Here is a 126,783-nt window from a genome sequence, read left to right as displayed (position 1 = left end):
TCATTCAGCTTGTTAGGACTCATTTGTAACATAATTACCTCAAACACTATTCTTGTACCAAAAGTACACCAGGATTATTTTTTCAAGTTTCAAAAAGAAATTCACTTGATATTTTTTAATTCCTAATTACCATTTTTTGTCACCTAATTTAAAATAAATTTTAAAAACAATACAAAAACCCCCGTGAAGTTTGTGCTAGTTCTGCTCAAATTCTTGCATTTTGATTCAGTTGATTTTGCTAAGGTCACTCTACTCACATTGACCTAAAAAAAAAAATTAATGATTGGCTTGTGGCTAAATCCAAAGGTCGTGCTTCCTTTTCTGTCCTTTTCAACTTATCAGCTAGTTTTGGACCTTTGAGTCATTCTTTATCAAGTCAGTTTACATAGTTTTTCTGACTCTGCACAGCACTTCTTTCCCCACTTACTAGATAGGTCTGATGCTTTGTAGAGCCCTCACCATCACTGCAACAAGATTTTGCTGAATGCTCTAACATTTTAAAAATTTTTTTCTGGGTTGCATTTGTTCCTCTCAGAATTATTTTTAGTGGAAACACTCTTTCCCCTGTCTCATAGGTCTCTCTTCCTTTTTTAGGGGTAGCTCCTCATGGACACAAGCCAATCTTCGCCTAAGTAAAATCAAAGCAGATTTTTTTTTTTTTTTCCTTTTCCTAACTGGCACATTTGCAGTCTGACCATGAAGTCTTGACTTGTGGTAAATAGCATTTCCCTCCCAGCCTTTCTGACCCCCAGACTGCCCTAACCATCCACAGTGCACTCTAGAGCTGTCACTACACTTCTGTCCTCACTTGACCATCTTCTGGATCACTGGGAAAAAAACCCTTATTTGTCTCCTTAAGCAGTTACTTATTGTTTCATTGCTTACATCTTTTTATTCCTTAACATCTAATACAGGCATCATCAGTTTGCATTTGTGGCGTGTGAGTGTCATTCCTTACAGTTCCCTCTGGCATCAAAACCAGAGTCCTCTTGTTTTTTGTATGGTAGGCAGCTCTTTATTCCTCTACTTTTACAACAAGGACTTGATCTAGCAGTGTATATTTAAATAGAGACATAAATCAAGGAGCAAAACACCAGTAATGATTATTCAAATTTAGAGAAAGCCAAGTTCATTCATTCAAATACAAGATATTTATCTGAACATGTGGTTGTCTGAGCAGACAGGGAGCTTTTCATATCAAAAATCTTTTTATAAAGATCACATGGTTAGTTTTATTACACAAAATTGCTGGAATTATTGTAACACCTTGAAAGCTCACCTCGCTAACCAAAAGCTTGCCAATTATTTTTAAATTATGTGCTGATCTAACAAAGATACTTCCTTCCTCTGCAAACCTCACCTTTGTATGGAATTTTAACTTGAAACAGAAGAAAAAGCTTAACATTTCTATTGCTGAGATTTGGCCTATGAATATTAATTGGCAAGTTGTGGTTTTTAAAGGGGCTCTATGCATGCTTTTTAATAGTCTATCCATCATTTTTAAATGACACAAGGTGCCTTGAATGGCTTACGTAAAACCACCTCGTTCTGACAACTAAGTAATGCATTTAAAACAGAGTAGGTCCAGCTACTGAAAAGCAACATTCTGGCCCAACAGCATGAGAGAATAAGGTACAGAGTAGTAAAATTCAAGTTTAAAACTACAGAACTAGAAAAAGCAGCAGGAGACACAGCAGAGAGAAGTCACCCTTGGCAATGAAACCAGAGTTACTGCAGTTCAAAGTATAAACTCATCGATTTTTTAGGACAATGTCTTGTCTTACCCTCATCTATCTTATCTCTAACACATCTCTATTAGAGAAACAGAAGTCTCAATGGATTTTATTACTGCTTGGATATGAATTTCCATCTGCCCAGCAATTGAGGTCCTAAATTTTTGTTTTGATTTGTAGTATGGTACAGCAACACATGTGACTTGGGAGATATGATATTAAAGGTTAAGGAACAGCTTACCCTTTCTTACCAGGAAATATTAATTTCTGCTATATTACTGATTTTTAAAAAATTGTTAAATCTAGTGTTAGCTGGCTTAACCTTTACATCTACTCAACAGTTTTTATGTTACTTACAGAAACTTAATCTGCTCAAAAATACAAACATAAGAGACTTCAGTTCCTTCCTTCTACTGCCTTGTCAAGGATATTGCTTGCTAAATTCCAGCAGACTATCACCCCCAGGAAGAGAATTTGGCCAGCAAGTCTTATCTGTCAGCTATCAGAAACAACACAGAAGAGTCCAGTATGCTTCTTAGAAAGCAAGTTTCAAACTTCCTGAAGTTCAAAAGTCTGAACTGTTCCAAATGGAAAGAATAAATGCACCTCAAAACATTAAAATTACTTTTCCCCCTTCCTTTAAGCTTAAAATTCTTGTAAACTCTGAGCTCTAAAACCAGTAAAAATATTGTTGCACACAATTAAAACATTTTCTCTAATTTGAAATATCTTTAACTTGTGACATTTTATAGAGCTAAACCAGTGTACTATTGTCAAGTACTTTAAAAGATATTTCCATTCTAATTTAATAATACAAATCTTGCTTTATCATTCTTTACACTCAAAAGATTAAATGTATCCAGCTAAACAAGCTACAGATATAAAATGGAAGGAAATTCTTTCTCCTTAATCCCAGCTTCACTAAACCCTATTTAATGTTTAAACTTCATAATAAACTCTACATAGCTTCTGCCTATTTATATTTTATAGTTATTGAAGGGTCCTGTAGTTTTTCGCTAAATGCCAGTTCTGGATACTTCTTGGAAGATTTTCTGCTCCTCCTTGTCAGGACATCCTTCCTGTGTGACATGCTAATGTCAAATTGTCCATCAGACTGGACACAACCTGCTACAATGCAGCTTTGAGTACAGAATGAAACACCCCTGTGAGCACAAGAGCTAAGATGAAACCGAGCTCCTATATTTTTGTACAATTCATATGGTAAATGCTAAATCAAAACCAAAACTATTTATTTCCTACGTTCGCTTTCACTGCAATCACAGATGAGAGTTTATAAGAAATCTCCATTATGTGGATATATTGGTAACTAGTAGCTCTGCCCATTTTTGCTAGGGCATTTAAGGGGTCTTTTTATCCCTATCCAGCTAGCTATTATCATGAAATTCATGGAAACCTAATACTATTGAGACCTATGACCCTTTCCCAAACGTGCCTGAAAGCAGCCAGCAGGTTCAAGTTGCAGGGAGGGAAGGAGAGAACAGACACATATAGATGCACACACAAACCCATGGCCATGTAACCTCCTGTTCTTGGAAGCAATGCCAAAACCTTCCTTGTCTCTGAGAAATCAAACCTCCTTTGGTGAAAGTAGATGACTTTAGTAGATGCTTTCTACAGAAAACTTAGGTAGCAATAAATCAAATTTTTGTAAGTCTGTTGGTGTGAGGCAATTCTTAGTGCATTTTTCTATTTTATGTAAGCAAACATTGTTCTTCCTACCTGTTAAAATTTCTTTAGAAATTAACTGCAAAATGCACTCAAAAACATATATAACACATTTCAACATATATAATTCAAAATAATATATCAATGTTCATATGCATTGCACTGAATTTCAAGCATGTCTGATAACTTAGGAAATAATTTAACTCCTTTTTTGGGATCCAAGTAGCTGGAATACTGAAAGGAAATAGAGGCATGCAGTTATGTAGCCCCACTCAAAGTAAGGCTCAGTAACTGAGCCAAGGAGACAGAACAGGTAGGAGAGGTGCATAAACATGAGGGGCAGGACATCAGCCAGTGAGGAGATAAAAGTTACAATGAAATAGAAAACACAAAGACAGAGCCATGGTGAGATAATTGTTAGACAAAATTTTTGGCTTAAAAGTAGTAAAAAACCAGTTTGGGACTTTGAGCAAATAAAATAGTCCTTGTTGACTGAATCCACCTGATTTCAGGAAGATAAGAGTTTCCACTGTCCTTCTGGCCAATCATAAACTATGCTACATCAAAGAAATGACTGACTTAATAATTAATTTCTTTTCCTCCCTGAGTTTGCAGAAATCTACATTCTGATTAGCTGCACTGTATGTGCATGCAAAGATGAGTTTCAGTATACATATAAATACCGGTTTTAATTTTGGATGTCATGTTTCTATTATAGAAAGGTGACAGAGCTGAATGAAGTTCTATGAAGGCAAAGAATTTGGTGGCCATAATCCCTGACATTTTACACTCTGTCATTTCCAGAGGCAATGCAGTGCTGACTACTGAAAAATGCTGGAGGTTCATGCAGCAAGAGGCACATCACTTGGTGGGATAGATTTCCTTCAGCCCAGCACTTCCATGCATACAGTAACACGATCTGCCAACGTTTTTTAGGGTCAGTACTGTGACAATACTTTCTCTCAGGGCTGCCAAGTGAACTTCATGGCTCCAGGACATTTGAAATTTCTTTAATCTCTAATTTATGGTAGTGCAGTGCAGCCTGTTATACGTAAGCATTTAAAATTTGAAAACTGATTCACATCTTTCTTGAAGAATATTTATAGAAATTGTTCATATAGCTTTGCTGTGCCCCTGAAATAACAACTGCATTCAGTTTTCTGCTCACTCACACGAGTTAGAATTGCAGCCATATCATATTATACAAATTCTGGCTCCTTTAACCATTGTGTGAGTGGCAGCTGTAAGCAAGCTGCTCTCATAATTTGAAGGGGTTTGTTCATGTGAAAGAGGCTGAAGAACCCTTGCACTAAACCTGATGGCAGAGCTTGTCTATTCACTTTGCTGCTGCCCAGGCAATGAGGCTGTGAGAGCAAAGCCTCTTCCTCCTCCCCTCTTTCTAGGAAATCACAGCTCTTTGATAAGCACACCCTGTCATTTGATGCTGCTGTTGGCAGCAGCTGGGAACATTGCTCATACTGCACTGCCTTTGAAAAGTTTGCTGAGTATAATCTTGCCTTGATGGTAGGATAGCCACAAATTATGCATATATATTTGATTTGAGTGTCTCCTTCGGAGGATTTAATAAATTCATGGAGAGTTTTATGCTGAATCTGAGTCAAGCTTAAGTAAGTGATTAAAAAAAAAACAACACTGGATTTGGACACATGGATGTCAATTACTCATCCATCATAAATGAAGAAAAAATGGCAAAGTCAAAATTTTGTGGAAATTAATGCTTTAAAATTCTCAGCTAAGCTTTCTGTTTAATCCTTACCCTTTCATGTCACCATGGTCACTCCAGTTCTTGACAGGGAATTTCTCAGCAGCCAAGAGAGCAAAGAGCTTGCTGTGACTGGGGTGCCTGTACTAACCCAGCTGACTGAGCTCTGAGCTAACTCTGCTGCTGTAGCTCTGGAATGAGCTTCACTGTGTGTCTGTGAGGAACCAACAGAATTCAAAATCTGCTCATGGGATGGAAGCATTTTCTGAACTTCATGAAAGAGAATTGAGAAAGGCTCTTTTGTGAGGTTCTCTACAAGGAGAGGAGATAATTCCTGAGCTTTGACAGCTCCCTCCTCTGATCCTGGAGAGCACATCTGTTCTGATGAATCCAAATCATGTCTATCCAAGAAAGATGAGGATGGGCTCAGTGCCAAGAATTTAGTTACCATCCAGCACCAGGAATCTCTCACATGTCACTGCAGAATAGTAAAATTTTATTCCTAGAATTTCATAGTGGTTGCTTCTAACACCTCTGCAGCAGAAAGATGAGTCTCACTGTGACTCAGCTTCACCTAGAATTTCTTTAGCCAGTCATAAAAGAGCAGAGAGCTGAATCTAAGCTCTCCACTCGGTCTAAAGTAGTTGAAGAATTTTAGCTTCAATAGCCTAGAAACCACCACAGTATCAAAGATTCCATCCTCTGAGCAGTGGGCTAAATAACAGGTGATGAAATGGAGTAGCTGAGATCCATAGTCAGTAAATGCACACACAGTAATAGCATTGCCATTTTGTGCTACCCTAGTCACACACCTCCCATCTCTGTGGAGTGTAGCAGATTACCTGTCTGTCTCCACTTTTAGCACACAAATCTGGACTGTCTGTATGACTTTGTCTAATGAGTCATGACTTGTTTATTCCCAGCCATGTTACACCATTTTATGTCATTGACATAAAGGAACATAAAAGAGCTTGTAACAGAGTGCAGCACAGTAAAGGCACCCTGTAACATCTACATTTCTAGATTTTAGGAGGAACCTGGGTAATCCACTAGACAAGGCTTCCTTGGAAATTCTGCTCACAGGAGTGGCTCACTCCTTTAGAAGGAGACTTTTTTGAGGTTGGTGATTGCAAAGTATTCCAGTGATGTCAAATCAGCTGCAACTGGACCAGCAAGTCAACTCCCCTGACTGACCTCCTAGAAATCCTGATGCATTACAGATTTGTGAGCATCATTCTCTGAAGTGGGGAAAGATATGGAAAAATACCAATAAACTGCTGATGTAAGCACAGTTTCAGTAGTGCCAGAGCATGTATGTACTGACCTTCATCTCCTGAACCTCTGCCAGGCACCAAGGGGGAAAATGGAATGGCTTGAACTCTGCTGTGAGTAGATTCATTGATTTATCTCTGCACAGACTGCAAACCTGCTTCTTACATTTACAAAAATTACTTTGGTTAATAGATACTTTACACTCCTTCCCAAGTGGGCAGGGAACAGAAAAAGAATTTGAGATGTAGACATGTAGGAAAGGGAGATTAAGCTTATTGTTTCCTTATTCCTTCCTTTGTATTAATCCTAGTATTGGTACTAATATGATTCCTCAATAAGCCAGTTCTACTCAGTGATTCAACTCACCCTAAAAATACAGGTTTTTACTGCTTTAGTGAGCTGAATCCATCACAATACTGTCAGAAGGGCATCAGAGCTGGAGCAAGGGAGGCAGTGGAACTAGAAGGTCACATAAGGAGGACAGGGAAACAAAATGACCCCTTTTGGCAGCACCAATTAATTAGATCAGGTCAGCCTGTCTCATCTGATTGAAACCTTAGAGAAAAACTGTGGTAAATCTGCAAATAAACCTTTAGTAGAAACTGTAGTAGCTATTAATTTAAAAGGTGACAGAAGGACATTTGAAACTGAAAAATGAAGCTTGAAGGCTTCAATTTAGCACTTCTGAAAAATACCCAGCTGGGATTTTCCATGGGAATGGTCAGGTGAAACAAACAAAGAAAGAACAAACCCAGCTGACCTGTTACACAGGTTCACTAAAGCCATCAGTCTGAGTCCCATCTCTGCCATTCATCAGCAATTAGGAAAGTGTTGCTTTGTGCTGTGATTATTGTCCCTTGAGCTGGCTGGAATGGTGCACCCTGATTTGAGCAGTGAAGGCTCCTGTTACACCATAACAAAACAGAAAGAAGAGGCTCTCTGCACAGAAAATGCTGCAGCCTGGAGCATCCCATGTCAGCCAAATGAGGAGTGCTGGGCTTTCCCATACTCTCTTTCTAAGTACCTTTCTCTTAATTAACTGTACATTGAGCCTGAATCCAAATTTAACACAAACTTCCAGTTACTTGTTGCCCTCTGGTGGCATCTCGTGGATCACAGCAAGATGTCTTTGCCTTTTGGCAAAACCTGCCAAAAGCCTTGAGCTGAAAACCTTTGTGAGAAACATGTAGCTGGAGAACAGTGGAAAATGTTTATGTCAAGGAATAGCTTAGAAAAACATTGCACATATTGTGCAAAAGCTGGTAAGCAAACCAAGTATTTATGTGTGAAGATTTACAAGTCTTAAAACTAATTAGCCCTGAATAATAAGGCAGATAATGGTCCTTCAAAATGTCACATTCACAATCAATAAACCTGAGGGTTTCAGCTCTCCAGGCTGGTGATTACAACTCCCTACTGAAGTCACAGAACTAATGCTACATCCCATCTTAGAAAGTCAGAGATGTTACTGAAGAAGAAAAGGTTACAAACAAAAACTTCTTCAGAAAGCCCATTGAAGGACCATAGCACAAAACTGCTACACACACTGAGCAGGAAGCTGGAATTAGTTATGGAAGTTCAGCAATGCTTTGGGAATACTGTCTGTGACCCTAGCTAACAGGGCCTACTAATTTCTCCTATTTTTCCCAGGCAGTTGCCATCACATATGAAGCTTCAAAAATGTTCTGTAGTGTTTACAGCTGTGCAGTAACTTCTAAAAAATTCCTGTGGCATCAGCTTGAAACAGAAGAAATGTAAAACCCCTCTAATTTATCAAAATGCTAATGTCTAGTGATAGTCCAAATTTATCCTAGACATAAAGCAGTTGATTTTCTCAGGCTGGCTCCTGGGAGCAGTGTGGGAGCAGGGGAGGCAGCCCTGGCTGGGCCACCCAAATCCCCAGGTTCAGGTTCCAGCTGCAGGGAGCTCTGAGCAGCTCTGAAGTGCAGGGATCTGCTCCCTCCCACCCTGCTCACACACCCAGGGCTGGGGCTGCACCAGAGCTGGCCACAGCTCACCAACAGCAAAGGGAATTTATCCTGCAGGGGAAAGAAAATCTGCAGTGGAAAAGTTTCCTGGCAGATCAATGACCTGAATCTGCTCACCTTGTGCTGGAAGGTATCAGATTTGACATAAGAAGGCAGTAGAAGGCTGAACAAGAGAGAAGGAATTTGTCCCCTTAGTGGCATATAGCAAGATATAAAATGAAAAATAATTATTTTTTAAGAAAGGAAAAGCCATCCTCATTCACAGTAATGGCTGTTTAGAACCAAGAAGGACAGAGCCCTGGCCATTAGGTCCAGTCAGAAGGGTGAAATTCCTGCAGTTTGCTTCAAGATTGTCTGAGTAACTAAGGAAATAACTATGCTGAACTCAATAATACATTTTTTTATGTCATTAAAGTAACTTATCTCTATGATAAAATATGGATTTCAAAGTTTATTGAAGGGTTATTTATCTCAGTGAAAGTTTATTGGGGGTTATTTACCTCTAGGGTGCCAGGTCATTAGATATTTGCATAGGCTACACAGTGTGCCACAGGCATCATTAAACAACTTTTCTTGTTGTTTGCTAACTAAATAACAGGGAACATTTGTTACATTTTGCTGAAAATCTAACCATAAAGGAAAGGGGCAAACCCAACAAAAACCTTTCCTAATGAGGCCTGTAATCTCTCACTGCATACTAACATTAACTTTTTTCAAGGAAAACAAAGGAGCTTTTGGCTTGAATTAATCATTCCTTTGCATAGGGGAGCAATGGCAATCCATTAGCTGACATTCTGTTACACTGGATAGAGAAAACACTTACCTTATGTGAGCACTTCAGCTGCTCACCAAAAAGGAGCAGTTCTCCAGAAACCTATGGACCTGTGGTTTGGGTAGTGTGAGTTTTGAGGGTTTTGTAACCAAAATATCCTAACCCAAGCCAGGTGATCCCAGGTAAAAGTGTTAATGTGAGTGGTTAAAGAGTGATGCACTTAAGCTATTGTTTGTATGGGGTAATTACTCATAAGTGCTTCATGGATGGTTTGGATCACTGCAATTATATCAGTTCCTCCTTCATTTCAAAAATATTTTTGCATAAAATGAATGTCACAGCAGTAGAACTGCAGTTAGAATTTAGTAAGGAAAGAGGGATCAGTCAGTCTCTGCAGCACCTTATGATAACCATAAGCCAGGACAGAGCACCAGGTCCACAGTCTCCTTGCAATTTATGCACATTATTTATCTTTGCTCAATGCTTCAGATTTCTTTCTTGAATCACTCCTTGAAACAGTTTTTTGCAATTCCAGCATTCCATGTTCATCTTTGACTTCTACCATCTACTGCATTGCCCTCTGCACTGTATTTCCTGAAAGCCATAGAGCCAACATACTTATTCTGCATAAATACACATTCTAGTCTGTTGCTGACAGAAAAGTCTTATCCTTTCAAGGAAGTACTCCAAGTTAAAAAGCCAATATATATTTTGAAAGATTCTTAGTGTCTAATAAAATACCATAAAATTACATAATAAAAGAAACAGGTGGAGGAAAGGACAGGAACTGGGGAAAAAGCCTTTCCATAATTTTCTAAAATTCTATCACACTTTTGTTACTCACTAGCACATTAGATATGTTTAAAAATTACAAGTGTCTGACTCAGGGCAGTACTTCCTATTGCTGAATATAAATTTAAACATCTAAGACTAGGCACAAAGGGACTGCCATCCTCACTGTGTGTTTATTGCTTTATTGTGTAAACAGAAAGATTTAATAGCACTATTAAAAGTGATATAAAACATGGTTATTGATTTTTAGCAGAAATAAAGTGTGAATAAGAGATTGTCTTAATGAAGCAAAAGTACAGCAACTCCACCTGAATCTTAGCTGATTTTGTATAAGGGCCTAGACACTAACCAGGCTCATTTTTTATATAACCTGGGAATAGTTGTTCTGGATCAGAGGGAAGATCCATCTGTCTGAGTGCACTGCCTTCAAGACAGGGTGACTGTAAGTGTCTGGAAACAGCTACAAGGAAAGCATTGAGCATCTAGCAGTGCTTTCCCAGAATAAATCAATCAACATGTTTCCTGGCTCAACTGTACTATTCCTAAATTTAAAGTTGTCCTTAATAGATTTTTCTCCCCCCCAATTTTTTATATACATAAATCACTGGTCTCTTGTACCAAAATATTTGTTTGCTGTATAAAGACCCTTTATTATATGGCCCCTTAGTTCTTCGTTATGAGAGAGAAGGAAATATCATTCCTCCTCTCTTTCCTCCTGCATTTGGGGCTTACAGACCTTAGGTAATGCTGAGAAAGGCCACAGGTGCTTTGCAAGGGCAACTGTTTTGTAACATGGTTGCACAAAGCCTCCCTCAGCTGATTAGAACAGGTGAACTGGAAGGGCTGCTGTGCTTAACTCCGGGGAATTTGCCCTGCTGCAGCAAAATCTCTTAGAGAGGTTATATCCTTCTTTTTGCACTGTTCAAAACTGATGTTGGCATTGACTGCACACACAGATCCTCACATCAGTCCAGAGAATGTAAATCAAGGTATCAACACCCCCTCCTCCTCCAAAAAAAAAAAAAAAAAAAAAAAAAAAAAAAAAAAAAAAACACCACAAAACCAAAAACCAGAGATGCAAATGGAAACCTGGAATGTTTATCACCTCCTGGGGCCAGCATACTCTGTCAAAGTGGTTCCAGCCTACCAGCTGGAAACTGTCCATTACCAGCTCTGGTAAGGTAGAAATTGGCATTTTCTTTACCATAGTCTACAAAACAGAAGGTTTCATGTTATAGGCCTATGAGATTTATTTGATATTTTAATCTATAAATACATGAGGTTTTCACCAGTAAAAGCACAGGCATTTTCTCAGTGGTCATTGCCACAGCTTACATTTTGAGCAAAAGAACATGTAGTATTGCATGTGAATAAGCAAACTTTGGTTCTCTTTCTAAGGACCAAGCTCTCTTACTTGTTAAACAAGGGCCTGCAGAGGACAACAAGGCAGCTGAAGGCCACACTGAAAGCTACATTCTGGAAAACTTGGGACACTGTAGAATTTAATTAGTTTTTTGAAGGCACCTTTTTTGAACATCATCATGTCTTCAGGCAGCCTGGAAAGAACTCTGGCATTTGCACGAGGCTCCTTCTTGTCAGTGGCTGCTGCTTTGGGGTTACACTGCTCCAGATTACCAGTCACTGGCACACTGGTGCAGCTAAGGGAACGTGCTGTCTTTTTCTTGCCTTGAACAGATAAATAACTGAATAAAAAAGAGGTTAACTTATGTTTGGTAACATTTTGGACATCTTCTGGAAAACAGTCATCCAGAGGATCCTCTTGACCTTTCACCTGCTGACTAATCACACACTTACTGGGACTTACTGATAATTTCTTAGGCTGTACTACTGTTTTTCTGGGAGGTATTTTGTATTTCCCTCCATCTAAGTAAAGCTGAGGAACATTATTAATGGCATCAGAAGTAGGCTGAACTATTGTAGTGGGGATTCCTGCCCCATCACCAGAATTGATGCAGTGCAAGCCATAATTCTGGCTGATGATTTGGGCTGCAGTGTGTTGGATGATGCTCCAGTCCTGCAGGATATCTTCCCTGGTTGTGAACTGAGATGTCACAGTAAAGCGAATGATGAACTTGTCATGGATGGTTGCTGGAATGAGGAAGAGCCTGCCAGAACTGCTCAGTTCTTTCAGGAGTTTTTCTGTCAGCCAATTGGGACCCTGTTTTAAATATGAATAATAAAAAAATACTATAGTTAGATTTTCCAGTGACATCCGAACATATCTCAGAATTGCAATCACAAATTCTTAAATGGAAATATATTCACAGTTATTCATGTCTGGGGAGAGGTCAGCTGTGGTCAGTTCATTCCAAAGGGACATGCAAAGGGGCCAATCTTTACCTTTAGGCGAAATACAACCAGCCCAAGATGCCTCTTGGCAGGAATTTCAAAGAGTGGGTCACTTTTAACCAAGGATTCAAAGAATTTGGCTGTTTCTGTACCCTACAATTAAGGGAGGAAAAAAAGTTATCTGTTTGTCACAAACCCGCTGGTAAGATGCTAAACTGGGTAGTTAAAAGGAATTCCTTTCCTTACTAAGTAACACATCACTCAAATGCATGAATAAGAGCAAACAGAAAAATTACATCAAAGCTGAGAATTTTAAAGTCTGTCTCTATTTGCCCAAAGCCTTGACAATGAACATGAGTAACTAGCCTATCCACAGGGATTTTCTATAGGAGGTTTGAAAAGAGAATGTGCCTTCTCATATGAGAGTCCTTTTGCAGTAACCACTGATCCACAATGTGACCCTTCCTATTTACACTCCATCAGAGACTGAAGCCTGTACATTTTCATAGTGGTAGGCTCAGTTATTCATCATAGCCCGCCCCAAACAGCTGCCACTTGACCTCAAAGAAAGCTTCTGCAAATTAGGGCTCAGCAAAGTGCAGAAGGCAGTGATCAAGTCCCTTTCCATTGTCCAGTGCTGTCAAGAAGGGGACAGGAAATGTTTTGTCTGCACAGTCAATCTTTACAGATTATTTTAGAGTAAAACCAGCAGGCACACCAGCGTTGCATGTGAGAGGATTCCTGTTACTCCTCTCTGCATCTCTGAGTGTACTAATCTCACCCACCAAGACCTGAACATAAAACACTCTGGTAACTCACACACCTGTCTGACATGAGCTTGAAGCTTTTTCACCCCAAAGGAACGAAGCACAAACCACAGCTTGAGAGAACGAAATCGACGGCTCAGTGGAATTTGCCAGTGCTGTGGAAACAGAACATCAGTGAGTGCAGAAACAACAGAAAGGTGAGTTCTCCTTCCACTGCTACATCTCCTGCTTCAGACTCAGGTCAGAGACCTCTCTCGAGATGAATAGTGTCATATTACTGAAAATCTGCTAAGCCTAAGAAACAGCCATCAAAGAAACAATGCGTCCCCATATTTTTAAATTATTTGCAAAAATAAGATTTTGGCTATTCCCCTTAATTTATGGCTTAGATGATTTATGGCTTAGATATGCTTAGAATTTTAAATTAATTACAAGCTTATAACAACTTTTTGCATTTAAGAGCATAATCAATTCAAGATGCGGCCATTTACACTTTAGGACTGACTAGTGCTGGCTTCAACTCCTGTAATTTCCTGAACATTTTCCCAAATCAATTATAAACAGCAAGATTTGATACTGAGGTAGGCAGTTCCAAACAAAGTAACACCTATTCCAAGGAAAAGAGTGAGAAAACATGTAAAGGAATATTTTAGGGAAGCTGCACAACCACGTGCAGAATCCAATTTCACCACAAGAGGGACTCAATATCCTTTTTTCCATCCCTCCCTGTCTCCACTCCAGTGAAAAGCACTATTGATTTCAAGAAAACAATTATCTTTTCAGGACTAGGGTGAGATCATAGCAGAAATAATTGGCAGTGAATATTCCTTTGTATTACTGTACTGAAATCTGCTGTAAGATGTATCTGCAGTGAAATGCCTCTTATGAATTCTTTAATCTGAAGAAAAAATGTAATTAATTCTCCTGCTGTTTCAGAGCATGGCTTTTCCATTGCTTACTCCTTTCTCTCTTTTGTTACATACACAGATAAAAGAAATCCAGCCAAAATGGCATCAGTAGGAATTACTTCAGCAACACAATAAACAGAAATGACCCTTTGCATTCGAAAGGCAAGGCTGGATCTGCACCTGTGTAAAAATCTTAAGTACTTCAATCTGAAAGCAATTTTTTAATTAATCCTCATAACCAGAGCTTACTGCAAAGTTTTTCTATTTTCTCTGCATTAGGATCTCAGTATAATTTGGTTTACATAGTAAGACCAGCAATAAGATAAACATACTCCAGAATGTGAGAAGAATTTCACAGTCTGATTGAAAATTTTATAGGCAATACAAAATATCAGCTTAAATAATAACTTACCATGAAGTCAATTGCAGCTCCTGAATTGGCATGTCTGAGGTAGACAGGATTAACACTGAAGGTTTGATGCAACTTGTATTTATCTTTAACCCTATGATTGTAGAAAGAAGTAGATTTAGCAAAGTAAGTGCAGAGAAAAACTTCGCAATTTGCATGTTATCCTTTTGGTGTTGTTTGTGTTTTGACTATACTCACCAAAATCCAGTGCAGTCAAAATGGACCATCATCCACTTAGAAGGATTAAAAGTAAAGGAATCTGCATATTCAATTCCATCCAAAAACAACCGAAATTCAGGACATACAAATGCTGTTCCTGCATATGCAGCATCAACATGAAGCCAGAGTCCCTCAGCATCACCTGTTGGAATTGAGACTGTTGTTATGTAAGGGATATAGGGAATCAAAGTGCATGTTAATCTCTCCTCTCTGCAAACTAGGTGCAGTGTTTTGGAGGAGGCTGACAAGCAATTGACAGTCTAGTTTTATTCTAAAGGTGTGAATCCATAATGCTAAAATATAGGATAACGCTATCTTTTTAACATTTGATTTCTCACCCACCCTTTCACTAAGTGAAATTCCCCAGTACCCCTCAGCTGCACAAAGCCAAAATAAAGATATAGTGGCTAGCAAAAAAGGACCCAGAAATAGAAGCCACATTCTGACCCATAAGAGAAAGCTCCTCTGGTCTTCAGCAGCTACAGGTCAGAATTTATGCTGGAATAGACTTTGCAACCATGTCAAAATTACCTGTGATACTGATTGATCCAGAGGATGTCCTACCAGAATCTACCTTCAAAACTCCTTTGCTAGATTAAATATTAATGTGTCCATCCTACAACATTACCACACAGTCTGTATTTCCTGAATTAAGATTTATCAGTTGGCAAATTTCATCCATCTCAAATAGAATGTATTTTAGCATCCTAATCTAATCTTACAGAAATCACTGCAGTCTTGTACTGATTTCAGCCATCCCTAAGACATGTCTGAAGCACTCTGCTCTCCTTCATTTTGGCATGAAAAATCTAAGAGTATCTTCTAGATACTAGAGTATCCTCTAGATACTTTCATAGAGCAAAATCAGGGGGAAAAAAAGACACTTACAAACTGGACCCAGTTCTGAGAGATTGTCAAAAGCACAGACACCAGTTGTTCCCAAAGTTGCACAAACCTAGAAAAAAAATCTGTTATAATGGATTTGGTTTCTTTAATACATGGATGCAGCACTTCAAAACTGGGCCGTTTATTGCAAGCAGTCAAAACATTTAAACTTTTAATTTAATAAAATAGAAATTCTTGTATACATATGAATCTTCAGCTAATGTATTTCAACACAAAAAGAAATTTTTATATGTAATTTCATGTTGACATTAAGAATATAACACTATGTCAATACCCCCAACCAGAAAGTTGAACATACAAAGACTGGCACTAAGCCTTTCTTTCTGTCTTCTGCAATGGCTTTCTTCAAAGTTTCACCTCTGAGGGAAAAGTTCTCATCCACGGGCAGAAATTTTATCTTCACAAGAGAAATCAAGCCAGCCTTTTCTACAGAGGAATGTGCCTTTAAAATAAGAAAAACAGTAAGAATTCAAGCTCTGAGACTGAACAGCTGTGATAAATTATGGCTTTATTAAAGACAGTGGTGGCAAGAAATACAGAGATAACAACCTTATTGTAATCCCTATTTATACAAATCTGAAAGCATCTTCTTTGTGAGTAACTGTAAGAAACTGTACCCTGTAATTCCAAAGAATGCTTCATTTACTTGGGTACTGGTTTCTAAAATATAATAATAGGCATCCTCATCTTGTGTTTGGAGGGACATTTATCAAAACTCAGCTCTTAAAGGAGCCTCTAGCAATGAATCAACCTCAGTTTATTCCCTCCTCCCTGCCATAAGAAGATGAATCCCCTGAAGTGTGTTTACTTCTGGATAGAGCAAAACACTTTAGAAGATACAGTCCTTTTAGTTAGACTAAGAGAGAATGAGCATGATGTCTCTCCTGTGGTAGTTTTCCCAGGGGAATGTAATGCCCAGTTCAGGAGGCCAAGGACAGAAGAAGTTTTCTGGCAAAAGCCAACAGTGGAGCCCACAGCCAGGAGCAGCATTCAGGTACCAGTGCCTTGAGCATGCCTGTCTGTGAGGGGAAGAGGCTGGGAAGAAACACGAGATGAAGCAGCATGAGCTCAGCACATAGTTCCTGGATCAAGGCTTTGTGAAAAACAGGAAGGAAATGCAGAACTCAGTCATGTGAAACAATCTCTTGAGGACTGCCAAGGCCCTAAAAACCTCGCCTCACACTGATTCCATTTCCCCATCTGCAGAAAGCAGCAGCAGGGGAACTGGTCCACACTTGTGAGGCATTCCTGTGCTGCTGCACAGAAATGTGACTTCACATGGCAAAGGCTGAGTGAGACAACAGAAGCAATTTGTCTTCCTTGGAACCATCAGAACCTACTTGATCAGACGCGTAAGCGACGAGGCGAGAATTGAGCGAGGACTCATCAGTGTCTGGCTCAGAAACCTTCAGCTCCAGAATTTTGTTCTTCCTTGCTGCCAGCAGTGCAACCAAGGTTGATTCACTCACAGTGCTCTGCAAAGACATTGCTCATTTACTGCAACTGCTACTTCATTGCTGTTTTCCCAGGGATCTGCAGAAATCAGTGAAGTGCCCAGTGCCCACCCCCTCTTTCATTGCTACTCCTGATTTCTCTGACGCAGTGGAGAGTCATTAGCTGATGAGCAGCTCTCTGGGCCAGCAACACAAAACAAAGCACTTTAACTGCTGTAGATTTTAATATTCAGCACTGAGTTCTGGGCAGTAAATAAACCACATTTTCCTTTTGTTCTACAAATAAAACATATTATTTTCCATAAATTACAAACATGATCAAAGCCCCTTATAATAACAAAACAGCACTGATTCCAGGAAACTCTTGCTTACACTTTCTGGAAGGAGGTAACAGTTCAGGCCTTGACCTTGCACCTCTCAGAGACAAAAATTAGACATGAGAAAAAGGAAAAGAAACTTCTTGTGTGGCTAAGGACTGTGGCAGAAGGATAGTGACAAGGATTCCTTCTCCAATTAAGTAAGAATCATTTTAGTGCAAAATTTGGTGATGTGAAAGATCAGAAGCAGATTAAAGAAATGAAATCTGACTCATTTATCCTTAAAAAGACCACAAGAATACCTGCTGTTTGTCCATTACACAGTACTAAAAGCAACAGCAGTTTCTATTCTATAATCTACCACATTTAATACTAAAATTTGGGGAAAAACTGCCAAATTTGGATTCAGAGCCATATAGAAAATTTTGGTTTTGTCTCTAGTAAAACTATCACCCAGAGAGAAATTCACTTGAAAACAGATGTTGATAAGACCATCTCCAATCTGCCCTACCTGTAATACTCCTCCACCCACACTGTCAGGATGGTGGTGCAGGAATTTATCTGGAAGGCCCAGCATTTTAGCCAACCAATCCATCACATTCATTTCCAGTTCTGTACAGGCTGGGCTGGAGGCCTAGAAAAAATTGAAAAAGGAGAATCAGGCTGTAATTCACCCTGGGCACTGATCCCTTGTCCAACTGAGAGCTAAGAGAGGCAATGAGCTAATCTGATACAGCTGCATGGAGACCACACCAACCAATTTCTTACAGGTTTATGAGCTTCTACTTTCTTACACAGAGACACATATCTAAAAATCTGGGCAACTTTGGCACTGTGGAAAACACTGGCTTCAGAAACTACTGTGGTGTGCAGAGTCATAAGCAAGTAGTGCTCTGTAGCTGCTGCAGGAGGATACAAAACACGCAGATATTCTGGCCCAGGATACCAAACAATTATTTTCACAAGAGGAAAAATAGGAAATGTGTTCTCTCTCAAAGGAGCAGGAGAACTGGAATGGAGCCCAATCTAGCCTGCAGTCATGGCTGGTGGCTGCTCTATTGCTTACGCTGCTTGTGTAAGAGTTTTGGCACTGAGACCAGATGACAAGGAACAATGCTCAGTGGGATATGCAAAGAATTTGAAAACAGACATTTCTAGTATATTTTCTTCATTCAGCTCTTACTGCTAGGTAATGCTTGTTCTTATATGTTCTTTTGGGTTGTTTTTTTTTTTAAGTGACAATTTTCATTTATGCAACAACATACACTTGGTTAAAAAAAATAATTATACTGACTCAGAGAACAAGAAAGAATGATTAAGACCTACTCTTGCATATTACACACAGGAGAGGAATGTCTAAAATAGCCCTAAAAAATTTACCCATGTGAATCCCAAGCAGTTAATTGCATCAGCCAACATATCTCCAAGGAGTGAAGGCCAGGAAGTTAGAGCTGGAAAGTAGGCATGCATGTGTGGACTTTGCCAATGGACTACCTAGAACAGAATTATGTAGAAGTTCAGTCTGAAAATGTCACAAAACTTTCCATGAGGTGTAGTGGTTCCTGTCTGTTTAAAATGAGAGAAAAGGATTACAGCAACATAATACATGCAACTATATATCTGCAGCAGAGAGCTGCAGAGATAATATCAACAGGGGAGCAGCATAGCAGATGATAACACTGCATTATTAACAGATAAATTACAAATAACAACAAAAGCATTTATCTGAATTGAACAGGCAGACAAAGATTCTGAACAGGAAAGAATGTTGTGCCGTGTTTGAAAGACCAGAGGCAGAAAGATTTATCAAAATACTTATCTTTATAAAGGGAATCCTTGCAACAACGTTGCTCATTTTGTCAAACAAGTTACCTTTAGCTACACACAGCAATTTACAACTATATAAACCCTTCTATACACCTGAATGAGCTGGTGTGTAAGACACCAGCTATAAGTGCATGTAATCTGATTGCCTCTCCTACATCAGATCAAGTTTCTGCAAACATCTACAAAAAAATTTGAGAACGGGCTTTGAAAGAGCTTCTTACATAAAACATGCAATTTGGTAATATGAATTCTCTTAGCAGAATCTGCAGTATTTATGTACAAGAGGAAGTAGACTTTTACATTCAAAGCACAGGAAACAAGCTTTGCATGTGCATGAAGCTGGGCAAGAGTTGTTTCACCTTGCTATGCCCAGTTTCCACATCTCTGAAATTAAGATTATATGGTTCAGCAGGTAGAGACATTGTGAAGCTAATGATTTTCTCATAGTGCTGAATTTGTTTCCCTATAAGCAAATATGAGTTATATACAAAGTAGTTTAAAAATACACTCACAATCTAACCCTTAAAATTAGTTAGGAACACAACTGTGGAGATAACATCTAAGATAAGATTAATGCAACATTTTTGGGAACTTTATTTAGAACAATATTCTGCAGAAGCTGTGCATTCCCGGGATTTGGTGCTCACCCCAGGTAGTAATGGCTTTTTCCTGCCATGATTGTATTTTATTTCTTACCCCTGGCATAATAATCTTCTCTATATCTCCAAAGATGTTGTCCCAGCTGTCTGGGTCCATTGGGGCAGAGTCTGGCAGCTGGGCTCTCATGTAACCTGGCTGTACATCAGGAGTCACCCGTCTCTCTCTCACATTGCTCAGGTACTGGCAAATGTAATCCACCATCTCTTTCCCTGCAAGAGGCAAACCAGTGGTTTCAGCTTCAGTCATGGAAACACTAACTAGCAGTACAGGCACTCCACACAATCTGTCCTTAGCATTGGACAGAGATTCCACTTGCATTAGAATACTGCTCCCAGCTCCTCCCTCCTACACCCTACTTGTCCCATCCAATAATGTTCTAAAACAGCCTCACAGGGTTTTTTCAGTGCCATTATTGAATAGTTCAAACGTACCTTTAAAACACAATCATGGTACAAGTACAGTTTGTTTGGTTACTGAAAGGTTAGATTTTCTTGCCTACAAATTAACTGAAACTGCATTTCACAGGTATTAAATTTTCATGTCCTACACTTCCTTGTGATTACAGCAAACCTGCTTTTGCATCCCCTGAAATCAGCTGCATTGCTCCACACCCTTTCTCCACTTTTTAAGGCAATCTCCCGCAGCCCTGGAACCAAGGTTGGCTCTCCATCTCCAGAACTGTCCAAGTCTGGAGTCTCAGGATGTGAAGCCAGTGAAAAGCTATTGTGCACAACCCCTTAGCACAAGTTTATTCAAAATTACAGTTTTGCAGCTTTCCCACAGCATCTTAGATGTAAGACCAAAAAGGCTAAGTTACCCTCAGACACTAAATCCATGAATTTAAACTCAACCCTGGGACACATTTTTTTGCCTCAGCAGATCCAAGTCTCAAGGCCAAGCGCACACTTAAAGAGGATATAGCCCATCCTTATTTTGGGTATCACTCCCAGCCCCACAACAGCTGATCTCCATGAGCAGATGTTACCTATTTGCAAGAGGCACAGATCACTCACCTCTCTGTCTGTACTCCTCAGGCTCCATGCTGACTCCTTAGGAATGCACCTCTTCAAATCTGGGCCACAACCTTTTGGGAGCTGTGGTCAGTTTGGTCTGGTGCCCTGCCAGCTGCTTCCCCCTTTATAGCTCCCTTTATCTCTCAGACTCACACATTCTGGAAAAGGTTTAACAGGCAGGTCATTGGTGAGTGTTTATCTAACTCCTCCCAGCTGAGGGGTTTTACAATCTCTCATGTTCTCATCTGTGCTCTTTTGATGTGTAAGATAGTGTATCACTAAGAGGAGCTGCCTCTGCACTTTCCCATTTTCAATCAATTTTTCAGAAGTCTCACAGTAATCCATGCCATGAATATAAGGCATATTAACATGAGACTTGTGGGAGAGAAAAAGTTCAAGAGCTTTCAAAACCAAATAAAAGCTAAAAGATGTTATGCCAGCCATTGTGGTAGCAGTAGCCATGAAAACAAGGTACCAGCACAGAACAGATTTGATATGGGAGACAGGAACTTTTCCTAAGAATTGTTTTGAGAACTCTTTTTTCCCCACAACTGTGGGGATATACCTACATCCCCACAAGTGTTCAGTCCTTATGCTGTCAGTCCATGCTGCTAAAAGGAAAGGCTTCACAGCTCTTGCCAGTTCCAGAAGTACAATGTGAAGCAGCAGTGATCCTCTGTGGATATCCTGCCCTTCAGATCAGAGCAGAGCAGGTTACACTAAGCACGATGATGTTCCTCCAAGGGTATCACCCTAGACCACTGAGCTGGGAAAAGGCACCTCTTCCCTCACTGTGCTTTCCTTTCTCCTGTATGATATGCATAAGCACTGGGACTTAGTCTTGTCTCTCCAGAATTCCTCCAAGTCCTCCACTTGGATCATTCTCAGTTTGAAAGAACAGCCTTATAGATTGCCTCTCGTTCCAGTTTTAGGACCTGAGAACACATCCTGACCTCTCTGTGGCAGCACAGTCTTTGACACTACTCAATGTTGAATCCTTATCCATCTTCACTTGCTCCACACTGCACCAGGCAGCCCTGGGAAAAGACACGAGGTAGGACTTGTGGACTAAGCGCCAGGAAATTATTTCCCATGCAATAAATTCTTGCCATACCTTAGGCTCCTGCCTGGGGCTGGCACTGCTGGAGACAGGATGCCAGGCTGGACCCTGTGTCTGATACCTCCCAGCAGTTTTGCTGTTGTGTCACAGGAGAGAACTGGCTGCCAGAGCAGCTTTGATTCTCTGCCCCAGGTACTGTAATGCAGCACAACCACTCACATAGTTCTAGGAAGTTTTTACATTGTTCCCACACACACTGTCTACAGAACAGTGTGGAACCTTTTCTAGCTTCTGCTGCAAATAGATACTTGAGAAGGAACTGTTTTATAGATATGAGAAAGATGCTCTGACACACACATATCAGATTAATGTACTGAAATAAAAACCCCCAAATTTGATAAAAAGGCATTGAGAAAAGTGCAAAAAACTCCTAGATGCATATTTGTTTTATCTCATATTGCTCTGGAAACATTAGGAAAAAAGTAACAAGCTGTCAACATGCTTAATAGGAATTTATGAACATCTCTTGGCTGCACTGTAAATGATCCCATAAAGGGGAACAAGCTAAGAAGGGACAGGCATCAAGCACAGGACCAACTCAAAATGAGCCCAAAGTTCTCAAAAATCCTGATTTTAGCTCATTACAAGTGATTAATTTCTTTGAAATATGTTTCAAAGAAACAGATGGTAGCCAATTACATTTATATTTTTAATTTGGAACAGCAAATAAAGAACAATATTTTTAACAATGTTTTGAGAGCTAAACTATATAAGAAATATTTCATATACCCTACACTTGAGCTCACAGGTGATGGCTTCATTGGGTTCATCTCTTGTTCTGTGCAGAAGAGAACAAACAGCAGGTCCTGTTCAGAACTAAAATAAAATAGCTGATAATGGATTGCAGGCAAGGTAAATATTGCTGCTGATAAATAAGGTTTTGTTATAGCTACACTGCACTCAGAAGGGTTTTGTTATGGACAACGAGGAATAGAATATTTGCTCACAGGAAACAGAATGAATAGAAAAGGTTCATTTCATTGTTTGCTGCCAACATCTGCTGTCACAACCGTGAGAAACTCTCCACTTGTATGCTGCCACTATCACCACTCAGTGCCACTCTTATCATTATTAAGAAATCACCGAGATTACACTGTTGTTAAATTTGTGGGATGTGAGGACACAAACATTATTTTCATCACAACATAATTCACTGCAGCAATGCCTAAGCAGCACATTTCCCTTGGTTAACTGGTTCCTCAATCTGCTAATGACATAATGGATAGTTCCTGAAATAATCCCTAAAATAGAGCAATTTCCAGTTAACCACTGCACAAGATTTGCTTCAAGTCCTAGTACTAACATAATGATGTCCTTGAAAGCAATTCTTCTAAAACTCATCACCATAGATTTCCCATTTCTATCTTTTGATTATTTTTAGTTTCAATTTGCCAATCAAAATCGAATTTACCAAACATATAACAATACAAATGTATTTAGAATTTTTCCTAACTGCCAAATCTATAAACCCAAGTCAGATTTTGACCGGTTTGACGAAGTTTTGTATGGTACAATGCAATTCTTTTCCCATTCCTCCCTCCTGCCATTTAAAGCCATTTTATACCCAAAACTGTTTTTTCATGTTTTTCCAGATGTCTAACACAGAACAGCTTTGACCTTCTCATTCACACACAAAACCAATTGAACTGATTCTACACTTTATATATGTGGAAAAGATATTTAATTGTAAAATAGAAAAAGTAGGCCAGAGTACAGTTTTAAGGGTAATTCTTCCGTGTACAGTATAGATAAACCAGACGTTTTGCTTAAGTTTATATAAACAATTCCATAAAAGCAGTGAACATGGAACAACAAAGCAAAGCACAAAGAGTTTTATCTTACAAAAAACAGATCTGCACAGTAGTTCAAAATTTAATGTAACACAGCACTGAACAATCTTAAGGCAGCTCAGTCTAAGCACAGGACTAGAAGCCAGGAACTCCTGAGATCCATTCCCAGGTGACCACAGGTTCACGTGGTGGTAAGTCATTTAACTCCCTCATGTTGCACTTAAACCAGTTATAAAATTGAGACAATAACACTCACTTACCTGCCTCAGGCAGAGCAGTAAGGGTTCTTTAAAAGATTTTACAATGCTCTGAAGATGTAACGTGCCATATAAATTTTAAGCATAATAGATCACTGCACAGACACACACAAACACAGTATCACAGTGAGGAACAATGATGCTGGCTAGGAAGAGCATCAATACAACATAAAAAAAATTACTCGTCCAATTGCGTAATTAAAATGCAAAAGTCCGTTAAAAAAAATGTATCACTGAAGTAATTTCAAGGCTATTGGGGAAGAGAGACCAACAGGGATAGTCTAAAATAGCTACTATTTGTGTTCCAGTGGAGACATTCCTTTCTATTCATTACTGAACTTTAAAATGTTTGTACAGAAAAATCATAAGACACACAAAGTGAAGTTTCGACGCCTCCACTACCAAATTTTGCTTCTTAATATGTAAATTAAGATACTTTTTTGTTCTCCTTAATTACAAATTACATTCTTCCAAGAAATATACCATCCACAATAAAACTGGCTGCTAGCTTACTTCAAATGACCTATAGGCTAAACATTTTTCTCATAATTTTTCTCATCTTTGCTGAAAAATACCTATGCAAGATGTATGTGTAGAAATTATAAAAACATGCAGCATATGTACAAACTGAAAAGTTTAAAAAATATTAGCTTCATATACATGTAAATCTACTTGGATATATCTGAAATTAAATATAAAAATTTCACCACCTAAAATAAAAAAAAAACCAAAAATGGTTTTCAGAGAATCTGAGACAACTACTTAAAGCTGTACAAAGATTTCCACCTGGAAATGTCTTATTCAGAGAAGTTGAGCTGTTATCATGTAGAAATAACTGTCAATTAATTTTGTCACATAATCAAATTTCAAATTGTCAGCTTAAATCAACATCACCCTTAAAACTGTTCTGTTTTTCAGAAGTTAGATTCATACTAAAATCAAAAATTTCACAAAAACATTGGCTTTTCATGTTTCTGGATCCCTTCAAAAAGATTTATCAACTCATTTTGAAACTGTAAAAAAACCAACTATTTACAGTATTTAATTTTAAATACTTTTCACAATTTCTAAATTCAGAGTTTTTATGTTACAAGAAATCAATCAGAGCTCACGGCTTAAGTCCAGTTATCAACTTGTAGCATCTTCTCTATCATGAAATCCCATGGCTGTACCTATATAGTGTACAGTTCAAGATTGTACTGCAGGTTTTTGAAAGTAACAGGCTTTGCAGTGTGTTCATTTTTTATTAAACAGCTTCTTTATTAGTCTGGAGGCGGTTCATTGCCTCTAACTTCTGCCGATAGGCCTCTGCTTCTTGTTCCTTCTTTAGAAGCTGCTGACGATATTTTTGTGCTTCTCTGTTTGCCTCATCCAGCTGTTTCTGAAGAGTTTCTCTTTCCTATTAGAAACAGAACCAGCAATATTTTGTCAAAGAAGTATCAAATACAAGCTAAAATGGCAAATACTTTTCCTTTACATGCAGATCAAGTGTCAGGGTATCATGGAGAAGCTGTTCAGTTCAGTTCTTACTCGGGCAAACCTGTGTGAATGCTGCTGTGCAAATTAGACCCCAATTATCAAGCAGCCAACTCCCCACACAGGGCTGTGGAGACACCAAACCCCAGTCTACTGAGCTGCAAAGGCACCATGCAAATCTTCACCAAAAAAGAGCTAAATGAAAAAAGCAGAAGTGTGGTGATTAAATACTAACAGAATATACGAACATTTCCCCAATCATTCAATCTAACAGGCTTGTCCCTTGCTGTTGTATATCTAATCAAACAGTAAAAATGACAAGCTGTTACCTATCAGCCATCTGTACTGGAGAGTGTCAGCTGCCCACTGACCAAAGCATAAACTTAACTGTTTCCAAACAGGGATTGATACTCTGCAATCCAGAGGTCTAACCACATCCCCAAGGACACTATCAATTAACAGGCAATTAGCCAGATAAGCTTTTTATCCTTTTAAAAGCAGCTAGTAAAGAAATCTTTAAGTCGCTGCAAAAATTCTGCATACAAGTTTGCTGAGGGTGGATATAAAATGGCTTCCAAGCAAAATGACAGGGGAAATGCCACATCCTCTGAAGCTGCCTTAGGAACTGAGGAGAACGCATTTCCATCTCCAGTGATGTAGGTACTGACTGTCATTTTGTCTGATTTTCTCTGAGCCCAATTGAAAAAGCAATTTGCTTAGGAAATAGTTTTGTTTTGATCAAATATTCAATCAAATACCATTTCATTGAAGTGCATCATACTTTTATGAGTAAGGTAGTATTGGATTTAAAAAATCATTCTTTCCACTGTAGTTAAGTAGGAACAGTAAGGAACGTTGCCAGAGAAACAAGCCATCTCCCAGAGAAACAACTTATCAAAAAACTGAGGTCCAGTGAAAGCAAGTCCTCTTTTCACCATATTCCCAGCAGTTCAATATCACATTCCCATTTAATACCTCTAACAGTTGTCAGAAGTTTCAGCCCCCCACACTCAGATAACAGCATCCCTATTCTTCTTCACTCACATATTCTCATGGTAAGAAAAATAGAAAAATACTCTGCCTCGCTTCTGCTTGCTCCTGTTCTCAGTACTTGTCACAGTCACATGTCAGCTGAATGTGCTTAAATACAATGACAGACGTGGTCAGATCACTGCTAACAGCAAAACCAACAGGTGAAGGAGATGATATTAACAGGTTATAAAGAGATTAGCTAGACACAGAACAAACTCCAGTAAGTGCAACTTGATTTTCAAACGGGTTTTAAGAGCTGAAGGCAGCAGGCTAGGGTTTGCTTCATTTGGAGTATATAAAATGATAAAATGAGAGCTTATCTGATTTTGCCTACTTATTTGAAAAGGAAGTTCAGCTTCCATCTCTGAAAATTTGGATTCTGCTTTTAAGGCAACTTTAAGGATGGTCTGCTCATGTAGCAGCTAACATGGCAGATGCCAAATGAACAGCAGAGCCTACACCTCAGAGGATCTGAAACACACCAATGATCCTCCAGCACCAGCCCAGCCAAAAGTTCTGTCTGTAGTATGAGGGGACCAACAGCTTATGTAAAACTGCCTCATGAATTAGAGCCTTGGTGAGCAGATCTACAAGACAATCCCAGTGAATTAGTCAAAACAGTTGATCCTTCCACATGTGGAAAGCAGCCTTTCCTTTTTGAAGGCTGGGAGGTACTGAGCTGGACATTATCTATCCCATGAATTGGTCCTATAAAAACCATCAAAAACCTAATACTGTCAAGAAACAAAGCTGCTCTATCTGCTGGCCTGCACAGAAATAGGAACCATTGGTAGTTCCCTGGCAAGAAGTCCTGTGGTGCATTACAAACAGCAAGGGGCTATCCCTGCTATGGAATGTGTGCAAACATTTGGGGATGGAATCACTGCTGTGGAGTGTGCACACTGCAAACATTTGGCGGTGGGGAGGTTCTTGAACAACATTTTAAGAGTATTTCCCACAGAAGAGAGAACTAGAGCTGCATACCCAAAAGTAGTATAGCACATTACAGAAAGGGTAAGAAAAAAATGGAAGAAAAAACCCAAACCTCCAAGGCATGGCCAGAAGAAAAAACCAGTATCTACCAGACAGACTAGCAATTCAAAGCACAGGGATTAGTCCAGCAGCTAACAGGTGTAGTTTTTAGACTGTCACAGTCCCAACAAACAGAATGAGTTAAGGAGATGAAGCCAACTATTGCTGGCTGTGTGGCTTGGCAGTGGAAAGAGCCCAATGCTTCTGGAGGAGCCACACATATCTACTGTGGACTCAAGGGTCAAAACTGGCTCTCTAACTTTGGCATCTAGAAGTCTTTGACATCTAGAAGTCATCTTTGACATTTAGGGAGGAGGACTGTATCTCATCTACCAATTTAATCAAACCCAGAAAGCGTTCTTGGGACATTCTTCAGAACACAACCAGAAGTGCTCTAAAGATCTCGAGTCCTTTTATATCATCTACCCCAACAAAAATCAAATTAGAGGATGCTCAGTGCTCCAAAGAAATCTTCCATTTTACCAGGGAATTTTCTTCATACATGTAACTTTTCACTGACAATAGGAATACCTATAACTAAAATAATCAACCACTCTTTTAAACAACACAAAGACACAGGATATGAATCAATGAATATAATTAGTTTACAATTATGATTATTTTTTAGTCTAATCAAATGATTGTCCTGGTTCTAATGCATGTCACCTTTCAAACATGGAACATGGTAGAAACAGTCAAATTAAAGAATGAAAATAAAGATCAATATATGTTAATGAATTATGCATGAAAATGAAAAACAGAGTATCTGTGTGACAGGGTTTTTTTGCTGCCATCCCATGTTTAAAATATCAAACTGCTTAGGAAAACTGCTGTCAATCTACAAAATGAGCTGAAATGTTTTAACTTAACAGACCCAGAATAGAAAATTTAAAAACACCACTACAGCTTTAGTTGTTCCACAATACTTTCACAGGAAAGTTTGTCACCTCACATGGATGAGAGGATTTTCAACTACAAAAGCTTTACAACTACAGTAAACTGTTCACACACTATCAACTTAAAACAGCTGAAAAAAGCCTTCAGCCTTGAATCAACCTTCATAATAAAATAATGAATTAGAGTGAGGCAAAGAAAACAAACATTTTCTGTATTTCCACATTCTAAAATATTTTTTTAAATACTTTAATGAGGGGAAGGGTCCCACTCCAAATTTAAGTATCTACTACTGTCTGTGATGAAGAAATTTTAAGTGAACCAATTTTGTGTGCACTTCTTTAGTAGCAGTATACCCCTGTGAACCACCACAAGGCCTTCACACAGAGGCAGAGGTCTGCATGTGCATTTCCAGTTGTACAAGCAGAGACAAGAAAGTCATCAAAGCTTCCACTTAAAAGTAAAAGACCAAGTAACTCATGTAAATCTACTTCTTTCAATATTTGAGAAATATGTTCAACACATATAAATAAAACTGGTAATTCCCTTAAAAAGAATTATTGGTATTTTTATACCAATTATCTGTACTTAAGAACACATCAATTTATCCCTTAACCAATCTGGATTTTTTAAAAATTAATTTAACAGAATTACTAAAAAGCTTAAGGAAATGTAATTTCCTTTATGAATAATTCAGGCAGATTTTTAGAAGTGTGAACAAAAGAAATGCTTTTATTTTAACAGTCATACATTTTAAAAAATGCAGCAAGAAAATTTCAACTGTCAGGATAATCTGTAATGACCACAAAGCTGCAAAGGCCAAAAGTATTTGATGCAACAACTTAGGGACATGGAAAGTAAATGATGAGAGGTGGTAATTATTGTTATTAGACATGGATAACATATAGCACATACTGTACAACAAAAAGTATTCAATTAGGCACAATTTGATAATATGAACAGAAGTTGGAGAATACAACCTTGGATAAATGAAATATCATGGAGTTGACAAAATGAGAACTTACAGTCTAGTCAAAGCAGACAGCAATTTTCATAAACTTTTGACCAAAACTGGTCAGCACAGTTAGAAGTAACCGGAAAAGGAATGAGATGGTTGACCTTTTGTGGCTAGTATAAAAAAAGCTACAATTTTAAACTGAACCATTTGTCATATAAAAAGGAAAGAGCTCTCAACATTCTTAGGTCTTTTGCAGTATAGTTTTTAAAAAAACAGATGGTGCAAAGTTGTGTAATAACAAACTGCTTCAGAATTTAAAAAAAAGGTGGGGGACACCACACAGATAAAAATTAACAAACACAGAATCTTACTGTTTCACACTTCCATCAACAGTTATCTAGATACCATGAATGGAAAGGAAACATTGCTAAAAATGATCTCACAATCAGAAGCATGTGGCTGTAACAGAAGGATGAGGGCACAGCGCTCTCATTCACTCCTAGCGGAAAGAGTCAAGTCACTCGATAACGTATCAGCACCCAGTTTGAAAAATCAACTAGTGATCTTCAAGAAAAACAAAAAAAATGTTCTCATATACCTAAACAAGTGTCAATTTTACATGCATGACCAGAGATCAAGCCAACAGCCCTCCTATTTTCTTTTTACAACAACTTTGTAAAAGATGAGTTTCAGTTACAGGAGAGACTGAACAAGTTGAACATTTCACACACTTCATTCTGTGGTGACACAGAAATTAACCTCCTGAACAATACAAAAACCATAACCAGATCTCAGTCCTGAACACTGTTCAACACAGATCATGTAATATACTCCTTACTTCTATTTCTGCAGACTCCACACGATTTTCAACAATCTCAATGCACTGTCTCTTCACTGGCGGTTCTTCACTTATTACAGTTTCTTCAGCAATGTCTGTTGCTGGAACTGTTAGCACTGAAAATGTATTTGTACATGTAAATACATTTATTTCCAACAATATTTGCACCACATAAAACTTGTATTTTTTAAGGAATTTTATTAACAGCAAAAATACAAATACTTTTGTTTGTGAAAACACATCTGTATAATAAAGTGCACAATAAGCTCAGTGAAAATCTACTAAAAACTTTAGTTGCTTGTATGCTACTTAAAAACTTTAAAATTCCTCATTATTAAAGCCTACAGTAATTAGCTCTGGAATAACACTGCCATTTTTCTGAGTAAACAGACACGGCACAGAACTGCAGCAGAGTCACCAGCCTGTCAACTCTAACTTCTGTAGCAGACCATTTATATAATATTTCTTGAATAAATACGAAATACAAATCTTGCTTTTGTTTTAATACACATTAAGTAATCTAAAAATCCAGTAGTTATTAGCCATGAATAAGAAAATCAGGGTTCTCAGTAAAGTCATACTCCAATTCCTCACACAGCCATCTGACAAATAAATGTAACTGTCACCTCAGTTGCCATCTACAGCCACTCCCTCACAGTGATAACAAGGTGTACTAGCTCAGGCAGCCTGTGAACCAAATCATTTGCCTCCTGTGTGCAACTCTTCAAGCTTCACACTGGGAGTCCTCATGAAGAAACCAGAGAAGGGATCATTTTTATCTAAATAATGCCAGGGGATCTTTAAAAGAAACCACCCAAAGCATACACATCACAAAAAAGGCCTTATCACACTAGCAGCTTCTACAAAGTACATATGGCCCAAAAAAAAAAGAAGTTGTGTCACTCTGGCTTCACTGGTTCTGCCAGTGCTGCTCTAAACTTCAGGCATGTAAGAGCTGACATTTGTCAGGTCAGTGTGCCAGTGTACTGACACTCCATGGAACTTGCAGAGGTTGCTTCATGCATCAGATTTCTAAATCCAAGACTCACCTCCCCACAGTACTTCCAGCAATGCAACAGTGTAAGAATTAGGAAGGTTTTTGTTTTACTCCATCATCTAGTTTCTGTAACAAGTTTGCAAAAATCAAACTTACTGAAGGCAAAGCAATCTTAAATGTCCCATGTTTCCTCCACAGTTTAGTAACTCTTCTACTCTGTCTCCTAAAGCAGAGGCTCAGCTGACATGTTAACCCACTGAACAGCAGAGGCTTATGTCTGAGCCTTCTCTAATATAAGAATTCATAGATGTACACAAAATGGTCCAAGCTATTTGCACCTGAAAAGTCATTAATATTACTGTTGTTATTACAGCTAAAACAGTTCCTCAAGCTGGAATCACACAAGTGTGCACTCACCTTGCTGCCCATCTGGCATGGTGACAATGATGGGCTGCCCTATGCCACTGGTTGGAATGGAATGCAGGTTGCCCAGCTGAATGCCATCTGTAACTATGGTAATAACCTGCTGCCCTCCAGAACTGACCACCTGCTGAATGGCCCCATCCACAGATTCTGCAGTCACAACTTCTTCTGTGGCCACAACTAGCAACAGAGTAGTAAAGGAATTAAGTCAATTTATGAATGAAATTTTATGACTTCAAATGCATTTTGGTACAGCTAAAGAAACATTAATTCCATGGCTTTCATAACTTGACTCCCCCCATAGTAATACACTTTACTATGTATTATATTTTAAATAGAGTCTTTTATCAGGCCAACATAAAGCACTCACATTTTGACATTTACATGCAACACCACCCTTGCTCAATACAATAATATTGATATACCCCACTCAAAATTGGGGTCAGTGTTAACAGGTCAGCAAGAACAGCAGCTGCTTTTAACAACACAATGAACTTCTGCATTGTACACAAGCTGGACTAAGTTATACTAATAGCAGAATGAAAAAAAATTAACTTGTAATACTACCTTGAAACCAATGCCTTGCCACTGTATGTCAGGACCCAGCTTAGATTTCTCTATTAATATAATGGTCTTCAAGACTAAAGGACCCCTAGAGAATCTTAAGTTTTGTCTGTACTCCATGAGTACTTCAAACAACTTTATTGCTTATACAAAGTATGAAACAAAACTAAAGGGAAAGTTCTGCAGAGCTGACACTTTTACACCTTCGAAGAAGAAAGACAAAGCATAAGAAGTAAAATAAGCCTTTAATGTATATAATTTTACAGGTAAAAGTGAAAAATTCCAGCTCAACAATTTCAAATTCATGATTCAATAATGAGTATAAAGCAGTGAACTCCCACAGTTCTATATCACATCTACAAATCAAGGCAGGACAAGGAAAGCCTGCATTCAGAGCTACAGCACACAGCCCAGCTTGCACTGTATGCTGCAAATGGGGTGCTGTGCTACCATCCAACAAGATGCTGAGACAAAGAGCAAAACCAGTGGTACCACAATCAGGGAAACTCAAGAACACTAGCTCTGTATTTTATTTTCAATTTGTCATGGTAAAAGCAAAGCCTTTGATTTAAATAACAGACATTAGAATGCTCTCTATCTGCAGAGATGAAATTAAAACCCTATAGACTGTGTTGTGATGTTCAAGATGACAGAAGGTAGATAAAACTCTGAAGCTTTCATCTTTTAAGTTAATTACAATGTAACATACACAGAAAAATCACTCTGCAATTGAAATAATGATTGCAGACATTGTCTTCTGAAGATCTTTATGTTTAGAGATTACTGTCCTATAACACTGCTTAAATATTCACAGAGTGTTTATTCAGGAAACCAAAACAGCAACTCCCACATGAATAAGTGGTGGGTTATTGAACTTGATTTGGCTTCCAAGTACAGGCTCAGCAGTAAGAAAGGCCACTGTCACAAAAAAGTCTCAATTGAAAGGGCCAGTACTAGGTGCTGTGGCAAACAGCTCTGATCTTTCAATGTCAAACTCAGTGTTGGGTTTTAGTTCTGGAAGGAAACATGGCTAGAACTTCTTCAAATCTTGAAAGAAAAGGGAAGATTTTGTCTAAAAAGAAGCTATTCTATATAAAAAGAAAAAATAGCCCCAAAAATATGGTCATTATTCCTTCCTTGCTCTCCTTCCTTATCTATAGCCATAGAATCATTATTTACTGCACTACTTCACGAGCTGACAGAAACTTGAAGTTGTGTACATTAAATTTATTAAATTAGTTTAAATGACTTAGCTTTCTAACCTGGTGTTTCTGAAGAATTAGACAGTGGAGCTGATGCTTCTGCCAAAGCTGCCAACGTAGCTAATACTGATGTTGATGAATTTCCAAACTGTACAGCAGACACTCCTGTTTCATCTAGAAGGATGAAAAAAAAATTAGCTGATAAATTTAAAACCAGCAAAGTCCCTTTTTCTATTTTTATTGCACTGAAACTTCTAGCAAACACTCCATTTTCAGCAGCATTCTGCTGAACCAAAGTGCTATTCTGAAGTGAGGTTTGTTAAGCAAATAGAATTTCTGATAATTTATGCCTGTGAAGATCATTGTTTTAGGTATGTACATATTTACAACACACAAAAACCACTGACGAGGAATATGGTAACTCTTCTTACCACTGTTTTTCCTCACACCTTTCCACTAAATGGTGAAAATCAGTGAAAGTATAAAATCCCACAGCTATCCTTTAGGCACCTAAATAGCTGCTCTAGTGGATGGATGTGCAGAAGATACCAGACCTGTTAGGTTGACCACCCCTCCAGGCCCGATGATGAACTGCGGCGTGGCTGCGTGTATCGTCACCGTGTCCGGACTCTCGGGGTTCGTGTTGATCTGGTTCTGCATTGCAATCTGGGACACAAAGGGAACAACATCATCCCCACTGCAGCTACAAAGGAGCTGCTGCCTTGTGTGAGAGCTACACTTCTTGCATGCTTCACACAAACAAGGAGGAGCTCCCTCACTGCACTCATGCAATACACATACATTGTGTCCTATCTCCAAGTACATAAGAAACTTTTTTTTTGGTTGAAATCTAAAGACAGAAAATCTGTTCGAGTGAAAGAGTTTAACAACACACCACTACTTCTCCCTACCAGTTATGTAAACAATGAGGACAAGGCTCTCTTGCAGATAGGCAAGCTCACTTATCTAAAAGAGAAGTCTGAAGAACCAAGACTGCTGGGGCAGATACATGTCATGGAAAGCTACTCTGACAGCTCTGCAATTGCCACGAAATGGACGTGGCAGTCTTTGTGTCTTTCTATGAATTATCACTAACTTCTGTTTACTCCACCCTTTCTGCAATCAGGAGGAGGCTAAAGGAACACACCAGAAGTTCAGACATTTAAAGACAAAGGGAGGCTACAGATTTATATACTGGCCTAATACATACAGTGGATATTTTTCATTTGTTTTGCATTCTTTCTCAGTAAGATTTATCACTTACTTTGCTTTTAACAACACTGTTGAACAAGGAGCACACATTTCCATGGAATTATCTATTAAAATCAATTCTCCAACAATTCAATCTCAGCTTTTCTAATTCTGGAAAAACTGACATCTCTTTTGTCCTGTCTGAACTCCAACTAGGAAATTAATATCCATATATGAAGCTAACTGAATACTAGGGGATAGTCAGAATATACTGTCAGAGAATGGAGTTTTTACACCTCAACTTTAAGGAGTCCACCTACCTCTGTGTATTACATCACTCATACTTAAGAAAATAAAGAATACTTATCCTTGACTTTGTAGGTGGTGAAAATGGTCTTTGACCAAGTTATGTTTACTAACATTAATCTCATTTCATGTAATGAACTAGACTGGAGTGTGGCATTATCAATATATGGTGTCACAGCTGCTACAGTAAAAGCTGAGTTTATGACATGGGTAATCAAGTACTTTGCTGCAAGTTCCCTTAACATGAGGAATTAAAAGTTACCTGTAATATTTCTGCAATGTCTTCATTTCCGTTGTCTACTGCGATATCTAATGCCGTTTTGCAAAATTTACTCTGAGCATGAACATCTGCTCCATACTTTATCAAGAGTTCCACAACTTCTTGGTGGTGATGTTCAGTAGCCCAGTGAAGTGCAGTCATTTTGAGCATGTCCTTGGCATTGACATCAGCACCATGCTACAAACAAGATCATTGCATAAATTATGTCATTACAAATATCTCAATTAAATAATGCTGGTCACAGAATGAAGCCCTAAATTGTTTTTCTCCATGAGGAATGCCCTGCTATCTTACAATTACATATTTTTTAAAAGTAATCCAATCTATCTACCAAATACATTATTTATCTCAAAAGCATTACAGATTCTCTAAAGTAAATATTACTTCTAAAATCTATTATTAAACACAATATCAAATTAGGGAGTATTCTTATTTTGAAACAGCAGTAAATAATTCACCTGAAATCATGATGATTTTAATGTAAAACAAATTACAGTTCAATTGGAAAACAAAGTTCTCAATGCACACAGTTTAACTATTCATGTAATTTGAATGCTGGTTTCATGGCTAAAAGCAAATTGCAAATATCTGATCATCAACCATTGCAATAACCCCACTTCAGACCTGTTTCAGCAGTTTGTACCTTAAGTAAGACTTCTACTATGCTGGCATGGCCTTCTGATGCTGCCATATGTAACGGAGTTCTGTCCACTTTGGTTCTGGCATCCCGACTCACACCTGCCCGCAGCAACACCTCTGTGGTGGAGTAATGTCCATACTGTGCTGCTAGATGAAGTGGAGATGTTCCCAGCTGTAATGAACACAAAACAGCTCCAACAGATGGCAAAACAAAGCATTTCTTCTTACTCTGAAGATACCAAACACAGGTGTCAAGCTGCCATTTCAAAACCATTTTCCCTTGTAGTCTCAAGAAGAGAAGATGTTGAGGATTTTACAGATTATGAATGGTGGATGGAAGTTTGTTGTTGCTTTCTTTTTACTCTGTTTTTACTGCCTTTTTGCAACATTTCAAGGGGTCTAACCCCATTTTTAGTGTTGGTCAACAGGGACCTTTGGAAGTCAATTAAGTCCAACCTCTGCTCAAAACAGAGTTAATTTGGAAGTTAGGTCACTAAGCAGATTAAGGGTCTTAAGAGCTTGTAAACACCCTAGGAATTTTGGGTACCTGACCTCTCTCTACAACCTATTCAAAAATCAGCACACCCAAAAGACAACTCAGTACCCCTACGTCAGGGAACTCTCAGCTGCACATATTAGGTAGTTAGGACTGTTTTCATAATTCAGACCTCTTACTACATTAAGTGCATAAACACTGTAATGAGGAGGATGATTGCTGCTTTTCCTCATTAACCATTCCAAAGTTCATCTTGAAAGTGACCACAATGAGCTCATTCACAGTCTGTTACTAAGATCAATAGGAGTTCATATGAAGAAACAGACATGTTTAATTTTGAATTAGACATTAGATGATGTGAATGCAGAATTCCAAGAAAAACTGTTATATAAATGCTGAATTGTAAGAATAGTATTTCTTTCTTCAGGTGAGAAAAGTAAGATTTACTTTCTCCACTGTAAAAGTTGTCATTACCCAGTCTGTGGTGAAAGGTGCTCCATTTGCCATCAAAATGCGAACTTCATCATCTTGACCTGCTCGTGCAGCTTCTAAAAGTTTCTTTCCCAAATCTACTAGTGACATCTAGTGAAGAACATAAAGGAATATAAAGACAAAATAATAACATTAACATTATTTTAAATACATACAAGTTGCCTTTTTTTTTTTAATTATTATTTCTGAACTACTCTGAAAAGTTCAGAAACTGGACTTGGTATTTTAGCCATGAGAACAAGCTTTATTGGTTGCAATAAGCACTTTGATTTTAGAATTACTTTTGCCAGCCAAACAGAACTGATATTAGTCTGAAGATTTCAGTATGACAAGGATGTAACCACTGCAGCTGTAAAGTTAAACAAAATTTAAACTGAACTGGATGAACATTTCTTATACAGAAGGCGGTTTCAAAGCTCTCACCTGATACTGCAACCTTGTGCAGCTTGGCCCAGCTTTCACACAGTTCTACATCTTGGCTGCTGTGTCATGCACCCAAAGGCATTATATCCACTTATCCAAAATGCCTACATGTATTTAGGGGGCACCACTATGGAAATGCACTGAGATAGGTATGAAACACAGCACCTTTCTGACATCTTGTCCACCACTATTTCTGTTCACCCTAAAATATAATTTCTGTATACAGTCAGATGCAGAGGAAGGGACAACAGCTGTCCCTTTCCCATAAAGGAAAAAAGCAAAAGAGAAAATCTAGGAAAGATCCTAAGAAATGGAGTAAGAAATAATCTGTTATACCTGTTAAAAAGAGACACTAGAAGTAATAATACCAAACATAAGGCAAGAGCTGACACTTGGCAAGTGCAGCAGTGAAATGAAGCAATAGAGCACTCCCTTTAAATGGCTTTTTTTTCCCCAGTAGGGATTGCAAGTTAAGGAGGAAAAGCACGCTCACAGACAGACATCCTTTTTCTGGTGGTCTAATACCACCACATCAAGGCCCTCAGAAGCAAAGGCAAGCTGGGAGTTACTGAGGTTACAACTTGCTCAGAAAGACAACTATCCATTTTCCATTTATTTTTGGTTTAAACAGCAGTGGAGCAAAGGAACTAATAAAATCCCATTTTGGAATTGCTGAATAATTAAGGCTGAAGGAGACCTGTCAAGATCACATAGTTCAATATCCCAGCCAGAGCTGGCCCAGGGCTCAGTCCTGTTGAGTTCTGAATGTCTCTCTATGGATGAACATCCTACCACTTCAGCCTCATTCCAGTGTCCAACAAGCCCCATGGAGGAGCTGCCTTCAGTGTATATCCACCTTCCTCCACTAACCAATCATGATAACAAGTTACACTTCATGTCTGTTAAACTGAATTGAATGAGTCTGTACATTTAGCAGCCCATGCAGAACCCACTGCCCACATTTATACACTACTGAAATGAACTGCAAAGCTGTTACCCTGTGCAGCAAAACTCAAGACACCCCTCAAAAAAAAAATCAATTATGGTGACTTGCAAAATACCAGTCTCAGTCCCAGGAGATGTTAGGGACAAACTTCAGATCAACACCTTTCCAGAGGCTCCCTGAACTCCCTGAATTACTGTGGAGCACAGTCAATGAAAGCACACCAGTTCTCTTTTCAACACAAGACTAAATAGCTTTATACTACACTTGATAAAAAATGTTCTAATCAAGGAAAAAACCATTTCATTACTGCATATTCCTTCCATTGACCAACACTCTCTTGGTAGATAGAAGGTGTTTGTATTTTAAACAAACACAAAGCATCACACAGGTTGGTATATGCCTCTCAATGTAGAGTTTTCACTTCAGTTAAAAGAGAAATGAATCAAGTTTCAGTTCTCATTGAAGCGTGCTTGGGCCATCTAGTGGAAAAAAGACAAAAACTCACAAAATCCCACTGTTCAACTAAAATAATAAAAATCCCATTACCATGTCACTGATGCACTAACAGCAGCAAACAAAGAGGCATTTCCAACAAAACTCATGCACGTTTATTTACTTTTAAGCAACGAATACTAGCACTCACAAAATTTCTGAAGAGTTGTCAACCCAAGGCTGATTTCCACTTGGCAGCCCATCCCAAGGACTGGCACTGTAAGAAACCCCCCAGTGACAACAACACATCCAACCTCCCCTACACTCACCCACAGTCCTGGACAGAGTGAGAAGGGTCTGCAGAGCCCCAGCCTCCCATCCCACAAAACCCTTCCAGCTGCTCTCTCAAGATGGCTCAGCAACTCTACAATAGTGCAGTGACACTATCACAAGCAAGATACAACAATACATTTAAAATTGAAATGAGATTGCTATTTCAAAGAGCAGTCTGCTGCTACTCCACAGTGCTAAAATCAACTCTGCTGAACAGTGTTTGAGGGTTCTCTTCACTGTGTCATTTCCATCAAGCTCTGCTAGCATGACAGCTGTGTAACACTTTGCATGAGGACTTTTTTGGAGAATAAAAGCATCACTGGCTCTGAAATAAAGACTTGAGACTGTTGGAGTTACTCTTATGGCAATGTGATAATGTTTTATGTTTTCAGGCTTCTAAGAGCTCCTACACAAATGTGTGGAGAGGGTTTTGTCTACAAGTGAGTAAATAGGGAAGAGCTTCTGCTGGGTTTAGACTTCTCTGATTCAATCAGCTCCTGAACTTCCACATTACTGCAATGTATTCTGCACAGTCTCATTAGCCAGATGCCACAATTAGCTGGCAATTAAACTAACATCAAATTATTATTGCTGTTTTACTTATGTTCAAAGGAAAATTATACTACTTCTTTGCATCCATCTTAGATTCAGGTTTTTATCCCCTCAATAAAGATGACACAGTTACCAGAAGGGTGCAGAATAGCACTCAGCAGGAGTTTAGGTGGAACTGTGTGTGAAGGCTCTGTGGGAAGCAAGTGGAGCTAAAAGCTGGCAGCTTGGGATGCCTGGCTACCACACCAGAGTCTACAGACAACAGAGCAGCAGAGACTGCAGCCCAAATTCAAATCAAGTTTGGCTCAGCATCTCTCAGGGTGGTGTCCTGCCCCCCAGAGCCCAGACCCGCTCCTCTTCTACCACTGCAGTGCTGAGCACCAGCTGGGCAAGACCAACAGGCCCACACCAGCTGCTGCAGAACATCTGGCAGCACGGAGACCTCCCAGCCCAGTGTCTGTCCCCAGGTGCACCCCTGAAAGGGACACCCTCCCTCTGGAGGAGCATGGACTGCAGCATCACAGGTACCTGAATCAACACACAGAGTGTCTCTGATAAGGGCTTTAAATCACCAAGTTCCATTAAAGGCTCATTAAACACTTTTCTCTGCTCAAGTGACAGATGGCAGAATTGCACTGAGAAGATGGCTGGAGACCCATCATCTCTCACATCCATTATATCTGGAAAAATAACACCCTTTGAGAATGTCCTTTTCTCCCCACTACTGAAGAAAAAACCAATTTAACCTGCTTCCCCAGATCTGACCTTCAAAAATGCTACTACCCTACTGATTTCAACATCTCACACTATTGCTAGAAATTCAGAATGGCCATTTCTAGCTAACCTTATGTGCCTGTCCATACCAAGGTCAATAATATTTTGAAGTTCAGCATAGAGTAGTTAGAATCTCATGAACACTCTGATATCACTTTAATGTACATTATCAATTACCAGTGATTATAGCAACTTACAAACTCAAAAAGTTCCCGTCTGTTTCCTACATGAATCAAACATCTTTTGACAATGATTTCACAACCAATACTTCAAATATTGATTTAGATATCATAGACTATCCACACTGCTATCATGATAGTGAAAATTACACTAATATGTTAACTGCAGTCAGCTTTAATTCCAGTATTTTCTGCTTTCCTCTGACTGTTGTATTTGTAATTAAATTCTCTCTAGTTTGCTTGAACAGCAACATGACCTTCATGTCAGACATGCATCAGATGAAAAATACCTGATCTCAGAAAAGCAAACATTGTTGAATAGCTTAGTGGCAAAGACAGCCAGGCCTGTCAGTAATGCAGGTCTGCCCTCCTATTAGGCTCACACATTAACTTAAGCACCAATCAGCAATGAACTCAAATAACTCAAATAAAAAAAAGACTTTTCTACATCTTTTTTTACATAGGAGAGCAGAGATTTGGCCATTATCTGTAACATCTAAAGAGTGTTATGCAACAAGGGTGAACCATTGGCACCAAGATTTGGATTGGCACTGCCAACAACCTACAGTTTTCACAAATAAATTTGGCACTAGATACCAAAAAGGTTAATTTGCAGCAGCTGTGATTGATATGAAGAATCCAAGGGCTTGTGGTGCAGCCTTTGAACTGTACCACAGCCTTAGGAGAATGTCTCAGGTTGATTAAGCTTGAAAATACCATCAAATCAAAATCATCCACCTCCTACCAAGAACATCCATTTTATCATGAGGAATCTTCCTCGACAGTTTCTGTCTGGCACACAGCCTTAAAAAAATCCAACTAGAAAACAAAGTGTTTTCAGCAAAAAAAGTAGGTCATGAAAAAGTCTCTATTTAGAGTATGCTGATCTGCCACATATACTCTTAACCCTACTTATATGGCACAGTTATGTTCCCTTGCAGATACTTGTATGCATACAAAACTCAGCTAACTGCACAATCTTACTAATAATTCAGAAGTAACGAGTAACTTAAAATAGGCTGAAGAACTACAGAGTATGCATTCACAACTCTGAGCACATTTAATGCTACTATGAAGCATTCGCCGTTAAATCAAAGCCACCTTAGCACGCAGGTCAAAGGAAAATACACAAATGCCTTGAGAACTACCACAGACGACTTCCTACAGGGGATTTCACCGACGTGCCACCAGCGTCCCACCAACGGAAACTACTTCGACTATTTGGGGAAATCAGAACAAAAAAACGACAATCCGCACTAACACATCGTATCTCACTGTTATGCTCCCACGGTACGCTTTATTGAGAGTCCAAAGCGAGTTACAGACTCGGGGCGAGGGGCACTGCGGAGGGGAAGCCGCTCCCTTCCCGCCCGAGCCGCCTCTCCCCAGGGCACCTTTGGCGCCAAGCTCGCGCACGCAGCCCCGCCGCCTCAGGAGCCCGGGCCGCGGCCCCGCCGGCCCCCCCGGCCCACGCGGGGCTCGGGACCGTGCCCACGCGGCCCGCACCGCGCTGCCCGCCGGAGAAACCCGCGGGACGAGCCCGGCCCCGCTCTGCCCCGCAGCTCCCGGGTCCCTCGCCGGGCGCGTCGCGCTCGCCCGCGCCCCGCGGGCCGCCCAGGCCGCCGCCGGGGCCCAGCGCGCCGCCCGCGCCCCCCGCGCGGCGGGGTCCCCGGAAGGCCGGCCGGCCGCCCGCTCTCCCCGACAGGAAATCCTGGCTGGGCTGGGCGCTGCGGAGGGAGCCGCGGCGCCGGGTTCCGGGGGAAGTGGAATTATTTTTTACCAGCGAAGAGATCAACTTCCACATCCGGTAACAGGGCCCTATACAAAGGCGCAGACTGACCTGGAAAAGCTTGGCCGGCCCGGGGGGGGTGAGGGAGAGACGGGGCGCGGGGACGGGCCCTTACCGTGCTGCCGGCCCGGCCGCCACCGCCGCCGCCGCACCGACCCGGGGCTCCGCAGGCCGAGAGCCCCACACGAGAGTCCGCGCCGCGCCCGGCGGAGGGACACGGCGGGCGGAGGGGAGTGGCGCGGCTCCGCGCGGCTCTGCCCCGCCGCGGGCGCGCGGGCGGGCGCGAGGCGGCGCGGGGCGCCCCGGGCGGGCCCGGAGGGGCGCCCGGCACTTACCATGGGCGCGGGAATTACCTTATTAACACAGACATCGAGGGAAAAGGGGCGCGCGGAGGGATACGGCCTCACCGCCGCGCAGCGCGCATGCGCGCCGCCGCGGGGAAAGGCGGGGAAGCGCGGGCTGGAGAGGCCCCGCCATGTTCCGTTCCGCTGCCCGCCCGGCGGGGGCAGGGCCGGCCCCGCGCTCTCGGCGGGCCCGGGTGGCCTCCCTAGAGGCAGCTTATGGAATAAGGACAGGGGTCGCTGTCCCGGGTTACTCTGTGGCACAGGATGGTGGAGCTTGCGTTTCCCGCCTGGTGGCTGCTGGAGCTCTTCTTGTGCTCCCAGGCTAGGGTACAATCTCTGAGCATGGACTTGCCTGCCTTGCCTGTGTGAGGCAGAGCTGTGGAGATAATCACGGAATCAAGTCTGTTGGAGAAGGCCTCAGAGATCATGAGTCCAACGTGTGACCCAACACCACTGTGTCAGCTTAGAGCCACGGCACTGAGTGCCAGGTCCGGTCTTTCCTTCAACACCCCCAGGGACAGTGACTCCATCACATTCCTAGGCAGCCCGTTCCAATGTCTAATCACCCTGTCTGTGAAGAAATTCCTAATGTCCAACCTAAACCTTCCCTGGTGGAACTCCAAACTCTATCCTCCTGTTTTTGTGATGGTTACCTGAGAGAGACCAACTCCCTCCCACATGGCCACAGCCTCCAATATGGGAGTTGTAGAGAGCATAAAGTCACCCCTGAGCCTCCTCCAGACTGAACTCCCAGCTCCCTCAGCTGCTCCTCACTGAATTTGTGTCCCAGGTCCCTTACCAGCTTCATTGCCTTTCTCTGGACCTGCTCCAGCCCCAAAGTGTCTTTAAATTAAGAGTCTAAGAACTGGATTCAGTATTCAAGGTGTGGCCTCACCAGTTGCAAATACAGAGGAAGGTCCACTTTGGGATCATAGAAATGATCCCAAATCATAGACTTGATAGGACGACAGCTCCAAACTAGCCTTTGGTTGTTGCTGCTCTTTCAGAGGGCTCTGGCCCTCAGTCCCAGGCTCATACTGAACCTGACAGCTCAGGCCCCGAAATGAAACATTTCTCTCCCAGTTTTGCTTCAGCAATGCAAAATGGCTGTGCTCACATTCTCCCCAAAGCTGTTCCAAGTCATACATCTGCTGCTGTGAAGCATGGATCTCAGAATCATCATCCTTCAGGAAAACATACCAACGACAAAATTCCAGCCTGTTATTTTGGAGATTATAATACCCACTAGATTATTAGAGAAATACCTGTTATAATGCTGTTTACAGAGCCATTATTATTTGCCTTTGACCTACCTAATGCAGCTTTGTACAAAATACAAATAACATTATTCCAAGCAGTAACCATTTCTTCCTGTCACCTGTGGACTGGTTTTTCTGGGCGTGCTCAGCCAGAAGGCGGCACTAGAGAACAAATCCGAGCACCTCGGGGCTGCCACTGGTCACCCAGGGCATGGAACCCTTGAATCCAACCTTCAGCACACTTCTCTTTCGTTGCTGACAAGCGTCTGTGTCTCTCAACAAGGATTTAGGGTGTCATGTTATGCCTTTCATTTACGCAGTAGCGGTAGACACAGAAAATGTTACAAGGTCCTCACAGGCGTGTGCCAGTAAAACAGGAAGACTGTGGTGTTAGCAGCAGTGCTACAGCAAAGCCAAGCTTTCCATATTAATGACAATCTCTCATGGAGGTGAACAATGCAGTCTACATTAAGTCCATTAGCACTGTGTATCAGTTCATTATTATGATCCCAAAATAATCATGTCTAGGTTTTTAAGGCATTCACCAAAACTCCATTGTAAGAGAGAGACATTGGATGTCTGATATAGGCAGTCAGAACATCTTTCACATCTGTAAAACATGGTTTCTATTTTACCCTGCTTTAGAAAATGTAAATGTTTTTTAGCTAAAAATCTAATGCATTCTACTAAAAAGCACACCAATTCCTACTAAAATTACTTTCTTTATTTATTTAATACTGCTACACAAGAACAGACGTGCTGATAGGGAAATGTGTTCTAACCTGAGGCAACCACAGCATGTTATAACTTAATCAACATTATTAGCATGTTTTAACAAGCTCTGGAGTGGGGTAAAGCTAATTGCATAGGCAACTCCTCCCCAAACACTTTTCTATATATGGCTGGGGTGTGCCCATACAAGTAAAACCAAAGATTGTATCATGCAATTTTTTCATATAAGAGAAACAATAAAAGGGTTCTCTGAGTCCAGTTTGGACAGCAGTGAGTATGAGAGTCAACATGAATTTGTACATCCCAAGCTCTGGCATCAGTGGACTCACCCCTTCCATCTTGTCATAACTTTTTGGCATCACTCACACTGGCTAAAACACATAGAGCAGGTCTGAAAAAGGCACTTACAAGAGCATGGTGTTATTGATACTCAGTTCAGCTTAGAGCTATTGGAATCTATTGACTTACTTTGGTATTCACCTTTCTGCACAATAAAGGAGACATATCACTGTTCTCATTGCTCCCAGAACCTTTCAAATGCCTGATCACTCGCACACCCTGCAAAGATTAATTGTCTGCGCCTCTTATGTGGCCAGTACCAACCAACGTTACTGTGCTAGGGGCTGTGATACAATTCAACTTCCTGGGCAAGGCATCAGAAGTATTTGGGAAGGCTACATGAAGACAGGCATCTCCATGTTTTCTAAATTTCCCTGTTTAGGCTCCAAGACCTCCCTGTTTTCTAAAGCCACTGATGGAAACTGCTCCAGCTCACAAGACACTTCCATTGGCAAAACTGAGTACCAGGTTGAAATGTAGTTGTTGAATCCCCTCACCCTCCAACAGTTAGGGGACAGGTCAGGATTGTGGCAGCACAGAGCATCTCCTCCATTTGTGTAAGGTCTCCACGGCAGGACCAGCGTCTCCCCTTTTCCCAGCACGACTGTACCAGCACGTCCACACGTACCTGCCATCCCTGAGACACGATGCTTGTAGTAACACAAGGTGCACAGAAAACACTGCCATCAGCAGAAAACTTGGAGTGGCCCCTAGCAATCCAGTTTTCTCTAAACTAAAAATAGGATATTTTTATAAAGCGAGGTGTCTCGCATTCCTACACCAGATTACACAGTGCAGTGACAGTTTAACACCCCATACAAACGCTGGCATGTCCTACAGACTGTGACAGCCCCCAGAGCCCGCTCTTAGTGCCCTGGCCACAGTGACAAATGTCCCGCTCCCGAGACGAGGAGCGAGCTCCGGCGGGCAGCAGCCCGTGGAGGCCGGCGGGGCACGGCGGGTAACGGCAGGTAACCCGGAGCGCTCTCCGGGGCCGGCCGTGCTGCTGGGCGAGGTCACCGCGTCTCCCTCCTCTCACACCGCCCCCGGAGCCACCCCAGCTCCGAGGCGGCTCCACGGCGTGTGGGTCTGCGTCCCCCGGCCGCCCCAGCGCTGCTGCCCCCGCAGGGCCCGCAGGACAGCGGCGGGGCCGGCCCGCACCCGCACGGCCCGAGCCGGCCCCGCGGCACGGATAGGGCCGTGACAGTCCCCGCCCCCGCGGGGAGCGGAGGCCGGCAGGAGGGAGGGAAGCGGGGAGGGAGGGACGCCGCCGAGTTCCGCCCTAGCAGCCATGGCCGCGTAGCGTCTCCTCGGCAGCCGCGCTCGGACATGGGCCTGCCCCGGGCCGGCGGGCGGAGGCAGCGAGTCCCCGCGGCGGTGAGTGCGCGGCCGGGGCGGCTCTGGGCCGGCGGGGAGCGAGGCCTGCGGGCAGGGGGAATCCGGCAGTGACGGGAGGGGCGGGCGCCCTTGGAGGATCCCGGGGCCCATCCCCGCCGTGCGGGGGGAGCGGCCCTCGAGGGGCTGCGGAGGGCAAGGAGCCGGTCTGGGCCGCGCGGGGAGGATCGGGCCTGGCCCGGCGGGGAGCCGGCGCTGTGACCTTGGGCAGCCCGCAGCCTCCCAGCCTTACCCGGCCGAGTGAGGAGCGAGCGGGGCCGGCGGAGCCGCGCCGAGCCCGAGAGCGGCCGGAGGAAGATGGCAGGGAAGCGGCGCTTCCCAGAGTGCCGCACTCCTGCGGCCGGCGAGCTGCGGTGTCATGGAGATCGCCACAGCGCGGCCGGGCCGCCGCAGCGCTATTGACCGCCCGCTCGGAAACTTGAAGGAGTTTTCTGCCTCCCTGTCACCTCCCCGGCTTCTTATCACCTCTGCTGTTTGCCTACGCCTTGCAAATGTTCATTTATCTAAATAACAAGTGGAGCTATTTGTGGTTTTACTTAGAATAACTTTCAAACTTCCTGCAGAAAATGCAGTGTATTTAAGAAACTTTATAGTGTGGGAAGGTTGTCTGTCAAAGCGTTTTCTCACTGCGTGGACAGAGTCCCTGCGAGGCTTGGCAGTGCGGGCTGGTGCGGGTTCCAGCAGGGTACATGGCCCAGAGAGACCCGTGATGTGTTACTGCCCTGGAAACAGAAGAACAGTGAAAGTTTGGGTACTCTCTGTGAGCATAATGAACTTGCCAGAAGAAGCCCCAATAGTTATAATCATCCTATGCACATTAGGTGACAGAACCAAGGCCTGTAGTATTAACAATACCTGGAAGAGAGCTGGAGGACTCCCAGAACTCAATATGCTGATTGACTGTGTAGTTCAGTCATTGAAAAATTCTCAGTCTCTACACTCAAAATGATAATCTTAAAGAAAACCAACTCTTGTGTACTAAGTGCAGACAGTACAGCTTAAATCTGAGAAAACTGAGTAACTTAATGCTCGTGAGAAATCCATTTCTCACTTGCTCAAGTGCAAGAGAGAAAAATAAGTGAATAATACTTTATTACATACCTGAATTGGTGATGCACATTACTTGTGTCTATTTCTCAATGTGTTAGTGTGTTCATTGCTTGCAGTGTAACTGCTTCTGTGCATTGTTCTTCCTGTAGTCATTCCACTTAAAGCTTACTCACATCCTTAGTAAAACTGGCATGATAATTACATGTTGAAAAACCTGTTACCAACAGGTATGTTTCTCTGTCAGGGTAAAACTATCCATTATAAGTATGTCAAATGCCTATAATCATACAAGCATGACTTCACTTATATTTTGGGATATTGGCCTTGTTTTCAGCACTCATAGGTATGAAAAAGGAGCCAGAGATAATACTTCAGCTGGGGGTAGAAAAGATCTCAGGTTTTGGGTTTGATCTTAATTTTTAAGATAAAAGTTGACAAACCTGAAATAGGTTGTTGCTTCTTCCTCATAGGGTCGACTAATAGTGGATTTAGTTGTTACAACTTTTTCAGTCCCTTCTATTCATGGTTTTATGATGCAGTTTTCTCTGATGCTGACTAGTTCCAAACAGCTGGATTTTGCTGGATTCCTCCACTGAGACTAGGCCAGTTAGGAATCTGATATCTGCAAAAAAATTATGTTCAAAAACAGATGGCAATATTTATCAATGAAGGAGCTGATTTGGACTTTGAAACTATAGTCTTCCAAAGCTTGCTCAAAAATTAAGGAAATAAACCATGTTCATTTGAGTATGAGGAAAATGAAGGTAATGAACATCTTAAAACTTAGTAGAAGCTTAAGAAATTTTAAGGGTCCTTACAAGCTAAGACTGAGCAGTTGACAATGGTCAGTCTGTAGTAACTAAAATTCACTTGGGGCATTTTTGATGCATAAACCTGAAAATGTTAGTTACAAATCCAAAATTAAAATTCTGCATAGAAAATGTTTTAGAAACTCAACTGAAATCTCATATCGACTTATCACATATGCTGTGTGTATTTCAATTAAGTATGTGGTTGAGAATTTGATTTTTTTATCCGTTCTTTCTCATTTCACTGCAGCATATTGTATGAATTGTGATGTTGTGGGAGGTCAAAGGGTAATACTTCATTCATCAGCTACTGTGGTTAGAAGCTCATGTTTTTAAAAAAGTATAGAAATTTCTTATAATCAGAAAATAAAAGTTCAGCAGTGAACTTGCATGGCAGTTTAAAGACCTGCAATTATAACTTAGTGACCATAAGAAAATGTGGAAAGACAATTTTTGTTTCAGGCCAAAGCTCAGAGGTGGCTTTTACTTACTAGTTCTGCATTTGTATAGATGATGTTCCAGAAGATCTGCCCTTTTCAAGGTGTGTCAGCAACACTTGAGAATTTACTGACATCATTAAATGGTTCATCTTGCACATAATCTTGAGCTTTTTTTGCTCATATGCACACAGCACTCTAATGCTGTGTGCATATCTTATTCAGACTGCGTATTTAGTTACAATATTCTGTCAGAACACAACCAAATGCTGCCACTTAAGATTAAGAAAATACTGGTTACATAACAGAGCAAACATTGAAGATATATTTGGAAAGGACTTAAAAGCTTCAAAGGAAAAGTCTATTTACAGTTCCATGGTGAAAAAAAAAAGCCAGGTAAAGACATGCTCTGAAGGTAGAATGAGAGAAGCAATACTAAAATCTTCATAAGAGTGAGCCTCTCTTTATGAGGTTGCAAAAGGTATGTCTTTGTTTTAGGCTAAAAGGCTTTTGTACTGGAAAGGTCTTCTTTGAGGCAGGGAATGTCTGTGTTTTGTTTCTACTGCATGCAGTTCTAATGAATTATCTGCCTTGTTTTCAGCTCCTAAGTATCCCCCTGAAAGTTACAATTAGATGAATGACGCATCCTGTACAAAAGACAAGGTTTTAAGATGAGTTAGGTATGGGATATGTTTTTAATTGTATGTATTAAAGGTAGTATTTGAGGACTTCAGTACTTACGTTATAGAATTGTCTGGAAATTAGTCCACTAAGAGAGGATTTTTAACAAACTTTTCAGTTTTAACAAGCTGATACCTAGTTATCAAGGAAAATAGCAAGTACAGCATCTATGTTGAAGCAGTAAGTTATTTTGCTGGATATTGTTTAGTCTGACCTTGGCATACCAGACCTTAGACCAAAGGCTTGTGTTAACTCAGTGTTTTGTCTGATAACCAGTTCCCAGCCCAACAAGAGTCAGCCTGGCCATACTCTGTGCAGCAATGCTTCAGGGAGTACAGCAGCTCTGAGCCTTGGGAACGATCCCATTCCCACCTTAGCCTCTCATTCTTGGCTGCACATTCCAGCTGCTGCCCTTGCACAAGCTGTGTCGCCTTTGTGCTTCTTCAGCAGGATGAATTGGCCCAAGAAGAGATTGGAGAAGTACCAGACCAGCATGAGAAAGAGGGAGGGAAATTGGGACTACCTCATTGAGTGGCTAATGATCAATTTGGTCAGGTGAAACTTCCCTCTGAGGTCACTGACAGGTTTTTTTTGGTCACACTTGATGCTGATCACATTGAGAGTGCAAGAGAAATGCTCTACCTTCATCTTGTCAAAAGCCATGTGGCTTTTCTCTACTAGGAAATAACTTCCTTGCTGATAGCATTTGAGTGTCTGTCTTCTACTGAGTCCCCCTTCATTCCTTCAGTATTGCTGACATCTGAATGTCTCCCCTCTTCCTTGTGAGGGAGCTCAGTTCCTCCCCTGCCACCCCCAAGGCTAAAATGAAATAGCTCACTGTGTACTAAATGCAAAGAGTTTTGGTTAGACTGTCTGCAGACTTCCTGGACTTCCCTGTCTCAGATAACATGATGTAACAGTCCCTTGTGACCAAATTCTGCTTAACTCTTTCATGTCTGCCTGGAGAGCACTTCCAAATGAAAATAGAGAGTCAATGGCCCCAAGGGGTTGAAGACCTACAGAATGTCCAACATGTTTCAGTAGACTTTAATGGTAGCAGCCTCCCTGTTCTCAGCTTATCTCTTAGCAAGACTGTAGAAGTCATTTTTCAGGGGGAGTAATGTGTATTTGCAGAGTACAGAGGAGTCAGCTATTTTTTTGATAGTATACTTGCTGGCATTTCAGTAGAATAAATTTGCTGGATATGATGATTTTGAACATTCATGAGTCAGCATTTTTTTAAAAATTTTCCTGTTAGCATGGATATTGCTGAACATTCTTGATCAATTACATGAAGTGATTTCAAATAATTCTGTCACTTTGAAATATTAATTTATACTATTAATTGTTCAGACACTCTGCTAGCTCACATAAAGTGAGATAAATTAGGTAATAAACCTACATGGGTAACTATAACCACTGTACTAAAAGGAATTGGAATATAATTTGGCTCTTCCTGCCTTTTTTCCTCCTCCAGAAAAATATTGGTAGAGACTTCTAAGAAGCTGTAACATCCTAGAAGGGACATAAGTAACAATATTAACATGCCTGCTGTGGCATCTGTACCTAAGGAGCTCTACCTCTCTACTTCATTGAAAGATCTCAACAAGAAGACAGAAGTAAAACCTGAAAAGACCAGTACAAAAAGGTATATATGTTATAATTGATTTTGAATTAATACTTAAATTATTTGTGGTTCCAGAACAAATTTGTTGAGGATCTAAATTTCCTTCGTTATTTCTGCTAGATACAAAATCTTCAATAGTCTTATATATGGCTCTCAGCTGTCACATTGGATATGCTTACTGCCTTCAGAAGCCACTTGGCATACTGCCAAAACATGACTTGGACAGACCACAATGCCCGTGAAAATCCGCATACTTAGAGGAAAGGCTACATAAATGCAGACCTGTAAAAATGACAAAACCTTTAGCAAGTGTCTGAATGCTTTGCCTCTAGCATTTTTAGACAATCGATGATTTAATTTTGTCTTACTATAACTTAATTTTTCCTAGAAAGAAAGTTATTCTTAGAAGGGGAAAGTACCGTTTTCCATATCTCACTATGGTATTTAATAATGGAAGACTTTAAATAAGGCTGGTAACAGACTAGCAAAGATAAACATTATTTGGAAGAACATGATTGCAATTCATATTTAATGAAAGCTTGATATTAAGGTGGTAAAAGCAAATGCTTAATATATGTGTGAAGTCTGTAAACACTTAAGATGGCATCTTGTAATGAAAAGGTGTTTGAGAACAAGTCAACAATTATGTGCTTTACTCCTCTTCTTTGCTTTCAGTTATGTGCAGAGTGCCCTTAAGATTTTCAAGGCAGCAGAGGAAAGCAGACTGGATGGAGATGAAGAAAAAGCTTACATCCTATACATGAAATATGTGGCTGTTTATAACCTTATTAGAAAGAGACCTGATTTTAAGCAGCAGCAGGTATAAAAGATTTCTGTCTGATCTCTTCTGCATTGGTCAAAGTATGAGAAGTACAGAGGATTACACTAAAACACATTCAAAGGATCACACTGATATTAAGTAAACTGTCTCACTTATGGTGCTATTTTTTTCTTTCTTGATTTTGAGAAGTCTGATGTTAATTTTTTTTACAGTTTTCTTTTTTATGTATGAACTATACAAATTGCCAGATCTGTGAATACTTTTTCATGGAAAGGTATTCCCATAATTTTTATCAGTCAGACTTCTTTGGTGAAGTTGCCTTGTCTAGTCTTTAGACTAGACAAGTAAGACTTTAGTAAGTCTTAGACTTAGACTTTAGTCTTTCTTACAAACTCATATTTGAATGGAAAATGTTTTGATTCAAACTAGTTCTTTTTTTAGCATTAATATAATATCAGCTCTCCATACATTAGTGACTCTTGACATGCATAGAAGTAAGCATTGTTAAACTGCATATTTATATTATGTGATGCTTGTCATTTTAGGATTATTTTCATTCAATTCTGGGACCTACAAATTTAAAAAAAGCTCTTGATGAAGCTGAAATACTGTCAGACAGCCTTAAACTCAGGTATGTAATATAGTTGATGGCTAAGACATTATTCCTTTTACCTCGAGCCTGTATCTGTGCCAAGTGCAGATTTTCATGCTCTTTAGTAGTAAGCAATTGCACTTGAGCAAACCATAGGTACCTGAAACTCTTGAGAGCTTAAATTTATTCCCAGAAGTCTTTTACTAGAGATAATTTTCACTGCCACACACTCCAATAACTTGTCATTTTGTACACTTTCTGCTAATTCCTTGGTTTGTTGACAGTGCCTCCTGGTTTTGTTAATTGACTGATAAAAAGAAACCACAAGGTCTGAAGTACATACACAGGAGAGATGATCAAGAGCAATTTCTTCCTCAGCCTTTTAACATAATACATTAATGAACATTCCTAATAATCAGATATGCTAAAAAGTTCCCCTAGTCTGGATGTAGTTTCCACTAAGAAATGCCAGGTTTTGATTCTTTAGCCACTTGCAGATATGTGTGTGGAATGCAGAGTTCTGCCAGTATGTAAATGAGCAGATGCTAATGGCCTTTTGGGTACCTGATTATCAGCTGACAAGTTATATCTTTGTGCCATAAGCCATGAAATTGTGTTAGTAAGAAGTGGTAAGGTAGGGTCTATCTTTAGGTGATATTTAGCACAGTAGTTCTTATTTCCAGCTTTCTCTGCTTCTTGCATCCTTAGCAACGTTCTCACTCTTTTAACTCTCTCTTTCTGCAGCTGGGCACATTTCCCTTCACAAGTGTCTTGTCCCAGCCCCTCCTCCCAAGTATTCTTGTGAAAGTGTATTTTATACCTCCAAAGTGCTAAATCTATAAAGTTAGTTTAGGTGAACTGTGAGTGTAGTTACATGTATGTGAAGACTGACTTCACAAAGATCTCATGACGCTGTGTATGAAACAATCTTTAGATTTTCTTTGTTTAGGTGAGTCTTACAATTAAAAACAGCTACAAATTCACTCTTAAGAGTAAACATTGATAGAATCAGAGAAACCCAAAATGTAGAGACTTGTTGTTTAAGTAACTTATGTCTTTTTATGAAAGGAACAGAGTTGTGGAGTTGATGCAGTAACTTCTAACCACTCTGGCAAAATGTGTAAATATTTAAAGGTAACAGAAATGAAACATGACTCCTGTGTAACTACAGAAGTAGTTTCAGGGAAATTATTTGTATAATTTCTTCCCCAGGCAGTAGGCCAGCAAATAGTTTGAATGTTAATTGTTAACTAAAAGTAGAGGTGATGAAACTTGTATAGGGGCAGGAATGCTTGCATGAATGACCTACTACGTGCTTCAGAGGTATAAATAGGAAATTGATGGGTAAATATTTCATACTGACCAAATTAAACTAAAATCTGAAATATGCTTTAGTGTCATTAACTCCAAGTGGGAATAAAATGCTCAGTTCTAACTTATAATGCCTGTGCCAAATCAAGAAACCTGTTTAAAAATAAAATTACAGACTTGCTGCCTCCTTCCTCTTAGTGGGCAATTAGTGCAGTAGACTTGGAGGTGGAATTTGAATGATCTAGGTTATTAACATACAGCTGTATTGTCATTGTTATTTTAACCCTCATTATACAACATCTGGTTAAAATGAGCACTTACTAACACAATTCTGAGTTCATGTTTTACTTCTTGCTTCAGTCATCCAAATTGTTAGGTCAAACATTCTCTTTTTGTTTTATGATACTAGTAACCCTTAAACTACTCAGTTATATTAAATATAAGTGAATACTATTGAACAATGATGTGACTGTACAAACCTCCAGTGGGTGATCTGAAAACTGTAGTTTGGAGATCACTGCCTTACAATACCATGATTGTCCTTCCAGTGGTGAAAGGCTGGGAGGGTAATTTTCAAATCTGAGGCTTTATGAAAAGGACAGTTGTATGCAAGACCTCATCCCCCAAAACTCCTGAGTGAACACAGTTCTTGCATTGGCTTCCCTGTAGGCCCAGTGTTTGAAACAAGCACCAGGCACACAGGTGAGCACATCATGGAGTCAGCTTACATTCTGAAGGTGATTACTGTACAAGTAGTTCTGATCCAACTTCCAGAAAACGCAAATTTAGATATCTGAGCTAAATGACTCTTCACTGACTCCATTGCAAAATGAAATAAAATACCTGGGGGATCACTGTTGTAATATATTGGAGTTTGCCTTAAGTCACCAGTACCTACAGTTGTCTGTGGAAAGTGAAAAACATTCAGAGATACCATAACTAAGCATGACCCCAGGTTTGAAGAAAAAAATAACTTTACAATCAGTGGCTATGTAATAGGACTCAAATCAAGATTTAACAATAAGAAAACCAACCCAAAAGTTGGAGAAATAAGACCACATAGTTAGGAAGCAATATGGAGTTTGTTGGAATACAAAAACTGGCAATACTTTAACTTTTTAAAATTCTAAGTAATTCTTTTAAAGATTTTGACTGAAGACTTAGTGATCTTGATAATAATAATCCACGGTTAGCCAAAACCACAATATTGAAAAAAAGGCACTTTTTTCCCCCAATAGATACGAGGAAGCTGAAGTTCGGAAAAAACTTGAAGAGAGGGACAGACAAGAGCTGCAGAAAAAGCAAGAACCAAAAGATGATGGAAAGAGCTCAGCCAAAAACTCCTCAGAAAGTGCTGTGGATTCCAAAGGAAAAAGCCAAAGGGTAAGTGAAGATGTTTACAAACTCTAATTCAATCTGAATGTATAGTTTCAATTTAGTCTCTACTAGTAGCTATTTCCAGTTCAGAATCAAGGTGGGGGTTTTTTGAAGTAATGTACACTCTTCATAACCCTTCTTTGACATTTCTTTGGAATATGTGAAGTCCTAGTAGCCTCCAAGTCTTGTATGAGATAGACTGAGCTTTATGACTAAGTCAAATTCTGTTTTATGCCAGAATTAGCGCAAGAAATCCAAGGTAATGGTGACAAACTGATACTAAGGATAACATGTCTCCATTTTAGGGGAAGCTTGACTTTTTAGCAGTAGTGTGGAAACAATTAACACTTAATTCTCAACAAATACTTCAAGAATTTCTTCTGTTAGATGATGGTGTCCTAGGTCGTGTTACCTTTGTAACTGTTTTCTGTCCAGGCAGGGCAGCAACCTCAGTATCTTTTGAGTACATTTGTGAGCACATCTTCAGGTGCAGCTCCCTTGTGCTGTGTTTGTTCCTGTGGCTTAACTGTCTGACAAGTTTCCTTGAGGCTCTGTGAGAGTCATTGTCTGTTGGCCACCTCAGTTCTCAGTATTACATGCTAATTTTTTTTTCCCCTTATACAGATTAATGGTGAGACAAAGCATTCACTGGAAAGAAAAGATCAGTCTGATAGCCTGAGTGGTAAGAGATGCAGTGCTTGCACAAATGTGAAAAAGATTTCTGTATGACTGTGCACTAATCACCTCACAGCTGCAGTCCTTCTCAGGAGTTATTTCACAGTTAAAATATTTTGATTAAATTCTAGTATCCTGCATTTCAGTTATAACAAATCAGTAATTCATTAAACTCTGTATTAAAGCCTTCATTACTTCTCATAAACTTAGAGATCTGTAGTTAGTTTTTCAACTGTTCAGTAATGGAAGATGAACTAGTCCTGAATTGGTCAGGTTAGAAAGAAAAACAGCTCTACTGCTGATAGGCAAGGATGAAGTATGACAGCTTACTCAGTTAAATACAAAATTTTTCCATTCTCCTTACAACCTTCTACTTTTTGTTCTTGTAATGAGTATATGAAAATGTTCTCTGGAGTGCTTAAGAGGAATATCTGCAGCATGTAGTTCACAAATGCTTGCCTATGTAGCTTGATTTAAATGAGACCACAGTACATTAAACTTGTTAATCACTGAAATATTCAGTATTGTCTAATCTAACAGGTCAGGTGCTGATCACTACAGCAGTGGGAGTATAAGGCCCATGCTGTAATGTCTCACCTCCGTGACTTTGTGGGACTTCTTAGTTCTGTTTCATCTGTTTGCAATCTTGATTGCGCCAGTCAGATACCATAGCCCTTCATAGCTATCTTCATTTATAATGTGGCTTCTTACATGTAATTGTTTCTCTCTTTCAAGGAGCAGTCACACCTGAGAGACTGTTTGCAATGATGTCAGACAAAAATATTGAATTGCTTATAATGGATGCTCGAAAATCAAAGGATTATCAGGAATCCTGTATTCCAAAATCCATCAGTGTCCCAGAAGAAGCTATCCATCCTGGGTAAGATATGATGTTAAATGAGAGTGAAATATTTAATTTTCTAAAAAAGTACATGCTTTTAAACTTGTACACCTAGTGTCAGAATCCCTGCTGTATATCAGTGGGTGAGATGTATCTGCACAGCTCTGTTCTTGCATGTACTGACTTCAACATAATGTATATTTATTTTATCCAAGCACATAAACATCTATAGATTATATATTGTTGGACAGAATGTTACTTGTACATGAATCTTTAAATGCATGTTAATTCATTTCAGAGATACTGCTTACCTGATTGAAGCTAGACTCCCAGAGGAGTCTAGGGATGCATGGAAGAGGAGAGGACAGTTCCATTATGTTATACTGCTAGACTGGTTTAGTTCTGCTGAAGACTTAAAGCTGGGAACAACTCTACAGAGCCTGAAAGATGCACTTTTTAAGGTTGGCAAATTTCATCTTTTAATTCATTAATTAATTCATCTTAGTAAATAAGGCCTTGAAGCACTTACATTTAATGACACTTAGTTGAGTTTTCAAAGCCTGCTTGTTTTGATAGCAGAAGTGTAGTTTGAAGTTTCATACTGTACTCTAGTAGATGACAGTATAATTTATTGAACAGGTAAACAGCAGAATGATTCAACTCACTTCCTCAACAAGCAGCTCATCAACTTACAGTTCTTTGGGAAAATACTTTTAGTCCTGTTTCCCAGGAGCAGTCAGCTTCTCTCCCATATTAGCAACAGTAATTCCTTATCCCTGGAAACTGATTGGCCACCTACATTGCAGTCCTATCAGCCAGGTACTTCCCACATTGGAGGGGCTGCAATGAAGGAGGCTCCAGAAATATTTTCAATAAAGTTCACTTTTCTGCATTTTTGAATATAACTTTTAGGTAAACATTAATTTAAATTTGAGTTTCATCAGTGCAGGAGGCTTATAGACTCCACAGTGAGCAGACGCCCAACATTCGAGTCAAATTCTCTGTGGCTGTGTTGTCCCTCCTCTGTACAGTGGTGGCTCTTATGAAAGACTGCAAATCTTTCTGTTACCTTGACATTCAGCCCTGGGGTTCAGAGATAGTTCAGCAATTCTCCTTCTTAATTGCTTTAGAGACTGTTCTCTAGACTGTCTTGTTCATGTACTAGTACTGAACAAGTACTGAGGACAGCAGGAGGAGGGCAGTCTGAACCCTGAACTCTCAAGGGGTTTCAGAAAGTCAATGTTATGCTTTCTAAATCACTAATCCCTCAGCAAACATACCAGATAAGAAACTGAAGCAAATACTGTAATAAAAATACTTTTCTGCATGGAGGATTGTTATGTGAAGTAGCAGTAAGTGGTTCTTTCTCTACTGGAAATACTCACACCCTGTTGTAGGCAGAGCCAGGAACCCAACTGTGCTGGGCATTCTCCAAACACAGAGAGGATCCCTATTTTTGCAACCACTAATTCTTGTTTAAAAATATCAAAAACCAATCTCTCAATGTCTAGGCACAGGAATTTAAACAACACTATTAAGCTGTAAAAGTTTACTTTCTATTTTTAAATCAATTAACTTTAAACTTTTTTTCCATGCAGTGGGAAAGCAAAACCATCCTGCAGAATGAACCTTTAATTCTAGAGGGAGGTTATGAAAACTGGCTCCTTTGTTTTCCCCAGTACACAACAAATGCTAAAGTAACTCCACCCCAGCATGGCAGGACTGAAGCAGTGACTGTTTCTTGTAAGTACAAAGGATAACACTCCAGCAAGCATTTGTACTTACTGGATGAGTCTTTCATTCATTCAGGTGTTTTTAGGAAAGTCTTGTTATGGCTAAAAGCTAAATTTTGGATTGGAATGGAGGGTTTATTTTGCTTTTGTTTTGAAAATTCTCTTATGGTTCCCTCCTGTCTCCCCTCCTGCAGTGGATTTTACATATCCATCTCTGGAAGAGCCAGCTCCTGTGCTACCCATTGTTGCTGAAAATGAAGAAATGGGAGATAATTTGGAAGAGAGACTAAAATCACTTAACAGACCAAACATACAAGATGCTGCTGTTCCAAAATCTGACAGTTCCTTTGTAGTTAATCCCATGTCAGTTACAAGAAGTATCCCTGAGGTAAGCTTTTTGACCTGTTCCTTTTTTTCAGTTAGTATATGGTTAATGTGTTAGAGACCCACCACACCCAGAACTCGAAATCCACAAGTAAACATACCCAATACGTTTGTTTAAGCCTTGTACATGAGTATATTGGTACAGAGACTCTTGGTGGTCTGTGAAGCTGTGGTAACTGATCTACAGAATTATATGAAACTAAATACACTCAACAGAATAGCAGAACTTTCATAAATGTTTTTACATGAGCATGTGAGAAATTCAAGGTCAGCAATTGATCACTAATTCAGAAAGTTTATAAGTAACCTTTCTACTTAAAGCAACATAGGATGAAATACAAAGAGGACAAGCCATGGTTTACCTTAGCTGTTCCACAGGTCTGATTTCCAGCCACTGCATCTTCATTCAAATAATAAAACATCTAGGTGTTTTGTCACTCTGGGCCCAGTAGTGAAAGTATAGGAATTTGTTTCTTCCTTTCATGTGAATAAGACTTTATAAAAACACCTTTGTAGAATTCTTACACTAAAATAGTACTTACCTTAGTAGACATGGCTAAAAGCTCTTCATTTTCTAGATGCAGCCTTTAATATAGATCTCATTTAAGAGACTCTATACTGTAAAATTTAGAGATCTTATTTCTGTTTGTCCCTGAACCAGATGAGCTTTTATTTCTTCAGAGCACTCACTCCAGCCTCAAAAACAACAACAGTTGAGCATAAGCCATTCTTAAATACCCCTTCCCATCAAGCAGATCTGCCTTAAACATGTGCTTTGTCACATGATTGAGAGGGCCAAGCCCAAATTAGGCTGCCTGATTGCCCCAAAATGTTTACCTTTGAAAGCTCAAAAATAGAGGGTTGTGGTAATCAGTATATAATGCTGTCCTTATGGTTCTTCAGGGCTTGTTTATTAGTTCACACCTGGAATGAATACCTAATTTTACTAACAAGCAGTTTGAATGAGAAGATTTAATAAAATTGAAAGATATCTCTCTCTGGCAGAAGTCAACTTGATATAATCTTTATTCTCTTACAAATCTCACTTAGGAAGAGCTTAGCAAAGAGAGTAGAGGTAGCTGTAGTGAATTGTTCTGCACTCTGTGTTCTGCACCTGTGTTACAGGTGGATCGTTCTAAAAAGCCTTCACTAAAAATCCTCGGTGATAACAGAGCAAAACCTGCAAGTACAATCAGTGACAGCCAGTCTGGTGAGAGTGGAAGAATAGTTCCAGACCGCTCCACAAAGCCTGTGCATGATGGAAGGAGCACTCTGACAGAAGAAGAAAAAAGTCGGGTCCATGCAGAAACTGCTGCTCTGTTAGAGAAAAACAGACGGGAAAAGGAACTGCGGGAGAGGCAGCAGCAGGAACAGAGAGAGAGGCTCAGGAGAGAAAAAGAAGAACAAGAACGAAAAGAAAAAGAACAAAAACAAAAGGCAAAAGAGGAACAGAATGAGAAGGAACACAAAGAAAAGCTACAGCAATCAAAAGAGGACAGAGAGCAGAAGGAGAGGGATGAAGAAATAAAAAGAGAGCAGGAGGAAAAGGAACAAGAAAGAGCACACAGAGAAGCAGTAGAAGCAAAAAAGCAAAATAAAAATGAACCAGAAAACATTGGTGCAAAAAGGATTGAGATTGACAAAATATCCATGGAAGAAAGAGAAAAGGGAACTCGAACACCAGAAACACAGAAACGGGCACTGGGTGATGCATCTCAGACCTTTGTGACTGTTCCAGGCAAGGTTAGTGAAAAGAAAATCATCATCACATGAAGTAGTTATGCACTTAAATCATTCTGAATAGTCCAGTTTTAATCTAGCAATTTGAAATACGTAATTAGATGTGTACTTAGACCACATTTTACATAAAAGTAGAGGAGAGAGTTAAAACCAAGACACAAATAGATTTTTTTTTTTCCCCAAGACAAGCTTGTTTCTTTCTTGTAGGAGGGCATCATGTAATCCCCACGGGATAACAAAACTTCCCACTCACATGGAGCTAGAAGAGATGATGGTTCATAGACTGCAACCCTCTGTTTCAAAAATAGAAGCCTGGTGGTATTTAATCTCTTGTGCCAGCTTGGTCCTGTATGTGGTGTTAAGGACACAATGGTGTCATAAGGAACCCTTTAGTGCCCCCAGCTGTAGAAACACTGACAGAACAGGATTTTGTTACCTGGCACAGGAAGCAAAGCAACATCCTCATCTAGGATTTTTGCTGAAAACAGTCCGGTTCCAAACCTTGGGGGAAAGGGAGGAGAGTCACAATTCTTTCTTTCCTCATTCTTGAAAAAAACTGCAAAATTTCTCAATGCACAAATCAACTGATCATAGAACAGGAGCCACTTGCAAGTTAACAATGGAAAAGATGTCTTTACAACCACTTCTCAAGAAGTTGAATTAGGATATTTTTCTCTGCTTTTGTGATTGCAGTTGTGATTTGATCATATTCTGATGTTTGTTTAATCCAGATGCACAAAAAAGCAAAAATAAATCTTCCTGTGCAAATTTAGCACAGTCATTCATGAGCTTTTGACTGACAGAGAAATGTCACATAATCCCAAAATGATGGCCTATGATCAACCAAATTCATGTTGGCTTCACAGTTTGCCTTTTCCATGGAGAGGTTTGATAAGTGAGGAGTGAAAGGGAAAAAAGCCTGAAGTTTAACAACAAATTATAAACCCCACAACTTTTAGGGTGGGAAGTAGCATAGGTGGAATTTCTGCATTTTATTTCTGAGCTGTTGAAACTACCGAACAAACTGTAATGCAACATACAGTTTCAAAAACTATTCCAGTGAATTGCCTTGAGTATGCAGAAGGAATAAAAATCACCTGCTTTAACCACTTTGTTGTGGTACATGCATTTAACAACCAAAAAAGAAAGTGTAATTCTGCTTTATCAGCATTCTTTACTGACATGCCAGATGAAAATTGAAGCCTTCTTTCAAAATCTTTTGCAGCAAATGGGGGTTAAAGGACAACCAGACAGTGAAGCTCAAAAGCCAGGACCCCTTAGAGAGGATTCTGAACAAGATACTGAAAGACTTAAAGTAAATACAAATGTATTGTATGTAGTCAAAATAATTAAGCACAGATGCTTTATGATTATTATGTTAAACTCCATTTCATTTCAGTTTTTAAAGTCACCATCTTAAGACTATGCCATGTTCACAGTGTTCATTTGCATTTTTGCACTTGTCATATTCGAATGAAAAATACTTGAAACTTCCATTAGAAGTCTTGATTTGTTTCTGGTGGCACTAACAAACATTCTCCATGCATTCATCATCTCATGCACACACCTTCAAGTGCTACTTTAAGAGAGAAAAAAGCTCAGCCTTATGAATTTAACAGAAGCATATACTCCTACTGTTTCCTGATTCTTCAGGGAAAAAATTGAGTTTTGTGACTTTCATGAGACTAAATGGTTGGTTTGTTTCTTGTTTTTTTGGAATGTGTCAGCAAATGTTTTGTTTAGGTTCCTGTGTTTTTTGTTTAGATTGAGCAATAGAAAATACTAAATTACCATTACAATACATTTTATTTCTGTCTGTAATCAAGGATTTATTGTACTGTTTGCACTGAATCATGTAGCTCCATAGAGAAGTCACAGGCAGCTCGTTGCTGTGCATAGGGAACTGTACATACCTTACTTTTCTCTTTGTTTATTAGTCCCAGCGGGAGCCATTAATGAGAGCACGAAGTGAGGAAATGGGAAGGATAGTCCCAGGGCTGCCTGCAGGTTGGGTAAAGGTAACTCCTTCTGAAATGAAAATCAAACTGTTCTGTGTTGTTTTGTCCTGTATTTCAGTTGTGTCTTACTTCTAAGTTGGATCTTGTTTCATTTTTTTTACTCCCCTTTAACTTCCACACATTTACTTTCTGAATTTTAATATTGTTTGTAATGAAACTAGGACAGTTCATCTGCTGTTCCTGGTTTTTGCTGTTTAATAGGCATTTTGGTGAAAATTCCCCTTCTACTAAATTTAATCCATTGAATGTTGAGGCCAGTCACAACTTAATATCCCAATGTCTGAAAACCTCGTGCTGTTGTTAATAGGTAAGTTAATGATGGATTTTCTCTTGAGTTTGAAACTATTTGGTTTTTTTCCCCCAAGTTCCTGGATGACATCACTGGAACCTATCGTTACTATCACTCTCCAACCAACACTGTTCAGATGTACCCACCAGAAATGGCTCCTGCAGCCACTCCTCCATCCACCCCTCCCACGCGCAAAGCCAAGGCGAAGGTGGCAGCTGAGCGGGAGAGGGAACACTCCAAGCTCAAGCGCTCCTACTCGTCCCCAGATATCACCCAGGCCATCCAGGAGGAAGACAAGAAAAGAATTCCTGTCACTCCTGCAGTCAATCGTGACAATAAGTATGTTTGTTTGGTAACTTAGATCACAGCTCAGGCAGTATGACAGCACAAAGGACTTTCTTTGTGTTTAACCAGCTGAAATTCCTTACTGTTTTCTAAGTGGGTTTGAAAGGATGCATGAGTAATAGACTGAAATTTCATTGCTAGAAGTTCAATGTATAGAGCAGTTCTCTCATCATAGTTATGTATCAGCAGGAATTTCAGAAGTTACAGTCTATTAATTGGATGACAGTTGCTTTTTAAGTTCTGTTATTTGTGTTATCATACAAATAACATGTCTGTCTTCTGACAGTTTGTGAAATGCAAGTTTTCACATTTTAGACTGTATTAAACAGCTAATTCTTCATCTGTGAATTAAAGAAATAAAGGAAGAAAATATATCAGTCTCACAGCTGATGGTGCCTAAAACTCAGCCTCATTATAAGGCAGTGTATATGGACTACTCACTGTTGCATTGGCTGGTTTTGAGTGCCCTAAATGATGGTGTTTGGTGCCAGGATGGTCCAATCCCTGTGGGTGGTGGGGTGAGGTGTGCTGTCTGTTGGTTTATGTGAACAACTTTATCGAGTCTGAAACTCCTAAAAAATAATTTTTTGCTTATAGACCTGCGTGTTACACTAAAGCAGAAATTTCCAGGCTCTCTGCATCGCAGATTCGCAATCTCAATCCCGTGTTTGGGGGATCGGGACCAGCTCTGACAGGACTTCGTAATCTAGGGAACACTTGCTACATGAATTCCATATTGCAGTGTCTGTGCAATGCACCTCACCTGGCTGAGTATTTCAACAGAAACTTGTATCAAGCTGATATTAACAGGTAACAATCTCTCACCTGCCTTTATACTTGCCAATTGAAGAAGATCACTTAGTGAGGCCGTTTGTTTTTTTATGTAGGAGGCAAATGGTAACTTTTGGACACCTTGACATTTTCAAAATTCATTTGTGTCACTAAACAGGTTTTACTGGACTGTGATAATTAAATTATGGTCACCACATTCATAAAATACATGTGTGCTAGAGTCTTTTAAAACCAAACTGAATATTTAAATAGTTCCCAAAACATACTGTACCTTCCATCTGGAATATGGTACCAAATTACAGGGCTGACATGGATGAAAATTTAACTCAGTCTAATAGCCAGTTTTCCTTAGTCTAAAGAAATATTTTAAAATTGGGATCATGTTTTGAATTAAAAACATTCATATTAAAACCCAGTTATTTGAATGGCTCAGATTTTTTTTGTTTCTTATTTTATAGGTCAAATTTCCTGGGGCATAAAGGTGAAGTGGCTGAAGAGTTTGGTGTAATAATGAAAGCTTTATGGGCAGGACAGTATAAATATATCAGTCCAAAGGACTTCAAAATTACAATTGGGAAAATTAATGACCAATTTGCAGGATATAGCCAACAGGACTCCCAAGAATTGCTTCTCTTTCTAATGGATGGCTTGCATGAGGACCTAAATAAAGTAAGCAGTACACTTAAAATAAATTATATATCTGTCAAAAGATCAAGAGAAATTTTTAAAATACTTTCCTATTCCATAAGATTATGGTACTGCAACCTTGTATAGAAAGAAATGTGATTATTCAAAATTAAAGTAGGAATTCTGAAGTAGTAGGTATAAGGTGGTGGAGGGAGTCACTGAAGAAGCCTCACTAGACAAGAACTGGATGGCAGCACTGACATGTTTAAATATTCTTGTGAATAATCAATCATATGCTTGCCTGTGTGAGATTTCTTACTAACGTATATGTTAATATATTGCTGTGGTATTTAAACTTCTGCCATCCAGGCTGACAACAGGAAAAGATACAAGGAAGAAAATAACGATCACCTGGATGACTCAAGTGCAGCAGAAATAGCCTGGCACAAACACAAGCAGCTCAACGAGTCCATCATTGTGGCACTGTTCCAAGGGCAGTTCAAATCCACCGTGCAGTGTCTGACGTGTCACAAGAGGTCCCGAACCTTTGAGGCTTTCATGTATCTGTCATTGCCACTTGCATCCTCCAGCAAATGCACTCTGCAGGTATGGGCAACTGGAGAGAAACTGCTCCTGCAGTGCAAACTGCCACTTGATTGTGATGCTGCTGCTGCTCACCCTCTGCTTGAAGGGGTTGGTCAGCATTCTGCTTAATTTGCATTGACCTGAAACATGAACAGAACCGAATCTGCATTTTTTTTCAATTCTTCTAAAGTTTAAAGAAATAGGTCATCCCTTAAGTTTTAAGTTAGAAGCAGGATGGAAATACTGAAGCTGCAATAGCAGCATGTATATTACTTGCTTTGGTAGGTCACAGTGTAAGTATTCTGTGGTTTTAAACAAAATATTGTCTACATTTTGAAGGACACTAATTAATATCTGCAGTAAAATTTGCTTCCACACATAGATTGAAGTCACTTTTCCTCAGTGAAATGTAGGATGCAGATAACCAATGCAGGTTAATAACCAAATGGGAAACAAGCATTTTTGTTATACTTGCAAAAACACTTACCATTCACAGTCTCTGTATTTTGTTTTAGGAATGCCTTAGATTGTTCTCCAAAGAAGAAAAGCTCACCGATAACAATAGATTTTACTGTAGCCATTGCAAAACTCGAAGGGATTCTTTGAAAAAAATAGAAATTTGGAAATTACCACCTGTGCTTCTTGTGCACTTGAAACGGTAAGGAAATGGTGATTGGTGGATATTACTTGGGATTAAATGACCAGGCTTTGATGGAACTGGATTGTTCCATAGCAGTGGCTGAGCATTTTACCTTAGAGAAGGTCACAGATACATTACCAGATGTAATGTTGCAAGAATTTGATTTTCATCTGATGCTTCTTTTATAAGGCTGTAACTCCCAAGGCACTTTCACAAGTGATCTCTTGTTATTTTTGCTAAGAAACACATGAGCAAATGTTAACAGAACTGGGGGCTTTAGTTGAGATCACATCCTGGTTAAAAACAGGGAAAACAAACATGCTTAATACAGTGGAATAGCTTATGAACAGCCTGTAGCTTTTCATGGTGCTTTTTAATTCTCTAGATTTTCCTATGATGGAAGATGGAAACAAAAGCTTCAAACTTCAGTAGATTTTCCACTGGAAACTCTTGACCTCTCTCAGTATGTTATTGGTCCAAAGACTTCCTTGAAGAGATACAATCTGTTCTCAGTATCGGTGAGTAACCAGTCACATTTCAAACTCCAGCTGCACTTTATGCCAGGACTCAGGGTGGCCTGTGTGATTCAGCCAGGCTGCATTGTAGTTACAGATTAAGTTGCATTCTGAAAAAGAACAATTTAGTAAAAATTTCATATTCTAGATTATTTCCCTAAGCAGGGAAGAAATGGCAGCTTTGAAGGCCACTAACCCTTGCCTTACATTCACAGAATCATTACGGTGGGCTGGACGGGGGGCACTACACAGCCTACTGCAAAAACGCTTCAAAACAGCGCTGGTTTAAGTTTGATGACCATGAAGTGTCCGAGATCTCGGCGTCCTCGGTGAAGTCCTCAGCTGCTTACATTCTCTTTTATACTTCCTATGAACAGCGAGCAGTAGACATGGCCACGTAAAGGGATGTGGCTTAAGGAAACTGGTTTTCTTTCTTCAAGAGCAAAGTAGGCCTGGGAATGCACACAAATATGCAGAAGTGCAGCAGACACAGTCACTGGAGTGGGAGGAGCAGGGTGTCTGCCAGCAGGGCTCGCTGGGGCCGTGGCAGTGCTTCACAGTCAGACTGATGGGCAATGCTTGTGGTCATACTGCCATCTGTGGAACCATTTACAAGCATACTTGCATTACTGTTTATTTAAAAAAGAACTATATTTTTAGTCTGCTCCAAGATTAAATTCTAGCTTAGTCATCTAAAATCTATTAACAAGTAGTTTAAAATGTCTTAAAATCCCAAGGCATATCTTGGTTTATTTTTTTCTTTCACTGTTAAAGGCCTTTTCACATTTCTAACCTTAAGCTTGACTCTACTGTGAATACTCTAGAACGATGTAAACAGTTAGGAATGTAAGTGTACATATTGATTGCATACTTGCACATCAGAATTATGTATATAATAAAATGTTGTCCTTTTTGTGAGAATCTCTAAAACTCAGAGGATTGCATTTATTTGCCAGCTCTAAGTAATTGCAACACTACTTAATAAAAAAGCAGAGCTGTATTATTTTTTCTGTTAGCTTTTGTCAATATTTGTGCACTTCAGAGTTATTCTAAACAATATTTTCCTTTTTAATTTTTTAATATAAATTTTCATGTACACATGCATTAAAAACCTTAATGAAGAAATTATTTAAAAATATATCCTGTTAAATGTATGTTTGGGTTTGGTTTTTCATTCTCAGCTGTTATTTAATGATCAAGATTGTACATAATAACAATCTGACTCATACTCACACAGTTTAAAGGTTCTCCAGATAAAAATACTGTTTTGCATAGAGCTGATTAGTTTAAAAACTTCTTTTAGTTGCATCTTACATATTTCTCTGCTATGGATTAGGGTTAGTTTTCCTTTTCTGATAAGGTTGGCATTCAAAAGTCTTACATTCTGAGCTTTTACCTGTCTGTGTCTGTCTTGCTGGTGGAATTAAGACCAATACTGATTGTTTTCCAGAAGCTTGCAAGCTGCAAACAAGTTTGAAGTGCTGGAGAAACAAAAATGACATCAGTAGAGCAATGCCTTTTTCTTTCTTCTGTATTAATGGTCACTCCATCCTCTCTTCTGTAGCACAGTCTGGTCTGGTTGTGTGCTTTCACTTTGGTATCCTTCTGTTAGTTCCTGAAAGGCAGCTTAGAACAACCTACTGTATTTAGCCAGCAGAAAAACAAGAATTTCCAAGTAAGTGCATCTGTGTGCTCAACATCCATGTTGTTTTGAGGGGTGCAAGAAGGGTGTCATGGAAAACAACCCTGGCCCTTGTGCACATGGAGCAGATGCACCTTCCTTCATGGCTTAGGGCTGTAACTGTCCTTTCTAGGAGTCACTTCCTGAAAGACCACAACAGCTGATTAGGGTGCACATGCTCTAGTTTATTGATGAAACAGGAGTTGGCTAATGCTGCTGGTGAATTCTAGGTGCTGCCCTACCTAGTGTTCCTTTTCAAGACTAACAGGGTGTCAGTAGCCTTGGGAGATGTAGAAGAGGAGGTAAGCTGTGTCAGCCTGCACTGCAGAGTCTGGGATCTTGGTGACCTGGGCATCATCAAAGCTGTACCAGTGCTGGGTGATTGAGTGCTTGCAGAAGGCCGTGTAGTGGCCATAATCCAGATCTCCAGCATGGTTCTGTAACAAACAACACAGTCTGTTAAAACCAGACTCCTGTTCTGTCTCCTTACAGGCAAAGCTAGGAACTGGCAATGGTTTCATGTATGCACTTGGAAAATATGGCACTGAGGGTTCTAGCCCCTTTTGGCCTAGGGCAGGGAATGTTAATTCAAATAAATTCTTTCAACCAGAGTTAATGGATGATGATCATGCTTATTTATTTTGCAGTTATATTTGCAATCCAACTATTAGCCCTAATACAGGACACTATAAGAGGACCCCATTGTTGTGAGCTGTGGCCTTATTTAAAACCAGGATTCATGCTGGATCAGCCTGCAAGTTTACTCTAAAGAGGCATTATGTGCCAGGAGAGCATTCTTTTAAAACTGGGATGTTGGGGAAGAAGGAGAAATAATGTCTCTGTCCTTCAGTTACGTACTGTTACTGGATTATGTCCATGGCTGGTAGAAAAAAGCGTACAACAAAACATACATTAAATTATAAATCATTATACATTCAGTCCAAACCAACACAGGCTTCATCTGCTCCATGAGCCGGGGCATTCCCAATAAAAGCAGGAAGGGCAGAGCTTACCACTACAGCACACAAGCTGTACTCTGTATTGTTGTTACACGATGTGGAGATGTAGGGAGAGAGATCCAGATCGCTGAACGGATAGCAGACAGTGGTTGAGAGTTTCCTTCTGTTCTTGTCCTGCCAGGCAAACCTGAAATGAATTTTTGGACAATTTTAAATGACCCTCAGCTTCTGTTTGTGTTGTGGTCATTGCTTAACTGACTTTCCTAGGAGGAGGGAAAACCAACAACTGACTGCCCAGCATTTGAAAGAAAGATCTCTGGTAATGTTGTGTATTGCAGTAAACTGACAGAAAATGCACCAAACCCTCATGACATGTCCAGCAAGAAAAGCAAAGCTCTTGCTTCCTGATCCTTCAGTCAAAGCCTGAAGTCATATCTGTGCATCACTCTTTCTGTGTCCTAAACATTTTGGACTGGACTGCAGTGCCAGTGTCAGCTCTTCTCTCATGCCAGACTTCATCCCTCTTCCCTCTGTAACGTTGAGTACATCACTGCACTTTTAAACATTCACAGTGTGGCCAAGAGCTGCAGCTGGGGACCACATGTCCTTTGAGAATATTGAGAAAAGCAGATGCTGAATGGACAATAAAAAGAACTTTAGATAACATAGTTCTGGGAAGTCAAATCATCCCAGAGTAGTTTTCTTTATAGGTGGAAAGTTGTTAAGAAAAAAAATTCTTTAGAATAAATTCAGCATCTGGCTATGTGTGGCTAGTGAAATCTGCTAACCCAGGTGCTCCTTTGCTGAGGCACCACTCTGTTTAGGCCTGGTTTAGTAAAGGGATAAACAAAACCAGAGTGTCTCAACTGCAGCAGCAGCAAGGAAACCACTGTCAGTCCTGCTTTTGGAACCCAAGCCACAGGAACTGATTGACAGGGATCATTCAGGGACTGGATGAGCCACTGCACTGGGCTGTAGCAGTCACTGCCTGGTGCAGTTCTCTTCCCTCTGGAGAGGGGAACCCAAGTATAGGGAGAAATTTGGTGGCCTGCAGGACACAGGCAGAGCACCGTACATGAAATTCAGGAATGCAACTTGCATGTTTGACAGCTGTATTTGTGTAAATGCCCTTTTAGCTTTCAGGTATCCAAAGTACTAAAGCCACTTATTTGCAGTGATTTGTTTCCATTCAGGCAAACACAAGTGACTGTCCTTCATGACTCACATTGCCCAGGAGCTGGCCATGTCCTACCTTACTTAGACTATACCTCTTTAGATGAAAAATGATGATCTGTGGTGCCTTGGTTATGGAGGCTGTTACTGTTGCATCTTGGTTGCTTCCACACCAGTGGCAGTAGATTTGGTTGTTCCGAGTCAGTGTGTCTGGCTGAAAAAAGCATTCCAGGCAGTCCTGTCAAAGGAAAAAAATCCAATCATCACTTGATTGAACACATCTCCCTCCACCCATAGAGGTGCTAAGCAATATAAAAGATGAATTTGCTCCCCCTAACTGAAGTGTGATGCAGCAAGGCTGACATTACAAATTCACAAGACAAAGCAGCCAGCATTCACTTCGATTCTCTCCACCAAGGCAGAAATACTTGGATGATTGGAATAAAACCTTCACGGGTGCTATTGAATAATCTTAATATCCTTCATCCCCTGGCAACTCTTGAGCATTGCTCTTGTAACCTTACCAGCCTCCATGGTTCCGAGACCAGTAAAGACATCCCACTTGTCTAGGGACAGATCCAAGACACTCTGTAAGTGCCCAGGAGACCAAAGTAACTAAAGCAAGCCCTGCATTTTTCCAATAAAAGTTATTAGTCTAAGCCTCTACTCCCAGCTGAAGCAGAAAGCAGCAGGAAGGTGCTGGCTGTTGTACCTGCAGAGAGCACACTCTGGTGGAGGGGATGGGCAGGGAGAGGACGGTGAAGCTCTCGGGTTTGTCACTGAGGGCTCTGCATGTCAGACACCTGATGGCATAACTGAGCTGTCCCTCAAATAAGTGTGTTATAATAGATGTGCCACTGCTACTCCTTGTGCTTGCTCCTGCAGCAGAGCTCCATCTTTCTTGGCTTGGCTATACAGAAGGAAAAAGATTGACAAAATGTAGATAAGCAATTGTTTTGTTAAATGCCTTCAACTGGGTTTTAGTAGGTGCTGCCCACTCCCTGGTTTGATCAGTTGTTAGTCTTGCCACAGAACATGGCTCTAAAATGCTGTTACTTTACTTGATGGTTCATACATATAGACTAAGATTGATTCATTTTCTGAGAGAAAAGTAACAAAAATACAACAATTCAGACATTTGATAGCCTTAATTGCTTGAAAAGCTTTTTATCAGTGGCTCTGGAGGGGAGAAAGTCATGGGTGCATGGCAGACGTGAAGTTTTCAGGCAGATGAGGAAGTGGAAGAACAATAACTGTGGAAGGAGAAAGGAGAGGCAGAGGTTAGGACGGTGAAGCTACACCAGCATTGTCATTTAGATGGGGCTGCAATTTGATGGAGCATTAGACAAGAAGCAAATTAATAATTATGTGTCCATGGGTCTGAAATAAAGGTAGAAAAGGAAAGTTATTAGTGGCCCCATCACAGAGTTCAGAAGAGGATGATAGGCAATTATTACATGGAATGCCAAGTCATGAAATGCAGAGGAAACAGCTGTAGTTCCCAAAACAGCACAGCTGGGCTCTCACCTGCTTGAAAGCCTCATGGAGGTCATCCAGCACACAGATGAGGAACTCCTGTGCATCGTGCTGAGTCTTGCTGCTAAAAGCTGGGTGCCGCTTCCCAAAGACAGAGTGAAAAGCCTCAGGAGAAACAAAGTCAAACTCTCCAAGCCACATGTCAGACACCAAACAGCCAAAAGCAGTCGCAGACTCTCCGATCTCCCTTGGAAAAAAGGGGAGAGTTTCAGGTGATGGATGGAAAAAAGAGTGCCTGCCTTCAAATGGGAGCACAATACAGAAACTGAGAAAACAGATGCTGGTACAGTACAGCTTTGGCAGCTGTCACTTGGCTTGAGGGACTCTGCAGATCCCAGAAAGTGGTAGGAATCATGGTCAAGACAACAGTAACAGGTATTACCATCAATATGGGAAGAAAAGTATCATGCTGAAGGACCAGCAAGGAAAAGGGCTGGGCTCTCAAAGGAGAAGGAAACCAGCTGGAGGTCAATCTGACTGGAACTGCCTGGGGGAAGCTGGCAGGTGCCTTGGACATTCTCATGGCAACACATATCCTTTGGCAGTAAAATAGTGCCAAGCAGAGAGCCCTCAGTACTGAGAGCAAACCGACTCACTGGTGCAGGGCTGTGTTCCACTTCCCTGAGAGGAAATACTGCACGAGCGGGGTGAGGCTGCAGAGGCACTGCAGCACTGCGTTCATGTAGCACGTGTTCTCCAGGTTCTGCAGCCCTGTGAGCCCTGGGTGCAGGCTGCTCATGTCCTCCAGCTGTTCCCTGGGGGAGTACTTCCATTTCCATGCCATCCTTCCACCTACTGTGAGGAAAATCCACACCAGTGGGAATCTAAAATGCTACGGTTTCTTCTTTAAAAATTACATTCACATTTATTTTCACCAGGTTTATAGTGGCAAAGACTCTTCATCTTCCCCACTAAGCTCTTTCCAGTATGGTAAGAGACATCATTATGAAGTGTTATTTAAACACCTGAGATTTTAAGAGTTATTCCTAAAATTCTGTTCGCTCTTTTACTCCATTCACAATTACTCAAAAACTACCACCACCACTTGTGAATAGCCATTTTTAGGGCAAAATGCTTAATAGTGCATATTACATTATATTTCATTTCCTTGGGTACAGTACTCACCTGTTTTCTAAAACCATATGTTGCAGTCCAGATGCTACTAGAAGCAGGTTGTTCTTCAGATTTTTGCTATAAAATATTACTTAATTCATGGTAGGAAAATTTTAGTATGTTTGTTTTCTGGCTGCATATGTCTGTCCTGGACCAAAGCGTCCCCATCCCCAGTCAGCTGAACACAGACTCTACACCACCCACACGTGCTCACCAATGTTGCTGTTCTTGTTTAGAGGCTGATGTTGTATTCTGAGGCAGGGCAGAGAACTCTAAACCCGCAGCAATCTCCGTAGAAAAAACACGAGCAGTGCCCTGTGTTCAGTCCCGTGTTCCATCCTGTCACCCCAGCATCTCCTGCCCCAGCCCCTTGTGATGTCACCTGGTAACACTGGCCAGGGAACACACCTGGCCAGACCTGCCTCTGTGTCCTCCTGTGCCAGCCAGAACAGAAAACTTTGGGAAGAGAGCTCCATTCCACTGGGCAGGGAACTTTGGCCCAACACCTTTATCCATGTTTGCTCACTTGGATTAGGATTTATTATTGCCATGCTCTGCTGGAAGGGCAGTGATGACCGAGAGTGTTGATCATAAAGGGATGGAACTACCTCAAAACATCATAATGAATTAGCTTCTTGGTGTTATGAGGATTTTCCTGAGGGAAGAAAAAAAAATATGGCAGATGGCTTTTAATTAGCTATGTTAATGCAGTTCATCTCTAAATTCCACATGCTGCTGAAGAGCAGCAGTTTTTCCCTCTTTAACAGACAACCTGGAATGTAACAAGTACCCACAGAAGAGGCCCATGAAGTGTTGTAAAACACCTCCTAATCATCTTGTAAAACTTCAAGGGATGTCTCCAGCACTCCTGGGACAGCTGTCACTGCTATTGACCCCTCAAAATCTGGTTCAGTTTTGTAAATGGAACTGGATATGTTTATTCCCACATTTTGTGCAATCTGAATCAAGACTTTGACTTACTATTTTGATGTAACACAATCCACAAATCCACATGGGTGCCACCAACTGCAAGCTCTGCGGCTGAGAATTAACTTACTTTACCTAAAGTAAATTATTGCAAGGAAAAGTGTTAATCAAGAAATATTAAATCATCAGAACTTTTTTCAGAGGCCTTGTTACATATTGAAAAGTCCTATTTTCTTCCCAACTGGTCTTTTAGGAACATTTAATATGAACTGATACTACCAAATCTACAGCCGTAGTCTTTTTCCCTTCTTCAAATTCCTACACTGTTAAGAGTTACAGCATTAAGTGAAATGCAACCACAATAATTTAACATGTAGGAAATCACTGTCAGGCATAAAAACCAAACCCCTCCTTTTTCCAAACCACAAGGCTGCTGAGCAGCAGCTAAAAAACCAGTTCCCCAGGAGCTGGTTGTATATATTTTGCCACAGTGAATTTAGGATTGGTTTTCTCTGAAATGTTTCACCACCTAAATACTGCAAGAAAGCAGTCAACAAATGACTTTTAATTAATCCACCAAAGTCTAAATTATGTAGCTTATTAATTTCTCTATAGGATAAATATCCTTTTAAATACCCTCCTAGTTGGAAATTCACTAAAGCATTTCAGATTTTGACTAAAAAATAATCAGAGAGGGTTTGAATTACATCCCTCTATTTAAAAGCTAGGTTCTAAGAAGATATGCCAATACTTTTGTTCTTGAATAGTTATCAGAAGTTCCAGTTCCATCACTTTCCTCCTTTTTGGTAAAGAAAATTTATAAGCTAAAGGATCACAACACTTCCCTATTTATAGAACATTTTTAGACTGATGAGCTTTCAGCATCAGCAGAGGAGCCATACTTGATGTTCTCAGACAAATTGAATTCCATGGAATAGTTTTCATATTCCTACTGCCCAACATCAGCAGGATGTGGCACTGTCGAAACAGTCAGGCTTCGTTTTCAAACCAACTTGTTTTTGTCCTTTGCCACCACACTTTTCCAATTCCTTCCCTAAAGGGTACTTGACATTTATGATTTTTTTCCCAGCAAGTATGAGGCAGATCACTTCTGGAAGTTACACATTTCTCCCCTCTCAGTCAGTTTAGACAAACACTTCTCACGTAATTCAAGCTGTAAATCACACAGAGTAAGCTACAGCTCATGCCAGGCAGATGTACAGAAATGTGAACAGTGGTAACCACTCCAAATCTTACAGGCATTTCCCAACCACATTTGTCCCTTTTGGTCTTGAAAAAGCTTCAGGCCTGAGTCACTGCAAGACTGAGCAGAAGGAGCACTCCCCATGATCACTCACACCCATCACAAGGTGGTCACATCTGTTTATTTTGCTAAGAAATGAGTCACAAGCAGAACTACTGAGAGCAGTAACACAGCTACAAAATAACTGTGCGTAGTTAAGTGTTTGTCAAGAAACAAAGTTTCCCAGCTTTTACTTGCAATTTTCTCAATATGTTTTTCTTCTTTCATACACTGAAATTCAGTCACATTTTCAAAACACCAGAGACTCCTCTAGAAATCTCTATCAATTTGCAGAGCCAGTCACGCTTACAGACTCAGTGCTGTTACTTTAGAAAGGTGCAAGTACATTTGGAGTATCTGCCCATTCCCTCCCAGCAACAGGAGCTGATGCAGTCAGAAGAATTAAACATTGTGAAGAGCTATTTTTGACTCATTTACTCATGAATCCCCTCACATGTGTTTGGCAGCTATGACAGTTTTCACTTTTTTACCTCCCTAGTTTCTGGTGTTGGCCCAAGTTGTGATACCTCAAAGGCTAACAGCTACTTTGATCCAGCGTGGCAAATTCTATTTTTCTGCATAAAGAGTTAAATTCACCAAAGTAACCCTTCAGACTGAGACGGAGAGCAGAAGTCTGTAAACAAGAATAAATTTATTTTAGATTCTTTAAAGATTTAATGATATACAAAATGTATACAGTATTATATCCTTATAACATTTTACCTTTCCCCATCAAACATAAAACACCATTTAAACAACTATTGTGTTCGTGCCTTAGGTCTGTATCTATAAGATACACTACTGAATAAAAAATTTATAGAGCTATATACTGCCCTTTTAATTAAAAATTACAAATTAGTACCTATGTAACAAAAAAAAAATCGCAGCATGAAACTTCAGTTGGACAAAAGGTTCTTTTCTTGCTGAATGCTCAACAATATTTGGGACAGTTAAATTACATTTTATTGGCATGAAGGTGCATTGCAATCTCCCGTACTTTACACAATGCTAATCCAACCCTAGTCTCTCTTAAGTAAGTACCACAAATAACATAACATTAAAGATGTTTTCTACACAATTTTAAATACATTTACAAGTTATGTGTACATTCGGCTTTGATACACTGGTTTTAGGAGATCTTTGGAAGGCAGAACTTCTGAAGCAGTCACTACATACGTACAAGGGAAAGCACTTCCAACTTGTGTTCTTACAAGGCAACTTATTTGGACCAGCACAAACTAATTCTTCTATTAAATATGATTATACCAGTCTATCATGGCTTTGTTACTATTTGACAGTGACTTGATAAAATTGAAATGTGTAAAACAAGAAATTTCATTATGCACAATTCAGGCTCTATTTCACAAAACGAAAGCAACCAAGCCCAGTTGTACAGTCATGAAGCTGAAAGAATCCTGATTCAGGAGACTCTCTCTCTCTTTTGGAACAGATCACGTTCCTACCTTCAACTTCAGTCTATTGGCATCCTATATACACCTCATTTGGCCCTGTCCTCTTCAAAAGGTCAGATTAAAAGACACCTGGTGAGAAAATATTAGTGGAACGCTTCCAAAAACACTCTAAGAATACTCTGGCTTTACAGAGGTAGGTGCTTTCTCCTGGTTTTGCTCATTGACAGTAAGACAAATGCCAAAAAGACAAATGCTTTACCTTAAAACATCAACTACCAAAATCCTTTTGGTGGAAGGCATATTTCCCACCACAGGACTATAGGAAGAAAATCTTCCACTAAACCAAAATAAAATACAAAATAAAACTTTCTGCTTAAAAAGCCCCTTTAAAAACACATCTTAAATACTTGTCATTATTCCACCCTTAGAAGGATCAGCTGCCAAGCTGCTCTGTAGATGGTTATCACAAGGTAAAATCCTTAGATTATGGACCAGCCAAAATTCCACTTATGAGACAGTAATCCTTGTTTTGACAAGTCTTTCTTTTCATTATAGTGAGGGAAAGGTAAGTGACAACTTGGTGAGGTTCCAGGAAGTTTGAGTGAAGCCACTGAGTTGGTCACATCATCAGAGCATCAGACGGATGGAATTGGCCGGATCAGAATCTTTGGTGCAGCTTCCAGGCTGAATTGTCAGTTCAGGGGCATCGTCCTGAGGAAATATGATCTTGTCAGGTGTGTAGTCATTCCTCTTCAGATCTGTACAAACAGAACAAAGTCATAATGATTACTATTTCTTGAGCTAGTAGAATCAATGGGGCATAAATGTCTAGCAAAGAATTGGATATGCAAATGCACTTTTGAAGAGGAATTCGAGGATATGCACTATCAAAAAAGGGGATTTTTTAATCATAGGTGCAATCAGAAGCCTAAAGTCAAATTACATAATTGCTGTTTATGACTTGTTAAACTTTCGCAGCATGCCTTGACTGTTTCATGATGTATCACACATCATCTCATGACATCAGTGTCTCAGAAGGAGGGTCCTGCAGCTCTTACCAGGAAGTTTCAGTTTCCTGCAGCAGGAATTACAGTGGTGCTTTGCTCTGAAGTTTTTTATTGCATCCTCTCCCAGATTGGCTGGCCCAAACACCATATCATATGACCTTGGAGACAAAGTGCACATAAACATCACTTGGCATGTGTTCTCTTTCCAGGGAAAGTTTTATGTAATACTTTCAGTCTTTCTTAACCCTTACCTTTTTTCCCCAGCTTTTATCACAGAGGGATCTGTCAAATTTTCACCAACACCTTCAGACAGCACATGAAGAGAAAGTTAAATCTGATACACTTCTGATTACATAAATATATTAATATTAAAAAGCCTTGGAATCCTTAGCTATGACTTCTCAGCTTTTCCAAGAATAAAACCAGAAAAAACCCACAACAAACACAACCCAAACTAAACATGATTCTCTACCCTTAGAAAATTGCTCCTAAGCAAGCACTTTGTACTTCTCAGATTTCTTCTATCAATTTTTTGCATTTCCTAGCTTGAGTTTTCACCCATGAGCAAAATCTTCTATACAGTTCTCACTGCCAGAATATCTGGCACAGAATTCAGGATAAAACCAGCTTCCCACATTGGCACTACACAAATGTGCCAAAAATTAGCATTTTTTATGGCACATTTCATTAGGAAAACGTATATATTTATAGTTTCTGTGTTGCTGTAAGATGTAATACTATATTAGAACTAAAAAGCTGGAGCACAGGTCCTGTGAGGAGCAGCTGAGGGAGCTGGGGATGTTTATCCTGGGGAAGAAGAGACTCAGGGGAGACCCCATTACTGTCTAGAACTACCTGAAAGGACACTGTAGCCAGGAGGACAAGAAAATGGCCTGAAGTTGCACTAGGGGGAGGTTTAGGTTGGATATGAGGTAAAATATATTCACTGAAAAGGCTGCCAAGCCCTGGAACAGCTGCCCAGGTAGTGGTGCAGTCACCACCCCTGCAGGGATTTGAAAGCTGTTTGGGGTGGCCCCAGGGCACAGGGAGTGTGCTGGAGTTGGCAGTGCTGGGTAAAGTTGTAATCAATGCTCTTAGAGGTCCTTTCCAATCTTTATCATAATATGATTAAATAAGGAAATCATAGATCCTAACTAACTAGAAGAAGCAGCACTAAATAATCCTTGTTGTTTATTACAAATATACAAATTCTTTAAAAAATGCTGTCAAAAGAAAAACCCATAGACCTTGGCCCCAGTGCAAGTTTCAAAGTCAAGGCCTTACCTTGCAGATCTAATACCAACAGTTCTCCTCTTGTATACTCATAAGTCCAGTGGCTGAAAGCCAGCATAACCTCCTCCAGCATGTTAGTTGGGATTATTTCATCCCCATTATTGTTATTGTATTTTCTAAACTCTCCAGTCATGCACTCTTCAACTGCAAACCACTGGCCAGCAGAGTGGCAATATAACAGGAAAACTTCCAAGAACCTGGAAAAAATACACTTAATTAATATAGTTCCAAAATAGGGATCTAGCATTACTATTAGGTTTTTATTTGATCTACTAACAATTTAAATACTTTTAAACTATTACACAAAGCCATTTAGATTATTCCACTAGATTAAAATCAGTGCAGAAAATATGAGGGGAAAATACTGCCAAGGACAGTTCTGCTTGCCACATTCACAGCAATATTCCAGGATATGTCTACATATCAGTATCTTAATATGTGATGCATCTGTTAACATCCTGTAGGCATTGCCCTGAGCCAAAAGCATGCAATGTAATGGCAGCTTAAATACACTCACCTTGGAGAGTATGGGATGGATTTGGGCTTCATCTGGTTGAATGCAAAGGTGAGCTTCTGTGCTGCTCTCTGCTGCTGAATTTCCTGTGAGTCAAACCCACACCTCATTAGCTGCTTAACAGAACAGGGACCAGCAGTGGGAACAGTGTCTATTCCCCCAAGGCAGAGTAACAGATTACTTGCTTTTAAAATTATATCTGTATTTTAAGAATTTGAGCTCTTTGATTAAATAAGCCATCCTGGAGCAGAGTTTTTAACCCTTTTGCTCATACAGAACCCCAGACTAACTTTTTTTCTTATTCTAATAAGTATATACTAGTTTACAGGTGAGAAAATAATTCCTGTTTAACATACAATGCCTGTCCATCTTTAATAGTTGACAAAGACAGAACTTACTCTCAAGCACAAGTGCAACACAGTGTCCTCCTTATAAATGCTTGACCAAGTGTTCACAACTTCAGGAAGAAAAGACTTGATGATGTAAAGATGTCCTGATTTCAGGATATCATATTCTGACCACGTGCACACAACTTTGAGAGCTCGGCGTAAACCTCCTCCCATCTCCTCTTTACTTAAGAATTCAATTTTAGCACAGAGCCCCAGCTGTGACCAGGAGGACATGCTGTTGTTCAGGATGCTGGGAGAACTCTCTTCAAGGCGATACACAGTGACTGGTTCACCTGCAGACAGCACAAAAGCCATCACTGAGCTGAACTTGCCAAGTCTGAAATTAAAAGCACTGAAAACACACCACTTCTCACAACAAGCTGCAGTGTTAAGTCAGTACAAACATCCTGAATTAACAAAAAATTGACCCCTCTGCAGCTTTTTTCACAGAGCTGCAAAATTTGTCCTCCTATTTAGACCTATTAAGGACGCTGTTCAAACAGCACTAAGAACACTGAATAAATGTTTAAAGTTCAAACAAGTGAAGACAACTTAAAGGAATCCTTCCAGAAGAGTTTGTTATAAAACTGTTAGTACAATATTCCCATCACTGTAACACCATTTCTGAGGACAACTATAATTAAATCTACATTTCATAATCAAGTGAGTTGCCCTAGAAAAGGTGTCATACTCACATATATTTCTGAGTGCTCTAAGACAGACTTCTTTTAGTTCATTAAGACTTCAGTTTCACACTTGCTGTGACAAACTGTGAACTTTGCCTTGATCCTTCTATATCAGATCCTTCTTGATCCTTCTATATTATATATATATAATATATATCCTTGATCCTTCTATATTAGAAGGATCCAACCAAATTAGAATCCATATAAGGTTTGCTTTTCTTCCCCAAAAGACCACAGTGAACCAGCAAGAAGAAATACAATTCTTACCTCTTGGAGGCACAGGAGTGAATGGAATGCTCTGTGATAATCTCATCAGGTTATTTCTTTCTACAGCTAGAGGAAAATTACAGCATTTGTTGAAGTTTAAGGATCTTACAAATGTCAATAAAAATACAAGCATTAGTTTGTAAGAGGGACTGACCTGAGTAATAGTAATTGATATCCATGATAGGCTTGAAAGGAGAAGCAATGCCTGAAAAGATATTAAGGTGAAAAAAAGAAGAAAAAAAGAGCTACTAATTTATGTACTAAAATACCACACTACAGTTTGAAAAGGATCTGCTGTGAAGATAATTAAATATTGCACTTAAGTCTCTGGTACCTCAGGGGGAAAAAAAATTGTGCTTTATGCTTGGCTATTTAAAAAAATTTTTAAATTTTTAAAAATCACAGTATTGTGTGTCCCATAAATTCCAAATTACCATCAATTAAATATATTCCCATACAAGACCCAAGCAGTTGGCTATACATAAAAATCTCTCACCTTCAGAGCAGAAAGAAAACTTACCATTCAATGCATCTTCTTCTGATGGCCTGTCAAATGCCAAACACAACAGTCACCTTCAAACTTACTCTGCATTCCCTGATTTTGCCACATCATCCTAGGTCACCTTGTTAACCTCACAGTACCACTTTTATCCTGTTATCCTATTTTTCAAGGGCAGTACAGGTTTCTTAATTACTAAATAGTAATGGAAAGCTGTTAAGTAATCTCATGTTTTTACAGCTACACTTTAAATACCTCCAAGTCATGCACAACATTATGCTAAGTTTGCATCACAAGAGCTTGTTCCCACAGAGGTGCTTTAATTAAAACTTGTTCACAACAGTTTACCCTTCTGTTATCAGATAAATAATAAGGTAATGGCTTTAGCAGTTAACTCGGGGGGTAATTGTTAACAATGCATAATTTCAGAGGTGGTTACAGTTGAAAAGGCTGGGTAAAGACCTTTACCAGGAAGGGAGCTGCTCACTATGTGTCAACACATTCTCATGCTTGCCCTCCAACGTGTGACACCATTAATCTAAACAGAACCTGCTAAAGCATGGTGAGAGCTCAGCCTGACCCTCCCTGAGCCCCTGCAGCCCAGGGAGCCAACCCAGCCCTGGGCTGCATCCCAAAAGAGGGGCCAGCAGGCTGAGGGGTGACTCTGCAAGAGACCCAGCTGGGGCTGGGGCCACCCCTGGGACCCCCAAGGAAAGAAGGATCTGCTGGGGAGAGCCCAGAGGGGCCACAAAGATACTGGGAGGGCTGGAGCCCCTCTGCTCCAGAGACAGGCTGGGAGAGCCTTTCAACCCAAACCATTCTATGACAAGCCTATGATTCCAATGAATACATTTGGTTATTTATTAGAAGAAAGAAAAAATCAAACTTCATGGGGTTTTTTCTCATTAAATGCAACTAAATACCATTATAGCCAAAGACAACCAAAAAAAAAAAAAAAACAGATCAACATACAGAGTGATAAAATTGCTCCATTAGTAGAAAGCTTACTTACATTTGACTGCTATTTGAAGGTCTGCCCTGTAGCCAATCCTTTAAAACAAAGGAGAGGAAAAACAAAGAGGGTTTCAGTTTTGTAAGAAAAGCACAGTTGATTCAGTTGGAGGTGGGGTGGTAATGTGTGTAATGTGTTTTAAGCTCTTGGAGTGCAGCCTGTTTATTGGAAATAAACCAGGCTGTACTGAACTGCAGTTGAATGGAGAGACCCAAATACAACCGAGAAATGGTAACTACAATTAAAAGAATAAATAAGGGTCTATATTCACTACTGTTTATGGACTATATAAGTAATTCTTTTCCTTAAAAGAAAAGAATTTTGATTTTATTTCTACAAACAGAAAACAGCACAGATTTTCATAGTGAGAACATACACAACTTCTTCCCTTAGTGAAAACAGGTCTCCTGTTGCCTCCTAGAACAAGCAAGTCCACAAATCAGTATTACTCTTTATCTGTTTCTTCTCCTTTATTTGTTCAGCTTCTAGTTTTGCTATAATGTCACAAAAGATTGATACAAACCGTCAGTAAAGCTGCTTTGGAGTCAACTTGCTGTGTGTCTTCACTGGATGCTCTCCTGCTCTTGCTGTACACTGCAAATGAAGGAGATTTGTAACGGGACAAAGAATGGCAGCTGTCACTGTCACCTATTTCCTAACAGTGAACAAACAGCTCAACAAAGCTCTCATGAAACAAGGCAGACCCACAGCTTAGCAGAAGCTTGCAGTCCTAACTAGAGCACTTTGTGTTTTACAGCTCTGGCTGTCCATGGTAAATCCAAGGCAATAGGACTGAGCTGGCACAGCAAGGAGAACCACAAGAAGCAGAAGGTTCAAGTACTACCAAACATGAGAATATTTCAAGATTATTCAACCATTTGTGTTCCCTCTGCATCTTCTTAGGATACCCATTAGCAAGGCAAGTTAGAGACAACATTAGGGGACCTGAGCAGAGCCCAGACTTACACTGCTCTGAGTGGGCTGTCAGAGGGTCAGTGAAGCCACCACAAGAACTGGATTGCTGTAGATCACTGTCAGTCTGAAGACCCTACCAAAAAAAAAAAATTTGTAAAAAAAATTACCATCAGTCATCATTGCCATTATTGCTTTCAACTACTGCTCTTGGAACACAATCTGGCCAGGATTCTTCAAAATTTCTGGATGTACTTCAAATACCTCACTGCACAGAAATGCACAAGTTGAGTGCATTAATTCAGTAAAAATGCTCTTCTCACAGTAGCCACCAGCTGTAATATTTTCAGATATTTCACACATTAAGAATCCTGACCCAGACCAAGAGAGTTCTTTGCAAGGCAATGTTACAATAGCATAGAACTACAGAAATGTCAATTACACTGGATCCCTACAAGTACCATGTTCTGCTCATCTGTTTTGTGCCTTTGTTTGCTATCAATTCTTATAAAATTATATGGCTCTGGCAGAAACTAAATTTCAAATTGCACCCACTTAAAAGAGCAACAAAATGTAGTAAACTCCTGTCATGTAAAAACCTGTGGGTTATGAATACAACTTCCTTATGGACATACTCCTTCATAGCAATTACACACTGTTGGACTATGTAATGAGGTGGTCAACTTTTGACAATAAAATATTTATTTTGCAAAAAAAGGAGAAAGGTGGTTTCATGACAAACTAGGACTGTGTGTGGAGTGGCACAGAGCTTACTCATCTATTAACTCCAGTGGTGAATAAAATGTAAAAATTCATTGTGCCCTGCGTTTGATTCCTGAAATCATAACAGTTAGGAAGTTGTTGCCACTCTTTTTCACCCTTCCTCTTACAGAATACACCCACACTCATGAACATACACAGGCCTCTGTGTGTGTGTGTGTGTGTCCAAAATGTCTCTCTGATGTGTGGTTGTGTGCATAAAAACTATTTCTTTACATCCCTATACACTAGAACACTTTAGATCTCTATCAAGGAGACATCCAGTTTACAGATAATGAGATAAGAACAGAGACCCTTATAAATGGAGAGAATATTTTAGTACCTGTTGAAAATAAGATTCCTAATAAATGGGAACTTTCTTTACTTACTTGAAGTCTGGTTGTCTCTATACCCTCCAATATAGCTTTTTTGAAGTCTTCCTGCTGCTCCTATCAAAGAAACAAAGCAAATTTTAAAGAATAACACCAAAAAAACTGTGCCAAAAATACATACAAAAAGCTTTTTGGTCACACATTATACTCATTGAAAGGTTCAGAAGCAGCAACTTAGCAGAATAGAAGCATTTCAAATGGTCATAATGCAATTCTCAGGTGTATTCTCCCCTGAATGCATAACTGCAAATTTGTATGTACTAATTCAACAGCTACCTGGCAAAAACTGTATTGATATACATATATATAGATACACACACTATAATACTTGGAAGGCAGGTTTATGATTAATTACTTTTGCATTTGAGTAATTTTTATTATTCTCTAAGGAAATTTCTTTAAGGAAATGGAAATGACTCATTTTAGTTTCTTAAAGAGCTTTTTCTTCTTGGAAGCATAATGAACAATTTTTGTCACTTTTGAAAATTATATACACTGTCACCTTGCTCTGTAAATTAGAACACAAATTAGTCTTAAGGCTGATCTTGAAAGTTATGAGTGAAAAACATTTAGTTGAACACTAATTATGGGATACTTAATTTTATCTCCATTCACAGTTGTAGTCATCTTAGCTTTCATAACCTCAGAGCTTGTTTATTTCACTAGTATCCTATTATGAAGTAACAGTACTTGATGGCAGTTAAGGTTACATGAGTTTTCACTGGATTTTTTTTAAATCATGAAACAGATGCAAAGAGCAGTCTGTAATGATTGTGTAAGTTTTTTGATTCTATTTGGTCTTAGGCTTTTTCCAAACATACTGTGACGTTAGAGTTCAAAAGGAAATGATCTCCATTAACACATTTGACAATGCCTTTCATGCTCACCTCAATATCAGCACTTCTCTCCCTCATTCTGCTGGCTGCCTCTTTGAACCGCTGTAGGTCCATGCTGTCTCTGTGACCTTTGACACAGTGAATTCAAAAAGAGAATTCAAAATCAAAGGCAACCTCCAACGTTCTGACCATGCCAACAGTCTGCATCACCATAGCAAAGGGCCACAAACCACCTAGGGTCTGTGTGCCTGTTTGCACCAGGAAAGACATTACAAACATGCTCAAGTGAAGATCAGAGTAACAACATCAAACTACTGCCTTTCCTGCACTGAGGTGTGGAGCACCACCATTCAGAAAGTAAAGCTATTATTTTAAATTTTTACTCAAGCGTATGCTCCTCACAGGAAAGGAACAAGGCCTGGGTTACAGCACTTTCATGTATCCTTGACAAATGAAGGGAAAGTAGACAGTTTCCTGGAGGTAGCTTTTACAATATACCCTTCATCCTCCCAGTTGAAAGCAATACTTTACAGAATTTTCCCATTCATGTGGCTCTATAATGAACGAAAATCTACTTGGCTTCACAATTGAAACCTGCATGGTATCACAAGTGATGCAAATTGTGGACAGTAAGAATGAAGGGTATGTTCTAAATGCTAGAGATGTCAGAGGACCATATACAAAAAAATCTGGCTCCAGTAAATAAGTATAGTTAGTATTCAAAGTTATTAGTGGTGAAGTACATTTAAAGATTAGATAAGAGCTGTACAATCACTGTCCATAACTTCTGTTTAGCCTTGCTTTCTTTTTTCAACCATGAGGCATTTATACACAAATAGCTAATGTAGGTAACTTATTAGAAATCCAAGTTTCACAGCAGTAGAATAAATTCTTGTCTAGAGATTTAAATTTATACAACCTCAGCAAATCTCTGGAAAACACTGAGAACATCCCTAAAGAACTTTAGCAAGACAACACCTCTGCAGACAACCTGACAATTCCAGATTACAATCTTCTACTAAACGCTAAGCATACTTAAGGCATTATGTACTTTACAGGGATCAGTTAGTAAACCCACACCTGTGTTTTGCAATGAATCTGCCACTGTTTTACCATTCAAATAGATAAGTAACTAACCAAAACCATCCACCTTTTTACTGTTAAGCAGAACTTGAGGGGAGGCAAAATGTTGTATTGAATTAAAGGACTTTGGAAGCTTCCAAAATGACAGCCCCAACCCAGGTTAGCCTAGGCAACAGTGGAAGATCCCAGCTGTAACAGTGTTTAGAAATAAAGTATAGGAGGAACCCTCAGCTTGACACAGATACCACAAAGATATTTGTCCAGGACTCCATCAGCCTGAGTAGTGTTCTGTATTACGTCAAGGAATAGACAATATTTTTGATTTATGCAATCAGAAGGCAGGAGCTTTATAATGAGCCACAAAAGGTTTGTCTACAGCGCCCGTACCAAGTTGTAGAGCTGCTAATTGCCCAAAACTGCTAGACTCAAAAACTGGATAATGTTTTTCAGAAAAATATTGTCTATGTGACAGAATTATAGAGAAATTATAATTTCAGTTAAAAAAAACATTCAAGCAACATAGGGAAATTAGAGATGTTAAATGCAAAAAAAGCAGAGCAAAATGGTAAAGTCACCTGCAACCGGAATACACCCAAAATACCATACAATTCTTGATAAGTCAAACCTTGTGGCTTAGATTTGGTCCACAGTTTATGAAGCAGTCCCATAAGGATGTTAGAACATAAATCTCGGGTTTGCAGTTCCATTGCATGGACATGCTGACTTTTGGAAAGTTCATCTTTAATATTCAATTTTCCATGCGAGCCGCCACGGTTGACTGTTGCCATCAAGTCGCCCGTTGACAAAGAGAACTTCGTTTGGGGCTTGTTCTTCTCTAACTTGGCAGGGGACTGGTGAGCACTTTTGTCAACTCTGCAGCTGTAGTTATCATTAGTGTCACTCTCATCATGAATAAAACCACAATTAACGTATCCTCCATTTTCAACACAAGGTTGGGTGAAAGCAAGGCAAGCAGAGCCAGAAGCAAGAGGATAAGAGCAGCTAATAATGACTTCAGGACATTCAGAATCTACTTTGTTATACTTACCCACAAATGCACCAAATTCTACATTATTATCTCCTTCTGTAGCCTTAGAGAAAACAGTCTCTTCATGCTTTGCTGAAGAATCCAGCTGGCTTTTGCAACTGGGTCGAGATGGAGTGCTAACAAAAAACTTTGTAGTTGGGGATGTTACATGTGGCATGCTGTTGGATGAGTTGCCTAATTTTTTACTTTTACTAGTGGATTTTGAGATCTCTGCAGCCTGTATTCGTTGGCGAAGTTCTGGAGGGGAAACAGCATTTGAAAATAAGGCACTGCCTGAGGAACCTGCCTCTTGGAAGTTTTTTTCTTCTCTTCGGGGAGCCAGAGCCAATTCCTGACCAATTGTCTTATGCTGGACTTCTTTGTCATCACGGATGGAAATGTTACAGAGTAAAGCATTGTTACTCTCAAGGCCTCCTTGTGGAAAAGAACCAAAGACGTTTCCAATGCTGTGCTTTTTCCACACAGATGATCTGAGAGAGCCATCCTCAATGAGGTTTTGTGCCAAATGCTTTGAAATGCTCAGTTCCCGGGTGATTTCATTATGAACCTTGCTGGCTTCTGAAGCTTTCTGGGCAGTCAGTGTTTTCAGAGTATCCACAGTTAGAGCAGACAGATCCTGGAGGTGGCCAATCTGTGAATCTAAAGACTGTAATGACCTTTTAATGTAGTTGACACGATCACCAACTTCCTTTATCTGAATGCACATTTGTTCCACCCTAAGAAAAATCAAATTATGAAGTAGATATGAATTGTATTTTTCTCAATATGCAAAAAAGCCCATGATTATAACCCTTTCTGTCCATTTAATCAGGAGGAAAAATAACTTTGAAATGTCACAATAATACGATAGCATTGGACTGTTTTGTAATACAACATTTGTACATACTTCTGAATCACAGAATGAAAACAGCTATCAATTGAGGGCCTACAGCACTTTCTGAAATCTATCAGTTTCTTAAAACTTCATGGGAAATCAAATAATACAATTGCCTCAGTTTACTGAGTGCTTCTATACATCAAGAAGAATCAATCACATTATCAGTTTCTGCACAGCAATGGAAAGATACCATATAAAATTTGCATAAACACTTTATGTTCTTGAGCTGCATTTCTCCCCCTTTAAAGTACATTTTAAAAAAAGTGTAAAAGTTCTAATTCTCTATTCAAAAATTATAATTGTAAATATTCTACCGTTCGAATGTGACTCGAATCCTCTCCTCACTTCCAGAATGAAATTTATCATCCTTTTCATTGAAATACATCTCAACACACAGCTCTTCAAAATCATGAAGTTTCTTCTGATCTTCTTCTGTCAGGTAGAGTTCTAAAGAGAGATCAACATTTAAGATGATGTAGGTAGTGAAGTTGTATAGGTGCTGAAAACTAATAGTCATAACTCTACAAAAGATGTTAACAATAAAACTCTGCAATAAAATAAAAAATAAAATTAAAAAAAAAATAAAATCCTACCAGATGGCCACCTAAGACCCTTCCTCTCTCATTGCAAACATAAGTTCAAGGTCAAAGATTGACAATAAAATAAAATGAAAATAGTAATTCTGAGAGGATCTGTGCACAATATCATTCCTTACACTCTACCCTTTAATCCCCCTTTGAGGCAGAAGCTAGATTCCTTAGCTGGATTTTATTTTTAAAGTTTCAAAGAAGTTTTGCAGAAAGAAATAAAATATTTCTCAATTATAAATAACAAGAAATCTAATCTATTTGTTTGTGTGATAGGTTAGTTTTAGTGGAGATTTCTAGGGGTTAGCACTAAACTCTTGAGAAAAGCATGATGATTTTAAAAAAAATTACCAATATTGAAAACACATAAAATTAAGACCCACTTTGACTTTCTTCACAATACTCATTATAGTCAAGAACATGGTGCTTTTCTGACAGTTGGCTTTAACCATATCAAAAACATTACTGAATTTTTTGGGTAACTGTTCATACTTGGCCCATCTGAAGCCTTGTCTGTCTTTCTTCTTTTACATATACAGCAGAAGAGGGAAGCCATGTGGCTGAGGATGATCAGTGGTGGAGGCAGAACAGGTTTTTCATGGTAGGCCATAATGAAATGATAGCGCTGATACTTCCACACGATGTTTGAAATTGCCTTGACTTGTAAATACACGTTGCTGAAAGGGAACAGAACAATATTAACACATCAAGGCATTTTTGGGGTGGTGGGGAGTTGTTGGTGTTTGTTTAGTGGTTGTTGGATTGTTTGGTTTTTAACACTTTGATAACAATCTTGAATTCTGAAGCCAGTTAAGAGACAAAAGCATAAACTTGTTTTTTGCTGCAAAATTATTTTTGTGGAAGTTGGAAACACATTCAAGAGAATACCATGATCCAGAGCAAGGAGAGGGCTAAAGAAATTCTCCCATCAGGTAACAGCTCAGTATCTTTACTCAGAAATAAGTTACACTGAGATCAAATTTTAAGTTTGCTGAGCAAAAAAATTAATTATTTCTAACTAAACCCAGAATTTTATATCACACCATGTTAACTCTGCAGTCTGCCTTCTTCAGTGTTTGTGCCCATATGCTGCTTATGCCCATAAATCAAACACTTGCAGAGACTATAAACTACAATTAAACCCAAGCAACTGGAGAACAACAAATGAATTTAGGAACAACAGTCAATTAAGACAAAGAAACAAGTTTGTTTTGTTTGTTTTCTGACGAAGAGAAGGTACAAAATGCCTTCAAATTTCCTTGAACTTCTGATTCCCCTGAGCTCACAGATGTGACATAAACCAGTCACATCACACACTTCCCTAACTCAGTCATGGGCTTGCAGTGAGGAAGACACAAAGACCAGCCTTAGAACATGAAAAAACTTCCAGGAAATTGGCTTGCTTTGATCTGGAGTCAGATCTTATTGCAGTGAGATAGACATTTGTCCAATTATTAGCAAAAATTAACTATTATCTACACACTTACTTGAAAAATGCAATCAGGAGATTAACCATGATTATGTACTGTACAAAGAGGTAGACAGCTTGAAGAAACGGGGTCAACCATGTTCCTGGGCCACAGAGATGAGCAACCTTTTCATCAGAATTATTTGCACACACTGTGTTGGGAAAAAAGACACAGAGAAGACATGTACATCTTTTAGAACTCCCAGCAGGTACAGACACAAAAAGACCCCTAAAGGTCACCTACATTTTGCAACAACCAACTATCATGCAGTGGTTCTGCAGTTTGAAATGTCTCCAGGCATTTAGGAACATGGTAGAAAAATACCAGAGACAATGTTTCTGGCTGGTACTATGCTGTAATCATATTATTGGCTTTTTAAAAAAAGCATAGTACATCATCACAGCCAGAATTTTGTCATGATAGCTGTGGGGCAGAATTCCAAAATCTTGCTAGGAATAGCCTTGAGAGAAATTGTAATTATGTAATTTTCATTCTTAGCCAAACAAGTTTTTAAAAAGAAAATGAAGAATCAGGTCACATAGTTAGTTATACAGCTGCAATCCACAAAAGGGAAATATTCCATTGAATGGAATCAATACCAACAATACTGAGACTTTGGTAAAATTGGAATTTCATAAGATTTTGACAAGACCTTATCAGAGTAAGTTCTCTCTTTACTTGCTTCATAATTGCAGTCTCTTACCATCAATTTCATAGGCATAGACTTCACCAAAAATCATCCAGTATGGATGAAACACAATATCTCTAGCAAGTGTCCAAGAGGGTGCCTCATCAGGATAGAGTATTGCCTTCCTGGGAACACCAAAACTAAGTAGTACAAGTGCCATAATCACCACAATGTAAAACATGTTGGCCACCTGTTAACACAAAAAAGTCAGTTAATCCAAAAGGCCATAAATATGATCTCAGAACTCTAAAAACTTTTGCAGTGACAGGTCACACTTGAGAAATTCTATGTATTATATAAAGAAAAGAGTCCAGGGCACAAATATTTCACTCAGAAAATTTTGTTAAATAATTTTTAAAACCCACATTTTTCCTGTCCTTTTTTATCATGTATTTAGTACCCTTGGCCAAAGGCAACTGAGCATTTTTCCCTTTCAAGATGAACACTACTAGGTACACAAGGAAATATTCCTTCATAAAGGTACTCAACAGCTGCACAAAAAACAGAGGTAGATTTCCAAGGGCAGGAACAGAGAACCTATCCCTCTTGTAAGAAATCAAAGTGAGAAATGAGCAACTTGATGCTCTTGTTTTTAAGGAATGAGAGGGTGCAATTTGTAAGAACCATTTCATAGAGAGAAGAAACATGAAAGCCCCTTCCACATTCATATATACAGCTCTGAAGCCTTAAAATGGTTTTTAACATTTAGAATAGCTAGTGACAGTGGAGATAGGTTATTTAATTTTAAGTTTAAAAAATTTGAGTATTTTTTGTGTGAGATGACAAGAAGCACAATCTATTCCCAGCTTCCCATAGCACAAAACAATGAAGGTGCTTCAGGAGACTAAACAAGTTAAAACTTTTGGCCTAAAGAACACAAAGGCTACAGATTTCAGACCTAAATGGGAAGCTGAATCAAGACAGGTTTCATCATATTCACTTAAGTCTCTGACATCTGAGAACAAAACAGACCAGAGAAGGAAGATTTGCCATTTTTTACATTTATGTAACAGGGATAGCTCCATAAAGGAAGCCTTCTAATCAGTGCTTCTTTTGAAACCCTTTAAGGTATATTCCAGCTGGCTAATTCTGCAGATCAAGTTGTTATCCTAGTACAGAAGGAAAAGAAACTTCTAACTAAATAAAACTATTGAGAGAAGTTGTAAATGGATTCAGTTGGGGGGAAAAAAAACAGTAACAAACATAGTACTTACCATTTTCCCAATCATCATAACATAAGGGCCAGCCTGTTGATTTACAGCTAGAAAATCCAGTAATCGCACATACCAAAAAATGATATTGAGACAGTATGTTATTCTTCCAGCAACAAAGATGTAATTTTCTCTGTAAGTGTTTTCTCCAAAATTCCCCTTGGCTCCAAATCTTAGCGCAAACCCGATGAAGAAAGTGACAATGGCAACTGTGTCACTGATATTGAAGTAATCACTGAACCACACTTTGATCTTCTGATTAATCTTCCCTGCCTCTGACATAAAAATCTGTAAAAGAAATGGAGGTCAGGAGAGCTCATATTTACTGCACAGGGACCAACAGTAAAATATGTGAATCACCAGCATTTTTATACTTGCAAAAATAAAATAGCTACTCAAATGGAGAACTCTTAAACGGTGAGCAATCAAAACCAGTGTTTAACTGTGTCAGCTTCACAACAAGGAAAGGAGGGCTTTGCTCTGCCTTAACAATTTATTAAGGAATTTTGGATTTAGTGGGTTTTGGTGATGTTTTTACTTCTTTTGAGGCAGTTACTGTGACAAAAATGAACCCTATCAGCCTTCAATTGAGCCTGAGGTACCAGGTTAAGGGACTAACTTCATCTCTCCCACTTGAAAATTATTATTACAGAACTTCCATACAGTCTCTTGCTGACCAGGAACATTGTAGTTGTGATGGCTCTCCTGTGTCACTAAAGCTTTTTTTTTTGTTTTGATATCTTAGTCATAGCACAGTGGTAGAGCCTGCCTGACAAATAAATACACATTTTACAAGGCCTCCATCTAACAATTTATACCAAGCTTTAAGATAAAGCTGTACTCTGGTACTCTGATGCTTGAAGTTTCTTCAGTTTTCTTGTTTACAGAACCATAGTTTAGAGCATACTCTTTTAACTGACAAAAAATGCCAAAATCCCAGATCATTACAGCCATACCTCACGAATTTTCTCAATTGCTGATGTGAAAATGTAAGCAATAACAATCCACTCCTGAACAGATGGTAATTCTTCCATTTTTACAAGAACCACAAATGTATAGAGCATGAGGAATCCTAAGTATGCCAACTAAAAAATGAAATAAAACATATACATATAATTACTGAAGGATCCTTTCAAGATGTACATTGAATCTTTTGATATGGTATACAATAAAAGCTTCAAGTTGAATTACAAGACTATATTTACCCTTTTTAACAGACAAGTTATTATTTATAAGGGGATACAAACATTTTCATCCTAGAAAAGGAAAAATAGCTGCAACAAGCTATTTATTGTTAGCAAAGCTTTGCTCTTATTACAGCTATTTTCCTTTAGAACAAATTCTAGCATGTCTGTTACAGTGACTGAAATGAAGCTGTGCATGCACTTGAGACTAATACATGGTTATAGAGCTCCTGCTAGCAACTGATGAAAAGAATTACTCAGAACAGAATTAAAAAACCCCAAACCACAGGGCACAGCATGTGCTTATGCAGTTTCATTAAATGAAGTATTTCTCATTTCCAGCTCAGCAAGGTAAGGGGTTTTCTGTCTGCTTTTTGGATAGTGCTTAACATTGACTGAATCAGAGAGACATGTTGGGAAAATAACCCAAAAATCTGTGCTACATTACCAAATAAAATACACATTGTACAGAAAAAAACTCACCGTATTAAACCAAAACTTCACAATTGGAGCATGATAAAATGCATAAAACTTCTGTGTAATTGGGAGTCTTTTAGGTTTTGCTGGAGTCTCCATGTCATGCTTTTCATAAGTACTGTCCAAGATCCTCACTTCTTTAAAAACCTCCTAAAATAAAAAAACCTGTCAACTTCCCACACAAAAATACATGCTTTCTGGCACTAAATTTCACTTCTTTGACTTAAAAATGTAATTATTTAAGCAAGGAATATTGTTTTTATTATCTCCCTCTGCCCCACATTACCATAGGTATTTCATCTGCTGCAGTCTGGAAGTTGTTCTCACTGTCATCCATTGCCATTTGATGTGCATCTTGAGACTGAGGAATGTGTGACATTTCAGCCTTGGTCTTATATTCCAACAGCAGTATAGCAGGAGGGAGTAGAATACTCAGTATCACCTGGAAAAGATGAAGACTAAGTGTAAATAGTTCACAACTCCATTAAAGCATCAGAACACACCAACACACAGAATAGCCTTTGGAAATGTATTATCTAAATTTCACTTGCTTGCTATTGAGGGGAAAATATAGAAAATAATTAGTTATTACTTGTATATACACCTAAGAGCTTAGGATCACATATACAGAGTGTTTCTTGACTTGAAGACATAGGAAATGGGAAAAACCAACAAATTCCAAAATTCAAAGCTACTAGAAAGAATGTGCTCCAAGCCTGAAGATAGAGATGTTCTGTTCACACTCTGTTATTTAATCCACTCCCAGAAGCTTTGGAACAGTGTATTGTTAAAGTGTATTTTAAAAGCCTGTACCAGATTGTGGTTTGTGGGGGCAGAGGGGAGTGGTGTATGTTTTGTTTGGAGTTTTTTTTTTCAATTTATGGTAAAAAAATGAGCTAAGGTACAGATGAAGAGAGTAAGTGAAAGCTATTTACTGTCATTAGCCTGTTACAAAGCAAGCAAGAAAATAGTTAATCAGTTATCAAAGAGGATTTTAGTAGGTCACAAGTTAAATGATGCTTGTAGGTATTTTGTAGGAAAGTTTTCTTTAATTTTATTTCTAGCAACAATTAAGTTTTGGTACCTAATTTCTCAAGGAAATATTTTGGTTCAACTGATCTATATCAGTTACCTCTGTCTAGATCATAATTGATCTATATCACACAAAGGGCACCACTGGAAAACCTGTCCCCAATTTGCCTACCCTTGTTTCATTCTGTGCCCTGCTTTTTTGCTCAGTTCCTCCAAAATAGGATATTGACAAAGCTTTTTTACATCAAGTCTTATGTGCTCCCTGTAAAAAGCCAAAATGCATGAAACTACAGTCTTACAACAGGTTTTCCATCTGTTAAGGATTGTTACTACTATGTTTTTAGTAGTGGATTAGTATTCACATGATCTCTTTAAGCCTCTGATTAAAGGCTACTTGCCTGGTTTTTGCCTTCTATATTTCTGTACCTTATTTAAAAAGATAATAGAGTGTCAAAAGAAGCAAGTTTACAACAAATATTCCAGTTTTGATTATGTTACAGGAGACTGGTTTACAGGATTTATTAATAAAAGCTATAGCTGTGAAAGCTTTACACTAACAGCATTTAAACACACACTTTACTTCCCTTTAAACATAAAGTCCACTGACCATTTTTACATGAATAAAATGCAACAGTGCTTACTTTGTACCACGAATTCTTCCTCATGTTCAGCCTCCCCATCCACATATCCGACAGCAACATCTGTGTGCAAGTGTGTGCCACGAACGGACGGAGCCTCGAGGACACGGCCAGCTTCAGACAAGTGGAGTTGCTCCAGTTTTTAAGTTCATAAGTCAGTAATTTCATGGCCATAGTTTCATCTTGTCGGAAGGACTGCTCTAACAGCTCAACTGCCAGCTGACCAAACTCGCTAAAATGAAGAAAAAACCAACAAAACAAATGATAGTATCTATAGAAATGGCCACGAGTGAATTTTCTTGCACAAATTCCCAACTTGCATAACTGGAAGGGACTATTATTTGTCCCTTCTGTACAGATATGCTGTAATTTGTAACCACAATACATCTGTGACTTCTGTTAAAAACATATGCAAGCTAAAACAGCTATTAAAACATGCACAGAAACTACACAGAAGAAAATGGCACACTGAGTTTCCTCCTAATTTGACTATAAATCAAGACTTTTAACAAACAGCCTTCAGGAAAGAGCAATATCTAATATAAAGCTTCTTAAACCTTTTTGCAAAACAGAATTGTCTTCAAGTGTGCTAACAGGATAATTTGTGTTTTGTTCATAAGTAGCCCACTACTTTTATCGCAGAGGTCAAGAAAATATTTTGAACAATAGGAATGTAACTTACTTGGAATACTGTTTCAGCTCTTCTGAAGTGTCATCAACAAGGTCACTTTGTTTGGCCTCGTAGGCCATGGACCGATAGACTTTGCAGGCCACCAAGGCTTTGGCCATGGACTCCTCACCGTGCTGCCAGAAGAACAGAGCCATCTTCTGCCTCTTCATCAGCACTGCCCACAGCAACAGCTCGTTCAGAGGATAAGCAAAACGTCTCGTTTCAGGGTCATCTATGTCAACTATTTCATCTTTGGTTCTTTTCTTTTTTCCCTCTTCTGCACCAGTGTCAATCTGTAAAATAAAATCACAAAGTCACATTTTAAGTCGCTATACTTGGTCATTATGTAAATTGAAATAAAATGCTGAGTGACCAAATACCAGATTATAAATAATTATAAAAAGAAAAAAGAAAATTTTTGAGAACTTGAAAAGCAGCAGCAACTTTTGTTCGCAAACTTCAGTTGAGTACAATTCATTTTAATAACTGTGAGACTGAATTAATTTGAATTATAGATCAAAGAAAAGCTGTAATATACCTACATACAAATAAAAAAAATCATGGTAACTGCTTGTAGTAGTAACACATGGCCAAATCTTGCCCTATCTACCAAGCTGTGTGAGTCCCACCTAGAACTCTGTCGAATAGAAACTTTTTGGTTCCTAACATATCAAAGCTTATCCACAAGACTCCTATACAGAAAGAGAAACACCTTTTACAGAACCCTGTAAAAAAGCTGCAGTTTAGAAACAGTACAAAAGCAAGGTTGAAATTCCAGCTTTACCAAAGTCAATGCAATTGCTGCTACTCATACCCCAGTGGAACCTGGGTTTCCAGCAGGCTCCCCACCCTCAGCTCCTTGAAATAAACCCCACTGTGCTCCCCTCACAGCCCTCACCTTTGGTTTGTACGGCTGCGCTGTTTTGATGAAATGATTGTGGCGCATTTTTTCTTTCTTGTCTGCCCTATTACCAAAAGACTCATGGCTTTTACACATCTGAGGAGTGGTACTTGAAGGATTTCGCCCAGATCTCTGCAACAAGGAGAAGGGGTTTGGTTATTGAAACATGGATGAACACAAACAGCACAACCAGAATTCTCACTGAATATTTAACATGGTTTGTTGTTTGTTTTCATTGCTTTTAAGAAGTCACTAAATGGGCAGTTACACTTGTTGGTTAGTGTAGCTTGCACAAGAAGCTAAAATATCTGCATCCCAAGCCCTGGTGAATCTGCATGTGTAGTGTCCTTTCTTCCCCTACGAGCAGGAAAAGAGGAAATCACAGAGAAGGAATTATGATATACTAGAATAAGGTTGAGGAGAACAAAACCTGTTGTTTGCCCTCAATCCCAGGACAGTTCTCAGCTGCCCTCATAGTCATTACTATTGCATTTAAAATTACCAGTCCATTGACAAGAAGAACAAGCCAACATGGATTCAATCACTGTACAAAACACAAAGATTTGGGGTTTCCAGCTGGGAACAGATGGCTGTTCCCCAGTGCACGTACCCGGTTGTTCCCGCTGAGGCTGTTGTATATCGCTCTGAAGCGCTTCCTTGTGTACGTGCATCTGTAGGTTCCTCCCATCAGATACTCAATAACCAGTCCCACATCAATCAGGTTGATTTTATACCCTGGAGGAAGATTTCCCTAGGAATACAGAAGGTATTTTTACTTTTTCAATGTATAATAGTAAACTTGCTTAGAGTGTTTCTACATGTTTTATCACAGCTCTAAATAATAATTTTTAAACAAATAAGCCTTTCATGATTAAAAAACCCTCCAACATAAAACCCAACAAGCATCTACATGACTCAACAGCTATTATTTTTAAAGAAAGTCCAGGTTATATCTTTTCTTCATGAACTCCCCTAAGAGAACAGATACTTATTCCATTGGTGGGGGAGGCACTGGGGGTTTTTTTGTCTATTGTTTTAACAGCCAAAATTTTTCCATGCTGGAAGCATCAGCTTTCAATTCCCCCAAGAAGGAAAACAATCAAAAGAAAAATGAAAGACAACACTCTGGGTTTAACATCTTTTAGGCAGCAGGACACCAAGCATAGAACAGGAATATTGAAAACTACCAAAATGTCTGCAGAGGTAGGTTAATACTTAAAATAAAACTCAATTAATAAGCTGCAGCTGAAATTGACAGTCAAACACAAGAAATTATTAACAAAAAATAACTGCTAGTTTGACAGATTTTTACACGGAGAGCATACCTGCTTGACATCCCGAACAAGATGAAATAGTGTTGGGTTGGTTGGGCCTTGTTTCTTTATAACAAAAGAGAGAGAAAATTTGGAACGAGACATTAGCATGCAAGAGCAGCCCCATAAGAGGTTAATTTTAAAAACTCATTTAGAATATAAAAACATAATAAAATATAAATAAATGTAATAAATAAACTTCTCAAGGAGGCTTCTCTACAGAGCTTCGTTAGCTAAAGAATTATTTTTTCTTTTTCTTTTTGTCAAAGCAGATACTAAAACTGTTAACACAAGCCTAAGCCATGTTTGTGTACTAATCACATCAGCTAATTTTTGTGGAAGGTTCTTTGTTCTGTCTTGGGATGCTGTTATCAAAATTACCTTGGAATTCTTAAATCAACACCCACAGCAACAAAGTTTTTCTAAGTAATAATTATAACTATGCAGGTTGGCAAATTAAACTCTTCCTAGAACTCTTATGATGTTAGCTGCTACAGACAGAATCCATCCAGTGAAGCCCTTTAGAGCTCAGATTCTGGGCACCAGTTTCACCCACGTCACTTTCTCTTGTTCTCTTCCCCACTGTGCTTTGCACACTTTGTGTGTCCACAGAGCTGCAATTTTCCCTTTAGTGTCCATCCCCACCATCACACACATATGAACACCCTGCTGACAGACAATTCTGGTGCTGACAGACAATTCTGGTGCTGCTGGGGCTGTGCCTACCAACACCCCACAACCTCCAGACTGCTGCACACGAGCCAGGACACAACAGGCTGAGCAACCAAAATACTGCTCTAAAAACAGCTTAAAAAGCAGTGATTTACTTACTGTGTTATAAAGTTCTTCCAGCCTGGGAATTGTAAGAAATTTGTGCATGCTTACTCCATTTTCAATCAGAAGTTTCACAAATGCAACTCTGTCCATCACAAGGGCATCCAGCATAGCCTGCTCCAGGGAGCCAACCTACAACAAAGAAGCAAAAAGGTGGAGCCTAGAGAGAGCCAGCAAAAAAGTGAACTTAGACACTGTATCAACCTCCTTCATTTGGAGGGCTGGAAAAACCTCACACGTCTGTACAGATGTCACCCTCTGTTCAGAATATCCCCTGAACTTCACACAATTACAGATGGGAGAATACCCTGAAGACTTGAACTGTTCTCTAGGTACTGCCTGCTGAGACAGTGGGACTAAGGAGATATTTGGTTTAACGTAATTGAAGTGTTCTCATAGGCTGATATTGGATAAAAGAAAAAAAGACAAAATTTCTAAAGCTCAATTTGGTTCAAAGATGTCAGAACCATCATGGCAATTGACAAGCCTTACACAGGCTGAGTGCACACTCAGTAAGCTCATGTTTTATTTTTACACAGGGAGAAAAGGCAAGAGCCACCAGGTAGTTCTTAAACTCATTTTCAAACTACAAAACCCAGACATTTTGTCCCTCCCTCAAAAGACACTGCTGTGCTGCCAAGAGTGCATTTTACCAGATGCTTCTTAAGAACTTTTTAGGGCCATGCAACTGTAATGAAGGAAGAGCATCTGACTAATATGAATTCAGCTTCCACCTTTTGTGTTTTCTCTGCCAGTTATTCAGAACAGTTAGCACATTTCTATAATTTTTTACTATTTTCAAATACAGCAAAACAGCTTTAAGGCTATGCAGTACACCAAATTACGGTCTCAAAATAAATGCATCAGTATTCCAAAGTCTCTCTCTACAAAAGTCAAGATTAATCTTTTACAGTAAACTGTGCTTCTCTCTATTAGGAATTATCATTCTGCTTAATCCAGACCATTACCTACCAGCCATTGTTGCCCATAAACAAAAACATGATTTTTGGCTATGTCAACTCTGTCCCATGCCAGTGTAAGAACAAGCTGGTCAAATGCAGATGCATTCGTGCCTTAAGAAATGAACACAATGAAGAAAATTTAAAATTAATTATAAGACAAGATAATAAACATTCTTGCTTCCTAAAAAGGCCAAATCAAGCAATCCACCACAGAATTATGCTGTATATATCATCATTTATGTCACGTTATAGCATGATACAATGAGAACACAGATATTTTTTTTTTAAACTGACGATTCCTATTGATATTTTATAAATCCATCACATAAACAGATATCAATAATAGCTGGTTGTTCCAAATAATTTTAAAAAATTAAGTCTCACCTTTTAACAATGCTGTAAGTATTGCAACATCAATGTCCTGATGCTCATCTGACCCAATATGAAATACTGTAATCTGTCCAAAATGGGAAAAAATATTAAAATTTATTTTCAGGCAAAAGTTATTAGCTTCAGTCTTTTAAATCTTTTTCAATTCCCGACATAAAAGACACCTCAACTTCAATGCAACTTGAAGCCTATGTTCAACTTAAACTTTCAGTGTACATTCTGTTCTGTTTTCTTAAGTGGGAATCTTCAATTAATTTGAACTTCTTTTCCTCCCACGTTTACAATTCACTGCTCTCTATAACACAGTATCCTGTTTACCTCTCCAGTCCATTACAGATCATGAGATTAACCTGCCATTAACATGGTTAGCTGAATAAGGCATTTTTTTATCTCAGAACAGCACAATGTGATGTCCAAATGAGACACCAGTCCCTGAACTCAGGCTACACATTACCTCTATAAAGTGGTTTTTCTTTAAGCATGCAGTGATACTATACATTTATTAGTAGTCAGAACTAAAAGATCCAATAAAAGAAGAAAATCATATCATATATCCACAAATGCATGCACATTGCATAGAAAAGTTTATGGCAAGATCTACTTACAAGTTCTTTTTTTTTCATGCACTCCAGCAGCGTCTGAAACAAATGAACTGCTTCACTTTGACCAAAGTTAAATGTCTTTTTGATGGTTGAAATGATTTCAGGCTCAGCACCCTCAGGAACATTCCTGAGATTGAAACAAACACACAGGAAAGCAATTGTTTTAGATGAACAGTAATAACAACAATGCATTTAATTAGTTTCAACATGTCCACTCAAAGTGCTGCTATCTATAAGCTTATTACTTTGCTGTGGCAAAACCTTGGGTAACCTTTAGAAAGAACTACAAGCTACTTAACCTACAATTCTATACTACTGCCTCCTAAAAGTAACTCAACTCTCTCTCCCTTTTCTTCCTATAATGAGTTCTGAGGTATTCTCAACCAGAAGATTTTGGCACAAAATAATAAGCAGTCACTCATCTGAGTAAGACACATTTGTGATCTCAGGCTGGACAAAGCTGTGTGGTTTACAGCTACATTAGATCCCTGCCTCCCCAGGTTCAGAGGCAGCCCCTGCAACAAGGACCCAGTGTGTTTAAGGGCCTCATGCAAGCCTGACAACTAACAAGAAATCACCAAGTACTGTGGAGCCCAAGCACGTCCTTTTTATTATTTGAAACTACACTCGAAACAGGCATGTGTTTTCTGCACTAAACAGAAAAGCTTTTTGTACAGATTCAGGAAGAAATGGTCTCAAAACTCATCTGTGGATGACACATATAGGTGCCATGAATCTGTACATCTTGCCATTCATCTGTGTACGACAAGAAGTGTCTGGACACAATCCTGTGCCACGTGCTCTGGGATGACCCACTGTGGGGTCCCTTCACACCTGACCTGTTCGGTGCTTCTGTCCAGTCTGGCACTGCTGGCACTTACCCCCCCTCCTCTGTCTGCTTGTGAACATAGGCCAGGATGTCTGCAGCCCTGCCAGTCCCTTCACACACCACCACGGGCACGGGAGGGCTCTCCTGAAGGAAGTCTAGAACTGTCAGGATGACGTTGGGGCCACCTTCAAACACAAGGGCCACCACAGGCACGCCTTGGCCAATTCCTGGAAAATGGCAAAGATAAAATCCAGACAATGCTGTAAGTGTATAGGGAACACTAAGGCCAGTTTTACATATTTAATAAATTAGGTTTGTCCTATTGAATTAGCATTAAAATACTGTCTGCCAGATGTTAGCTGTTGGTAACGCACAGTTTCAAGCACTTTATGTTCTGGGCTGGGACACAAGCACTGCCAAGCTGGTCAATACAACAGGATACAATCTACAAAACAGAAGAGATTCCTCACAGAAACATTCATGAACTAATGCAGAAAACCGAAGAATTTTTCTTTTTGAAGCTCCTCTTCCAACTTCCCCCCATAATTTCCAGAGGTGACAACACATACACAGTTTGAACACAGGTACATGGGAACCCTCTACTGATGGGAAATATTCCAAGAGCATTCCTGTAAGGGTCAAAGTACATGTGTTGCTCCACAACTGGGAAAACACCATACTGCAAACTCTGAAACTGCCAGCGTCAAAACCATTAATTAATCAGACCAATCAGGACTTCGTGACAACACCATTAATTAATCAGACCAATCAGCATTTGGTGACAAGACCTGAAGTGACTTATATTTATTTTTACAAAGTAAATAGACAACTTCATTCATAAAGGATTCCTCTGTGGGCCCAGAGAAATCATAAATCTACCAGCAATAACTAGGGTCCAGAGCAGCTGCTGAAATTTGCAATTTAAGATTTGAAGTGTAAACAAAAGTTTAATTTATTTTATTTTCTCATTCAGACATTTGGTGCAAACACCTTTTTCATTAAGCCATAGTAACAACCCTCAGGCACCAGAATTACTTACTTGCATGGATCCGTTGCAAATTAATAGTTTTTTCCAGTTCTCTTCGCAGTTTAACTTCTGCTCCATACTTTCCGACTGTTCCATCATCCACCAGAATGAAATGGGAATGGAGGTTATTTAGGACGTTTAGTTTACTTAATGGATTTAACAAGGTCTGATATGGAGCAACCACCTAAGTGCAAGCACACAACAAATGTCTTTTACTTGCACAGATTCACACTTGTTTCTGTGAAACTTAACTAGACATGAGAACTGGTGGCTCAACAAGAAGCACTGACACATATAAGGAAGCACTGACACATATAAGCATGCCTTGGATCAGGATACACCAACAGCTGCAGCTCTGAACTTGGTGCAGGGAAGCAGATAATTGTATCACTAAAGGATGCTGTTCTGAAGGGTGACAAAGATCCTTTGAAAAGGATGTCTTTGGGGAAAACTTGTGACTTCTAAAGACTCCACATCAAAATTTTTCAACTTATTATCTTCTCTAAATGTGAATTCTCTGTAATACTTTGGCATATTTGTTATTTGATTCAACAGTATCAGTGGGGGAGGAAAAAGGATTGTACTTAAGAACAAGCTCCTCCTGTAGCACATTTGCATTTTGCAACTTGTTTACAGTAACGATCTTGCACAAGTCACAGATGTCAGTGTATCTTCATAGCAAAGCAAGTATTCCAATGATGCAAAGCAAGGGAAAAACATGCTTGAGCAGATGTGTCAGAAGTAAATGAGGTAAATCATTATTTCAGTTAGGTAATTCCTTCTTACATCTCTTCCAACAAGGTCGTTTCTGTTTTCAATCACTCCCCACGGAGCAATCCCAATAGTGCAAATCTTTCGAGATGATCTGGAAGCGTGTTCTCTTAGAGCATCACCAACATGTTTTGCAACACCTGTTCGTGCATAAAAAATATTCCAGTGCGTTGAATGGCACATTTTACTAGGAATACAAATATTTATTTAGGTGTTTAACTGTTTTATTTAGATAACCAGGCCTTTAAGGAGCTGGAAACTTAGTGACACACTACCAAAGAAAAGGCACTGTGCTACATCTACTAGGAGGAAACCAAGTCATTCAACAAAACAAATATTAGCCTAGCAAGAACTAAAGAGTTTCCAGCACATTACTGTACCTTTTAATCACATTAGACTCTTCCTTTGTTTCAAAAGCAAAACCCAGAAAACAATCAAGCAAACAAAACAAAGCCCAAAACCCAGCCCCTCTATATCTTATTTCTCTTTTCAATACAAAAGAGTAGCCCACTTTCAAATACATATGTTCAAAATGCATTATTTTCATTTCATTTTACAAACTCATTCAAATTTCTTTGTTTTAGGATGTAGCAATGCATCCACACATTAAATCTTTACGCTCTTATAAAACTGCAATCCAGTTAATTGTGCACAACCTTTGCTAGTTCCTTACCTGTGTTCACTCCTCCAGTTATAATCCAGGCCCCTGTGGTCACTGCAGCTTTGATAAGACCTTTGCCAAGCAACTGTTTGATGCGTGGGTGAAGTTCAAATTTCTGCATGCCCCCATGGACAGATATAACAAGCTTTGGCAACTCCATCTGCCATTCCTTGAGCATAAGTTGCAGAATAGCTTCAGGCTTAGTGTCATATGACAATCGCACATACTGCAGGCACAAGAACAGAGTTAAAAGGTTCAGATGTGTAAAAAGAGGAACCAGGATGCATTTCAGGATATATTATCCTACTCCTGGCTATGGAAACTGTAATTCACTTTCTCAAAACACAGTAGATGCAATAAATGCACAAGCTTCCTTTATATCCTCAGTAGTCCAGATGTGACAGTTTTGAAAGCAAGTCTTGGAAAGGAAACAACTACAGAAAGATCATGGTATTCCATCCTACTGGCAAAGTGACCTAGGAAATGACTCTATGAAAGCACTGGATGATCTCTAAATTAGATGAAATTCAGAAGTATCTATAAAAGCTCTGCCATCTGCTGGGAGAGGCTTTTGTGTCCCCTGCAAAGAGTTGCAAACCAATTGCTTGGTTTTCCTTCCCTGTTCCTGGTGGGAAGGAAACCTACATTTTTCAACAGAAAACTTCAAACCTGGCAACTTTTTAACACTATGTTTAACAGCCTAAGATTAAGTAGATGGTTGATCAGCTACAATGCTGACACATCTTCAAAATGAGCTACTGAATAGAGGAGGGGACTGCAGGCAGAAATAGAACCCTTCCTGAATGAAGTTCTAAATTACAAAACAACACTACACCATTAAACTGGTTTCAGCAACCCCACTTGCACTCTGCAGAAGGAAGCAGAAACGAGAGTGGGCAGCCTGGTGTTTCTGTGCTCCTAGAAAAGAGCTTACAGCAATTTTAAGCTACACTAAGTACAAAGGAACCCATACACTGCTATTAAGAACATGAAAGAACAGTGCCAAGGGCCCTTCTCTCACAGAGATGATCTGACCTGGAGCACTGGACTGTCCTTGGGGCATCTGCCAGCTGCAGAAAGAACACAGCTCCTCACTCAAGCACTTTGGTTTGACCACAGAAGTCACACTGTACAAGCACTCCCTGTAGCCGGTAACTGCATAAGCTTTAAATAATTTCTACCACAACTAAAAATCTTTTACAAATAGAACTTAGAAAGAACTCAAATCACAACAAAAATGCTAGAATAGAAAAGGGCTCTGGTTCGTCACAATAGACGTATTAATATTTTCAGCCTTCAATTTCAGAAGTTGAATTAAGCATGGTGAGAGTAAGAAAAAAAGAAACAACAAAACATCATACATGCCTTAGCCCTGTAAGAATGAGAGCCACCTTGAAAGTTGATGACACCATAAGCATCAGTAGAGGTCTGTTCTGTGTGTTTTTCCACGGACCACTCTTCTATGTCCTGGTTGTAGTTTTCACCCAGCTTCACATCGGAGTATTTCATGGCCAGGCTGGCAGTGAAACAAGCGTGTTGTCTGACCAGGCGGCCACAGCAGCACCTGCACCCACACCGGGGACAAAGCTCGGTAAATACTGCCATTGCAGGAGAAAAGAACTGCCTTTATTGACAACAGCAACAGAACGGATTCAGAAAGCAAAGATTCTACACATTACATAAACCTCTTTTCCAGAGTGAGCCTTGTTGTCATAAATATTTACAGCAATAGTCAATTACAATACATATTATTATGCAAAATACTGAAGCTCACTAAGGCAGCGAGCTGCAGGCCAGGAGAAATTACTTCTTTGAAGCCAAGTAATTTATATAACATTTATAAATCTGTGACCTACTTATTGCAGACAGTTCTTTAAACATTAGTTATATTTATTTTACATCTAACCTTTCACCAACTTGTCACTCATAATATTGATCAAAACTTTTGAAAACCCTACTATGAAAGCACTTCATGAGAAAATATTCATAAATATTGTAATTACAAAGACCTTTTTACCTGACAAGTTGCTGACAAATCTGACATCCTGGAAGGCATCTGTAAGAAATATTTAAAGATATGACTTAAACTTCTCACATAATTCACACAATGAGCAATTCACCAACAACCATAGGCCATTCTTAGAAACTGAAGGACAAATTGTGGTGGGAAAGTTGTAAAGTCCATTGTAAGCTACAAATAGCTTAAACTGAAAGGGCAAGTGTTGAAGACCATTCTGTTCCTTGTTAAATGCTCTGGAAATTTTAACAGCTTCCTAATTACTTTGTTTGCATTTGCAAATTTTCCATGTGCTGCAATTGTGGCTATAAATTGTAAAAGCTTCTCACGTCACATGATTTCAAGGAATGTGGTGAATTATTTACAATAATTTGAAAATTCTACAGCATTTAGTTCCTTTTCTGTTTATAAACAAAGTACTGAAATGAAAAATAGCAACCTGCCCCAGTATAACAAGAGATTTACAAGTGTTTTTTAAGGAAAAGAGTGAAATTCTCAGAAGTTTTCTCAATCTGAGAAAAAAAGGGTTCTCAGCTGCTGTCACATATGTGAAGTTTAAGAAAAAAATGGTGATTTTAAATCCATAATTACAACAGTAAATATTACAGGGGGACAAAACTGCCCAAAAATACCAACTTTAAGTCTATTTCCATTTTGTCTTTATTTTATCTGTGACATAAATGTCATGACTATGCATGTCAAACTCAATCCTTGTAGGAACTCTTAAATTATACCTGTAACACTTGGTGAAAGTCAGCTAGATATGCACTAGAGTTAGCACTAACTTGCTTGATTTCACACCTCTAAGTTAAGATAAGGTAAAAACAGCATGTGAGATATGCTAAATATTCTCAGCCTCAGCCTCCCCTCTAGAAATACATTACCCCATTTTTCAGCCTAGTTTTTTCTCCTTTAAGAACTTAAGGATGAAATATTATTACACATCATATGAAATCTGAACAGTTCCCATTTATCTGTTTTCCCTAGAAGCAAGTATTTTTCCAGCCTTTATTATTTTTTTCTAATTTTCTCCCCACCCCAATTCTTGGTTTTCTTTATTCTTCTATGAATTCTTCACCCTTTTTTTCTACACTGTCAGGTTGATTTTCACACTTCACCCTACACTTACAATGGTGTTTTTTAAATTCCAGTAGAGGACATCTCTATGAGACTCTCTGACTTCAGAAATTTCTTTTTCACACCCCCCTCACTATAAACAGATCACAGACATCAGTAGGAGGAGTGGTAAGAAGCAGCAAAGGGAACAGGAGAACATTTTTTTTGGAGATTTCTGCAATCCTAAACTCCTTTCAGAAAAAGAAAATCCAATTCACAGAGCAACAATGTCCAGTCACAAAAGCACAAACCCAAGACAGTATTTCATACAAAAATCTAGTCCAACACTCAAGAAAATACTGACTTTTTAAATATTAAAGAGCAGCAATGAGTTCTTGCATCATTTCTCATTTACCTGTGGGGGTCTTTTGAACTCGGTATAATGTACACACACTCCCTCTTCGTGAAAGTATTTTCTATCCAGGATTTCTGGGACTGAAAAACAAAGAATTTAACAGTATTATAAAATACAAATCACATACCTTTGCAATGAATAAAGCTTTTTAAGGAAACAAGAGCTAGAATATGAGGGGTTTGCTCTCTCAAAAAACTAACAAAACCATGTATGACCTTAAAAAAGCATCTCACACAACTCTCCAAAGGTTGAGATAACCAGAATCATTATGTAATTTATACATAAATCATCTAAGATTAGAAGTAATATTTTTTAAAGCTAACATAAATAGCAAGATTTTAATACATAAATAAATATATACCCAAAAAAAAAACAATCCATAAACAATTTTAAGACACACTGTTACTCTATCTTGCTAAGAAGAAAAAAATCAGGTAAAATTTAAAAAAATTACCCGCCTAAACTGAGATAATACTAATTTTATCTATTTCTCTCTTTAAAATTTTCATCTTGAAACTGTGGGTAAGAAAAGCTTTCTAACAACACAGGCAATCTTTTCAACTAGCAATAAATAGGTCACAACCTTTGTTCTTCATCAAAACACTTTTCATTCTAGTAAATAAAATTAATTGGGATCTCTGAACTGTGTTGTAAGGTTAAACTTGAAACATGTTCTGAAACATGAAATTTCAAATGCTTACTATTCTAATCGCTGGACATAATTTCTTTCAGTTGCTTTAAACAACCACATGAACATTATCTCACATAATTATCTTAAGTTAGCTGCTAAACAACATCATAATGTGTAACGTCTATGTCATGTTTCAGCAATACATTGGGAAAGACAGACAGGACTTTTAGAAATTAAAAACATGAAAAAATCTTGGAATGCTAATTTACATCTTATGCAACATTACATTAAATCCTTACTGAGATGACATAAAAATTACTTCACTGCTAACAGCAATGCTCTACATTTACATTTTACCTTTAGAAAACTTTTATTAATTTCACAGTTGTATTTTACAAGAAAGGGGAAAGACTGATGGATATTATTCACAGGTATCTAATCAGAGGTCTGCAGAAGTGATGAAGAAATTAAGATTTTTTTTTTAAGATTATAAAAGAAGCTTAAGCAAAGATGGATGAATTTTTCACTCACTGTAACTTCAACATCAGTTTAAGATTGTAACAGTAAAACATTATCAATTTAAGATAATAACAGAGCATTACTTTAAAACTGCAGTAGTTTAAGCTTAACTCTGCAGGTCTTGCAGAATATAAAAAGATACAGAAGGGTAATTTAATACTTAGATGTTTCAGCCAGCTGGCTAAAACCACACCTTGAAGCAAGACATCACAGGCATAACATGCTAGATGTTAAAATCCAAAGAACATAAACCACAAGCAATTGCGTCAATTGCTGCACGCAATATTGTTTTATTATTGAGTGGTGATCAAAGCTGGGGACAAGGACCTCTGGCTCACAATGTGCAACACCACTTTTCATAATAATAACAATAATAAACACTTCCCAAAACAGAAAAGAAAAAAGAAAAAGCCCCCAAAATAAAACAACTAACCATTCATTAATTTTTCTCTTAAAGAACGTAGCTTACCAAGGATTTCTCTCAATTTTTCAACAGTGCAAATATTGTCACATCACTACTATTTTATCAGTCACCTCAAGTCAGTTATTTATGTAGAAGAAGCTCTGTATTGTTATTAAAATGTACTTGAAACTTCTTGGTAAAACTAGACTCCCTCTAGAAGCATGGCTGTATGCTGATTAATCTTTATTGCAGAAGATTTTATACAGAATTTGCTAATTCCAGAGTCTTGTTTTCTTTTGAGAGAGGAAAAGAAAAAAAGAAAAAAAAAGAAAATACAAACCAAGAAGAGAAGAGAACTGAGTGAAAGACAATTCCCATAAATGGGTAAAAATCACATTAAAAATGCAGGAAGTATTGCCTTTCATGTAAATAAGAACAATTATTACATAATCTTCCTGTGATGACCAGAAAAAGGAAGATGCTATGAGGACACTGTTGAGCATAAATTAGTTGCAGCAGTTACCTCTAAGAAATACTCCGCATGAGCTAAAGATTAAGTTAAAATAGGAGATCCAGTCTGAAGTCAAAAATCAATATGCAAGTTATCAGACTGTCTAAGAAAAATTGCCTACTCTTATTAAAGCTTTTTCATCATCTGAACAGGACACACAACCCCACCCCCAAACTGTTTCCAGTAAGAGGCAGCTCCTGCTGCTCCAAGTGCTCTGTTTTCCCAGTGTATTTTTAGAAGATGCACTTTACACCATGGCTCTGGGTAACATGGGTCAGCAGCCTTTCAGCAAAAGGCACAAGCAGCATCAACATAGAAAGATCTACTTTTCAACTATTTACTTTCTTTCTTTTCAAAATTGTGGAAGAAAAAAACTTAGCTTCCCATATTCTTCCCTGTGCATTCTCAATATCTCAAGCTAAATAAAACACTATTTTAAATAAATGTGTTCTCTTCCAACAGTTTCAGCAGTAGTGAAATAATTCTAATTGCTATCTGAAACAACTTACACAAGTATTTGCTGAACTACAAACTCAAGAGAACATGCCTAATTATTTCCAACTTCTGGAAGTATCTAAATGCCAAGATAATCCCATGGCCTTTTGTAAAAGGTGGAAGTTTTACCATTGCCATTTTATTATTAACTATGTTTGACATAGCAATAGCATTAGCACTCCAAAGCCCCAATAACAGAGATTATTTAAATGTACCTACTCAAGATTCATGTTATCTTTACTGAAATTCACACTGGATAACTTTAGCAAGTCTCTTTGTAGAATGAAATTTTTACCACAATCAGGTTTTGTATACAGCAGGTGAAAAAAGAAAATTTATAAAAAAAGAGAAACCATCCCTGAAGTACAGTATGAGATCAGGTCTCAGAAATAAAAAACAACCTCTACCACTCTCCTCCCTTCAGCTCATGTGTTTCTAAGAGCCTCTTATTTAATATATTAAAATAAAAGGACAATTAAGTTCCAGCAATTGATGCATTGGCAATATGGCAAAGCCATTGTGAAATTCTCAAAGTTTATTCAACAAGTTTGGTCTGAATTATTTTCTCTATAGAAAGTAAGTCTGCCTGCTTGTCAAGATCTCAAAATTACTTTCATGATTTTCAAGTAACATAAAAATGGCAGGTATAAATAATACTTGTAGCTGGCAATCCTGAAGTTCTTCATGCACAAAGGGATCCCAGTTTATTTTTTCCTGCTCTGTTGTGATACTGTGTACTGTTGTAAGATAAAAAGTTACAATATTGTAACAATATTTGTTACAAAACTAAAATTTCACTTTTCCCAACTATATTGCCCTGCAGCCTGCCACAGTGCATACCAGCCCAGCAGTTCTTCTGACAGTTTTTCAATAAAGCTCCCCAGTGAATCAGCAAAGTGACCTGAATTAATAAATAATTTGCTAAACCATGACCTTTTTGGAGGGCTGGTAAAGGGGATTTTAGTTACTGATAGCATAGACTGAGCTTCAAATTTAGAAATCATATCACTTTCCACAGAGTCTCATATTTCATCTTTCAAATCTCTGCTTACACCATATGGCAGTTCAATACACACAATACTTCCTCAAGGAAAAGATCCGCCAATTTCATTTATCCTTTATTTAAAAACGAATATAGACTCTATAATGTTTCTCCACTACCTCAAATTTTGCAAAATGTTTATTTTCCATCTGGACAGAAGAAAATACAGGAAAGTTTTCAGTTTCAAGCCTGAAAACAAGAAGGCACAATGGAAACTATGTGCAGCAGGAACAGTCGTGCTAGCGCTGCTGCAGAGCAGTCCTGTCTGCCTAGGTCACTCATAGCCAACCAGATAAATTTCAAAACATTTCTAAGAGACATACTGTACTAACAATGTCCTTTATCTTGTCTATTCAAGGAATTGTCCACTGACATTGTTCCAACTTGAAGTTACTGCTCCTTATGTAACTATACATACCACAGCACCCTTCGTGACTTAACAGAGGATCTCTTATCTGAGAAACCCACTCCATTATCCAAGCACGTGCTACACCATGGGACTGACCTGTGATCCCTGCCCAGACAACCAGCCCCAGCCAGGCACTGGGCTCCTGCAGCTATAGCTGAAAGGCAGAAATTCCAGACAAACCTCTATCTCATTGCTTTTATGCTAGATACATTGAATAAAGCCAAACAGCCCTGATAAATACCATATTCAATTAGGTTAATGCATACCAAGTAGTTTAGAATTCAGAAAGCTTCTTGTGGGAAGAGGAGCCATAAATAAAATGCACCAAATGAAAAGTTTCAAGTATGTTTTAATAATGTTACAGAGCCTCCTCTACATGAATAGCTCACTGAAATGATTTCTAATAAGTGCTTCAAATCCTTAAGGCAGTAAGAACCACACTGCATGTAATGCACCTGGACTTGTTTTTAGGACAAATTAACTGAATTATACTGAAAATGTGCACCCCAGGATGAGCTGAGTAGCCAAGCCAATGTGTATGGGGGGCAGAGCTAGCTGAAAGACAGTTACTTCTATCTACCAAAGAAAACACTTAGAATTTTGTATTAAAGATACCAGCAGACCACATCTCAGTTCCTCAAGGAAATATTTATCACTTGAGGAAACTCTTCAAAACTTCAGCTAACAAAGCAAGTAAGCAGACAGAAGGGAAAAAAAGTTAGATACTTTAATGTCATATATTTGCTACCACTTGTTTTAAACTCTTGGCTCTGTCAAACCCCAGGCATTTAATTTACTGGCTCTCCCTTCAATTTAAAGTTACATACTTCTATAATTTTAGTTTGAGAATTTTTGCTTTCTTTTTTAAAAGAGAGGGGAGAAAACAAAGCATTTAGCCAGCTAGTATTATGAACTATATTTAAAAGACTTTGACAGAGAATAACAGTGCTTTCTGTCCAGACAAGGCACAACACACACAGAGCACCTACAAAATTTGTTCCTGAATCAGAATCTACAGTATCAGTCAACCTTAATTTTTTGTACTAACTTCTATAGAAAGTATGGATATGTGCAGTACTCAAAAAACAGAGGCTCAGACATTATCCCAATGCCAGAAGATATTTCTGCAGTGCTTTAATATATCCCTGTGAAGAATGTCACCCTAATGACAAGGACTGTGCTGCAATCTTAATTGTTGTTTAATCCACTACAAATGAAAATTTTTGCAAGGGTATTTTACCTGCTGCATCAGGATTACTTATTAGTCTAAAACCAGCTTCATTTACAAGAAGTTGGTTCTTTTCTTTTTTCCCCACATGCATTAGGGCATCTCTTGTCCCAGAATGTGCTCAGCTCAGACAGACAGACAGACAGACCCATCATGCACAAAAGGGGTCTCAGCTATGCTGAAGATCCTGTTCTCAGCAGAACAGCTCACCAGGCTTCAATGGACTCCTAAGAAAGCAAACAGCTCCCATTTTCTGGATTGAAAAACTTTTCTAGTGAAAATACCACCACAGTCCTGAAAATAGATTGTTTGACAGAAAAAAAAAAAAAAAAAAAAAGACTGGGTTTACGTTAAATGAAAACTGTTGAAGCAAGCAAGGAAAGAGGGCAGTCAGAGAAAGCCCTCTGTCAATTCTGCACATGGGAAGCAGATCTCAAGTGAGCCAGAGAGCAAAGATAAGAATCTTCCTCTCAATGGCTCCCTCAGTGCTGAAAACAAACCTTTAACAATCCTATTTTTTATTAAACAGTTCAGGAGATTTGCTCTGAACAGATTTCACAGCAATCCAGGTCTGTAACAGAGCAGCTATTGTTTCATCAAGTTCTTCTCTGATGTAATGAAGCCACCACAGAACTCCCTGAGTCCACGTGCAGTTCTGGATGCAAAGGGTAATCAGGATTTGTCAAAAGGGATTTTTACAGCTCTCTCAAACTTGAGGAAAATTATTCCAATCTGCTATTTGGAGAACAGGCTGATTTTGAGAGAATTATTTCACTGTACAATTACAAAGCAGATAATTCAGTTGTTTAGGGATAATATTTTTCTGCAGATTCATTTAATTAAGAATACCCTAAATTCATGAATAGCATTTAGCACTATGAATTGGTGCCTTTTAACCCTGATGCACAGAATAGAATCCACAGACCTAATATTTTTGGTATATTTTTACTACATTCAAACTCAACCAACTTTACCCATCTTGTTGGGAAAGTTATCTTCTAACTGCAATACAGGTCTTTCAGTGGAAAGCTCAGAGTAAATGCATATTTTAAAATAAATAATAAATTTATTTACTTAATAGTTTAAGGTCTGTGCTGTTCTGCAGTTAGACCAGCCATAAAATTACTCCTCTTTTTCAGAAAGTATTAAATTTGAAAATGCATACCCCATCCACACAAGGCATAAAATAAATATTAATATGCACCTAGAAAATATTTCACCACCGATTCTACAGTATGAGATAGCTCAGGTCACTATGGGATGAACCAGCAGTTGATTTCAGAAGCCAATCACCCACTGGTGTAATTTCACACTGGCTTTTTCTCAGCTGATGTAACAATAAACACCTTCAGGGTTAAGTGCCCAACTATACCAGCTACAGTAATTAAACTTGCCAAAACCAGAGGCTCCCTGAGACTGTGGCAGCACAGCAGATGGCAAACTGTTCCTGAACATGCCCTCAGAAAAGCCAAGGGGAAGCAAGGAGAGAAATGCATTTTCATTTTTATTTTCCAACAACTTTCATTGACAGAACTTGGAATTTTGGTAGGAAAAAGAAGATACAACAGAAGGTAAACCAGTTCTATTGCTGTGAGCTGAAGTAAATTGATTTCTAAATAGTTTACATTCACAGTCTTCTCAGCTAATGAAATACCAAGCTAAAAAATTTCACTCCTGCTAAAGAATCTATAAATTACTTCCTCTGAGTTCACAGACCAATCACATTTTGATGCATTCCATAAAATATTTCAAAGTGTATACTGAAGTTATGACCTAGAAGCAACAAGCTAGTGAGTTTAAAAAGGAGATGAAAATAATTCTTTACTCCCTAAAACTTAACTCCATGGATGAAAGAAAAGGATAGAGTGTGTGGCTGTAACTACAAGAAATATAGCTACAGCTTTTCAGCCAACATTTTCTCTCTTAATATTCACTTTGTTCAAAACAAAATAAAAGTCAAACAAAAAAATCATGGCAAAGTACATAGGAATGTCTGCAAGCCTGTCATACAGTCCCTGCTTCTTTCTGATAGGGTTCCTCACTTGAAATCCACTTTTAATAATGTTGAATGACCCATATAAACCAACCTCAGATCTCTTGCATTTTCAAACATCGAGCCTCCTTTCCCTTCCTCATCCAGTGATACAATTGACAGCCTGCATGCTCCTCACCTCTGACAGCACCAGAGATTTTGCTGCAGCCTGTGATCATTCTGACCCTACCAGATGCAGATTGCAAGCCTACACACTCTCTTAAATAGGAGCAGCAGGAAGGCAGAGTCAGCATTCCTACTCACCACACACACAGAACGATGCCAGGTCTTTTTAAGTCGCTCAAAACATCTCTGTGGGTTTGAAGGCTGTGCCTGTCCCTGGTCCTTTCTGCAGGGACAGATGGACACTCTGTGCCGGCTGCTGAACCCCAGATCTACATCAAAGCACTCGTTTGGCTCAAACCTCACATTTCTGGCAAGTGCTGGGCTTACCCTGCACGTGCCACAGAGGGTGTAGGAACAGACAATCCTATAAACTCTGGATTTATTTTTGCAGGGAATGGGGCTTGGGGCATGGTTTCAGCAGTAGAGCCACTCACACAGTCTGGATGCAGTTGCTGTCCTCCTCCAGTGCCTTCCCCATTGACACAGGGAACACAAGTCACAGGTGCAAGAAAGGAGGCAGTGGTGGCCACCTCGGGGAACAGAGCAGTGGGAAAGGGCTCCTGTGACCAGCCAAATAATTAATCCTGCCCTCAATTTGCTTCTGCTTTGTTCCCTGATGAGAAACCTCAGCTCTGGCAGCCGCTGTTCCTAGACAGCTTTAGAGGCTGCAAACCCCTCACCTCGTGCAAAGGATGTACTCCAGCCATATCTGAGCTGCAGATTTAAGCAAAGTCCTCCCTTTCCAGTTCATGAAGTGCATGAACATCTGATTAATTCAGTATGTGCTGAAGCAAATTACAACTACAAAAGCAGACTGGAAGGGTGGATGCTGTTTGTCCTGCTCTACCACTTTCTTAGCTGTTCAATTTACAGATCTGACTTATTTTTCATGTCGTACAAAGAAAGACACTTCTCTATCATCACAGCAAAGATTCTGGTGCCTCCTGACTTAAGTAGGCTATTATTAACTCACTAGAGAAATGGAAACTTGTTATCACTAAGGAATTTTTGACATAGCTGGCCTCACACAACTCTTTGAACATCTATTAAAGAAATAAAAGGAAGCCTATGCTCACATTAATTATGGCAGATCAATAATATTTCTCTGAACAGCATGAGTGAGAAGGAAGAGCAACAGAACATACTAGTGGGCACATGATATAGGAGATGGAAGCAGACCACTGCTAAGGATTATGAAATTTCACAGAACCTATGTTTAGACACAGCATCAGGGAAAACAACTTTATTGTTAATATCAAAACTATTGAAACTAGGAAAGAGACCCATCTGCAAACCAAAGAGCCAGCTGAAACAGGTCTGGAAGTTCGGATTCTCCCTGCCTGTACACACGTGCACACCAATATTTGTTAGGCACAGTATTTGTTAGGCACAGGAGGGGAAGCAAATGTTTTGGTCAGCTCTAAAGTGATCAGAGTTCTTGAACAATTAGAATAAACTGGAGAAAGTAGGATGAGCCAGCATCAAAGCAAGCCAAAACAAGAATTTGCTATAGCTCACCTACTGCTGAATTACAAAGACTTAAGCATTTTTAAATGCAGCTCATAACAAAGAGCTGCTGGATTCAGTTACGCTTGCACTCCTGTCAAGACAAAGCAGCAGCTCCCCTCTCTCAGCCTGCAGCTGCCCAGTGCTGACTGCAGCCCCACCTCGGGGCACAAGAACCCTGACAGCATGAGAGAGACACCCATGAACCTAAACACTTGTCAGCAGATAAAGCTCCCCACTGAAACTATTCAAGTGGTTTCTGTTTTCTACGCTAGAAAAGCGCAAAGAAGAAACTTAACTGGGTTTGTTATAGAGAAATGTGAAAGCAGCTAATTACTGTTTGAAATAATACAATGTGTATTTAGGCACTTTTAAAAAATTCCACCCTGTTTTTGAGAGTTGTTTGAGCTTCTGATGCTTTCAGAGGCTCTTCTATGTTAAATACCACAATTCTAAATAATTACTCAGAAACTAAATATATTATTTTTAGAAATAAAGTACCCTCTTTTTTTTTTGTTTGCTTGGTTTGTTGGGTTTTTTTGATTTTCTGTCTCTTTTCCCAGCACAGGGGAAACAACTAATTAAATAATATTGACAGACCACAACACGACTTCACATGGAAAATGTTTTCTATTTATGGCAATTTCTTCCAGCATACTAAAAGCCAGTAAAACTCACTAATGCTGTGTGGTATGTGGCACAAAGGCCTGTCCAAGCTGTTCTGGACTAATACCTGGGACAGGCTCCTCCCTGGCCTGCTGGGAGAAGAGTGAAGACAATCATTCTAGAGAAACAAAAGACACCAGCAGGGAGGTGGAGGTCCTGGCAAAGCCAAGAAACACAGGAGAAATATTGGCTTTCACAGATGCAATTCTTCAAATGATAAAGTGAGGGTGCAGTCAGAGAAGACAAGCTGAGGAAATTCCTGCTCTGCCCTCCCACCCATTCTCCCCCACCTGCAGTTGTGCACTCTCCCTCTGGAAAACTGATTGAGCTCCCCAAACCAGCAAACTACCCTCAGGGGAAAAAAAATAGGTAGCTTTAATGTCAGAATGAACAGATTCAGATGTGAACTGGACAGAAAACTAAAGCACAAGACAGAATCACATAGCCATGATCAGGGTGGGGAGAAGGGAAGTAGGACATCCCCTTTGGTAGCAGAAAGACACTGGGTTGGCAGAGGAGCTGAGCTGATCTAAGCACATTGCCAAAGTACATCAAAATAATCCCCAAAAGCACACAGGCTCTAGGCACACAGGGAGAGACTACAGATCTATCACACAAAAAGATTTATTTTTTTAATGCACACACATCCTGATATTGAGGAAGGAAAGGAAGTTAAGACTGTATTTCTTTATTTCTCAGAGAGGTGTCAATGAAGCAAGAACATATTGCCTAAGGTCACATTCTGGAGGGGCAGATACCCTGTGTTTAAGAACACCATTCTCATCTGGCATTGAAGATTTGTTCTAATTCATGGTATAATTAACATTCAACTTCTAATACATTAATTACTAAAGATTTTTCTTGTCCTACATGCAAGATCTTTATATTTGTCAGAAAACCCCCAAAAACCCAGTAATGACACTCAAGAGGATAGTCAAAATTACTAACCTTATCTCAGCTGTGCTAATTTTTCTACATCCTCTTTGCAGAGAGAAAAGAGCTGCTCTGAAACCCCCCTGGTCTCCACTGAGCCAGCCTGGGGACTCACTGCCTAATTAGCTCTTGTGAATAATTCTCCCCTCTCTGCACATCTACCTGGATGCTGCAGATTGCCTGTGACCAGAAAACCTCCTCCTACAGCCTAGAACAGGATTCATCTGAAGGCAGAATAGCTTTGTTCTTGCACATTTTCTGCACCAGAAAGAAAGCACAGCTGCCTGAAGCTGACTGCATTGTGCTGTCCAGCAGAGTGCTGTGATGTTACCAGCACCAAATATTCCTCTGGAGGGCCAGGGAACACGGGGCAAGGCAGAGGATACATGCACACAATGACTGGTTTGTTAGCAGCCCTCAGCACCACAGAAGGTTCACCTGTAACTCAAGCTGGCAGCCCAAACCAGGACAAGGGTGATGAGAGGTTTCTGCCCTCTTTCCCTACATCAGCAACATAAAAGGCCACTTTGTTTCACTAAAGCATTTGAAACAATTACAGGGAATTTAATGGTGAAGAGTCACGGAGCTGCACACGGAGCAGTAAAATTTATACAGAAAACAATGCACACAAACCGTGGGTTTTCTACAGCTGAAAATTAAACAATCATTTTTCTGCATAAGACCTTTATAAAAGAAACCAAGACTAAGACAGATCAATTGCTTAATGAGGCATAGGCATAAATCCTCATCAAGAGCATTTCTGAAGTTGCACAAATGAGAAGGGCGAAGGTTATTCAAGTGGCTATTTCTGTTTTTCAGTGCCTCTGGCTGCAAAGCCAGTTGATGCCAGTTTAAGAGGTAAAAGTCCATCCCAACCTCCACATCTGTGCTTAGTGGCCCTGGCTGAGGGCAGGTGAGGGCTCACAGGGCTGTCCCCAGGGCAAAGCCAGGAACACCTGCAGCATTAACGGGGTCAGCAAAGAGGAGCCTGTGAAATCAGGGGGACTGAGCCTCCTCCAGCTCTGCAGCCAGAGCCATTCCTCACCAGACACTGCCACGCTCCTGGACAGCTCTCTGGGACACTTGTCAGCTAAGGTATCAGTCATTTATTGCTCTTTCCCTAGTGCAAGGTTACTAGCACAAGCAGGAGCTCCTTCAAGATGAATCTCTCCCAAACTCTTCATCCAGAAGATCACCTTCAGCCATATACACTCTTCTAATCTCCTTCATAAACTACAGCTGAAGTTAAAACTTTCTGTTTAACAGGATTCTGCAAACTACAGACAATAATGCAGCCAGGGAACACAGGAGAAACTGGTAAGAGTTTGACATTTAAAACATCATTAACTGCACCTACTCGTGTAGATTAACTGATTTTTATAATTGAAGAGAAAGTTGATTAACAGTTCTGTAATTACACAACTGGTATTTTTAGGCTCTAATCATGTGTCACTTAAGCACATGCATAATTTAACCTATCCAGGTGACTGAAGTTATGCCTAAAGACTTGCATGACCTGCAGCAGCACCAGGGACAGGCTTTGAAAGGAAACAGCTTTTTCAGAGTGGCTCTAGCCACAATCTAGAATACTGCATTACACTCACAACACAAAGCCAATCTACATGCAATTTTAATAATGTTTACAGCACCACGACTGCCTTTGAACCTGTCCACATGGCTGCTGTGCTGAGCCCTGGCACATACATTAGTAGAATGCAGCTTTGGTTTCTCCTAACTCAAAGAAACAGGTTCAGCTTCCTGAGAAAATCAAACAAGAATGGGAACAGCACTAAAAAGCAAATGTGCTGCATGCTAAGAACACTGGAAAAAAATCCAGCAATATTCTGTTACACGAGACAAGTTACCAGCAGTAAATCATTTCCCAACAGAAAAAACCTGATGGGAGGGATCAAACTCATCTTGGTGCAGCTCAGTCCAGAGACAGACTGGGGCACAGCACATCTGGTAAAAACAAGTGATCCTGAATCTGCTAGCACACTTTCAGAAAAGCAGGTCAAGAAAAACATCCTCTGTGAACAATGATTTAGATACAGGAGTACTCAAGAATAGCCACCAAGTGCTCACAGTACAATTACACAAGGCTAAAAAACAATTTGGTTTATACTTTGAAGAGGCCATAGAAGTTGGTGCAGCTCCATCCATGCCTGTGCACAAGACAGAGACCCAGAAAACATCCATGTGCCGTGGGTGATGCACAGAGGAACTGAACACTCCCTAATGCAACGGCACAAACCAAATCCCAGGCACCTGGGAGCAAGCTTCAATCCAGCCTCACAGCTCCTGTCAAGCCTGGGGTGCCACAATCCCATTTTCCTAAGCCTCTGCACATGATCCCAACCTATCTCATACCAGCAGCAGCATTTGTGCAGTCACATGGAAGCTGGTTCAGGGAAATGACCAACAAAATAATCCACACAAAAAAAAAAAAAAAAAAAAAAAAAAAAAAAAAAAAAAAAAAAAAAGGAGGTGATGGGAAGTTTATTCAATTCAGATCCCCAGTGACTGAGCACAAGGAAGCACAAAGGGACAGGTGAAAGGGACACAGCCAGGTTTTATAGGAGTTTTGACTGGATTACAACACACCTTTAAGAAGAGCTTTGGCACATATGGGAACAGCTAGCAAAGGGCCTGAACAGCAACCCTTACCCTGAGGTAATTACCCTGCAACACATCTCAAGCACTCCAGGTCAGTCAGAAAAGATATTGCCAATAAAATGAGTAAGAGTGGGAAGGACTGGGCTGCTAAATAACACTAGCTCTAGGACAGCCCAACTCTAGAAATTTTTAAGCACAAGTGCTTGTGTAATTAAGTTTTCCTAACAAAGCATCTGGAAATCCATTTGCAGAAGGCATAAATGTAGATTTGTCTATTAAACTTAAACTTTTACAGCCAAATTTTTCAAGTCCACATCTCACAAAAACTGCAGCATTACAGAAAAAAAATAGCAGACATTTGGGTAAGAATCATCAGCCAGGGATAGCCTGCAAAATTCAACCCAGCATAAGCCAGGGGACAGGGACTACGAAGTGAAAATTCTGAGCAGAGGTGACAAGAATCAAGTAGATAAGGTAAAGAAAATGAGTAGAGGTAAGTGGGAACAAAGCAGGGCACAAAAGCTGGGATTCAATTACAAAAACCATTGTGCTACCACTGACTGAGCTGTAACAGACACTTTCCCAGGCTTTGAGGATTACAGAGTTATGGTGAAATGCTGAACACCTAGATTAAACTCATTTACAGTTGTAACTGAGAAAATATTCTCAAGCAAGAATGATTTAGTGTAAAATAGCAAAAATATACTTCATTAATCACCCAAAAGGTTGTCAGTAAAAAATCAAACCAAAAAATTAAAATCAGCAAACCAGAACTTAATCGCTATATGCCAATTCTCAAAACTACAACTCCTTTCCTTTTTTTTTTTTTTTACATCTGCTCAGTTTAGCAGTAAACAATTAAAGGCAGAATCCAATAGCACTGGGAATCATGACAAAGAAAAAAAACTAGACCAGGCTGTTACAGATCTTGAAAAGGAGGTGCAATGCCCACCAAATCAAAGAGGAGCTGGTAAATTGCTAGTAAATTCCTATCAGTAAGTGTACACATTGGTAAGACTCACATACAGGTGCATAGTTTTCAAAAACTATAAACACACAACTACACTCACTGAACCTGTGTATTGGCCTGGTGCATGCTCCTTGCAAAACACATGATTTGCATTTAAACAAAATAAGCACTTGGTGTTGGACTGTATTTGATGAAAATTAGGGCTCTCCACAGACAGGCTGCAGATGAAGTCCCATTAAAGCTTCACAGAGGGTTTACCATAGCTGTTTCTGAAGTTAGATGACCCAAAAACATCAGTTGTCCAAATACATGCAGCAGAGTACTAACTTGATTACTGAATCAGCCTCTACAATTCTGATTTTCCAGCTATAGAAAATCAACAGATATGCCATCACACAAATCTTACTCCATCCTCTTTGAGCTGAGAACAAATGAAACAAAGATGGCTTGACATACATTAACTCAGCAATTGCACATTTGCAATACACACAGTGTTCAAACATTACAGAAATCATGACAACAAAATGCTCAAGCTAGAATGAGTTCGTACAAATCTTCAGGGAAAAAAACTTATACTGCTCTTAATAATATAAAGATTAAATAAACTGTGATGCAACTCTTAGGATTTTTTTTAAGAAACACAGAAATCCCCATAATTATGATTCAATCCAAGCCTACAATTTCAGTAGAATTTGAACTTTGGTTTAGTTAAGGGGCAAAAACTGCACAACTTATAAACCAAGCTTGAATGTGCTGTTGATTTGGTACCATACCCAAAGTTCTCCTTGGCAATTAACCACATCTATCTTACAGACTAATCCTGCAACATCCTTATACCATATGCTGTCAAACCACCTGCCACAGTTAAATATTCTGCCCTTTCACAAAGCAGTTTTCAGAACTACCAGCACCACTATTAGCAATACAGTTATTTTACTCCCTGTATTCCCCATATGTTCAGGACAGTTTTCACCCAATTTTGGGAAGGAAAAAGAAGTCGTATACAGCTTCTCTCTTGTATTTTTATATTTCATAATCCCATCAGAAGTGCACTGGCCTTTCCTTCTTGGAAAGAACACAGGAGTAAGAACTGTCCTCTGCTCACCTAGCAGCAATTACACAACCTGTGTGGTCCCTTCTTCTGTGCATAAATTATAATAGCTGGGGAAAAAAATCCAACTCAGGTTGTTCTGTGGGTCCAGCACACCTGGCAGTTAAAGCAAGTGGCTCAGTTAAAGAAAGTGGCTCACATTCTACATGCTAAGCAAAATATAGGTGTAAAGGATGAAGGAAACTCACGACTCCTCAAGAAAGCCAGCATTCCTTCCATCAGTGGAACAGCTGTGATGGAGACTGCTCCTGGCGCCCCACTGCTGCTCAGGGCTGTGGTCCCACCCAGTTAAGGTGCAGCTGCTCAGCTGCTTAATGACTGGCTGCTACCAAAAACTCAAATAACCACCTGCACATCCTGCCTGCCCTCCTGCCCATCCTCCCTGCCCCCCTGCACAGCAGCAGGGATGCCCAGCTAATCCTGTGCTGAGCCAGGATGGGGAGCAAAGCTGGCCAACACTAAGGTTTTGGGAGTTTACTTTTTCTGTTCTTTTGTTAGATTAGTTTTCTGTTACTTAAAACACAAAAACACCTACAATTTAAGCACAAGAAAAGCCAAGCTTCCCATAATAAAAATAACAGAAAGCAAAGATTAGACAGACCACTTTCAGTACTGGCTGTATCACGATACATGACACCAGCACCTCTATGTTCTCATTATGTGAGGAAAGCAAAGGGATTAAATTTAAAAAAAAGACAATAACAAGACTGCAGAGATTACAATAGAGGAAAGAGAGCTTCAGGCCAGAGAATACAAAGAAAGCGTGCAACAAAAGTTCAAGTTTACCACAGGTCAAGTGGAGTATTTTTTGTAGAACCAATGAAGCACAGACTCACTGGTCAGGGGCCACAGCCATTTGGCAGTATCAGAGGTAAAAAGTGACATAGCTTTAATAATTATGCAAGTATCTTATCCAAATACACACAGAGAATGACATTAATCAGTAATTTATCTGATGAAAAGTCAGCTGCTGAAATTTCAACCACTGAAGGTAAAATGCACCAAGACGGAATTACTCACAGACACAATGAACATCACCCCAAAACCAAAATCTCAATTCTGAAAAACACACACACTGATTTTACTATCACTCTGCCCTTAAAAAGGTGAGGGAAATTTCCTGCTTGTTTCAGGAAATAAACAGGGCATGTAAATATCACAGTTTCATGAAATAAACAGGGCATGTAAATATCACAGCCAACGTAGACGTTGCTGAAAGAAACTTGAAATTCCATAAGAAATAAATATCAGCTAAAAAAAAAAAGACAAAGACGTTTTTCAGGTTAAATATTTTGGCATGAGAAGTATAATTTCATATTGTTTTGGAATTTCAAAGCCTTACAATATAGAAATCCACTGTGAAGCCTTTCAAGACTGCAAAATTCTATCAAGCATCTCTCTTCACACACAATTTTTGACAAGTCCTCTTAGAGATTTATTTGCAACATTTCTGGTGTCAAAGAGCAAACCAGTAGAGCCAAACTCTATTGTGCCAGAGTCAGTTACTGAAGTTCAAAACAATAGTTTTCTATTTAGAAAAGTTCATCTGTCATGACTGTCCACAAGGATTGAATGGTTAACAGAAATGCACCTCATGAATGAGCCATGAAAGAGAGGCGTGAAAAATTTGGGTGTTGGTCCCAAGTTTCCAGGAAAGGGAAGCACAGCAAGTGGTGAAGATAAGGATGAGAAAAAGAGAGGGCTTTAGATGCTGCAGTCTATCACCAGCAGAGCAGAGAAAGCTGGGCTGATGTGGTAAGAGAAAATGGTAATGCAGCACGACTAGTTAGGCAGAGCCTCAAGGGACAAGAAAATAAATGAAAGTTTAAAACACAATGGAGCAACTCTCTCCAAGACAATCCACGTGGGGAGATAGATGATCTGATACAGATAGTGTGAGATAACTGTCAAATGCAAGGTGATGTTTCAAGGTGCCTTTGTATGACAAGTGAACATTACCCTTCCACTGCTGAGCTCAAGCAAGCAAAAAAGTATCAAAGTACAACATCAGGAAACCAAGGTACAAACAGTCCAAACTCAGCCTGAAGAGCTCCACATGCACAAAGATTCCCCCCTCCTGCCTTGAAATAGCAAAGTCAAGAATGGCCTCCTACCAGAAGGTATGAAGGATGATCTAGCAGACATTTATCTCACCCACACAGACACATTTTTTTAAGACTGAACAGCCGGAATTGCCACATTGAACGACTCATTCCTTAGAATAATTCCTGATTTAATGTTGGACACCGTCCAGCAATTATTCAAAGTTGCTAAATAGTCATGGAGCAGCAGGGAAATTTTTAGCAAAATGAGCTTGCATAAAATGTCCTATATTCATCTCAACCAAAACACCTGTTGAACAGAGGTTTCAAAACATTTGGTAAACACACAGCAAATATTAAACCCTGCAAACACACTACATTGCCAGAAAGGCTGCTGAGCCTCAAATTTACAGAACCATGATGGTTTAAATCAATCTGTACATTTCTAGGCTATGTCAGCACCAAAAAAAAACCACCCACCAGAGCTTAATTTTAAAAAATGAAATAAAATAACCCTAATCCTCTACTCCTCAAAACTAACCCAATACCAAACCACTTCAGGGAGAAGAGCAAGTACCACGCTAGTGGCAGATGCCAAGCACTCTTAAGTCAGAATGGAAGGTTGCATTTGCAGCTTCTTCCTAGAAGAGTGCTGGATTTGCAGTTTCTAGAAGAACACAACCCACATTTCCACACAGCTCACAGATACACTCAGAAATGGAAAATTCATGGGCACGAATCCCCATGGTTTTTAAGAAAATGCCGTGAAATAAAACATCTTTTATTTAAAATGAAACAGCATCTTACTAGAAGTTCAAGCAGACTGTAGAAATCCATATATTTAGACTTGTCGCTTATATTTTCAAAATTACTTGAAACCACTTGATGCGATAAACCACCCTAAATTTTTTAAATATTACGGAACAAACTTATAGGGACAAACAACCGTTTAACAGCCAGAATATAGAGCTGGATTTTAAATTGTTTTCTTTGCAGACACTCATACATCTCTAAGGATATATGTGCTCCCTTATGCATAACACGTTGTAACTGCAAAAATGAAATAGGTGTAAGGATGAGAAGGGAAGGACTGCTGCAGCCCAGAGAATACACCGTGCGAATTCCGGTTTCAGACCAGACCACCACGGCGAACAGAGGCAGCACTAACGGGGAGCTCTCGGTTCTAAGCGCTGCGGTGCCTCCGCTCGGGGCGCGGAGGGTGCGCGGGAGCGGCGGCTGCCCCGGGCACGGCGCGGACGGCGGCGGGAGCCTCGCCCGGCGGCGCGGGGCATTCTCGGCCGGCAGCTCCGGGCCCGCGGGCGGGAGAGCAGCGGGGGCGGCAGCGCGGAGCCCGAGCGTCCCCTCGGCCCGGGCAGCGCGGCGGCGGCGGGAGGCGGCCGAGACCCGCAGCAGCCGGCTGGGACAGGTCTGATCCGGCGGCCCCGTCCCTGCCCCCTCCCCGCCGGGCGCGCCCGGCCCCGCCGCCCCAGCACCCCCGCAGCCCGCGGCTCTCACCATTCTCCTCAGGGCCGGGCTGGGTCTCGGCGCCGACTCTGGTTCTCCTCCCGCCGGGCAGCTCCTGCTCGTGGTTCGGCGTCGGCGGTGGCGGGGCCTGTCTCCATCTATCGGGGCTGGGCTCGGCGGCAGCGGAGGGCTGGGTGGGGAGCGGCCGGGCGAGGACGACGCTCCGGGGACGAAGGGAGGCGCGGGACGCGGAGGACGGCGCTGGTTCGGCTCCGCACCGGGACTCAGGGCTGGCGGCGGTCTCGGCCCGGCGCCTCTTTCTCATAATTGTGCGACTCGGCCGGCGGAGGAGCCGCGGCGCTGCCGCGTCAGCGCGCACCGCCCCCGGCGGGAGGAGGGGGCTGGCGGGGCGGTGCTGCCCGCCCGGGTCCCCTCGCCGAGGGTGTGAGGGGGCGCTCGGCCGTTCCATAGCCCCGGTGAGCCCCGAGCGGGGTCCCGAGAGACCTGGAGAAGGCGTCAGCGGCTGCGGGCGGGCAGGCGGCCGTGCTGCCCTGTGCTGCCGGTGAGGTGAAGGCGGA

At 39.6% G+C, this 126,783-nt stretch overlaps 5 protein-coding genes across 9 annotated transcripts; 1 reads left to right on the top strand and 4 right to left on the bottom strand.

Moving 5' to 3' along the window:
- Positions 1–11,383: 11,383 nt before the first annotated feature.
- On the bottom strand, positions 11,384–20,784 carry HDC (histidine decarboxylase). 2 transcript variants are annotated; one of them, XM_058033486.1, is made up of 12 exons: positions 20,757–20,784; positions 19,780–19,952; positions 18,637–18,750; positions 17,768–17,890; positions 16,826–16,960; positions 15,784–15,927; positions 15,468–15,534; positions 14,559–14,721; positions 14,364–14,454; positions 13,100–13,198; positions 12,328–12,429; positions 11,384–12,145 (listed from the first exon to the last, which is right to left on the bottom strand). In XM_058033486.1, exons 1-12 carry the CDS (start codon positions 20,782–20,784, stop codon positions 11,384–11,386), a joined length of 2,001 nt encoding a protein of 666 aa, XP_057889469.1. The 2 variants fall into 2 exon arrangements, with proteins under 2 accessions (XP_057889469.1, XP_057889470.1); XM_058033487.1 differs by lacking the exon at positions 13,100–13,198.
- Positions 20,785–23,534: 2,750 nt separating this feature from the next.
- On the bottom strand, positions 23,535–42,567 carry GABPB1 (GA binding protein transcription factor subunit beta 1). 3 transcript variants are annotated; one of them, XM_058033032.1, is made up of 9 exons: positions 42,525–42,567; positions 36,726–36,833; positions 35,760–35,927; positions 35,099–35,293; positions 33,894–34,005; positions 33,400–33,513; positions 31,568–31,753; positions 30,154–30,269; positions 23,535–25,322 (listed from the first exon to the last, which is right to left on the bottom strand). In XM_058033032.1, exons 2-9 carry the CDS (start codon positions 36,831–36,833, stop codon positions 25,170–25,172), a joined length of 1,152 nt encoding a protein of 383 aa, XP_057889015.1. In that variant the 5' UTR covers positions 42,525–42,567; the 3' UTR covers positions 23,535–25,169. The 3 variants fall into 3 exon arrangements, with proteins under 3 accessions (XP_057889015.1, XP_057889014.1, XP_057889016.1); XM_058033031.1 differs by lacking the exon at positions 42,525–42,567 and adding an exon at positions 42,287–42,361; XM_058033033.1 differs by lacking the exon at positions 42,525–42,567 and adding an exon at positions 37,167–41,769.
- A 3,552-nt stretch (positions 42,568–46,119) lies between these two features.
- Positions 46,120–67,243, top strand: USP8 (ubiquitin specific peptidase 8). Of its 2 annotated transcripts, XM_058033029.1 has the most exons (20): positions 46,120–46,222; positions 50,695–50,865; positions 51,520–51,664; positions 52,171–52,256; positions 54,767–54,911; positions 55,530–55,587; positions 56,316–56,460; positions 56,720–56,882; positions 58,020–58,164; positions 58,349–58,542; positions 59,664–60,281; positions 61,504–61,593; positions 62,216–62,296; positions 62,662–62,924; positions 63,528–63,740; positions 64,181–64,391; positions 64,719–64,955; positions 65,450–65,592; positions 65,960–66,092; positions 66,305–67,243. In XM_058033029.1, the coding sequence occupies exons 2-20, from the start codon at positions 50,762–50,764 to the stop codon at positions 66,488–66,490; spliced, it is 3,360 nt and encodes a 1,119-aa protein (XP_057889012.1). In that variant the 5' UTR covers positions 46,120–46,222; positions 50,695–50,761; the 3' UTR covers positions 66,491–67,243. The 2 variants fall into 2 exon arrangements, with proteins under 2 accessions (XP_057889012.1, XP_057889013.1); XM_058033030.1 differs by lacking the exon at positions 61,504–61,593.
- Positions 67,244–67,343: 100 nt separating this feature from the next.
- Positions 67,344–72,222, bottom strand: USP50 (ubiquitin specific peptidase 50). Its single transcript, XM_058033634.1, has 6 exons — positions 72,035–72,222; positions 71,416–71,625; positions 70,615–70,807; positions 69,998–70,140; positions 68,784–68,916; positions 67,344–68,207 (listed from the first exon to the last, which is right to left on the bottom strand). Exons 1-6 carry the CDS (start codon positions 72,220–72,222, stop codon positions 68,043–68,045), a joined length of 1,032 nt encoding a protein of 343 aa, XP_057889617.1. The 3' UTR covers positions 67,344–68,042.
- A 2,666-nt stretch (positions 72,223–74,888) lies between these two features.
- On the bottom strand, positions 74,889–126,512 carry TRPM7 (transient receptor potential cation channel subfamily M member 7). The gene is made up of 40 exons (XM_058033137.1): positions 126,257–126,512; positions 107,502–107,581; positions 106,031–106,069; positions 105,379–105,577; positions 104,026–104,239; positions 103,368–103,492; positions 102,594–102,765; positions 101,607–101,781; positions 100,729–100,852; positions 100,118–100,190; positions 99,744–99,844; positions 98,769–98,903; positions 97,950–98,003; positions 97,235–97,375; positions 96,622–96,756; positions 95,736–96,016; positions 95,057–95,285; positions 93,670–93,825; positions 93,390–93,533; positions 92,679–92,807; positions 91,726–92,010; positions 90,527–90,701; positions 89,842–89,974; positions 88,847–89,031; positions 88,082–88,214; positions 86,891–87,606; positions 84,811–84,887; positions 83,921–83,980; positions 82,827–82,908; positions 82,384–82,454; positions 81,861–81,898; positions 80,870–80,895; positions 80,504–80,554; positions 80,350–80,415; positions 79,406–79,689; positions 79,011–79,093; positions 78,485–78,690; positions 77,452–77,503; positions 77,252–77,358; positions 74,889–76,951 (listed from the first exon to the last, which is right to left on the bottom strand). The coding sequence occupies exons 1-40, from the start codon at positions 126,257–126,259 to the stop codon at positions 76,821–76,823; spliced, it is 5,670 nt and encodes a 1,889-aa protein (XP_057889120.1). The 5' UTR covers positions 126,260–126,512; the 3' UTR covers positions 74,889–76,820.
- Between the last annotated feature and the right edge of the window lie 271 nt (positions 126,513–126,783).

The sequence above is a fragment of the Melospiza georgiana genome, chromosome 13 (assembly GCF_028018845.1).
Source record: "Melospiza georgiana isolate bMelGeo1 chromosome 13, bMelGeo1.pri, whole genome shotgun sequence".
In the NCBI taxonomy this organism is placed as follows: domain Eukaryota; kingdom Metazoa; phylum Chordata; class Aves; order Passeriformes; family Passerellidae; genus Melospiza; species Melospiza georgiana.
The sequence above is the reverse complement of the archived record's forward strand: the minus strand, read 5'-3'. Positions and strand labels throughout refer to the sequence as shown.

Coding starts and splice junctions, on each gene's coding strand:
- TRPM7 (XM_058033137.1), bottom strand. Junction 89,032..89,841: donor CTCCTGATTGCATTTTTCAA/GTAAGTGTGTAG, acceptor GTTCCCTTTCAG/CAACGTGTATTTACAAGTCA. Junction 88,215..88,846: donor CAAGGCTTCAGATGGGCCAA/GTATGAACAGTT, acceptor ATCTCTCTTTAG/AACTCTACCTGACAGAAGAA.
- USP50 (XM_058033634.1), bottom strand. CDS start 72,222: ATGGCATGGAAATGGAAGTACTCCCCCAGGGAACAGCTGGAGGACATG. Junction 71,626..72,034: donor TGGAACACAGCCCTGCACCA/GTGAGTCGGTTT, acceptor CTTTTTTCCAAG/GGAGATCGGAGAGTCTGCGA. Junction 70,808..71,415: donor AAGCAGGTGAGAGCCCAGCT/GTGCTGTTTTGG, acceptor TGTATAGCCAAG/CCAAGAAAGATGGAGCTCTG.
- USP8 (XM_058033029.1), top strand. CDS start 50,762: ATGCCTGCTGTGGCATCTGTACCTAAGGAGCTCTACCTCTCTACTTCA. Junction 54,912..55,529: donor CCAAAGGAAAAAGCCAAAGG/GTAAGTGAAGAT, acceptor CCCCTTATACAG/ATTAATGGTGAGACAAAGCA. Junction 63,741..64,180: donor TATCAAGCTGATATTAACAG/GTAACAATCTCT, acceptor CTTATTTTATAG/GTCAAATTTCCTGGGGCATA.
- HDC (XM_058033486.1), bottom strand. CDS start 20,784: ATGGAGCCTGAGGAGTACAGACAGAGAG. Junction 18,751..19,779: donor AGAAGATTATTATGCCAGGG/GTAAGAAATAAA, acceptor ATTCTGTTCTAG/GTAGTCCATTGGCAAAGTCC. Junction 14,722..15,467: donor CTCAGAACTGGGTCCAGTTT/GTAAGTGTCTTT, acceptor CAATTCCAACAG/GTGATGCTGAGGGACTCTGG.
- GABPB1 (XM_058033032.1), bottom strand. CDS start 36,833: ATGTCACTAGTAGATTTGGGAAAGAAACTTTTAGAAGCTGCACGAGCA. Junction 35,928..36,725: donor CACCTTTCACCACAGACTGG/GTAATGACAACT, acceptor TGTTCATTACAG/CTGGGAACATCTCCACTTCA. Junction 33,514..33,893: donor AGGGGTGGTCAACCTAACAG/GTCTGGTATCTT, acceptor TCATCCTTCTAG/ATGAAACAGGAGTGTCTGCT.